Source organism: Spea bombifrons, chromosome 5, assembly GCF_027358695.1.
Source record: "Spea bombifrons isolate aSpeBom1 chromosome 5, aSpeBom1.2.pri, whole genome shotgun sequence".
NCBI lineage: Eukaryota > Metazoa > Chordata > Amphibia > Anura > Pelobatidae > Spea > Spea bombifrons.
Genome location: NC_071091.1, coordinates 89,306,565 through 89,450,743, shown reverse-complemented (window position 1 = coordinate 89,450,743; position 144,179 = coordinate 89,306,565). Strand labels below are relative to the sequence as shown.

The following is a 144,179-nucleotide window of genomic DNA, read 5'->3' as shown; positions in this document are numbered from 1 at the left end:
CTTAAGTCAAGGTAGCTAATGACCCATGTGCTGCCTAATCAAAGGATTCTGTCTTATATTATTCTTTTTTGATGAAGCCCATTGAGCAGCCGTGCAATGGTTTGCACCGGGGATTGATGCCCCCTGGGCCTACATTGCAGACGTCCATGTTTTATAAGTCAAATTTGTTATTTGAGCCACTACTTATGCCCAGTATACATATTGTCCAATGCTGTGGAATATGATGTGAAATAAATCATAATAATAATAAATGTCACATTTATTAGCATGGACATTCTAAATGATCATTGTACATTTCCCTAGAGCTACTGACAATCATCAGAACAGAAGTACTTAAATTCAAATAATTATAAATAATAAAAAATAGATATCCCCTCTAGTATCAGCCCAAATTAAATATAAGTAAATGGGGTGGTGTTTTATTTTTTATAGATTTCTTTTTTTTATTCCAGCCACCTTTTCGTTGTTATTCGGTGGCTCACTGTAATGGGTCTCTATAAATGTGATCCAATCAACTGTTTTATTTGCACCATTGCTGATTATGCATTTTACTTGAATGCTTAGATGTAATGAAGCCAAAAATCAAGGTCAAACATTACTAACAGTTGGCAGATATCCTTGGTAGGCTCTAACTGAATACTCTTGTTAATACCCATTGTCAGCCTCTACTGAATTCACTTTTCTCCCACAAATACACTAATGTCATATTCTGGTTTTTTTTTACTCTTTGTATAACTTGGTCAAAAGGTTCAAAAATTGGAATATCATGTGAACTTCATTATAAAGCCAAAAATTCCTGATTTTTCCATTTGGTCAAGTTTCATTGTGGATTACCGGATAAGATCCGACTCTAGATAATGGATTTTAGTGTCTTAACTGCTACTTGTTTTCTCTTTCATGCCTATAATTTCATTAAAAGTTTATTTACTCTTGTAGGAGTAGATGAATAAGTGTCGCCAACTTGATTTATTTTCTTCGCTTTAGCCAAGTCCAAGTTATTTCGCACATAAATAATCATACAGTTGACTCTCTTGGGGTTGGTGTTCTAACTGTGCTTACAATGCATGCATATCCACTTAATATTTTTTCATCCCACCTAAATAAATAAACATGTTATTTTATATGCACATATTTTAAGTTATTTCAGCTTCATTTTAGCAGATAAAAACTCAAGTGAGTTGCACCATCCTACATCATGGGAATCACTGTGTCTCTTGGGGATTAAGCTCTCTACCGACAAAAAAATTGTAAATGTAAATCCTGCCAAAATATATTATGAATAGCTTATGTTAAATAACTTATATCAGTAACAAAATACTTGTATTAAATGCTACATTTTTTATATCAGCAATTATCCATTCATTTTGTGAAAAAATGTTGATTAAGTACAGACACAGACTGGCCATCTGGCATATCGTCGATGGGCAGTTGGCCAATAGTGCTCCAAACTTAGTGGCCGATCAAGTCCTGCCTTGTGCAATTGCTGAATGGGTTTAACGCAGTCCCACACTGCATGAGTATCCAGCCAGCCGCCGCACTTACATTAAAATGCCACTAAGTCATCCCCAGTCCAGCCCAGTATCAGCCCAGTTCGGAATGTACAGTATTATAACTTGTAGTCCTGGATGATGCCGTGTAGCTCACTGCATTTTCAACACACATTTATGATTACATATATATTTTTCATTTTTTTTTCTTTCTTTTTGATAGAGTATATATATATATATATATATATATATATATATATATATATAATATAATATAATTAATTATTTTAGCATACAACAAGCCAATAGTGGAGCTCCTTCATTGATACCTTTGTGTATGTATGAACTATTGTGGCTGCCATTTTGTGTACACATAATTAATACTAATAACAGCTTTTAAAGGGCACCCATACAGAATAAAAATTTACAATAATATTAAAATAACTTAATGACTGTTTACTCAAGGGCATGTTTTCAGGTATAAAACCCTTAAATAATTCCAAGTGGTATACAATCGTGTGAAAAAGAAAGTACACCCTCTTTGGATCATATGGCTTTACATATCAGGGAATAAAAACAATTATCTGTTCTTTTGCAGCTCTAAAAATTAGTTAAATACAACCTCAGAACAACCACATACAACATATTACACCGTGTCATGATTTATTCTAAAAAAATAAAGCCAAAATGGAGAAGCCATGTGTGAAAAACTGAGTACACTCTGATTGCTTCCATTGGAAGTAAGATGCTTAGTAGCAGACAAGTTCTGCTAATTAAATACCATTGATTAATTGATCATCAGCAAGTGTGAGGACCACCATAAAAGCGGAAGTTTTAGCAATTTACTGGTCTGGAGCATTCAGGTGTGTGTTAACACAATGCCAAGGAGAAAAGACATCAACAATGATCTTAGAGAAGTTATTGTTGCTGCCCATCAATCTGGGAAGAGTTATAAGGCCATTTCCTAATATTTTAAAGTCCATCATTCTATGATGAGAAATATTATTCTTTTTCACATGACTGTACATCTATTTTGGAAAAATAAAATGCATCCAAAGGACTGGACTTTCTTTAGGAGACAGAATTCACAATTTCTTAAAACATTTACACTTTCTTACAGGTTAGTGTAAATGAGCGGTAGCTTTTCTTTGTGATAGGCCAACTCCTTGTGAATGAATGGTTAGTTTAAGTTAACACAGGGCTTGGTAAGTTCAGTAAACTGCTCATGAATGAAATTCTAAAATAGTAATTTATAACATGACCCGTTTGTTTGACATTCACAAGAAAAGGAGTGCTTAGCACAATCGGTTACAACCCTAAGCAATTAAAATAACACACGTGTTTGTGCACATAGGAAAGGACTAGGGGCTCCATGTGTGAAAAACGCACACACCTTTAGACAATGCTTGACGGCTACTCTAGGTGGGGAAACTGAAGATTGTTACTTATTGTAATCAAAGTGTACTCTTTTTGAAATGCAAATATTTTCTTTTATTAATGTATTTCAGTTTGCAGAATAATATACACAAAGTTTCCTCCTTTATTGCCGTTGACTAGACTGCTTTGATCTCAAGTGCTGCATGGGTATCACTCTACCCAATGACTAAGGTGGCTAGAATGGTGAAATGAACATAGATGATTGCAGTTTGAGAGATCTAGATACAAAGACTCTACCTGCTCATTGCGCTTACACAGTTAGACATACACAGCTCTAAGTGGGGTAGAAGGGAAATGTCAAGGAAAAGGGTACATGTGACAGGTTTGTATGTATGTATGAATATTCTCATTAAGAACTAACAGATGCACCTAGTTCTTTACTGTTTACAGTACAATACATGGAAGGTATGATAAGTGCAGTCATATAGTGAGTATAGTGATTTACAGACATCTTGTTTATGGTACAATATGTATAGATACATTAAGAAAAAGGTCCCTGTCCTGTAGTGAACTTACAGTTTAAATAGTAGTAGTGGGTGAGGTGTGGGTTTCCTAACAATTGTCCTATTGGATGAATGTATGGCCATGACAATGACTACCAACTGAGTTAGACTCAATGTATATGAAGACCATGTCATAAAGCTAGTAACTTAACAGCATAGGGTATCATATTTATTTATGTAAGTACAGGTAAAAGTGACCCTTTAAGATGCATTCACTGTTCACACATAATTAAATAAGGACATTTGTCAGGAATTGTCATATCCTTAGAGCAAGAGCAGATGAGTTGTTACTGGCTCATCCCCAAGAATCCAAACAACATATTTGGAAATCAATGTCATTGTCCCATTTTGGGACAACTTCCTGTTGACAGTGAACATTCTCTCTTGCCCCCTTATAATAAGTTTAATTGTAATAATACAAACACTGCTTCCACCAGAGTCATGGAAACTTAGGAGATTTATTATTTGTTTTCTTTTAATAAACTAATAAAAATTGTGTTTACTGCAATTCCACCCTCATATTTTTTTCTATAAATCTTCCTATCTCAGTGCATTAATTCTGCTTCTCCTGTTTTCCATCTCTCGTTCTCTTGCGCCCTTCCTGCTCCTCTCCTTGTTCCCTTAGAGCCCACACTCATCCCTTGTCCTTTATTCTCATTTTTATTTTCATTCCTCCACACTTTAACACATTATAGTCACAGCCAGCCATGGACCTCAGTTTGGAATAAATATAAACGTGTACTTGAACTCCTTTAAGAGGACCTTACAAAAAAGAAAGTGAGCTTTCAAACACAATAATAAAATCTGCAGAAATTTGCTTGAAAGAATGAAAAGACTCTGGCATATATTCCTGTGTTAATTATTTCTTATGGTATTTGTTATGTAACCATACAAATGATATGTAGCTTAAAATATTAAAATGGCCCAATTACAGGATTTCTATTCTTAAGTATTCTCTTGTTTGGTATGAAATTATGTCTGCTGTATGTTGGAAGTGTGCTTTACTCATTTTACTGCTTCTAGTGAACCAGAAATATTGTTTTTCATAACATAATTTCCAACCCTGACATTTATTAAAATGAATATTCTGACATTGTAAAATATGCACTTTTTGATGTTCAGTAGTTAAACTGAAACATTCTTCGCAGCTGGTCTTTTAGGCTCAAAATGTAACGTTTCTGCTTAATATTTAACTTACTGAATGGATGCAAAGTTTACTTTTCCTGGGAGTTCACAAACAAAAATAGAGACCTTTCTGGATAATGGCGATGAGATGTGAGCTTTGTGTTTGACGGCTCTATAAAAGTGATAGATGGAATGCACATAGATTTTCTGAAGTGCGGCTTGCATGTGAAACTTAAACAGGTTGATGTTTGAAATCAGTACTTGGCTTGGTTGCCGTGACATCCTAAGAACATACCTTTTAACTTGAATAATAGCAATGTATAACATTTATTTTGAGTCAAGACTCTAGTTAGCCCCAAAAAACATTATATTTGTTGTTAGTGCTTGGTGATGGCTCTGACATGATGTTTCCCGCGGTCCTTTATTTCACGGCCTCACATGCCATCATGTAATAAAGGGCCCCACTTTCTTATCAGTCAGTTTGATCAGGCCAAGGGCCAATCTCACAACTCTCATACTGTGATCAGCTTCTTTAACAATTCATGCGCCTCATGGCCTGTGTAAAGCCGGTTGAGAGTTATGGTATATGGTAAGTAATGTACATACGGCAGGAAAAATGACAGGTAAAGGGGAGGAGGTGGAAGTAAGGTTCATGTAACCCCGGGGGTTGTACACCTTTTTTCAAATAATGCCTGTAGAGTGAATATATATATAATATATAATTTTTATTCCATCAGAGGAGATCTATAATGTTAACAATATGTATGTAGGTTCCTCATGTGCTTCGTATGTGTGCGCTAGGCATAAGAGACAAAGATCGGTCTGTGCTGTGTACACATATCAGTAAGCAGGCCTGGACTGGTCATCTGGCACGCTGGACAAATTCCCAGTGGTCCACTGGTTGACAATGCCACACACTCACGCGATCTGCTGCACCAGAGGCAGAACGGCTGCTGCAACGTGTGTCCACTCGTGCCAACGGAGTGTGGGGCTACCATTGCATATTCAGCCATCGGCCGCACCTACGTCATCACCAGTCCGGCACTGTCAGTAAGACTCAGATGTAGGCAAGGGGGGCAATTGCCTCTTTGGCTTCTTTCATTTGAATTGTTGTGGCCACTGAAAAAAGCCTTTTTCTGTGTTCAACACAATAGTGCCTCTTCTAACAAGGATGTTATGCAATATGTACACAATATCTGGATCCTTTATTGGCTTTCTATTATGAGCCCTCTACTCTATGCAGTCCATTTTTGTTGACTATATGTTATATCCCAAAGATGTTGTGTTAATGGGCCACTTGACTGTGTCTCCCCCTAGGCTGGATGATATCAATCCTCCCATGAATATGAAATATTGAAAAAGGCAACAGAACATTTCCGCTCTGCGTATGTAAAATGGCGTACATTAGACATTGGTCTATGGAATAGTGGTTTATCAAACGTCACAAAAAGTTTATTGATGGCTATTAAAAGTAAGAACATTTTACTTTTTGTGTATGTTATTAGAGAATATTTCATTTTGGTCTAAACTGTAGAGTACTGTTCTCACCATTGTCAAGTTGCCCAGCGGCCAAAAGATGACCCCATACTGGGCATTAAAATGAAGAGTTTCCTTCCTCACATCAACACTTCCTAATATCACCTCTCCCAGTTATTGGCAACATGTTTTCTGCCACTGAAATTAACGATAGAACTGCCGGCTTGGCTTTAGTTTAGCATTTTAATTTGAATTTCACAAATACTTTAATTTGTGTTCAAAGCGAAGCGTGAAATGTTAATGAGGAAGTAGGTTGAAATTAAACAAACACAAGTCTGTAAAGCTCAACGTTCTTGCTTCATTTGAGGGTCTCAAACAAAGAAGGAAATCAGATTATCCCACTAAAGGCATTTGCTGGAAGGTTTAATTACTTATCCCACATTTGAAGAAGATCTTTAGTCTGTTCTGGTGTTAATAACGTATCAATCCAGGCGCTAATAATTAGCAATTTGGATAATCCAGTTTAGGAATCATGTTTCTTTTAACAACCCAACATAGTTACATAATTAATTAGCCTAAAGAATTCCACCAGACGACCACTTTAAGAAACGAAATCCCTCTAGTGCAGGGGTGTCCAAGTTTTTTCTGCAGTGGGCCACTTCATCAGAATTGTATACGTGCGCGGGCCGCACTCATTTTTCACTGTGACAAAAAATATGGCCTTTAATAAAATATGCAGATTAAAATAAAGTAAATAACACAAAACCTTTACTCTTCCTCTCACTGATTTCTGGGCCTAGAAAGTTTTGCGACTACAAATTCAGGATTCCCTAGATTTATTCTAGGGATGAACTAAAATGAAAATTCTGGACCAAAACATTCAGGGTTCACTTAGCCAAAACCGAAAACCGACCCCCACCTTTAAAAATAATAATAGAAACTCACATTTTTAATAAAAGTAGGTAACACACAATTGGACAAAATTAGCAATATGACTTGGCAACCAGTAAATGCTGGCAACCCAGGCAACCAGTAAATGCTGGTACCTAGGCATGATGGGACTGTGCTCGCTGTGATTGCTGTTAGCAATCACACTCCTATCATGCCAAGTCAGCCAGTACATGCTGGTACAGGGTGGCTGTAAGTGATGTGCAGACCCCATACTGCTGGCAGCATCACTACACAAGGGGGGCAGCTAGCTAGGTTTCAGCATGTACTGGCTGACTTGGCATGATAGGAGTGTGATTGCTAACAGTAATCACAGTCCCATCATGCCTAGGTTCCAGCACTTACACATCCATCCAGTAAATACTGGAACCTAGGCATTATGGGACTGTGATTGCTGTTAGCAATCACACTCCTATCATGCCAAGTCAGCCAGTACATGCTGGTACAGGGTGGCTGTAAGTGCAGACCCCATACTGCTGGCAGCATCAATACACAAGGGGGGCAGCTGGCCAGGTTTCAGCATGTACTGGCTGACTTGGCATGATAGGTGTGTGATTGCTAACAGCAATCACAGTCCCATCATGCCTAGGTTCCAGCACTTACACATCCATGCTATCACACACACACACACTCATTTATTCATATAATCATTCATTCACAGATTCATTCCCTCAATCACACACACACTCATTCAAACACCCTCCCCACCTCCTTACCTGCAAGCCAGCTCCTCGATGCCGCTTACAGACTTCAGCAGGGGGCGCGGCCTCCCTCTGCCTTCTCTGCTAAAGCACAGAGGAAGTAGGATGTCACGTGAACTCCGCTTCCTCTGTGTGCAGTCCAGAAGACCCTCCCACAAGTAAGTAGCAGGGCTTGAGGTGCGGCTCGCGTAAGATCGGTTGCCCTGGCTGCCGATCTTACGCGGGCCGCACCTCGAGGTCTCGCGGGCCGCATTTGGCCCGCGGGCCGCATGTTGGACGCCCCTGCTCTAGTGATTTGCACTACTGTGTATCAAGCAACTGCTTTCATGAGATGTTTAGGATTGTCTTGTTACACTACATTTATTATTACTTATTAACAACAGATGAGGGGGGTTCTGCTCAAGCGAGTTTACAATCTAACGGATTCTGTAGCACTATTACAATAGTAGGAGAGTAAAAATTATTAATAACATAAAAAATTAACAATATTCAAAATAGACAATTTAGTGTTGAATAACACTAAAAAAGACAAAGAGATAATAATACAGAAGAAGAAGAAGAAGACGTGGTTTTGCTGAAGGTTATCATTAATCATAGTTATAATGGAAAGGGCTGGTAAGAAACAGTCATGATTGTATGTCAATGTCTTCAGAAACCTGACCCTAACAATTCCTTTAAGTAGGTTGCGTTTATAGGGGTTGGAGCACCATAACTTTTTCCACACCTGAAGATTACATGTTTAAATACATAGAACATTAACTAAATGAACAGTATGAGCTTGCAAGCAGGAAACTCAATGTATTGGTTTATCTTAGTCTGTGAATTTTAGTTTTTTTTTCACTTTTTAGTGAATAAATCCTTATAACCTTGGGTCTGTATTTGGAAAAACTAGGCCCGTCCAGTCTGCCCAATGCTTATGGACGTGCTTAGCCTAGAAGTTACAGAAAGCCAAAGGAGTAGGGATTTGAGGGGTTTCAAGATGCCGGCCATTTGTTGCCACTTGTTCTATTCCACAATATAGCAACTGCCCCAGACATTCCATCACATGAACGGAAACTCAAACAAGGCAAAGTTTTATCTACTAAAACTGGTGTTCCCAATTCTACTACTACTTAAAAGCAAATGCCTTCTATTATTATTATTATTTTATTTATATAGCGCCAACAATTTACGCAGCGCTTAATACAATACATATATTCAAGGGGTATGACAAGACAAGAATTGACAGACTAAGACAAACCGATACATTAGGCGGAGAGAGCCCGGCTCGCAAGCTTACAATTCTACATACATAAGATCAGAATGCTGAGGCCTTTGACAGTAAAAAATGTTCCCGGATTAAAATGTATTTTTTTTGCTTATTATTGGCATGCTTTAGGCCCATCATGTGTTGCATAGAATCGTTTAAACCAGCATCCTATGTTTACTGATTGTCCGTGTAATTAATAATGTAATGTAACATAAGTGACAGAGATATGTGTGTGGGGTTCAAGCCTCCAGGGCTTCCTACTTAATTCACATGCAAACACAGCTGGCTACAATGAATGGCGCTGTATGTGTCTATTATTGCCTAAGTGCCAGGAGTCCCAATCCGTACAAAGTGCATTGTATTGAATTTTGCAACATTGACAATTTATTAAGTTCATAATTAAAAAACTGTTTCTGAAATAGTTTCTTTACACAAAAATACCTGAATGTTCTGACCATGTGTCTGTGTGTGGGATGCTATGTGAATGTGTGAGGTAAATTAAAAATGCATGGGATAGGCGTGCATGCACTCACAAAGTACGTTAATATGCATTCTTCAGTGGTGCAGCTGCCAGGGACACCATTTTATTTACTTTGTACCAAGTCGTACTAGAATAAATCCTATTAGAACATGCCCAGACCATCATTTTAAGACTTCAAAGGATGCTCAGGAAATGTTTACAGCTCACAAGAGATTTTCAAGGGTTAATTAATTTGCAAGTAGCTGTTAATTTTTTTTTTTTTACAATTTTTCAGTGTTTCTGTCATTTTATTTTCTAATTATTGCTGTATAATAAGTGCAAAAAGTAAGATGTGTGGGTATTGGCGTTTCTTTTTATGCAGCAATGACATTATCACTTGCATTGACAAGAAGAACCTTAGAGAACTATCTCCATTGATAGCACTCCGATGCTCAAATACTGCTGTAGCTAGGGTTATAAATCTATGTTTCCACCCACAACTTATCAGGTTATTAAAGACATGGGAAAAATGACATAACATAATTTATATACAGTATAGCACCCTCATATTCCGCAGCGCTGTAAAATGGGGGTACATTAACATAGTGTATACTGTCCCGCCAAAGTCATGTCTTGAGACCTATCCCAATTTTCTTGACATGCTAAATTCCGGCTCTCCTTATCATGGACAGTACAATTTTAATCCTATTTAAGGAGCTTTGATTACATCTCTGGATCTCTTAGATGTATGCGCATGCAAGAGAATTTCCCTGCTCTTTGAAGTCGCTCAAATTACCGTAACACATCAGCCTAACCTTTATTTTAAAAGTTATTCAAAGTCCAAGTTATCAGATCCCACACGAGAGATTTTTGTAGATTGCCCCACACATTCTTCACGATTACATATAGATGAGAGAAGATTTTTTTCTTCTGGATAGATAATCTGTTCTTGGTTTCCAAAACCAAAGTATATCAAAGGAAAGGCCAACTTCTAATTAATACACTGTAATACAAATTTGTCTATAGCGGATGCCACAGAATCGACGCACAGACCTTGCTGGATGCAAGTTAAAGATTCATCTGAAAACATGTCTACGCAGAGCAATTCCTCTCCGGGAGGGAATACAAGCAGTTCAAGTGGGTGGGATATAGGCGGAATGTGGGTGGGATATAGGTGGAATGTGGGTGGGATATAGGTGGAATGTGGGTGGGGAGTGGGCATGGCCACTTCACCTGTAGGACTGTAGAACACGAGGATATACTCATTCTCACCTAACATTCTAAATTCCTAAAAAGAGGAGCATTGTGAGGAGCAGAGTTTTGGGTCTCAAAAAGGCACTGTCCTTACTAAAGTGGGACACCTGGGAGGGATTTTGTAGTGGATGTATGTTGCATCGGCATAGGGAGACAGGAGCGTATCAGGGTCAGGTGTAATTGTGTATGTGTGTGTGAGCACAGATGTGTGATTTTGAAAGCGGAGTGAGATGGAGTGTGTGTTAGTGAGTATGACTAAGTGTGTAAGTGTGTTTACATATGTTAGAACTGGGGGGCAAGGGGCAAAAAAGGCACAGACCAGTTGTGTGAGGGGAATGCTGGCACAGACCAGAAGTTGGGGGCTGTTGAAGTTACACTAGATTCGATTGTAACCATTAAAATGACTCCCTCTGTTTTTAACGTTTTGTATGGTAAAAACTATTCAGAGCTTTCAAATAATGTGAATAGAGTTAAATGTCAAAAATGTTAATTGCTAGATTACCCGGTGGACTGGATATGAGTCCTATACAACCATGCAGCTTGTATTGAGTTTATACTCTTTAAAGGGCATTACATGCAGACATGACATTGTTTCTGAGGTTATGTAATGGAATGTTATAGTGAAGAGATTTGTTTAAGAAACCCTCCATTGTTCATGCCACGCGATGTCATGATGTCACTACATTTAGTGGTGAAAACATTTCCACTCATATTAAGTAAGCACATATTTGGTTAATGAATGATAAAAGTCCTAATTGTGAAAATTGTGTCCAATAAAATGCATAGTGTAAGTAGAAAGATCCCAAATAAAACCGTCAGCAATGAAATATTTCATATGGTTCTCTTTTAAAGATAATTTGAACATATCTGTAAAATGTGTTTTGGGCAGTTTTATAACTGGACCATTTGGCTGGAATGCCCAGGTTAAATGAGACTAGTCCTCTTTTGGTTATTATATGTCTGTAATATACTGCATAGATCAAGCTATAGCAAATATATAGATTATGTAGATGATTATGTATGGCCTAAATAAGCATACCGGGAAACACTCTGGGTCTCCAGGGGAAGTGCTGCATCCCTGGGTCTCCAGGTTACTTTTCTCTTTCTCTAGGTAGAGGGAGTGGTGTTTAGCCACGCCCACTCTCCACCCACTTCAAATGCTGTCTGAGGCTAGCCCTGCCCCAAGCCCAGCTAGCCCCACCTCCCACAGGGATAGCCCCACCTACCCAGCTAGATAGCCCTGTCTTGTCACAAAGTCACTCCCCTAAATAGAGGGAGAGTTCCTGGCCTGGAAAGTTCTTACTTAAGTACACAATATCGAAAGTTAAAAACCGACCATCTGAAATAAAATTGCAAGTTGAATATGTACTTTTTTAATGGCCTTCAAGATTATACCACTACGTCAGTTTTATGAAAATAAAAGGCTTATAAATAACAAAATATAACAAAATAAAATTCACTGAACATAAATGTATGTGACTCATACTATATTTATGTAAGCTATATTACTAACTTCAAATGACAAATTAATGTTTAATAATAACTACATTTTTGATCAGTTCTCATAACCATGTTGTATTATTTGTTTAATACCCTTTACACTAAGTGCCAAGAATGAAACAATGAGCACAATGTGAACTTACACTTATTTTGATAAAAACAAAAGCAACACACAACGTGAAATGTTTTTTTTAATAATACTTGGCAAGTTCATTTGTATCTGGTTCATTTTTTTGAAATTACAGGAGGAAATTCCCAGTGTAAGCATTTTACTGAGCAGAAGCCAAAAAGTTAATGGTTATGATGAGACCACCCTAGATGTTTAGAACAGGGAAAAACTTTCTTTTTGAATGAAAAATACCTCAAAAAGTAAAATTCTGGAACACATCTTTTGCTGGCGTGTTTCTATCATGACTGGTGAGGAGTCCATATATAAGTACATATGTAATATTAAACTAGGCAGTTTTTTAACTTGGCATCCACACATGCGACCATCCATTAAGGAATTTCTACAAACTAGAAGCCAGATACCTAGCATTTTCTTTTAGCCTATTTTTAGCCAATAATAGCCTGGACTGTGCAAGAAAAAATTGAAGCAAGGTATACTCAGTGGTGTAACAATCAGATTCGGGTGGTTTGCAACTGCGACCGGGCTCACCCCTCTAGGCAGCCTGGGTAACCCCTGTTACCACCTCTTTCAAAGCCAATAGCTGTGGGTAACCTTTGCAGTTAGCGGCAAGAAGAGTATAGAGATCATCCGATCAGATGATCTTTAGCACTCTTTCCCCGCACACTGTCTGCATCCAGCATGCAGGAAGTAACATTGCATCCAAGCTGGATCAGCATGCAGGGGAAGAGACACAGACAAGCTGTTTGGGGGCTAAGATGGCACAGGCAACCTGTTTGGGGACAAAGATGGCAAAGGCAATCTGGGGACAAAGATGGAACAGGCAAGCTGGAGACAAAGGTGGAACAGACAGGCTATTTGGGGACAAAGATGGCACAAACTGTTTGGGGACAAAGTTAGCACTGACAAACTGGGTACAAAGTTGACACTGACACGCTGGGGACAAGGTTGTCACTGGCAAACTGTTTGGGGATAAAGCTGGCACTGTGGGACATGCTGCTTGGTAACGTCAGAGGGGAACCCTGCAGGGCTTGTGGTTTATAGTTACGGCCCTGGGTACACTCTTGCATATAATAAACAAAGCTATTTAAAACTCTTTAAAGCTCTACCTTATAGTTTAAGAATGCTGGGTGGTGCCGCTGGGCCACTTAACAGACACACTAGACTTCTCTGACCTCAGATGATGGCTTAACATCTCAAAATAAAATCACTTGACTCCTTACAAGCGAAGATACTTCTGGCCAGATTACCATAGTTGGTTGGACCTTCTTTAAAAAACTCAAACGGCAAATTTCTTGCATTTTTTTCCATAAACAATAGATAAAAAATGATAACCAAACAGATTACTCTAATGTGGCCACTGAAATGGAAAGCATTGAGCAGCAGGCATGTTTTAGAGCTCCTGTCAGTTCTAGTTTAAATAATCCCGCTATTGCACTTACAACCCAATTAACTGTTTAAACACATTCCAGGAAAGCTATCACTTATTATTAATGAATTTAAAACACAATCATCTCCACCACATACAGATGGCAAATGTTTTAACTAAAACTCAAGTGTAGGAGTTGGAAATTCCACTATACTCCAAGGCATGTTGCCCAACAGTCTGGTGACAATTTTTTTTGTGATTTGTTATTTTTAATGCACTCTCTTTCTGCCTCACAAAGTACAGTAGCAATATCCTTTAAGGAACTGAATATTTATGTTGGTAAAATGCTGTTTTATTGATAACATTTTTTCCTTTTGCAGATTTTTATAAAAATGTCAGGGCCTGTAACCACATCAACAAGCACAAGAAAAAAATTAACATAATAAGCTAAAGACTTTCCCATACTTTTCTTACTTTAACCACAAAAAAACACTTATTAAAGGAGGCATACAATCCATCTTAATACCCACAACCTGCATCTATTCACCTTTGTGATGTCCATGCCACGGTCTTCATTAAATGACCTCCACTGCAATCAAATTATCCTTGTCCAAGGAGTCCCTCACCTTCTGTCTCATTCCCACACTTGGGAGATTGTGGACGGTCCCGCTGGGGTCGGGCGGCCCCGCTGATGTTTGGCGATGGTCCCGCTGGTGTCGGTGGGAGGTCCCACTGATGTTGAGGGTGTTCCTGCTTATGTCAGTGGGTGGTTCTGCAGACATCAGTGGGCGTTCCCATTGTCATTGCGGGAACACCCCCAGTTAAAGGATAAATGGGTGGGGAGTGAGGCTTGTCAGGACCCTGCTCCGGCGACCCAGAGGATTTGGGTGTTGATCCAGAGAAGCGGAACTTCTCCCGGCGTTCCCAGGTATGCTCATTCCCCCTCAACCTCCTAATAGATTGTATGCTTGCAAGAGTAGAGCGCTCTTCTCCTTTTGAAGATAATAATATATAATGTGTAATAGTTTGTAATGAGAAATAATATGTAATGAGAAAAGTCAATCTAGTGGTAATTGAGGCAGTACTTAGGGAACCAATACTTGCTGAATCACAGCAATCACAGTCTGCTTTTCTGTTTTTATCTTAGCATATTTTAAGAAAAAAACTTTTTTGCATCATGACAAAACAGTATGTTATTCAATGAGTTAAATTAATAATGAATGAATGATTATGAATTATATTATGAATTAATTGAGTATATTATCCTCTCCACCTAATGTATCAGTTTGTCCGAGTCTGTCAAATATTGCCTTGTCATACCCCTTGAATATATAAATAATATATAAATAAAAGATAATAATAATAATAATAATAATATAAAACATTATATTGTATTACATATCATTCTATAGCAAAGAAAACGTGTGCATTTAGGACCCTCAAGGAAACAAACAAAATGAAGTAGAGAGCTCAGAATTTTGTATTTTTGCTTTCCCACTTGCTTTAACGTGGTCTCCGAACGTCTCTCTCTGTTTTCTCCGCCAAAGGCTTCCGTGTCCCCTGTCTCACCTGTCTTGCCTCTTCTTGTTCTTCTGTCTTCTGCATTCTTTCTTGGTCCGGTTCTCCCTGCTATCTGCTCCGTTTCTGCACCTCTCTTTCTCCATCCATCTACATTATTCTGGCCTCTTGGAGCCACGGTGCGCACCATGGGGACAGCCCCTCCCCCATTCCTCTAATCGCGGGAGAGTGTGTGTGCGAAGGCTCCACCCTTTTACAGAAGCGCTCCAGGAGTACTGGATAAATGCAGCGGATAGTGGAAAGAAGGGGGCCAAGAAAGAATAAGGAATATAGAAGACGGAATACAGAAGGCAGAAGAAGCGAAGAACAAAAACAGGCAAAACAAGAAGCAGAGCTGTGAAAAAGGAGACAAGGACATGGAACTGATTGGTGGAGAAGGTAAGGAAAAAGTGTTTCTGTATGGAGAGTTTGGCTGGCCCTGTATACTGGCCCTGTATACTCTATAGTTCAATAAGTGAGATTCCTTCAAAGTCTTCTAACACAATGGGTTATGTATTACACAGGGCAAGCGCAGCCCTTCTTGCTGGAGAGACTGGCTTGTGTTGGACCCTCATAATGAATAGCGAAGTGAGAGAGTTAAAACCACAAGTTTCCGGGAATCTCTCCTGACAAATCCCTCTTTATGAAGTTACATCTACTGTGCATTTTCATATAAGAAATGAGCTTGCTATATCAGAGAAAGATTATGCTAAGAATTCAACACTTTCAGTTAAAGGCTACTTTTTGTTTACTTCTAAAATCAATAAAAAAAAGCTTTATTCCAAATTACAGATGTTGGCATTTTCTGTTATTATGAGGGCACAACATTTCTACAGATGTACTAGAAACCTAAGCAGACAACTTTTAAAAAGCCACCTGAAGATTTAATCCATCATTCCATGAACATTCCACATGTTAAAATAATTGTCAGATCCAACAAGCGATTGGATTTCTGATTTATTTCACAAAGAGCCAAATCTGCCCCGGCGCTTTCATTATTCTTTGTAAGAATGCAGCTTACTATAAAGGAAAGAAACTAAATTCCAAGAGTTCTGGCAATTACCATAAATAGAGCTCCACTTATACAGGAGATTGGCAAGTACCTACAGTCCTCGTTCTCAGTCATGTACAAGCTTTATTTCTCTAAGACCTTTTGTTTTATGGAACAATGGGGTACAAACCTGAAAAATACAACCAGACAAAACAGTAAATGCAGAACATGGTCTTCGGTTAAAAAGAAAGAAAAAAAAAACCCAACAAAATGTCCTTTTCAGGAACATGGCCAGTCTTTAATTAACTCCAACAGTCTGGTAACAGGCGGCCATTAAATGGACTTTTTTTTTGGAGAGCCATTAGAATAAAAGCAGGTGAAGTGCCTCTTTGGTTGAACTCTACTATTTAAAGAGCCAAAGTAGAACATAATGTATTACACAACTACATTTTGAAACCTAGCACAATGGACTGTTATTTTCTATTGAACGTATCTTTTCTAGATTGTAAGCTCATTGAGCAGGGCCCTCCTTATTTTTTGTTCCTATAAATCCAAGGTGATGCACGACTTGTTATATTATGTTTATCCATTATCCTGTGCAGGATGGCGCTATATAAAGCAATATATATATATAATATTTTGAAAAATATAGGAAATAGGAAATAAAAAATAATTTATTAGGCATTTAACTATTTCAGTTCTGAAAGAAGGATTCAGAAGAATGCCGGAAAGTATTTATTCAGCTAAATGTTATCCCTTAAAACATTGTTAAATAAATATACCTGATTAGAGATGGGTAACATGTTTATGTTATAGTGTTTTTGATTTGGACCAAACATTCCCTCTAGAATAGGGAACAGATTATTTGGAAATAAAGTTTTGGATTCAGTTTTTCATACTTTTTTTATGGGTTACATTTCTAGCCCATTGGAAAATAAGCTTTTATGTGAAAGCTTTGAAGGCTGTGCTTAACACAAATACGTGATTAGTAAAATCCAAATATTTAATCATTCTTTTCTAGATGAGGGAACTGAAATGGTGCCGGTGCATTCCATTTACCACTCATTATTACTCAGCCTGATTTATTTTGGAAAATAGGGTTATGTGGGTCTTCCATTATTTCTAGTTAAAATCACTGGTGTAACACAAACCTCAATGCTCTGTAGATGGCCAACCCTCCAGATGTGTCTCGGAAGATATCACTGTGCAGGTGTGAAATAGATCATGACAAGTGCAGTTATATCACGTCAGATCAAATAAACACAAGATGTTTGCACACAAATAATCCTGACTCGATAACATGTTTTGTGAATGCCTCTAGCACATAATAATTCAGTCCATTACCAGCAGATGCCATTAACATCTGCCTCTTCCAATGACCTGCATTGCAAGAGATGCTGGGTCTGCACTGTGGCCATTCACATAGACCTATCACGGTGAAGACCTTTTCTCACCGAAACGGATATGATTTTATCATAGTAAAGATTTTACATAACTTGTAGGGCAAATCCTGTATATTTATCAACATCACCTCCCTTCCTATTCCTCCCCTGAAGCGAAGCGGCATTCCAGCTGTTCCTTTAGTTTAAGGCTCCATCAACAGTTGCCAGATTTTAAGATCAATGCTGGATTATGACCCTGTGGGACCTATAGGACACCGACACACACACACACATATGTACACGCACATACATAAAAATCTCTTGCCCTGGCGCTCTTCTTCTGCTCCCACCAGGTGAGAGCCTCCACACCTGCCGAAGATATTTTTGTTCTAAACGTCCTTGGTGTTTTTTTATGTGTATGATGAATGCGCCATGGTTTTCTGAAATCAGAGCAGCCTAATAGGTCTACTCGCCACACATGTTGCCTCCCCATATACTGTTATACATAGCCTTTATATATAAAATCAAACACTGATTAAAAATGTTATTCATCTTTAATCCTTTAATAAATGTCAAGATGCATTGTACCACCATACCTCCCAAATGTTCCTCTTTAGGAGAGAAAGGCCTTTTGGATCCACGTGCCTCTGTCCCATGTTCTTCCACCGATGAGCTCAGAATGTTTACTTAATATAAGAGTATCACAGGGCTCAACATCCAAAAGCGTCATAATCATGTATCTCAAAATGTAGAAAATGTGTCTAAATTAAAAATACAAAAACGCTGACTAGTTAATGGTAATATGTATTATTATTATTATTATTTATGAAGTGCCAACAAATTACGTAGCACTGTACAATTTAAATGGTGGCATTATTATTTATCAACAAAAATATTCCCAATTTACAGATGTCGGTATGTTCTGTTAACACGACAGCATAATATTTCTATTACTGAATTAGACACCTAAGTGACAAGATTCAAAAAACCCACCTGAAGTCATTTAACCCATCATTCCACGCACATTCCAAATGTTAAAAATAATTGGCAGATCCAACAAGCATCCTGAGCATCGGCAGAAATCCTGGAGAAGGTTTGAAGTTGATACTTTTTGGGCCAAATGGATGGAACATAGATGAAATGTGAAGAGGAGACCCCTGAGGTCCCCAAAGTTCATGTAACTTCATCTTTTTCTATGTTGGCCCAATAAAAGATATCAGCTTCAACCAAAGACTCGTTTTTCTCTTGGGCAATTACAGCTACATCCATTTGCCTTACAAGTTTTGGGAATAGCAAAACTCACAAGTAAGTTCATTGCTAGAATAATATCCTCCTTCTGGTGTTTATATTATAGGAGATCCACCAGATCCAATCCTGGCATATGTATTATAGGACATCCGCTAGATCTATTTCTGGCATATATATTATAGGAGATCTGCCAGATCCATTCCTGGCATATATATTATAGGAGACACACTAGATCCATTCCTGGCACATGTATTATAGGAGATACACTAGATCTATTTCTGGCATATATATTATGGGAGATACACTAGATCCATTCCTGGCATATGTATTATAGGAGATACACTAGATCTATTTCTGGCATATATATTATGGGAGATCCGCTAGATCCATTTCCGACAAATTTATTATAGGAGATCCATTGATGTTAAAAGAAAGTATACGATGTGTGCGATATAGGCAATAATCAATATGCTGAAAAGTAACTAAACTTTGTATGCTGAGTCCGAGGGAAATTCTTAGAGGCGAAGCGTTCCCGTTGTGGAGGGAAATACACTTTTTCAGCCACATTTCATGAAAAATGTATCAACTAGGATAGCAGGAGGTTGTTACGTGACGAGTTAGATAAATGCAGACAAATTCTTAGTTAAAATAACACAGCTGGAATATTTTTATTGCCGCAGATTATTATAGGATATATAAATGCTGGTATTAGTTTTAAGAAAGCTAAATATTTAGAAATTTTTTAAACAAATAATATTATTCTGTATTTTTACCCAAACGAGCGTGAATTAAAAAGTGAATGTGGATGGGCGAACATGAACTAATATGTATTCTAAGTGTTTGCTTAGCACATCACTGAGCACGAGTGCTACATCATCCTGTGGCTGGGACGGGGAGGGAGCCAAACACACACATTCCACCGAGAGCAACGGCAAAGGGAGGGACGGCAGCAACTCCGGCTCATTCCCTGCTGTCTGCCTGCGGCGAGAGTGCATGCGCTCCTCCAGCTGCGCTTTAGAGTAAAGCGACGGTCATTCACTGCGCAGCCTCTGGGACACGCACCTCCACCTGCTCACGCTTCCACCTGCTTAATAATACATTTCATCTATACCTAACCTGGAGGATTTGTCGATATTCTGCCATATTATTGCATTGGAGTTTAATATCACGGTAATTATCAGATGATAGGTCATTTGTAGGACTTCTGGCACACCTGTTGTTGAGGACTACAACTCCCATCACTCTCATCGGTATTCGCATAGGTCATTTTTTTAATATTGACCCAAAAGGGAAAATAAATCAACAAAGAACGAAGAATCCCTGCTGATGAGAAGATACAAAGATCAGAGACTACAGCCATGGCACAAAAGTCTACTTTGTGAATCTTTGTCACGCTGATCTGTTTACTTGATTACGCTGTTCAGAGACATTCGGATTTTTTTTTTGTAGATATGGATATAATGAGGACCAACTGGGGTTACTGGGTTTGGATGTGTGTGATGGGACTAGCGGGACTCAGGGGCTTGGCAAAGGCTGGATGCTTGGAGGCTGGCAAGTGCTGTAAAGGTCGGGACCTAACATGTACCACCCAGGGCTGGAGGATGGATAGAGTGTATGGCACCTGTTTCTGCGATCAGACCTGCGCTCTCACCGGGGACTGCTGCTATGACTACTCCCAGGCTTGTCCAGGTAAAACTGATAGGAACAGTCTGATAGAACCTTGTCCGATATCAAATTACTCAACGGGCGTCAAAATATGACACACTATTTCATGCAGGTTGTGTGCGACTGTATTCTGAATGGGATCCAAATGAAATGATATTAAAGTAATGAAGGAAGAGTTGGAACAATTCATAAATTCCTTTTAATTTCCTAATCTGGGCGGTTCGTAATCACAATCAGTATACAAGGAAGTGACTCATTTTCATTGTCTGGTCTCTAGTTTATTGCCCTGTCCCCAATGATCCTTATTCCCTGGGACCAATTCTAATGTAAAAATGGAGAAAATGATGCTTTAAAAATGAGTAATTTTAATTTTTTTCAAGTCTTTGACAAAATGTACCGTGATTTTTGGTTCATCATCTCACTTCAAGGGTGATTTTAAAAATGGTACAGATGCAAATATGAGGGAAAATTGCAACTGTGTGTATTGTGAATTTGGGGAAAATGTTTTCATAATTCACACTAAAAAAGTATTTATGAAGAAAAGGTGCAAAATAGCACCAGAAATGTGAATCATCTCAGGTATTAAGAATTCTATGCCCAGGAAATCTGATTAAATGAATAACTAAAGTCAAAGGAATTCTTTAAAATAATGGTTTGTAGTGTAAATTATTATAAAAACATCATTTTATGTCCCTCTGATTTATGAAACTTGTATAAAGATGGCTATCCCCTTTATTAAAATGCAGTAGACAGTTAAATTACCTTCATTATGTAGTCACTATTATGTAATTACATCAGATGAGTATATCCTTAAGGGCTGCAAGATGGTAGATTTAAAATAAACACCCCATATAGCCTCAAAAAAGAGTAGTATATTAACATAAATAATATATTGTATATGTCAGGGGAAGGCTAGCAACTTTCAGTCCAGACGAGAAGCCAAATGGCCAATAATATAAGTAATAAGAAGCTCAAAGCACGTCAGGCAGACGTTACACTAGATAACTGTAAAGAAGCCATGGCCCAAAGTCCACTGGCCTTCACGCTCCTAATGTCCTAAATGTGCATTAATAACAGTGGCGCTGTATATACAGTTTTATGAAAAATAAATGACACATATAGCACCAGTCCATAAAATGCCACATATATGGAGACGGCAAGATATGGGTACCAATCTATCTATCTATCTATCTATCTATCTATCTATCTATCTATCTATCTATCTATCTATCTATCTATCTATCTATCTATCTATCTATCTATCTGTCTATCTATCTACCTACCTACCTATCTAGTTATCTATCTATTACGCAATCTTTTTCCGTGGAATTTGCCTATACCTCCCACATATGAAACGACGGCACAAGCTAACACAACTAGCTACTGTTTGGTTTTGACACTGCAAGAAAATGACAAACTGAAGAAACTTGGCAAAGGATTAGATGAAGTCTCTTTGGAAGCCGTTAGTGGAATTTCAGCCTGATGTGATGAGAACAATCTACTGTGTTCTAAATTTATAAAATGCAAACCAGACAAAAAAAAGGTGGATTAGAGAGAGACCAAACCGGGACTACTTGCCACACAAACCATAGCTAGGGAAGACATAGGCTTTTCTGCCGTTTACTTGGTATTGATCACTTCTATACAGTAACGTTACTGTCACCTGGACTAGGTTATTTGGCAAAAGGGTTAACTAGCCAAAAAAAGCAAAACTGATTCTGTATCAGAGGTAAATTCCCTTACATATTAACAGAAGTGGGCTGACACAGCCTATTTGGCTGTTTCCCTCAAACCCGGTGGCGTAATATAAATTCCTGGGACCCCCTGCAAGCTGTGTTGAGGGCCCCCTGCCTATGTATGCACCCTATTTTGGCTGAAAATAGATCTAAATATTATGAGGCAAAATATGAGCCAACGGCTTGTTGGACAGTTGGAGGTGTTCCGTAATTAGAAATAGGAAATGGGAGACCTACATCTATACCATGAGCCTCCTAGGGGCCCAGTGACTACAGGGGCCAGCCTTATGCCCCTGTCTAAAACACACTTGTCTCACCAGCAAATGGATGGCTCTGATTCACCCATAACCCTTATACATCTTTTTTTATGTACTTATCTAGCAGGCTAAAGTATAATTTTCAAACAAAATGAATAAACAAAATATATAGAAGTTTAAAAAAACCTGAAATATATGCACTGAGAGTAACCGCAATTTAGATGAAGTACTAATAAAGTGTATTATAAGATATTTACCTAAGTAATTATGAAACTTTTGTGTGTTTTGTTGTGTTAGCTCGTGACTGTGTTGTGGGTGAGTGGAGTCACTGGAGCGGCTGTGCAAACCAGTGCTCGCCGACAGTCCGGGTGCGCAGACGAGAAGTGGTACAGGAGCCCGAAAACGGAGGAGAGACCTGCCCACCACTGGAAGAAAAGGCTGGGTGTCTTGAGTACTACACGTCCCAGGGCAAGGACTGCGGACATTCATATGGTAAGTTGTTCATTGTTTTCATATCTGTATAGTTACGAAACTTATTTTAGGTTGTAAGATTTGGAGATGAACACTAGAAAGTAGAAGTGTATTCATTGAAAGCAGGGATTTATGCATGGGTAGAAACCCTACATTCTTGTAATGAAAATGTTAATATACATATACTTTTTTAGTTGAAGGGTGCAATTGCCCCTTGGGCTGGTAAGACTTCTCCAAACTTCGTCTGGGGCATCACAGTGTGTGGCAGCCTACAGCAGGTTGGTTGTGAGCAGAGGAGGCAGTTGGGCTCTTGCCCCTTCAACCCCTTGGGCTGAAAGATGCCAGCTGTCCCCTGCCTTAATAAAAAAATCTAAATAGTAGGATATACGGCCAGCATTATACACAAGGGGTATAACTATCCATTTTGGGATAAGAAAGGGGGACAGAGTGTACAGGAAGAGTGTGGAAGTGGTTGTAGAGAAAAGCCACCCCCAACCCAGACATCAAAAGCCTGGAGGCTGCGACTCCTAGAGACAAAGGACTAGCCAGGTTTGGGTATAGATATACTACTGAAGAATATTAGATTCCAGCTTTGGATAGCATGCTTACATTAGACATTCTTTTGTCATTATAGTGCCTGCTTTTATAACTACATCTGAGTACAACAAAGCAAGAAGAAAACGCACTTTGTCTCGTGACTGGTCATCTGTTACAGAGGATTCAGGGTAACAAACAAACACACACATACTGTATATACAGTATATATATATATAGTCTATTCATCTAACTGCTGGTGACAGGCTTCTTCCCCATAATTGGCAGGTACCATCAGGGCCACCCTTGGGCAGGGACAAGTGGACATCCTGCACATAGGAGAGCCCGGCACTGTCTGTACTTAAAGCTCTCCTTTATGTTTGTGGTCTCTCCAATTAAGCAGAGACCTGATATATAATGTCATATTTCAGGTCCTAGCTTCTCTCAAACTTGCATGAAATAGAGCGGGAGTCCTGGTTGCCCCGTTCTGAAGGCTCTGCAAATTCATTTTGTCCAGAAAGATGTCTTGCATATCATTCAATACAAAATGTTTTCTAAAGGTTTGCTCTGTCCATTTATCTAGATGTTTTTTCCCATCAGGTACTGTGTTGAGTTTCAGATACAATCCTTATCTCAAGCTTGCCTGTCAGAGAACCGGCCACATGCCCGTTGGATGCAGTATTTGCGTGAAGGATACACGGTCTGTGTAGCATGTCAGCATCCGGCAATGGACATCAGAAACCATCGTTGCTATGGAGATGGCAATGATACTGATGGGTTAGAAATTTTAATATTTCCTACCATCCCTTTCAAAGTAACAGGGTAGGCTGTTAGTTTTAGTAAATATAGACCATACCAATTCAACAAGAGGTGTTTTTTTTTGAAAAGTTCCTAGTTTCTTTGTTGTATCACAAATTATTAATTCAAGTGTTTTGCAACAAGGCTTAGCAGGTAAATGTAGTAAGCAGGCATGTGTCACCTTAAAGGGACTAAAACCAGACATATCTGAATACTGGATACCCCACTCCTCTTCCCGTGATGAATATGAGGCTTGGAATGAGGTAAAGCAACAAGGCGACCTGAAAAGAAACCCAAAGCCAAGCAGTTTCTGCGCTTCTGCAGATTACACCTGGGAATATTGTGCTATAGGGTGACAGCCTCCGGTTTTTACTCATCACTTGGTATTTGAAGCATGGGAGATTGTGTTCTGTAATATGTGAACGTCACCCGTTATTCGTAGCTAGTGTTTATTTCTGTGACATATATTTCTTCACATGTTAATTTGGCAATTGTTTAGATTTCATCATTTGCCTCATAAGCTATTCTTGGCTTTCCCAATTATTCATGCTCATCTGTTAACACTGGTTTAACATCTCCTTTCCCTCCGCTAGCAATATTGCATTAACACAGTGACCCCATCCATGCCATTGACACAGGCTAATGTACTCAACCCTGGATAATTTAATGGGGTTAGCATCCATACAGAAGGTTTCTCATTGAGGCTAGGGGGGTATATTTATGCCATAGGGTTCACTCGTATAGAATTGAAGAGGTCACAGGATGAGGATGCAGAATTCAGCAGGAAAGAATTTCTTGACCTTTTTTGTTGCTAAATAGGACAATATAGTAGTTCTGAAAAGGTAACAGCTACTTGTTAATTGGAGGAAAGTGACTCCCTGGTAGCAGGCGAGAAGTGCTTAGACATTTTAACTCATCAATACACTGTATTACTTTTGTATATTTGCAGAAGCAAGCTTCTACGATGGCAAGCTGTAGGAAACCCCCAATGTCAAGGATCCTGGAGAAAAGTGAAGCAAGTTGACAAGTGCTCCTGTCCAGAGGTCCACAGCTTTATATTTACATGATGTTATTAAGTATCAGCAGAAACCTTTATTTCAAAATAAATATAAAGTTTTAACTATCAAAAAATTCAAACAATGTATTTATGGTCAGCAAATACAATGTAAAAAATATCATAATAACCATAGGTTCCTGGTACAATACTGTTTTCTACTCTCTTTAACTAATGGTATAGACTGAGATGTAAATGATACCGGGAAACAACTACTTTATCAATGCTAAGCCCCCAACTGACCCTAGTAAAATCGTTCAGTTTCAAGTGAGACACAGAATGACAAACACAAGTCTTCATTATTTTATGTGTGATCTTAATGTCATGGAATTATATTAACTATATTATATAATAGTTATAATCCAGATGTATGCGAGGGACAGTGAATATACATTTGTGAGATACAGTGTGAAAGACGTAATTTTCTGGTGCCCCTGAAAATGTAGAGAGAGACCCCCCACCCTCTATATACCATGGACTAGATGGTTGGCTGGTGAACATGCACACAGCACAGTTCATTTAGCATTCATAATAAGCATCCCAATTGTGGTCACCCTAACCTAAATGCATAAGGCGGAAACATAGAATGCATTTAATGGAGAACTATATAAATGTTGGCTATATAAATATGTTGACTATATAAATATAATTTACTTTCACTCCCAATAATCACTTTCAGAAATATGATGTGCTGTTATGTAATATAGTATATTATTTAATAATATTGATTATGAATTGTATTAGTAAGAACAGCTGTATGCAAATAGCAATTACCATGCAGTATCATGCAATTTTAATAGTCTAAAGATATAATCGTATTGCAGAAGCACTGAAAGAAGAGAAAATGAAGCAAATTAATGTGTTTTGTTTATTCTGAACGGAAATATTAAAGCCTCTCTAACATTTTGTACAGGATCTTGTCTGTTGAAGATCTTCATTTCTATTGGGCGGTAACATAGTCAAGCATCTCAGTGTAAATCACTTACCTTTTAAACCACAAGCACTGGTAAAGATCTTTCAATTAGTAACGAGGATGAGCTGGGCAGCATACTGCACAAAAAGTTTCGTGATATTACGTAAAAAAAATGATGGCAAGCCTATTTTGATCTCTAATTCTGAATGCTAAATGAACTTGAATCAAATATTAAAACAGACTAGATATATAAGAGATCCTACGCTGTTAATAACAGTATACAAACAGGACACTTCACAAAATTTTAAGGAAATTTTCTTCTTTATTTACCACTTCTAGCACAGAGAATTTAAAGGAATGGGTCCTTAAAACAACAAAAAAAAGTAAAAAAGTGAAATAAAACACACAAAATAACTATACAATGCATAAGAGTTAGATGTGAATATTTACAGGAAAGAAAATTGGGTTTAAGTATACTGGTCTCTGCCTTTTTAAATAGACATCCAACCTAATCATTCTTGGAGCAGTTTGTTTGCACAGGAGGGGACGTTATATACTCTATATTCACAACATTTAGTGGACATGGTACTACAAGTTGCAAATCTTTAAACAAGTTCATTCTCACTCCCAACAATATTGAGTTTCTTCATTGTTCTCCATCGATCTTTCAACATGACACCTGTCCGGTTGTTAAATTCGAAATGGACAAGGATTTTTCTCCAGTTTCCAACACCGTATTTCTTTACACCTTTTTTCAGCAATTCGTCTTCTTCCCAGGTCCAGTGCTGTGACAACAAAAACAAGGCATGTTAATTAAGTGCTTTGAACACAAAATGTGTTACGGCGACTACATAATGCAACCTACCTTACTGGGAGTGTAGTAGATAAGTGGAACTACCTCCAATTCCCTTACGAAAAAATTACTGCAGTTTTTCTGAAGTAATACTGCAGTTTTTTGGACATGAAAAAACTGCAATACTGCACTTTTACTGCAGTTTTACTGCATTTGTACTTTGCTGTACTGCAGTTGTACTGCAGTTATTTTTGTACGGAAGTACAAATGCAATAAAGCTGTAGTAAATTGTAGTACAACTGTAGGTTTGCAATATAAAGAAAAAGTGCAGTAATACTGCAGTACAGTGAAGTACAAATGCAGTAAATGTGCAGTAATACTGCAGTAAAAGTGCAGTATTGCAGTTTTTTCATGTCCAAAAAACTGCAGTATTACTTCAGAAAAACTGCAGTAATTTTTTGTAAGGGTTAGAAGAGGTAGTGGCGAACACAGTGCGGAAATTTTAACATGAATGGGGTAGAAAGGAACAAGGACTAAATAAGGTTTGCGTCTTTACATCAAGAAAAATGTTTAGACTAGTTGGGCCGCATTGTTTTTTTTCTGCCTTCACCAATAGGTTTTGTGTTTTCTTTGAACCAAACAGTGACCTGTATAATCAAGTGGAGGAGCTAAGTAGGTTCCAGATGCAACTGGGCCATTAGTCCGACAGAGGCATGTCCGCTCAACACTTCATCATCTCCCTCTAGCAGGGAGAGTATGAGAAGCTCTGCCACGGTGGTGTCACTTTCCAGCTCCATCATTTACAGCGGCCTCTGAGGGAGCTGGAAACAAATAAAATGATTTTTGTTTTTTTCCTAGTCTATTGGTCTACTGCAGCATTAAAAAAAAAAAAAAAAAAAAAAAAAAAGAAAGAAAAGAAAACCAGACCGAGTTAACTAAAAGTAAAGTTACCTTTGCAATACAGAATACAAAATATTGAGTTCTGATATACCCTAAATTCCCACTTTGCAGTACAGCTTTACAGGGACAATCCAGCCGTGATACGCACGTTGTGTTCCCTTTAAATTGTCGTGATGTCACTTTTTTATATGCATTTGCCCCTTTCCCCTTCCAACTGTTTGGCATGCAGGAGACGTGTAAATTGTAAGTACTTTAATATTCATGAATTTTACACGAGGCCGAGGACACACGTGTGTCATGAAGCTTCACTATTCCTTTACGATCTCGATTCCAGAAATGCTAATCTTCATTATTTCTTAATAAGCAATTCAATTCAAATTTGTAATATTGAAATACATTTTTTTTATGCATCACTTAAATGCAGAGAGCAGTTATCTGCTAAAAGAAACTTAGAATTAACACCTGTTCCAAAACACACCTGTCTTTTCTTAGGAGCGGCCGAAACCGGTGACAATCCAGTTTTGACAGATTTCAAAGTTTCTTGGTTTTCCCGGTTTCTTTTTCCTAAGTGAATTTAAAGATATTAGTCATGTGTTAACAGACATCAACCTTCACTTGTTCAGGATCTCTATATGCCGGTTTCATGCATCTTTAACCCCTTAAGGACAATGGGCGGTCCCTAAACCCATTGAAAACAATGCATTTTGAGCCTGTACATGTACGGGCTTTGTCATTAAGGGGTTAAACTGCCTTGTAGCGACGCTTCTCATAATATTCCTGCCAGCATCTAACTTTTCTGCTGTATGGATCTCCATTCATACACCCCTTCCTGGTTCTTATAACACTCAGTGCCTCCTACAGACGTTGTAAATGTTATAACTGAGTATTGTAGCTGGAAATGGCTGATTTTTCATGGAATATCTTCATAGGCGTACAGAGGCCCTTTATCACTCCCATCACTCCTGTGTTGCAATGGTTAGAAACTATTCTACAATTATGTCACACCGCTAGAAATGTCCTAGTTTTCCATGAAAACAGCTACGTGACCCCAAACTTTTGAGTGGTAATGTACATTACGCTAATCAACTGGCTATGAAATGTAAAAAAGTTAAAATTTAAAATAAATTTCTCCGAACATTATGTCTATGCAGTATAGAAAGAAAAATTACAAACACAACTACTTGGTGGGCTGGGTGTGTGTCCACAATCCTCTCTCACAGAATGCTACGGGGGTCTATTCACTGAAGGAAAAGTTGGTAAGGGAGTTGATATTTCTTGACTTCACTTCTGCTGCAGAAAGAGTTTGGCTGGCCATGTATAGTCTCCTTGTGCATTGAACTATGCATTTTATAGGGCCCCAGTGTTGATGACCTTGCCATTGTTATCTAACGAATAGTGAAGCGATATAGATTTTAGATATATTTTTACACTGCCATCCAGTGGTGAATACGCACATTTGTCAATTGTTAATTAAAAGGGTGAGATGAAATGTTTAAGCCATTACATAAATTATTTTGTGATGCTTGCTTGTGTGGCAGTCCTCCTGTTTATTTCTTACCTAACTTCACGCGGCCTATTAACGTATTGCCTGTAGTTTGTTTATCTGGCTCCCACGGCGTTTGCAGCTCAAAAGAGAACAAACGTCTTTGACATCTGAAAATTAAAGGGGAAAAAAAAGCCAGCCTGTTATTTCTGCAGGTACACGTACTACAGGTAACAAAACACATTATTTTTACCTTTCGCTACATGCGTTTGCATCCACTTTTGCTTCTTCTGTATTGCCGTCTACTGCTATTTCGTTGCTTCACAAGGAAAAAAAAAATATAAAAAATATATTTAAGATACCTATATAAATAAATCAGTGGAGAACAAATATCCGATGCATCTGAACTTTGTCTGTAAAAGAATAGTTTCATGTATAAAGTCTCTTGATTGCCTTCATGCCTGGTGACAGAGGCAGGAATGAATGTTGTAGGAGTCACATATTTCACAACAGAGGAATGTGACATTTTGTTAGGACTTCAAGAAATTAGCACAAAGAGAAACGTATCCATCTATGGCCAATGCTCGCCTTCTTGATCTCTAACTCATCACAATGCTCTAAGGATCGGTAACGATTATGTCTAGCCAGCTATGGATTTGTGATCCTCCCTTGCCTTTAATACACAGAGAAGGCTTTGATTCCCTGTCAATAACTGATGAACAAGACATAATCCAACCAGCAAGGATTCTTAACACGTGGTGGAGGTTATGTATAAATAACAGAAAGCACAATATGGCAGAAGCCATGTTAGATTAGCGTATGGCATTTCTGTATGTGTGTAGTCATTTACATTTAGTCAGGAGTTTGCCATTTACATTCAAAAGTATGTATTTTTTTTTGCAATTGCTTCCAAGGAGGAGGAATGAGTGCCACCATGGATGGGTATGTGGTTGACGTTCTGAGCGAAGTTTGCCAACCAACTATTAATTTATACCTGGTTAAAACGCTAAGGATCTTCATGCACACCACAGCTGGAATGATTCGGTAGCGGTTTTTGTTTTCTGCTCACGTATCTATGCAAACAATTCTAGAAAAAACAGACTGCATGCTGCAAGGCTTACCAGTCAGCAGCTGGAAAAAGCCCTTGCACTGTATACAAAGCAGAGCGACATAAAACGTTCTAGTAAAGATATACACACACTTCTACAATTATGTATTGTTTCACAGTATAAATCATATGTAAACTTACTGATTGATGTCCGACATATGCTCCTGCACAGCTGAACGTGCATTTGTACTTGAAGGACTATCGTCTTCACTTTGTAAAAGATAAATGAACATGAAAAAAAATTAACCATCATCTTTATGACTGTATTCACTAAATATATTCTTTAATTCTCTCCAGGCTAGATGCATATAAGCCTACACAAGGATCAAGTGGGTTTCAGTTGCCCATGCTGACATTGAGGGGGATAAAAGCTCTTCCCCATTGATTCATGTATCACAGAGACAATTAAATAACAATAATAAAAGAATAAACACTAACACCATCAATATAAAGAAGAGAGCAAACCCACCAGGATTAAAGTAACAGCGGGGTCTGCATTAAACTTCCACAGCACTGTGACAAAAAACGTAAAGGAAAACCAACTCAGAATTAACAAGGGCAGCATATTTACAATTCTGGTGTAAAGTTGTAAAAGTAGAGATATCAATAGGTTGCTAAGGTTGCTGCATTTCCTCCTTGGCGTGTGTGTGTGTGTGCGTATTACACATTTCTAGATCCATTTTCCAAGCTACTCTTATTTGAACTGTAGAAAAATGCCGTATTTGCTCAATTATAAGACAACCCTGATTATAAGATGACCCCCCAAAATCTGAATATTAATTTAGGAAAAAAAAGAAAAAGCCTGAATATAAGATGACCCTATAGGAAAAAAGTTTTACCAGTAAATGTTAATTCATGTAAACTATTTTTTTTTTAAAAAAAAGCTATGATTGAGAAAAATATATATTTTTTGTTTTTATTTCCTTTTATTCTCCAACCTGCCCTCCAGTTATGCACATCTGCCCCCAGGCTTGCCACTCTGCCCCAGAAATACCTTATACCCCTCATATGCCACTGTACCCCATGATATGCCTTTTAACCCTCTAAATGCCACTGTGTCCCATGATATGCCTATGACCCCCTATGTGCCACTCTGCCTCCAGAAATGCCTTATACCCCTATATGCCCCTCTGGCATTTAGGGGGTTAAAAGGCATTTTATTTGGAAGAGTGGCATATAGGGAGGTATAAGGCATTTCAGGAGGCAGAGTGGTGTACAGAGGGTTAAAAGGCATTTCTGAAGGCAGAGTGGCATTAAGGGGGGTTAAAAGGCATTTCATAGAGCACTCTGCCTACAGAAATGCCTTATGCCCCCCATTTAACACCCCCCCTTCACTTACCGGTGCGTCGTCAGGGCAGTGTGTAAATGTCTACGGGATTCGCGTAGGCAACTTTCGCGCATACAGCCTCCGGCTGTCAGAGAGAATTCCCTGAGGAACTCTCCTCTCTGACAGCCGGAGAAGATCTGTGCGATTCCCCGGGGACTTCTCTCTGCGCGACGGACGCAGACAACCCCCGCTGCTAACGACACCTACTTCCAGCTGCAGCGGAAGTTGCCTACGCTACCCGCTGCGACATCTACCCGCTGCCCTGACTACACATCAGGGAGTCAGAAGCACCGGTAAGTTGGGGGGGCATAAGACAGGAGGATCCAGGTCCCCTGCAGCGCTGCGGGGATCTGGATCTTAGTCTCATAGTCAGACCTATTTGAGGTCTGATTATAAGACGACCCCGATTATAAGACAAGGGGTATTTTTCAGAGCATTTGCTTTGAAAAAAACCTTGTCTTATAATTGAGCAAATACGGTACAAAATTAAGATAAGTTGCAAATATGTTTTTGTCCATATGTATAAGACATCCATAAAGTCTTACTAAAAAGGATAGTTTGTCTTCCATTTTCAGGGACGCTTCTTTGCTCACTCCGGAGTAAAAAATACAGCAATGCATTTTCACTTGGCTTGTTTATTTATTAAAATAAATAGTATTTAAAACTAGCTGTACGCATACCGTGTACTTTCTGTAGTTTGTGTCATCTGGTGAAAGCCCACTGTGCTTTCTGATGAAAGTGAAACTGCATCACTTTTTAGTCTGGGGAGAAACACAACAAAGCATGCAATATTTTTACCTTTTCACTTCGACGATATTACGCTGGGTTTAATGTAAAAAAAGAAAAATAAGAAATTTTTACATTAAAATACAAAATTGCTGTACACTGTTTTTCTTAAAGTAGTTCCACATTTTTTCCCACCTGAGAGTATTTAACCAACCTTTCATTATTAAGCAAATTAGCATCTTTCTTTTCGGTCTGGTTTCCGACCATCTTTTCTGCTTTTGCTGCTACAACTTTTGTGGCCACCTGCAAAACAGCAAAATATGTTACTGGTTTTTACACCTCTGACTTGATCAGTAAACACTAATTTTCCCATATTGAAGCAATAAAAGTTTGTCTCGTTTAGGCACAATTCTGCATTTCAGTATACATAAAATGGACTGGAGATGCAAGGGACACAAGGGCAGGACGATAATGTACCGAATTAAGTAAAATATCCCTTAACCCCTTAAGGACAATGGGTTGTCCTTAAATCCATTAAAAACAATGTACAGGCTTTGTCATGAAGGGGTTAAACAAATCTCAATAAAAGTATACTAAGTGAAGTGTTTGGGGCAAACCCAGCAATATATTTCCCCCCCATGTATGTTTCAGTATGGTGAACCTTTAACAGAAAAGCTGGTGATCTTTCTTGCAGTATAAGCTCAATGTACACTTTGATCTTCGTCAACATTTTAGTATAACTGAAGTTCTCCAGAAACGCATGGTATGGATCCTTCTTGCCAACAATCATTGCCAACTTCATTTTCAAATACTAAAATATAAGACAAGAAAGTTAATTACAAGACACATGGTTAACTTACTATTCAGTTTCATTTCTGCATTGGAAGACACTATACATGTAAAATGTTTTAATACATAACTCAATGCACATAAGCACATATCAAGTTATGTTATGGATATTTACATCTACCAAAAAATAAATAAAAAATTTAAAGTCTTCTAATTAATAAATCTTTCTGTATAGTTTAACTATACTTTTCTCAACGGCTCACACGGTACAAAACCTTTTTATCATTTAAATCTTTCTGTAGAAGCCAATTTTGTTCAGGCTGCGCCACTAAGGGAGAAGAAAGGGCAATGACTTCAGGGCAAGCATTAATGGACATACTAGTTATGCCGTGTTTGCCACATATGGCCTCTTTCTTTGGGTAAAATAATCCCTTCGTTTACCCAAATGAAGTATAAAGAGATCTAAGCACAAGGGTTTTGTAATGGAAATTATATTTTTAGAAATCCTGAAAGTCAAATACATCAAAACAATTTACACTAATTGGAAAAATCTACAAGCTGTTTGTATATTTAATACATTTTATTTAAATAAATTAATTTTATGTAATACAAATTAAAGTTGGTAACTTTTTGTGTTTTTAGCGAACCAGTATCTCTGCTTAGTATATTAGTAACATTTTATATAGTCTTTCAACATTGGAAATATACAGTTTTTATTCCAGATTTGGCCTTATGCCTTCAAACAAAGACACATGGAACATTCAGATTTTTATTTTTTACTGACAAACAACCATTATATTTGCTTGAAAAGTATCAAGATTCTAGAAAATCACCTTGTTAGACTCTGATTCTGGAAATAACCGGTCAAGGACCTCAGATGACATCTTAAATCTTCCCTTTTCCATACAAATTGCTACTGCCTAAGGGAAAAAAATGACATTTTGTTCAAGTGACAATAAAAAGTAACATTATTATTTAGTTACCCAGAAAATATTTTTCTTTGATATTTTACGTAGAACTGTCACTGTTGGTCTATACGGCAGTTTTAAAGTTATTTGTCATAAAAATACCTACAGCCACAAAACAAACCGTTACTGGCACGACCGTGTCCACAGATAAAGTACATATAAGATACTGAACTAAGGTATTAAACAGTTATGGTAAAGCAGAAGTGTGAACATTACTAGACATTCTGAGATGGCAAAACGTTAACTCACCTGAACTTTCACAATGCATTTGATATCTTTGATCAGATTTTTTAAATTCTCTTTCTCCTCTTCAATTTCATCTAAGAACATTGCAGCTGATTCTAGAGGTGTGACTCTTTCATCCAATTCAAACTGGGTATCTATTCAAATAAGAGACTTTCATTACAAAACTCTTGTGCTTAGATCTCCTTGTACTTCATTTGGGTAAAAAAATTATCAGTGTATCTGTATATACATTGTCCCCTTCCATCAATTTCCCTGGGAATGCTCTGAAGAAGCAAATCCATAACATGAGATATTTCTGTAGTTTTTGTTGTATGTGAAAACAAAGCAGATAATACTTAAATTAGAAGCTGAACCAATGTATAGTTTATAGAACTGTATGAAAGACCAGTGAGGTCCAAGGTGTGGTCTCATTGGAACGCTGTGGACAGAAACCAGATTGTAGATGGTCATGCTGAGAGTTTGAAGGTGGCTTGTGGCGAGGAGGGAGGTAGGGGTACCACAGGGCTTGACAAATTTGTTGTGAATCTAGGCGCCAGTTAAAAAAGTTAGGAGCCAGGATTTTTTTTAAAACTAACAGTTGGTCAGGAGTGATCTGATCACCAGCCCACTTACTAAACTCACAGCATTTGACCTGGAAGCACCCTGGACTTTCAGGTCAGTGCTGTTTTTTTATTATTATTATTTTTTTGATTTTATTTATTTTTTTTTTAAACTCTTTCAATGCTGATGTTCCATTGGAGCACAGCATTGACTGATATTTAACAAAATAGGTATTGACAAATGTTAACCCCTGCAATGCCACGAATGTGTCATACACAATTGTGGCATTGAAGGGGTTAACGCTGCACTGTCGCTCTCATGGAGCGATCAGGCAGCAGGGGAGGGTTGGGGCTGGTCTCCACACTCATGTGGAGACCGAAGAACCCTCTCCCCTGTCCCTGAAGCTGCCTCTGGCTGCTGGGACGCAATTGCTGGTCTATAGACCAGCCATTACAGGGGGAGTCTCTTTGATGACTGCTGTAGACTTCCATGCCTACAGAAGTCATCAAAGGGCTTGTGGGGGCTCGTTTTTGCTGTTGCTGGTCTGCCTGGGCTTCCAGGCAGACCACCAGCAGCAGAGCCCCGTACAAAACGGGAATTAACCCCTAAAACTGCGGCATTGAAGGGGTTAACGCTGCACTGTCGCTCTCATGGAGCGATCAGGCAGCTCGGGGGTGTTGGGTCAACACAACCCCCTTCCCTGAAGCTGCCCGTGGCAGCTGAAAAGACGATTGCTGGTTTTCCTGCAACCGCGTTTTCAGCCTACAGGATCACTCCGTGGGAGTGATCGCAGGCTCGGGGGCAGGTTCGGAGTGGCTGTGCTGGTCTGCCCAGACTCCTGGGCAGACAGCAGCAACAGCGCCCCCGATGTAAGAGGCTGACAAACACCTTTGTCGAGCCCTGGGGTACCATACGACACCACGGGGGAGGATGTTATCCCTGGTGGCGTCAAATTCATGGCCAGTGTGCAAGGTGAGGAAGGTGCTGCGGGACTAAGGAGGATGTTGTAATGTGCAAAGTCTTCAGGCGAGCGAGACCTCGTCCATAGGTGCTCAGCAGTATCCGTATACCATTGGAGGAGACGGTCTGTGCAGAATGAGATTGCTGAGGGTGCACAATTACAGGCGAGACCATATCTTGGATTGAGCCTAGCATATGGTAATACTGAGCTGTGGTAACATCAGGAGAGGAGGAGGTAGAGATGCATTAGAGAAGTGGCTGAAGTGTGTTAGTGTCACGGAGGTTTCGGTAGGTTTTCAAGTTAACAGTAAATAAAATCTAAGTGTTTGTGGTTGGTAACATCCCATACAGTCCCATTAAAAAAAAAACATACGTGGGTCGTAGCAAACACGCTGTAATCACAGTGCATACATTTGCAGTGATGAAATAAAGAGCTTACCAAGACTTTTTCCTTCTGAAACACATGTAAGGAACTGTGCAATGTATACAGCCTTATTCCTATCTGGATCTAAAACAGGCATACCTTCAAGAATGACTGTAAATACAAAAAAAAGTAGTTATATAACGTGATCACAAGACAAGACAATTTTCACATGCAGATTTTGTAGAATATTTGGGTCTATTCTCACAAAATGAAACACTTCTGCTGTTATAAGACAAACTAACAAAGGGAGTTTTCACAACATACTAGCTTATTATAAACACGCACCTTCCACAAAGGAAAGAGATCAGGAACGAGCATTATTTTCCAGCAAGCTTGAGAGATATTACCCTTTCATAACCTGCCTCCACAATTAAGTTTTATTTTCGGTTATAAGAAACACTACAGCACAAAGCTTTTTTTTTAATCAAATCATAACTATGGTCCTTCAAAAAATAAAAACAAACTAGATACATTGTGACTGAGGTTACCTTTAAAGTTACAGTTATTTAGCCGATTTCACCTTGAACCATATAGAAAAGTATATTAAATGCCCACAGTTTAAGTTTAATGCCCACAGTTAAGGATGCTCTCAAATGGAACTTATGTGCTGATGCTGCCACTATCCCTCCCCATATTTCAAAAATACATGGTGTGATGGGGTAAACAGAATTAGCCGGCTTCAAAGATGGCCCACTTAGGACATGGGGCAGTAGGACCAGATGTCAAAGTTCCGAGTTAAAAAAAATGGGCACTTCCCAAACAACCTGACAAACCCACGCATGGGGGTATCACTGAACACATATTGGGGTGATGTTTGACAGTGACATATACCAGGAGCTGTACATCCATACCTGAAGTACAATTTATGTGATAACAAATGCAAAATTAATTACTTCCAAAACGTTTGACAAAGAATACCAGCATTTCAAATAACTTGGTGTGTATAGTCTTCAAAATTAAACGATTTGATGGGGTAAATTGCATTAGGACCTCAAAGATACCCAAAATAGCACATGGGGCAGAATGACCAGAATTGGAAAAAAATGGTTTTGAAATAGCAAACCGCTAATTGTACTTATTGCCCTATAACTTGCAGAAAAAAAAGCAAAAAACCCCAAAACATTGGGCATTTCTAAACTCAGGACAAAAATATTATAATCTATTCAGCAGCTTATTTTTTAATTAGACTTTTTAGATAAATAAAACATTTTTCAAATAAAAGTGAGAAAAGGGTTTTTTTTTCAACTTTTCATCATAATTTAATTTTTTATAGGAAATTAGATGATATGATCAAAAAAATATATCTGAAAAAAAGCTCTTCTTGTCACAATATATAAATTGTGTGGGTTCACTAAATGGTGGGGAGAATATTACAGCTGAACACAAGCACTGCAAAAGTGCTAAAACAGCCTAGGTCACAAAGTGTACAAAAAATAAAACACAGCCTGGTCCTTAAGGGGTTAAAGCTGGTTCACACATTAAAAGATCAGAATAGCTGTCTTGCAATTAGGGTAGCTAGATCTCACCTGTATTATTTATGATTACCACAGGACCATCACATTCTGCAGTGCTTAACAGGGGACACATGAGAAGTACAGGACACACATATACCCAACTGACATTTTATAGCTAAAGATACAATTTCATGAGAAGTTCAGTATTTGCTCAAAGAAATGAAATATGGACGGTTTTGGATTAAAACGGAATATTACACTGTCAAGTGACATCAAGTAAAATAATGACTGTTTTGCCAAAGCGCTGATGACGTAAGGCTTAAGTAGGCGTGGTGCTCTGAAAGCTACGCCTGACTTCACTATCCACGCCCACTAATCATATGGCAACGTATCCGCTGAATGCTTGGCGTAAGATGTTACTACGCGCCCTTTATCCGCAGGGTGCACCCTGAAAACGGAATGAACGGTCCCGAGAATTCCGCTTTATACTACCTTCTAACGCCTTCCCTGTCCTTTGGAAATCCTCCGTTCGATCCTCTTTAAAATAATAGCATAGGCCGGCGAACAAGAAATCAAACACCCACTCGGAGGCCACTTTCGCAACCTCGTCGAACGGAGCCCCCGTTGTTCCCTGTCCCTCCATGTCGTTGGTGCCAAGTAGTTTTAATTTACGTTCACCTCACCAACGCTCTATGAATAGAGGCGCATGCGCATACCCCTTGGGCTGTGTGAGGGTTTTCGCGCCGCTGCTATTCAAATACTGTCCGGTTGGAAGCAAGTTGTAACGCTCCCGATGATTGGCTGCCATGAAAACCCTTGTCACGCTTTACTACACACCTAGTTGGGGCGTTTATTCATTTACAGTGAGGTGAGGTGAAGTTTAGGGCGAAATGCGTAAAGGGTTTCAAATATCGGTGTTATTTATGCTTCAAAAGCAAGGTTTTTTTTTTGCCCAGGTACTAAGGGGTGCTGATTATAAAGTCCCAAAAATATGCTTGCAAATCTTTGTTAATTTTGTGTTTGGGAACTTGTCCTTTCTAAAGAAGAGACAAGACTGCTTCTTACTCGTAGTACACTTTGGGACAAAGACTCTTAACATTTTTCAGTGTTTCTGTTTATCTATAATTTTCTTCTTTCTCATTTTGTGCACCCGCACGTATTATATATTGTTTTTTTTTAAGGACAAGCAGGGCTTGCTCATTTTTATCATATCTTATATTATCATGTTCTGAGTTTAGAAATCCCAAATGTTTTTGTTTTTTTTGCAACTTATTGGGCAATAATTACAAGTAGCGTTTTGCTACTTCAAAACCGTTTTTCCAGAAATCTGGTCATTCTGCCTCATGTGGAAGCCGGCCAATGCAATTTATCCCATCAAACCATATTTTAAAAACAAGACACCCCAGGGTGTTTCAAATGCTGGTATTTTAACCCTTTACATGCACTAATTCTACCATCAGCCTTTGCCAGACTTTATGGTGCTAATTTTTATGTATTTTATTTCGCATGCATTGTGAATTTACCGCTCCTTGTATATGTCACTGTCAAATACCCCAATATGTGTTCAGCAACATCTCCTGAGTGTTACCCCATATGCATGGGTTTGTTGGGTGTGCGTTTTTCAAATTGGAATTTTGACATGTTAAAAAAACTTCTGCCCACATATCCTATTTGGGATATCTTTGAACCTGACCTATTCAGTTTACCCCATCAAACTATTTTTGAAAAATGTACACCCCTGGGAGTTTCAAATAATGGTATTTTAACTTTTTCCATTCACACATGTTACCATCAGCCTTTGTTACAGTTTGCTGTAGTGTTTTCTCATGTGTTTTTTTCCCCCCCCCCACACGCATTTTACTTCAGGTATGAATTTGCTGCTCCTGGTATATATCCCTGTCAGACAGCCCCTCATTATGTGTTCAGTAACATTTCCTGGTTACAGCAATACCCCTCATGCATGGGTTTGTTGGGTTATTTGGGAGGTAAAAGTCCACTTTCGTGAGGTATGCATTTTTTGGCACATGGACATCTGGTCGGTCTGTGCCAGTGTCCCATGTTTGTGACATCTTAGAAGCCGGCCAATTGGATTTACCCCATCAAATTATACACTTTTTAAAAACTATGCACCCCATAGGCATTGAAAATGCCAATATTTTAACTCTTTCCATGCAACAACTTTTGTGAACACATAGCGCTATTTGTAGGGCTTGCTCAAAAAAAACTTTTTTGTGTAAATATATATTTGGACCTTTTTGTGACAGTGGGGGATTATTTTTATATATTACCTATTTTTTTATTTTACTAATCACATTGTGATTAGTGAGCCGGGCTCCATTGACCTGCATGGTTGAATAGACCCTCTGTGGCGGCAATGCCATTCACTGATGCGCTTGCAAGGTGATTGGGGTAGGGAGTTACTGAGCAACACCGATTATGCTTAGGAAGCGATTGCTCATCGCTTCTTAAGCTCTGTTTTAGTTTTTTTTGGAGGAGGGCTTTCCTCCCATGATCCACAGAGGACGATCAATGCAGGTAAATAACGGTAGTCCGTATGTGTACGGGCTTTGTCACTAATGCGTTGCATTGTGACCCCCGAACATGTATGGGCTTTGTCGTGATGGGGTTAAGAATGTAATTACACAATAGCTGCAGTATGGTCAGAATGGGTAGATATTAGCAGGTATATCCATATACACTAGCACCTACACTCAGTATGGCACATTCACTCACACTAACACCTCCATCACACTAACTCCACTCTGTGGCGGGGAAGTCCCACTCCTACCACTCAATTTTCAATGTGCTCAAACATGCCATTTTCAAATGAAATGTTTTAAGGATACTTTAGGGTTTGCTATAAACTGTCTGATCCTGATTAGGGAACCAGTCAATGTCTGAGACTGTTGTATGCTGATTGCTTAACACAGTGGCAAGGGTTTTAGTACCCTAAATACTGTATTGTTTTGCCATTTTTACCATATGTTGGTTTAATCGAGATTTCATTTTCTGTGATGTACCGACACACTTTATATCTTTGGTAAGTAGTCTTTTGAAACCATAGAAAACAATTATGAGCGCTACACAGTAGGTGGCGCTGCTAAACAATGTTTGGCAAAGATCACCTGATTACATTAACACGTCACAAACATCATTTTTTTATGTTACCCTATAGTTTACAATTTTTTTTAATATTGGCTTAAGGTGTTTGGGGTAGTTAATCTTTACTTGTAGAGCTGGAGCAATAGGATGTCATTTTTAAAATAAACATAAAACAAACTTTTTTATATATTTGTACTGTTCTCAGTATGATATGGATAGACAGTCCTTTGATGATCTCTATAATATCTTATGGATGCCGGTGATGTCACACTGACATCATTGAGCTCACTATATAGTTTTTATATAGTTTTTTATTTTTCTACATTCCTTGGAAGACTTTGTTTCTCCTGCTCCTTCGTCTAATCTCCCCTGTGCTCCATAGGTCTGTTTGTGTGATAAGCCAGCAGAGGTAGCAATCTAGACAGACCCTGCTGAGTCTCTCCTTTCCTCCAAAGACCTTCCGGTGGGAGCTTTGACACCTTTCAGAATGGAACCCCTAATGTCCCATGCAGTGGCACTGTGATGTCCCTGCTGCTGTGAAAAAGGCTAGACTTGCCCATGCGTAGGGTAATGAAGAAGATACTCCATAAGTCTTGCAGAGGACTTATCACCAACCCCTACCCCCGGTGCCCTCAGACTTTTGTGATATCACATAAACGGCAAAACCTCCACAATTTCATGAAGTTTTATTAATTTGCTTGCCTGCTATGGTTGAGACATCTTGGAAGGTAGCCAGTTAATTACAAGATTGTTAACTTTTCTGGGACCAGGCAAGCTATGATTAGCATTTTTGGCAGTTTTTTCAGAAAATGTGGTTAAGATTCAAAGTGGGTACAGGAGGAGTCCAATAAATCTAACTGGTGCTGCTTATTAAGTATTAGCAAATGCAATCTTTCCAGACGTTCAAGGATAAAGTGCAAGAAGTTACATACAACAAAAGAAAAAAAAGGTCTATGGTTATCCATTGCAATGCCAGAGATTGCTATACTGAGAAAAATCCTACCCCAGATCGCTCTGAAAAGAGGTATCTATGCTGAAAAAAATCCCACCTCCGATCATTCTAAAACTATTAATATCTTTTAAAAATCTCAAACAAAACAAAATATTAAAGTCTGAGGGGTTCTGTGGACTGCAAGCAACCTCTGCTGGGATACTTTTCCACATCCACCACCCTCTCAGTAAAGTGAATATACCTTACATTAAGTAAAACTTTATTACAATAGAAATGAAAGGAAACATGGCAGGGGTTCTCTGGACATCATGCTACTTCTGATGGGAGGCTGTGCCACATATCCATTGCACTAAATTAAGTATTTCTTACATTAAGCAAAACATGACATTTAAAAAAGAAAAACCCCAGAGGGTGCGTAATTAACATGCAAATAACAATGAACCGTTTCAGTGCTTGTAAGGAAAGCTAATAAGACACAAACAATTATTTTGTCATGTCTTTATTAAACACATTCATTAAACATTGATATTGCTGGTGGCAAAAGTAAGTGAACCCTTGAACAATAACTGCAAACAAGTGCTTCTCCTAGCTGAGGATCAGACCTGCACAACAGTTGGGGTTAGAACCCTTCTTCCTCGCAGAACTGCTTAAACTCAGCCATATCCCTAGGCTGTCTGGTGTGAAGAGCTTCCTTGAGGTCATTTCACAGCATCTGTAATGGCTCTGACTGAAATACTCCAAAAGGTGTTTTCCTATAGGGATGTCTTATATTCAGACTTTTTCTTTTTTTCCTAAATTAATATTCAGATTTGAGTCGTCTTATAATCAGGGTCGTCTTCTAATCAAGCAAATACGGTAAATCTGCTATCCCCTCAAAATAACAACACACAGCCATTAACCCCTTCAATCCCCTATAGACGTACCGGGACGTCCAAAAAACGCCCACAAAGAAACCCCTATGGACGTCCCGGTACGTCCAGCCCTTCGTGCAGCGTCAGGGACACATCCCTGCCGCTGCACGGGAGACCAGGCTGTCGTTTGACAGCCTGGACTCCCCACTGACAGCAGAAGTCGGCTTTCTGCTGTCCGATCGCCCGTAACAGCTTCCGGCATGAAAGCCGGTAAGCTGTTACCGGTAAACTGCCCGATCGCGCCATCGTGCAGTTGCAAACGCGCGATCGGGCATTCCCGGAAGGTCCTGCGGGGATATCCTGCCCTCCGATGAGGCACAGAGACGCTACGATCTCTATGCACATCACTGTGACATCACTGGTATGTTCAGGAGGTCCCTAGGAGGACCTCTAACCATTAATGTGTAAAAAAAAAATGTAAAAAAAATTAAAATAAAAAAAATATTTAAAAAAAATATATAAAAAAAGATAATAAAAAAAATTCTTAAAAAACCTTACATCCCATTGCCCTAGCATAACATCTAGCCAGTATAACCCTCCTGCCCCCGTTCACAACCCCCAAACCCGTTAAGCCATAGGCATAAAAATTATACAAAATTGTACACCTTATAGTATGCTCCCTGGTGCTGGGAAAGTCTGGAAAATCTATATAAATCAGGTATTTCTGAAATCAGGACACCTGAATTGATAAACTTGGAGGGGATTTTCCATCACTTTACCTAATTTTGTGAGGATTCAGAGGGAAAATGTAAAAAAAAATTAGTTTATTTTTCTAATCTTCGCTAGTTTTTACTAAATTTCTCATTCTAAATTTTCAGCTAATCATCCAACTATGGTATCAAACGAAAGCTCTATCTCTCCTTGAAAAAACAATATATAGTTTACATGGGTACACTATTCACAGGAAAAGAGAATCATCGCTAAACCGACATACCCCAAAAATGGCAAAATTGCTCTGGGCTTTGAGGTACCAAAAACCCCTGGGATTGAAGGGGTTAATGTGTAAACCCTTTATTTATTTATTTTCCAGCACTGTGGCCCAGTTTTCGAAGGAAGGGGATCATGCTCTGCTTCAGTATGTCACAGTACATGTTGGCATTCATGGTTCCCTCAATGAACTGTAGCTCCCCAGTGCCGGCAGCACTCATGCAGACCATGACACTCACACCACCATGCTTGACTGTAGGCAAGACACACTTGTCTTTGTACTCCTCACCTGGTTGCCACCACACACGATTGACACCATCTGAACCAAATAAGTTTATCTTGGTCTCATCGGACCACAAGACATGGTTCCAGTCTGCTTGGCTTTCTTTTGCATCGTCTTTAGAAGGGGCTTCCTTCTGGAACGACAGCCATGCAGACCAATTTGATGCAGTGTGCGGTGTATGGTCTGAGCACTGACAGTATGACCCCCCCACCCCTTCAACCTCTGCAGCAATGCTGGCAGCACTCATACGTCTGTTTCCCAAAGACAACCTCTGGATATGAAGCTGAGCACGTGCAATTAACTTCTTTGGTCAGCTATTGCGAGGCCTGTGAAACCTGTCCTGTAAAACTGCTGTATGGTCTTGCTGCAGCTCAGTTTCAGGGTCTTGGCAATCTTCTTGTAGCCTAGGCCATCTTTATGTCGCGCACCAATTCTTTTTTTCAGATCCTCAGAGAGTTCTTTGCCATGAGGTGCAATGTTGAACTTCAAGTGACCAGTATGAGAGAGTGATAACACCAAATTTAACACACCTGCTCCCTGTTCACACCTGAGACCTTGTAAGACTAACGAGTCAAATGACACCAGGGAGGGAAATGGCTTATTGGGCCCAATTTGGACATTTCCACTTAGGGGTGTACTCACTTTTGTTGCCAAAGTTTAGACATTAACCCCTTAAGGACCGGGCTCATTTTTCGTTTTCTACCCTGTGGGACCGAGGCTGTTTTGACACTTTTGTGGTGCTTGTGTTCAGGTGTAATTTTCTCCTCACCCATTTAGTGTACCCACATAAGTTATATATTGTTTTTTTCAGGACAAGATGGGCTTTCTTCAGATACCATTATTTTGATCGTATCATCTTATTTACTATAAAAAAAATAAAAAAAACATGGTGAAAAATTGAAAAAAAAGACATTTTATGACTTTTATTTGAAAAATCTTTTACTCACCTAAAAAAGCAAGTAAAAAAACTAGCTAAATAGATTCTACTACTTGTCCTGAGTTTAGAGATACCCAATGTTTTTATGTTTTTTTGCTGTTTTTTGTACGTTATAGGGCAATAAGTACAAGCAGCGTTTTATGATTTCCAAATCTTTTTTAACAAATCTGGTCAGTCTGCCTCCATCTCCTCTTTGGAACATCTTTGAAGCCGGTTAACTCAATTTAACCCCCTCAAACCATATATTTTTGAAAACTAGACACCCCAGGGTATTCCAAATGCTGTTATTTTAACCCTTTCCATGCACCAATTATACAACTACACTTTGTCAAACTTTGTAATAGTAATTTTTTTTATTTTTTTTTCCACACAAATTGTACTTTAGTTATAGATATACAGGTTCTGGTATATGTCACTATCAAACAACACCCCAATGTGTGTTCAGCAACATCTCCTGAGTACAGCGATACCCCACATGCATGGGTTTGTCAGATTGTTTGGCTGGTAAAAGGCTACTTTTGGGGCATGCGTAATCCAGGTGGTCATTTGGTCATTCTGCCTCCATCTCTTCTTTGGAATATCTTTGAAGCCGGTTAACTCAATTTAACCCATTCAAACCATATATTTTGGAAAACTAGACACCCCAGGGTATTCCGAATGCTGTTATTTTAACCCTTTCCATGCACCAATTATAGAACTACACTTTGTCAAACTTTGTAATAGTAATTTTTTTTCACACAAATTGTACTTTAGTTATAGATATACAGGTTCTGGTATATGTCACTGTCAAACAACCCCCCAATATGTGTTCAGGAACATCTCCTGAGTGCAGTGATACCCGACATGCATGGGTTTGTCGGGTTGTTTCAGATTTAAAATGCCACATTTGGGAAGTGCGCTTTTTTTCTCCATTTTGGTCAGTCTGTACCTATGCCCTATCTGTGAGCTAGGCCACTCCAATTTACCCCATCAGCCATTTTTTTTATATATTAGACACCCCTTGGGTATTTGAAGTGCTTTTATTTTAACTCTGAGATTTTTGAGAAATTTTAGCACTTGCTCAAAATAATAAACTTTATTTTTTTATTTTTTTTATTTTTTTAATACTTTTTTTATATTTTTTTTACACATTGTGCTGGTACTGGATGGTTCATCTAGTGACATCACTGCATAATTATTTTTAAATGTTAGCACATTTTTTTTTTCCATATTTTTATTTTTTATTTTTTTTTTGAATATTTTACTAATCACATAGTGATTAGAAAGCTGGGCTCCATTGACTTGCATGGTTGAATGCAGTACCTGTTTTCAACCAGCAAGTGGAGCCAGTTCTCTAGAGGGTCTGGAGACCCTCTAGCGAACTTTTTCGTCTTTATTGTTGTAGTTCCCGGGCCGCCGCCATCTTACTGGATGGCGAAGATCACCGACAGCTGCGGCTGTGACTGCTCTCCGGAGCGGTCACAGCCCACCTAAAGGTAAGTGTTTGGTGTCGCTGGATGCCTCCTGATCGAGGCATTCCAGCGACACCATTTAAGTTTAGGAGGCGATCGTTGATCGCCTCCTAAACGCTTTTAAAAATACATTGTATGGCGGCTGTTGACGCCCCGGGGAGGGGCCAGACATGGCCCCCGATGCCGATCTCGGCCTTGCTGAATGCCTCGACATCGAGGCATTGCAGCAAGGCCGTTTAAGCGAAGAAAGTGATCCTTGATCACTTTCTAAGCTTATTTAACTTTTTGACGGTTCAGGACCGTCAAAGGTCATTTAGTGACCTTCTTGTCATGACGGTCCTGAACCGGCAATGGTCGCGAAGGGGTTAATGGCTGTGTGTTGAGTTATTTTGACGGGACAGCAAATTTACACCATTATACAGGCTGTACACTCACTACTTTACATTGTAACAGAGTGTCATTCCTTCAGTGTTGTCGCATGAAAAGATATAATAAAATATTTACAAAAATGTGAGGGGTGTACTCACTTTTGTGAAATAAGACTTTTATAAGAATGTGTGATTTAGCGCTACTCATGAAAAATGAGTACAGTAAAAAATAAACACACTAATAGGAAAATAAGTTTATACTAGTCCCAGTACTGGGAGTCACAAGTACTGCTAATACCTTTTAACTTTTAACCCCTATTTTAGTCAGCAATAGCTGTGACAAAACATCCACAGCTATCCAGTTCTGGGGAAAGTAATTCTAGAATATATGTAGTTTGCTGCGCAAAGAAACGTTTTCCTTGCTTATGTAGCCTAACCACATGATTGAACAGTGTTATTAAATCACATCATTTTCAAAGTTAATACATAATTTGTTATATATATCGGTTACAAGAGGGCATTTATCCAGTAGATGGTTTGACCATAGTATTTTAAAAGGGCAAGTGGCTTTTGTTTGACACAGATTTTTAAAGTTGTATGGTTAGTCGCACAGCAAAAGTCATTACTGCAACCAACCACACCTTTCATTCACAGTCTAAGAGGGAAAAAATGCGTATATTTGTTAATGTATAAAATGCTAGACATTGCTACCCCCTAATTTTAGTGGAATCCTTTGTTGCCTACATTTTGTATGCCTGCCTTATTTGCAGAATAGGCTGTATAGATAATGCTGTTTTATAAGATGTGAAAAAATCAAGTGGGAATTTCCTACATAGTACAGAGCCGCAACAAAGTAAAAGGAATAACTTGTTTACAGCATAGTATAATGTATGTAAGAACCTGAAAGTTACACATTAAAATGCTGGTGGACTTCTATGCCTAGTATCTAATTTACAATATCCCATTTGGTTTACTTCCCTTGGAGAATACAACTGCTATAAAATCCCTCTATGTTTTGATATTATCCTGTCTTGGTTTAGAAAGCCATGACTGGTAGTAAACTGCATAGCAAGACCACAGTAGTAAATAAGCTTTTTTTATTGTGTGTTTTTATGCTCTATACACAATAAGAAATGTCAGACCATACTGCTGCCTTTGAGAGCAATTGGCTTTAAATATAGAGCCCGGTTATGGGCCATAATAACCATGCTAGGTTGTCTGGAAATCCCAGTTTGCACACTGACGGCTCAATCAAAATGGTTGGAACAGATTCAATCACATGTTCAAAACAAGAATTTACATAAATCATCGTCTGTTTTCATCCTAATAGACTCAAAAATTGAGGTTAGTGGTTCTGCTGTGTTAGGTGTGTGTGATTTATGTCAATTTTATTTTCCTTATCCAGTGTTACAATAAGTGTAATGTGGTTTAGTAAACTATTTATTAAATGTATCACTAAGAACTAGCGTGTGAGCACCCATGACTGTTCATTCTTCTATAACGCATAGTAGATGCCTCAGGCAGCAGTAAGATTAATGTAATGCTAATGTAAATGACTGAACACTGAAATGAGACAGAATGATTCATTTAAACATTTATTTGCTATCCTGCATATGCATTCAGACTGAAATGAGGAAGGAAATGTCATTATACAGACATCTGACATAAATGTTCAACAATTATATGCATGCATACAGTATTAATAGGATGACTGTTACGGAGGTAATCATAGTAGTTATTACAGAGTCACATATCTTTTTTTTTTCTTTTTTTTCTGTAAACCATAGATAGCATGAATGGAAACACTGACAAAAGCGCCGTTAAATATGAAAAGACATTTTAGATGTAAATGAAAACTAGCAGAAGAAATGGACATTTTTTCCATTAGAAAGTTTGAAGAAAAAGAAAGATTGATTTATAATGGATCATGCTGGATACCAGTTATACGAGTTAAACATGGATGCAATCATTTATTCTCTGTTTCAAATGCTATCCTGAGTCTCTAAAGATGAAATGATGAATATTTAACTAAAAACATGATATGCTACTTAAGCTTCCCTTGTTATATGTAACATCGCCACCCAACCTACTTTAGGAAAAGGTTTCCTAAAGACTAACAATGCAGCACATCTCTTTTTTGCACGCCTCTGCGCTGCTGCAGCAGGTTCACGTAGCTTATATATTTGCTCAGTTGAACACATTTTCTAGTGACGTGTAACAAAAAATCCAAAATATAAGTATTCTTTGTAAGTGGGTCAACATCATTAAATGATATGAATAAAATAATATTTTTCAGCTTCTTAAACCCGTTTAGACAGCGATTCAGTGCCAAAATGATGCATCTTGTGCTTTTTTGTGTATTTTTCTTTCTTTGCAGCATTTAGGATAGAAACTCAGACAAATATAAATTTATATGTATTAATATATGTGCATATTTACAGAGGCAAAATATATAAACTTGCAGTATCTTACAACATAAACAATATACACGTATTTATTTTTTATGCATAAGAATTTATCATGAAACACATGCTGTGTTGCGGCTTTAGTGAGGTCTGCATTGTAAGTTTTCACCATAGAATGCACAGAGTTTAACATACAGCCTACATCATCCTACGTCTCAACTAAAATATAATTCACATCTTTAGATTGGTCCATCAAGTACAAACTACTTTTTCAGGCGGCATAATTATATACATGTAGTTCCCGACACTAATTACGATATTTTTAATATTAAAATATATAGAATTGTTCAGTCCTAACGACCGTGCTTATGGTAGTGCAAAGAACCGGAAAATGAACATACGTCTGATAAAATGATGGTCTTGTCAGTTACATTGCACATAGTTACATGCTTTTTTAAGCACTGTAAGCTAGGGTTCCCAAGCTTCAGGTTATATTTTGTATTCATATATGTTCCCATTATGCCTGTGAACTGTTTAAAAATCTTGTATAATTATGTGTAAAACTGACAAAACTATGACTTTAGGATTAGACACATTCCAAATTTTGTTACAGAATTCAGGTGCAATATTTCTTATCAATTTAGTTAACATTAAAATATTTGAAAGAAAAACCTCATATTAATTAGGTTCATCAGGAGTTCCAAATAAAGTGAAACCTCTCTATTTTAATATATATATATATATATATATATATATATATATATATATAATAAAAATAAATGTATTTATGTATATATATTTTCTTTATTACCAGTATTTTTCCCCATAAATTTTGCAACTCATTTTAAACCTTTTAAAGAGACAATATCTTCTACATTAGATGGTAGCCAAAGTATGATAATGACCCCTTGTCAGTTTCAATTATTTTCTTAATGGCTTTTAACCTCCCTAACATGGAAATTTTCTGCAGCAATGTTTAACTCTTTAGTGGTCTTCCAAGCTAGTAGCCATACATACATACATGCAATGTTTGAAAACTGTCTCCATGGCTTTGCGCGTTACATTCTGAAAATTACGGTGTTTTTGCTTTATTTTACTGCTGACACTGCCAGTTTTTCTCAATAGTTATGTCCATTATAACATGTATATGCACAGAAAATGTATTATTGTTATATTACTAGTAAGAAAAACACAATGTTATCATATGAATGTAAGGAGTAAGGCTATACTAGTAAGATAATTACTATAATTATTGTAACCTTTATTTATGGTAATCTTTTACATTTTGGCATGCATAAGCATAGACAGATTCATCAACATCCTCTCTATACATTTGCTCTGTTACCCCACACTAGCCATTTGCCTTACCGAACTTGCCACCAATCAAACACATCTCTTTGTAGTTTCCTACACCTTTGTATAAATGGAAACTATAGCCCCAAAATAACGTTGCCTAGGGCAGTGTACTTTTTTGCAGTACGGTGCAGTTAAAGTCAATTTTTGTAGTGTTATTTCATGCTACAAATAAAATACTGTACCTTTCTCCCCTGTTGGTGTTTATTGACTTTTCTCATAGTTGTTGGGCATAAACTTTATCTACTGTTTTACAACTTGTCAGTCTTTAACTATCTGTAGACCAGTAGAGTACATTATCTTGTAGAGCAAAGACGTATTTACAGTACATGTAATCAGAAATGGCTATATGTTTTTTCATAGGTGATTGTGTACATGAGACCGGATATCAGGGCATGAGGGAAGATACCTCTAGCATATACCATCTAGCAATGAATTTGATGGCTCTGTTGTAATTGACTAAGAGCTCTCTTCCTTTGCACAGAAATATAAAGTTTGATAGGAATTTGGCCTGCTCTAAAACTTGACAAAAGACTTGTTTTTTTGTTTTGTCTTATGTTCAGGATAGCCTTACACCTATCCTATAATTATCTCAATCTCCTCACTGTATTAACCGCCACCACTTCTGCTAGAAGGCTCTTATATTTATATATCACCCTTTTGTTAAGCGTCTTACCCGGTAGTTTTAGACTATGGCCTCTTGGCCTAACATTTCTACCACCTTGACTTGTATTTCCCTCTTGTACATTGTTGAATAACTTTGTGTATTTATTTCGTATCTTCTTTGTCTTGTATATCCTCTAAGAGAAAACTGTAACAGCCATACTTTGCACTCTTCTTAAATTTTATAATTGTAATCAAATTATCGAATGATAAAGTATAACTGCATTGCATTGTACTCATTTGTATTGTCAAATACCTCCTTAGTGTGCCGTCCTTATCATAATTTTTGGGGGGTTTATTCAGAGCCTGCCAGGGATTTTGAGGTTTTAATTATTTCTCACTTCACTATTCACTATGAAGTGCCAACATTGACAGATTTAACCAGTAAGGAGGCTGAGTAGCCCTGCATATTGTATAATTCAATGTGTAAGTAGATATCGAAGACATCTTACAGAATTACCTATAGTGAAGTTAAGGAGCTTTAAACACAACTCTCCTGCAAATTCACCCATTAGTGAATAAACCCATTTGGCTAACTTAACTTTTGTTTGGTGGGGTTAGCAGTGTAACTGCTCCAAGTTCAGTCTAAACTCTCTAGACAAATTAAATTGGTTAGAGCGGGACAAATCCCAGACGCCAGGTAGCTGTGGGTCCAAAAACTTCCACAAACTTTACCAGGATGTAATTAATGGCCAGTTTTATGTTCTCTCCTGTAGAATGGACGCACTACTCTTACTGATTTACCCTTTAGATGTCACGACTGAAAGCAGGGAACGTTTTGTTGGTACAACTCTTGCACATGCTCAGTCACACTCCAATTCTAATCAACAGGAGCCGAGTTACCATTAAAAGTAAATGGAGTAGCAGGAGACATTATCGTGTATGTTATTTGAACACTGGTGTTTAGTTCAACTACTTAGTTCTTGAGAAGGGTCTTCCTCACAATTTATTTCTGTAAGTCAAAATTGTAATTTGAGGCAGTATGTATGTCCTGTTTACCTATTGAATAGCTCCTCAGAATGGTGGTGCTATATAGGTCAGTACATAATTATGTCAAGGAAAAAAGGTCTCATTTTATAACTCTGATAATTAGACAATGCCTGCTTCGATTTGCATGCAGTAAAATGCACTGCAGTCCACGTAAAATGACCAATCTGCATTAAAGATAAAAAATACTTTTTAAGGAACAGACTGTACTTGTAAGGAGAACTGCATTGGACCTTTATAATGCATATTTAAGAAGTCAAACTCCATGAAATATTTTTCCAATTTAACTGTGCATTAGGCAGGGCCAAGTTGGTTCTTCTTTGATTAGCACCTAAATTGTTGTTACACTTCATAATGCAAAGTAAAGTTGTTGAGTTGAAATAACAGACAACTAACTTAATACATAAGGACCTCTCTGGATCTTGAGGAGGGGTTTCCAAGCTTACAATTTATATCTGGTCTTCAATACAATCTAGAAATTTAGAATGTGAAAGAAATGCCAGACTCTGTTTTGACAAATGTATTATCAGATGTTTAATAAGAAATATGTATTTTCTAAGTGACCTGTGCTACATTAGGCTTAGGTGACGTTCGTTCCCTCATTTACGTGAGCAATATCACATACCCGTATGTTGTATGGCATTGTATTATCTCACCAGAATGAAAATATGACATGGGTAGACAAATCCAATTCTCTTGTGATATTGTATTAAGAACAAGAATAATTAAGAAAAATCTATATAGCACCTATTGGTGTCGAGATCTAATGATGACAAATTTTAGACAATTGAAGACAATTTTTGCTGAATCATGTACACTAATTACCCAAAAAACTAAAATACAAGCGACTGGTAAAGAAAACGCAAAGCAACGCTCAACAAAGTGTGAAATTTCATGGCAATTGGCACTATTTACGTGGCGATCAATAATTGTACTTTGCATCTGACAGTGGGACAATGGTATTGATGAAGTTTTGGCAAGTTTACACATAACACATCAGTCTTCGCACTTCTTTTTCTGGTTGATAAATCTTACCTATTTTTTTTATTTTTTTTACCTTTTTATCTTTATTTTTTAAAATAAGAAATGAAAATAAACAACCAATCTTTTATGCACAGCAAAATATGCAGTGATTTTTATAGCACAAATAAATAAAAAATAGTATCTTCATTTTAATGAACAGTTGTTAGGATGTAACTCTCCAGCAATCGTACTTCCACTTCTGTCATTCTTTGCCAGCCCCAACAACAGCCGAAGGGCCACAGAGTTCCTCACTGCTTGTTTAGTCCAACAATGATTTCTGAACGCATTATATTTAAATGCACAAGCTTTCCAGTGCTGATGAGGCCTGCTGCACATTGACAATCAGGGAAATGAAACATATGCTTCTCCGCCAGTGGAAGGGTTCCAACCAACTGCATGGCCGCAACTTTTCAACATAATCTGTACAAATCCTCCAAGCAGGAAGTACCTTTGTCCTGATTAACTGCTTTTCACCATTAACATATTTATATATTTATACTTATATAACTAAACTCTTTCTTGTAGCTAACGTATGTACATATATAGGCTTTTTCTAAAGCTCACAGGACCCCATTTCCTCCCGCTCAATGCATGCATTGACATAGATATCCTTCCATGTGCAAACTCTACATTGCATTATAGCGTTCTGAAACATATCTACAATTGTTGATTAAGGGATGACAGAATGTCAGGTTTCGCAGTACACAGGCTCCCAATCGAGCATGTTTTTATTACACTCTGATGTTGAGTCATTTTGTTACAAAAAAAAAAATAGCTCCTCAACTATTTCAACTAAACAATCCTTCATGCCATGCAAAATGAATAGTGTACGGATGTCTTTGAGGCTTTTCCTTTTCTTAGTTCACAGGCAATACCAACCTATAGTGCTTTTAAGAAAAAAAAAATCTTTATTGCTTTTTCAGCTAGTCACATGCTGGTCTCACGTGTTTGACAATAACCTGATTCATCAGCATTTGAGTGGATTTCTGGGACAAATAGGTGATTTTCCATCTTACTTTCGTCTTGATTATTGTCCTGCTTAATATCCTCCCCTGACTGGTAAATGTCCTGAGTACAGTTTTGAGTTATGTTTTTTTGTGTAGACAAAGGTGTACTTTCTGACGCAATGTGATTTCCACCATTTTTTTCCTCTGTGCAGTTTGTTTTGACTTCCTCCTGAGCATTGTTTTTTGAACTACAAATCTGCATGAAATCTTCATCTTCTGTACCAATTTCGGTAAAACTGCTTGTCTTTTTTGAAGAGAGTGCATAAAGCTTTGGGTTCCGAGAAGGAGACTTCTGCGGAGACCTTGTTATGCCGCTTGAGTATTCTGCTTGTGGCTTTGGTTGTTCATGAGAAGAGAAATCTTGTAGAAAAACCGTACCTAGCTGCAGATGACTGTATAAGGGATGGTCTATTGGGTTTAGCGGCAATGAGCGTGTAATGCTTGCTTGAGTCTGTGCAGCCCTGCCTTTTATTTCTCTGAAGTTAACTTTAAGTGATCTAGATTTCAATGGGTTGTTGATTTTTAGAGAACTTTGGTTGTTTTCTAATTCACTATCAACTTGATTCTGAAGTAATATTTTAGGGTTTGTGTTATCATTTCTGGCAGGCGATTCAGATAACCTATACTCAAAAGTGACATCTTTGGGGGCAAAACCTGTGTATTTTGAACGTGGCTGGTAGTGTGAGACTTTAAGACTTCCTTCTTCAGGCACTGTATACGAAGGAAATCTAGCCTCTAGGTTACTACCAGGAAATGGTGTTAGGGGAGATCTCTCCGCTTCTGTAAAATCTGTTGCACAACTAGCAAAGCTGTCAATACTGGAAACACTTCTCATGTCAGTTATTATATCCCTATGTGCTACTAAGAGCTGATTTCTCTTTGCAGAAACATCCTCCATCTCAATTTCCTCCTCGTATGCTGGAGGAACAGCAGACTGTTCCTGATATGATGTATTAACAGTTGGATGGGATTGAGCTTTTGTTATTTCGTTATAAAGAGCCTCGAGTTTTTGCGCACTAAGGTGCTGTGGACTAGAAGATGTGTTGTTCAATTGTTCTTGAGAATCATGTTGACTAACTTCCTGATACTTATTGTCAAATGATTTGTTTGAACTTGTTTCTGATAACGTTCTTTTATTCCATTTCCATCGACTCGGGGACAAATGATTATCACTGGCCTTCTGTATTGTGTTTGATTCGTCTGCAGACTTATCCACGACAATATCGATCAGCTCCATGCTGCGTGCAAATGCGTCTTTCAGATTCATGGACACTATACTTCCATTTCTTTTAGCTCGTTCAAGTGCCTCTCTTCTCTTTATAGCCTTTTCCTGCCTCTTCTGTTCCTTGTAAAACTCCGAGAAATTATTTACTATGATCGGTATGGGTAACGCTATTACTAACACTCCAGCAATGCAACAAAGTCCTCCAACAATCTTACCCAATAAAGTCCTGGGATAAATGTCTCCATATCCTACTGTTGTCATGGTTATGGTTGCCCACCAAAAAGATGCCGGTATGCTGGTAAACTTTGTGGCATCTTCATCTTTCTCAGCAAAAAATACCAAACTGGAGAAAATCATGATCCCCATTGCCAAGAACAAAATAAGTAACCCCAATTCATTATAACTCCGTCTGAGTGTAAATCCTAATGACTGGAGCCCTGTCGAATGTCTGGCAAGTTTTAGTATACGCAGTATTCTCATAATTCTAAATATCTGAACCACACGTCTGACATTTTGGAACTGAAGCACACTCTTGTTTGACTCCGTGAGGAAAATAGTTACATAGTAAGGTAAAATAGCCAGTAAATCAATTATATTCAATGGCCCTTTGAAAAACTTCCATTTGTTTGGGGAAGAAAGGAAACGCAGAAGATACTCCATTGTAAACCAGGCAATGCACACAGCTTCGACGTGTGCCAGCTGTGGGTTGTCGTTCGGCTGTCCAAATTCATCAGGTTCTTGCAAATCAGGTAATGTGTTAAGTGATAACGCAATAGTAGACAGCACAATAAACAGGATCGATATAATTGCCAAAATCTGAAAGAAGAGACAGAAATACAAATCGTTAATCTGCTTGTCAATCTTAACATTCAAGTACATAAAAAGTGCAATTTTTTAACCCTTTGTATGTATTATATGAACATATCTGAATAGGATTTATACATGGGATCCATTCTTTCTTTCCCAATTAGACAGAATTTATGATGTCAAAGAACACCATATTGATTAAAGGTGCTTTCACTTTATATTAAGCTTTGTAATATATAAGACAACTAAATATTAGTTCATATGTCTTTTTACGCCTTCCTCGATGCCCCGAAATTTAAACCGTTATTGTAGTTTCTTTCGCTAAAACCTATAGGTTCCTGCTTTTGTGTCATGTTTATTAAGCATTCCGTGAAAAAAAAAGTATGAATGAACCAATATTTAACGCATTATAGAATTATCTTGTGAATGATTTGGGCTTTCAATTTTCTTTGTAAATGTGGTTTTTATTAGCAGAGTAAGTAGAATTCAATCTTTAAGCACACTTCATGACTTAATTTAAACTGACCCGCTTCACTATTCATTTGGCAACTGTGAACCCCTTTGAGTTTCTCGTTCAAGAATGTGTAAGGCTATGCATAATATACGTACTATATAGCTACACCTAAATATTCATTAAAGTTCACAACTCTATATTTTTTGTTTAATTTTGAAGTAGCCACCATACTGTTAATCAGAATGTTTGTTATTTAATATACAGAATACATTTTTGTTTTACTTTAGAAAATATTTTTCATATTTTTTTTTTTATTTTTTTTAAAGAATAGTTTTTCTACATGGATAGTCAGATTATAAATAAGGTAGCAACATTTGTTTAAGACAAGCTGCTATGCATCCTGCCTGTTAAGATGCCCAAATCATATTCCACATTAGCGATTGGTCTGAAAGGTTGAACTTGATGGATGTGTGTCTTTTCCTGAGACTTGGTGTATATAGACATGTGACATGCTTCCCAACAGTGAACAGAGATATATAGTGCATTACCATCTCCCATGCAAACACTAAGGATGCTGAGTGCCGGGGAGCTACTATAAACTTCACAGCGAGAGTCTCCGCTATTACAGTAATCTTACATTTTATGCAAAAAAATCCACAAGGGAATTCATTCCAAGTATTGCTTTGCATAAAACAATAGTAATCAAGCTTAAGTGCCAAGTGTGTGGGAACATAGCTCGTATGCACAGAGAGTAATTATATTATATATGTGTATTATTGCAGTCTCACGCCTGCTGGGAAAAGTTACAACTCAGTGGTAGTAAAATATACTAATATATAAATGGCAGATCAATAAAATCAGCGGGATTTGTAACATTGCACAATAGAAGCACACACTAAATTGTGTCTATGTTCACTAATAATATAAATTTCTTCCAGTAAATCAGTTAAATTACATTAGGAAGTGAAACAAAAGTATGCAGCTGTGAGCCTCAAAGTAAACCTAAACTATGGGAATGAAGTAATGAAACATGTCTCCAAGTGTATTTACTTCTTGAACAATGAATTATATCTAAGGGAGGATATAGAAACATGGAATTTGATGGCATATACAAAGCATTCTTATCACCATAGGAACCAAAGTCCATTAAGCAGTACTATTCCATTGGTGGGCTGATACAGCTATATCCATTTTCCTTATCAACATGTTTTGTGGCTGTAATGGAATTCCCAGGGCAAGAGATGTTTTCGTTCCTTCCGCATAGGAATATAAGAGTGGAAGGAAGGATTCGCAATGCATCATATGATGAGAAAAACAAGCTTTAGCGGGGAAAATGAATGAAAAATAGACCAGAAACCATTTAAATCTGCAACAGTGTTAGACATATCATACCAGACCATATTACAAAATTCTCTTACATCCATAAAGATTAACGTTTTCGACACTGCCCTCAGAGATGATAATTTTGTGTTCTAGTAACCTAACATTCCTATACTTTATATAAAGTCCTAACACGAATGGTGAGGTTTCCACTCAAAAGCCTACATTCTAATAATACTAATTTTCATTTACTATGATGTAAATTCTGGCGCTGTCAGGATAGTATGCATAGTGTATAGTTTAACAGAGATGACCAGAGCATATGGGTTAACGCATAATGACATTTTTTAAATAAAAAATGTATACTCTTGTAGAAGGAAATAAGACAGAAACAAATGCTTGATCTGTGTGGAAATAATTTCTGTTCCACCAGCAGATGTCTCTGTCACACTTTGTTAGCCACGCCGCATATAGCATCCTTTATAAAGCCATATAGAGCAAACATAAACCCTGGCCAGTTCAAGCCTGTCGGTATACATTGCCCTCTTTTTTTTTTTTAAAGTATTGTTCACAAAAAAGAAACATTTGCTTAATAAAACATTAAGTGATGAATGAATGTACTATAATCAACAGGCTGTAAGCAACCATTCGGGATTCTATTAAACATCCCACTACAGGCTTGACAATGACTGTCTGGTGCCTATTGAAATCAAATCCCCAGGGTATTTTGCTTCATCCTGTAAATGTGGTTGATGAATCCCCTTGTGCTATAAACGCAAATAAACAACCTCACCTGGATGATGAGCATATGTTTTTCTGTGCTATGTTTTATACAAACTGCTTTCACATCTCTATTCTATGTGATTGGAGATGCGGCAATGCCCCTGTGAAATCACACATTTACATACTACTTGAATACTATCAATATTATTGGTTTTTCTTCCATAGCCAAATATCTCCAATATTATTATTGTTTTCCAACTGAGGGCTCCATAAGCTACTAGAGGTAGTCAAATGTTTTTGTATAACTTATAACCTGCCCAGAAAAAACGTGGTTCCTATTGCTTTAAATATGTCTCTCAATGGGGATAATGTACTGTGTAATGCCTATAAGAAGAGTTTTTTTTTTTTTATTGGATGCATAAATTATTTACAAATCTGTTTTAAAACATCTCGCAGCCATTCAAAAGGTAAAGTAGGTTAAGCAGCACAAAAAAACATTACAGGGTCTGGGCTAAGGGGCCTTTTTGGCTTTGTTTGCCCCCTCTGGAGCTCCCTGGGAGAAGAGCTCCATCCAGAGACTTGGTTTAAACCTGAAAAGTTCACCTGAGCAAGGCTGAATTTGGCCTCTATTGCCAGTTAAAGAAACAGAACTCTAGTTAAGTGCCTGGAGAAATGAGTCTCTTTTTGGCTTGGGTTTAAAAGGTAAATGGTTGTAGGACATAGTTGAGCCTTTTGGTATTCATTTCTTTCCTTTATGGAGGCACATGAATATATTTTGGGCCATGTTGGAGATAACTGTTGTGTAGCTAAAATACAATTTAAGTTTTAAATTTACAGTCTGGAAGAAATCACATAAGGTTTTCCAAATTTAGCACATTCATCCTGAGAATCAAGTCTATTCCACACTTAAATGTTCCATAAAATGCAGAGAGTGGCATAAGGGAAAAGCCTACATAGCACTTAATAAATAAACACTGCATAACTGAAACACTAATTTCACAAATGTACTAGAAATCAGTTTTGTAAAAAATATAGTTGTCTAAAAGCTTCTGCACAAACCAATTGTTTATTTTGTATGGATACACATAAAATATCTGTTGTTAACATTCATTGGGTGTGTTATTTTCATGCCGACAATTGGATCTGTTTTATATAAGTTGCACGTTTTATGTATAAATATTTATCAGTTTTTTGCACAAAGAACAGATGTACTTAACCAGCGCATGTTATACGGCTGTATCGCGTCCATGTCAGAAGTACTGTATCTATAAAGGCTACTAATTCTGTATGTCATCACCATGCAAAAGCAATATTCACAATTACCGTATTGGCTCGAATATAGGCCGCACTTTTTTTCCCCCACTTTAAGTTTTTAAAGTGGGGGTGCGGCCTATATTCGGGGTCTAGCGCCCGACGCCCGGGACATGCAGTCCCGGGCGCCGGGCAGGCAGCGGGGTTAAGATACAGATCCCCCGCAGCGGTGCAGGGGACCTGCATCCTTCTCCCCGATACGCTCAGACAGCCTCCCCTGCCAGCACTTCCCACGGGGGGGGGGGTGCCGGCATGGGAGGTTATCTAAGCGTTTTACCTCTGCCCACCCCCGACTTACCGGAGCAGACTCCCGGGTGTCTTGCGGGGCCGGCGGGAGACATTTACGCAATACGCGCATGCAACTTCCGGTACCGGAAGTTGCATACGCGTATTGCGTAGATGTCCCTCGCCGGCCCCGCAAGACACCCGGGAGTCTGCTCCGGTAAGTCGAGGAGGGGGGGCAGAGGAGGACAGCGGCAGCGTATCGCGGGGAGGGAGGACAGCGGCAGCGGATCTCGGGGAGGGAGGGCAGCGGATCTCGGGGAGGGAGGGCAGCGGATCTCGGGGAGGGAGGGCAGCGGATCGCAGGGAGGGCAGCGGCAGCGGATCGCGGGGAGGGAGGGCAGCGTATCGCGGGGAGGGAGGACAGCGGCAGCGTATCGCGGGGAGGGAGGACAGCGGCAGCATATCTCGGGGGGGGGGAACGGAGTGGCAGCATGTTTTTTTTGGTGCTTTTTTCAAGAAAAAAAACTTTTTCTTTAAAAAAGCACCAAACTTTTAGGGTGCGGCCTATATACGGGGGCGGCCTATATCCGAGCCAATACGGTACTCCTACGATGCCTCACAGTGCCCAGTTCTGTGACTGTATCTCCATACTAATGATCTTCCATTGACATACATGAAACCTAAGCATTCAACTTTAAGAAAGTTAGTCTTTGTACTGTTTGGGGCACCGTAATGCTGTCCTGCAGGCCCACTTTTGCAAGCAGTGGTGATGATGAGCTGTTGGGGTGATCAGATCTTCCCTATTGATCTGTACTTTTAGGTCTAGCACAGCCCTCAATCACTGCTCTCACATGGCTGCCCCACAACCTGTTGAAGCAGAGTGTGGGAATACAATATCAATAATAATGGCCACATATTTTATTAATATATGATCAATATTGTCTGCAGATGTTCAGTGCACAGCCACCCCCTCTATGGCTCACAGTAGATAGTTTTAGAGCTTTATTTTAAAGTTATGTTTTATTGTTTTGATCGATTTCAATTACTCAGCAATCTGCATCAGTTTATTAGTTACATATGATACTATTTTTACATATCCTAAAGTTATGTTTCCATAAGGGGGAATTCCAAGTAAAAAAAACTAACATAATTTAACTTAATTACAAATGGGAGTATTCCATTTGCAAAAGAAAGGTAAACTAGTTTATACATATTGTGCACCTTCAGGAACAATGTGCTGAATCAGCAGAATTATTATGTTGGTTTGTGTGGTAATTGCTCCATATTTAGATGTTTTAACCAAGACTCGTACACCTAGCTTTGCACATGTTTATGTTTGCATCATCATAAATATCTATTTAGTAAGACCTAGTCGTAAAGTAGGTGGCCATGTTACTGTACATACAGAGTCATAATCATGGTGTTATATAGATATGGGAAAGAATTATTCTAATGCACATATCCCTGAGGTACAGTATCATTTTCAATTAGACCTATGATACTATGCACTTTCCATTAAACAGAGCGTAGTCCGACTGGATCTAGTGTAAAGACTGCAAAATATGAACATACCCGGGAGCGCTCTCTATTCTGAGAGAGTGGCTTCATGTAGAGGTGGGACTAGACCTTGGCAGCCTTTAGTGGGGGGAATTGGGTGGAGAAATTTGGCAAGGACTAAGGAGAAATGTGGGCAGTGAGTGGGCATGATCACACACTGCTCTCCTGCCTGGAGAACGAAGGAACTGACCATGAAACAGGGAAGGGGATGTTCTACTTATACTATGGGCTGGTTGGGGAAACCACTTGTCGCCGGACCAATTATACTATGGAGGTCTGTACAGCACGCTACATCCTCTCTGTCCATCCGTAAATGCCAGCATATGACATTATATACGAATCTCAGCTTTACAGCCTTTTATTACAATTACAACTGTGTAATGTCACATTTTAACCTTTTTAAATTCCTGTTATGAAAGTGTATAAGCACTTAACATCCTCTACCTTTACTTCATTATAAAGAGTTATAGGTCTTGCTGACATTATCAGAAAATACCATAGACAAATGGCCGAGATGCCATGAAAAGATTAAAACTCTGCAACTCCTGTGATTGTTTGCTCAGCCCACCAGGGGCATCCAGCTCTCCGTGATGCAGGAAGTACAGCAACAGAAACTAGTATGTTTGCTAAACGGAAGCAGTATCAATATTTAGTAAAATGAACTACACACAAAACAGCATGCCCATTCATATAAGTGATAATAGGCACCTCTCAAAGGTTAAACAAACCTATAATACAAGTCCCATATTAAAAATCGGAACGGCGATATTTAATATAACAGCTGGGCCAAATGAATCTTGATTCCATATACGTATTTCTTAGTGTACGTATATATAGGAACCTGCAGATATGAGAGACTCGCAGATAAGTGTGAAGTTTACCCATTTGTGAATTACTCACGGTCTGGGTTTCCTATATACAATTAACACTGGTAAAATATGTCGTGAAAATGGAGGAGACTCTTTTGGATTATTTGTTTTGGTAATTTATCCATTCAACCTTAAACTCGAATAAAAACTCTGATACTCTGGGCCAAACTTTATCCACAAGCATTATTACACCTTTCATATACATGTGGGTCTAGCACTAATAATAAGGTTGTTTTAATCCTATAGCATTTTTGTCATTTTACACATATTTATGTTCAATATAGTTTAAAACTGGTTTATTGAGCATTTTTTTCCCAGGCTCCTTACAGCTCAAATTTCTTGCTTGTAAACATGAATAATAAGATGCCCAAAACTCCTCTGAGAATAGCTTTATTAACTACACAGCAAACATCCACTGACTAACTGCATTTCTATAAATAGATATGCGCTGATGGCAAACCTGTATTTAGACTTTGAGTTATACATAATTTAATACTCAAATGTGAAGTAATAACAATTTCATATTCCAAAATAAAGAGACCGATAGGGTTGTTAAGACAAGTGCTTTCGGAAAGATACCTGAACTTCAAAAAGGTTTTCTACAAAATATTAAGGGTTTGAGATTTTTTTCAGGACCTGGAGGATCGATTCTTTGGTAATAATAAATAGTAACATTGGGCCAGTTACAAGATAGATATCTCATCTCCTCAAGCAGCCTATAGAGTAAGTGCAGCACCAAGAAGACTCAGTGTTACACGTTGCCACCGTCCTTATGGCCTCTGGGGTAAAACCATTAACCTATACCAGGGGTAGGCAATCTTCGGCTCTCCAGATGTTGTGAACTACATTCCCCTTGATGCTTTGCCAGCATTAAGACTGTAAGAGCATTATGGGACATGTAGTCCACAACACCAGGAGAGCCGAAGATTGCCTACCCCTGACCTATACCATATCAAGTGAGCACTGTAGACAGTATTGCGACCTGGGAACTCTCAAGGTTTGAGCCTGAGTCTCAGGATTTCTACTTTGTACAGGCACCATAAATACCATGCACACTCAAAATGAAATATAAAAAATCAAGTATTTATTTTGTTTATATTTAAGCTTGAGTGTGCATGGTATTTTTGTTGCCTATACTTATATGACCCTTTAGGAACCTTGGGAGGTCTCCAATATCTTTTTTTCCTTTTGCGTTTTATTGATGTCCACCGCCTGTTAATCATACTCAACTTTGAACATTTTTTGCAACAAATATGTCATGGTAGATATACATGTTTGAGTACATGTCAATCTTAAAGTATCTTTAAATAATTACTAGTCAAGGTTTCCATCATGATGAGTAGTAGAATCAGTTTAAGTAACACCTTTGTGCATGTAGGGTATTAAATATTAAAGGGTTAATATTTTAAGACTGTCAGGGTTAGCCCATTTAGAAAGTTCCTAGGTAATCCTTACCAATAAGCAACACTCTTTACCTCATTAATCTCATTTCTTCAAACATAACATGAGATCTCAATCATACTCGATGCATGCGACCCCTGTATGATACTACACTGGAGGAATGGTTCTGCAAATTGAGCACCTCGTGTGCTGACACATACCGGAAATATTCTTACATTTCTATATTGTTTTGTTCCTCATTTGTTTTCATCCAAGGTTATTCTCAAAAGATACCTGGGTTACATGCCAGTGTGACTCTTTGTGCATGATACCACCAGCTTATAATATTCACAGTGGGCTAAATTGGACACGGTAAAAAATAATGCCCAAACTTTAGCACCTGTTTTGCTATTCTTTGCAACAAACTGTCATTGTTTACCTCAAATGCATATAAATACACAAACATATAGCATCCACAGTGCTAGTACTGTGCACAGTATATTATCCTAAGACCCTATAGGCAGATATTTTACCTGGAGAAAAGGTAGGTACAGTACGTGTTCTCTATATTGGACCCTTTGTCATTGTTTGTTTTTTGTACATTGTGCATGACGCATTTATGAAAACAAATTCTATTAAATTTTTTATTACATCAGTAGGGCAGAACCGCCCATGCCGTCTGTTCCTGCACCGAAAACGGGACTGATCACAACTCTGTTTATGCCCCGCAAATAAGGCTTGTATGCCAGATCACAGATCAAGCGGCCCAGCAGCAATCCACACTACAGGGCTCAAGAAGCCTGGGACACTTACATTTCTGGAATCAAGAAGCCTGGAATCTTGCTGGAAAGAGGAACAATTGTGAAGAACTTGGTGCACAGAGCCATTAATAAATCAACACCTTGGGCTCTGTCATATTTACTTTTTGACTAGCATATGCCCTAAGCATAACTCCCCAAGAAATACATTCCATTAACTCCAAACACCGTCTCTAGTGTGCAGAAGTCAGTGTGTCTGCGCTCAGGTGGGGTGAAAATCATGGTTCGTATAATTTTAAGCACCCACAGGGTTAATATTAAATCTAACAGAGCCACAGAACTTTTACACTTCTGGTAGACAACAGAATATGTATGTGTCATGTACTTTCCCATTTCCTTATTAATTACACTTCACAGAGGAAACTGGTTTCCATAGCAACTATTCTACTTTTAGAAAATTATGAAACAGGGCATCCACATTTTGCACCAATAAATTCAATGATTTGTCTGCAACGATTTGGTTTGGGTTGATAGTTCTAACCATATGTTTGGATGAAGAACACAATAAAAGTGATCCTTTTTTTATTTAAAAAAATATTTTACTTTACCCGAGGGTGGTGGGGCATTTGTAAGAAGACGTGTGTGTATATGTCTACCTGCCTGCCTGCCTGCCTGCCTGCCTGTCTATAAAATACAAATACTCTTTTATAGAATTACTCCTATACATCTTTTGGGGAAGCAGTCTATTCATGAAACAGAGAGTTGACAGGAGAGCTGTGGTTTCAGCACCTTGACTTCACTATACGTTATGAAGCACAAACACTATACGGATCTCCAGCCAAATAGGGCAGATATGGCCATGTAATATGTATAATTTAGTGTGTGAGGAGACTTTAGAGAACCCTAACCAATGTAACTACATTATACGGGGCCTGTTAAGCAGTCAGTTCTTGCAGCAGAAGCTCACTGGTGTTGGGACCTTCATGATGTAGAGAAGCGAGGAAGTTTAAATCACAAATTAGTATGAAATCAGAAGGCAACCCTAGAAGAGGGTAATGGTTGTTCTGCAGTGTCCCATGAACCGTAGAAACAAATCGGTACAGATAGAGGGCCTACCGTTAAGAAAGTCAAAAGGAGGGGGAAAGAAAATGGAAAAAGAGAAAGGAAGCCACAGGAAAAAGGCCACTGTCACTGAAGGCACCACAAACATTCCTACACATACAGACTTAATTGATTTACATACAAAGAAATGTGGCTATTTTACCCGCAGGAAATGCACATAGGTTTAATTCTTTTCCCCATAAGATTTCTGCACAAAAAACTAGAAACTTGTGAGAAGCTTTCTTTGTTTCTATGGAAACACACCTTTCAACCTGAATATGCCCTTTTCTTTTCAAATCAAGGAGGCATTGCTTAAGAAAACATGAATGCAGCATTAAGTTATAACAGAAATGATGACATTATGTATGAAAAAGGGATTCTGGTACAACATTTGACAACAAACCAATGAAAGACTCCTGCTGATTGGACGAGTCAGTTGGTTGCTATGGTGACACTGCCACTTTAAAAACGTATTGCGATACATTTTATACACCTGAAGATTCTAAGGTGGTGTTATTCTTTAACTATATTTTTTCAGCAGGATAGATGTGACACCATAGAATTGTGTATATTCTTCAACGGTTGGTGCTACTGATTATAAGAAAACAAATCCCAGGGTTGGTGGGTTTGTAAGAATAAGAGTACAACTAAGCTTTACAATAATATGATGTATGTACATACCATACCGACAGCTATCGGCTTCATTTTTGTCTATACAAAATAACCGCCTCCTTCTACATTATCATGTAAACATTTACTTTTTGTGCCAAAGTTTTTTATATAACAGATTCCATTTACATTAACATAACTACCATAGAGTCATTGATCGCCGACAGCTACGTGCAACTGGACAATACTGATTCTGCTGTATTGTAATGTACATTAAGTAAGGGCGAGCGCAAACGAGTCTCATCTATCTGCTCAGGTCGGCCTGTCACTAGAAATAGTTTCATAAAATATTAATGGCTATCGGAGGGATTTCCTGTGCCGTGCATAAATCTCAAGGGAATTTAATCATTTTACAACTAGCTTTGTTGCACGGTAGTAATGGATGACAAGCCCGTCGGAAATGTGGAGCAGGTTATAGAGTATTTTTAGTAACAAATTTTCTGAATAGTTACTGGGCAGTAAAAAAAAATAAAAATTTTGTAGACTCAACATTAAATGATTCCATGAAAAACATATTTAGTGCTGTGTAAATATAACTAGGATTTTCTACATGTCTCTGGTGGTTTCATAATTAACTGTGATTAAAATATCACAGGAAAGAAAGTACATATTGAATAAAATTAACTGAATTTGCATGTATACAACACCAAAACATCAATATCAGTAATAATCTCATATTAAAATCTGGCACCCGTGACCAGTGGAGTATTTGCCTTAGGCACTGCCCTATGCCTAACCCAGGGCATCACCACCAGCTGCACCCTCCGCCTGGGGTGGAAATGAATATCAAGGCTGCCCGATCAGGCTCCCTGTTATGCGGTAGGGGGGCTGCCGTCCCCTGGTCCTGCCACGCTAGGCCTAGTCAGCCTACGGCAGAATACGCCACTGCCCATGACTTTGAATAAAATAATAATAATTCCAATAGAATAATGAAAAATGAAGTTTTTTTTTGAAATGCAGAAAACCAGGAATAAATAATCACATGTCCCAAAAATTCAAATGGCCAGACAGGAATGATTTTGTCTTAGGGGGTATGGTTAGGGGTTTGGCTCGTGAGCAGCGCTTTACTAAGCATCATATACAACTAGACAAAAAATACATATTGTTTTCAACCCAGGAATTTTTTTTTCCTGTTAATTTTATTTTTGCCTTCTTTTGGATCAACAGCAACAAATTAACAGATATAGGAAAGGCTGAACTTGATGGACGCATGTCTTTTTTCAGCCTATATAACTATGTAACTATGTAACTAAGACAAACAAGGAAACCCCATTCTGAAATGTACATCTTAATTGTCAAACAATCAAATTTATCAAATAAATATATTATTACTATATTACAATAGTTATAATAAAACACTTTGGTTTGAGTTTGATACTTCCTTCTAAGTTATCTCGATATATTTAAAGCTGATATTGGACACATGACAGAAATGTCATTAGTAGGATTACCACCTTAGTACATACTCCACAATAGAAATTGTGCACATAAGTGAGAACCTGTGTGCCAAAAAAAATAAAACACTTCCTGTTATTTTCTGTTATAGGCCAAAAGAAGTTATAAATATAAAAACAAAAACAAAAAACATTTCCTTCCCACTAGTTAAAGAGGACACTCAACTATCATATGCATTAAAGTGCATATGATGACTGGAATATAATTTTAAGTTGAGGACTAAACTGTTCCTTTAATATATGTGTGGTTATATACAGTATGTTTATATATATATATATATATATATATATATATATTCTCAATATAATGATTGTGTGATATTAGTGTTAGAAACAGGCATTACTAAATTATGAGGAAAGATAACATGTAAAACATAAGTAATGTCAGCTCTTTGCTCTTGTGACAGAATGTAATTCCTTCTGTAAGAATGACATTAGTACAGCTTTGTGCAGAACTTCTTTTAGTTATGTGCCTAATTATAGCTCTCTCAAGACATTTCTACTCCAACTGGCACGATATTTGTTCTTAAAACAGAGACGGCTCTAGTCTATAATAGCTCCACTGTGGTACTTAAAGCAAACTTTACTTTCATAAGTTGTCCTACTTCATCAGAAAGCGCACTAATGAGCCACTGTCACAGAGATGTCAGCAGATGAGCTAAAAGAACCAGAATATCAGCAAAATATTCTTGACAGGTTTAGTATTCTACACTAAGAAATATCTTGCTTTTTTCCATTATTACATTTTCACAAGGATTGAAAACTTGAATAGCTGGACCCCCTGGAACCCTTACCGTGCCACCATGGGAGCTGACTGGCAGTAAGTGTACCACTTGGGCACCGGGGCTAGAACACATCCCCAGCAAGCCAAGGAGCTGGAGGGCTGACAAAGAGGCTAATGGATAAGGAGGGTTCTTCAGGACCCCTCAATGCATTTGCAAGGGGGACAACATGAAAATTTTAGGTTCCAGTCAGCATATCTGAGAAGTTCATCTTCTCTCTTCTGAGGGAATGTCAGTATAAAGAGCACAACTAGCCGTGACAAAGCCAGGGCTAGCCCAGAGAGTGTTTCATGGGTTGGGAATGGGAGGGGTATTGGGCAAGGAGGGTTTGTGGCTAAACATCAATCCCCTGCCCAGGAGAAAGAGCCAAAGTGGCGATTCACCCAGAAACGAGGAGAGTTTCCAGGTACGCCAATAAGCTATCATATGAATTATGACTGGTGTCCCTTTAAGTCAGGGGTTCTCAAACTGCGGCCCTCCAGCTGCTGCAGGACTACATCTCCCATAATGCTCCTTCAGCTAAGGGGCTGGCTGAGGAGAACCCCTGCTTTAAGTGATGCGATTTACATCAGTGCTGCAAAAAAAGAACTCATTTTAAAATAAAGTCAATAAAACTATATTTAAAAATATTTCATCAAAGAAATTCCTATCCTTCCATATGCAGTATAAGGTTACACAATTGTTTACAACATAACCTATTATAGTTGTTTTTGATTGATTATACATTTTTTCCCGGTGGTAGTACTTTCCTCTACTTGCAGATGTCAATAAGGTCAATAACATTTAATCTAGCATGACTAAAAGGGTCAAAATCGCTCCGGAACCATTTTAATTAATGAAAGTCTTTTAGGGGAGTTTTTGTGAAACAAGGACACTGGATGTGTGAGTGCTCTTTCTTGTATATCTGGGAATGGAAATCCAAGTTGTCATTGAGATACATTGGATTTCTATGCCATAATTGAGAATTTGGCTGAAAACACGCTTTTTTGAATTATTAAATTGAGAGCCTCTAATATTTAACATTAGATCCTCTGATATGTCTGCCTGCTAGAACATTTCACATGTAATGCAATCTGAATAGTTTCTGTAAGTAAATCCACTGTCTGTTAGCATGCATTTATTCTACCACTTGAAAAGCTATAAATAGCTATGTATAAATCAATTTTATTAGGCTGCTATCTAACCAGTGCAAGAATGATTATGCTGAAATGCTATGGATGGTTTATTTCCATGCATAAAGAATGAGCAAGTGACGCTTCACATCTTAGCTATATATAGAAATCTTATTGAAATTACCCTTAACTGCCATCTGCCTTTCTACAAGTCAGTAATGTTCACATATTTGGCCATTGAATTTAAGCAACACCTTTACACTTTAAATACCCTTTAACATTTCAAGGTCACTGATTAGGTAACTATAGGAAAATGAGTGTGTTTTCAATGTTAAAGAGCAGTTTTTACCTTTTGTTAATGTATATGTAAAGCTTTCAAAGTGACATAAGATTTTTTGTATATTTGTGTTACTTTGCCGTCTTTAAGCAACAAAGAGAAGGCAGTTTTTCTTTGCGTGAACTGGAGAGACTCCTTTATGAACACCTTGTTCTTCCTTTGATATATTGTACTTTATTTTCTATAGGACATCCAGGTACGGGATCTACATAATTATTCCTGTATTTGTAATGGAGCACTCTTGATACGCTAAATATGAGCCCTATTTTTATGTACTCACAAGATGGGGCTTATATACTCTAATTCAAATCAAACTAAACACAATTTATTCATAAGATACACTTTAACAAAAAAAAGCCACACTGTTTGTACCTTGGTAGACCCAGTTTTGTGGCTTACCGCTCTGATGACCCACCTCAACATTCTCGCTGAAGGCTACAGAAGCTGTAGGCCACATGAGCATAAGTGCTTTTTATCGAGAAAAAAGTATATATATATATATATATATATATATATATATATATATATATATATATATATATATGTCTTGTATTAGTATATTTTTTTTATTTACTTATGGGTGGGTGTTTTGACAAGTAGGTGAGGGTACTTGTGATGACACAACTGCTCCTGCATACTCCAAAGGTTATTTAACAATAGATATGCTGATGGCATGCATGAACTTTTATGTTTTGTTTAGTTTTTTTGTTAACATAGAAAGCACCAAGAAGTGATAGAATTGTTTTTCTTTGTTAAAATTACAGAGAAGCTGCTGATCGGTCACTGTCCGATCTGCAGCATTCTTCTCTTATTCCTTTTTTTGTAAATGGCATGGTTATTCTGACAAAGGTGCGATAAATGGCAGGGGTAAGGAGACGTGCTGTCAATCAGCTCAGCAGGTGATGGGAATCCTCATTATAGAAAAAAATAAATGATTGATCACTGTGTGGTCTCGTGTGCCACCATGTATTGCGTATGTGGTTGGCACTCTATGAGAAAAGCTAAATATCACCAAAACATGAAACGCGTTTTAAATCTTATTATTAGTTTTGCTAAAAGCTGTGCCAACAAAAAGTTTACCTTTAAAAAAATCAGTGTGTTAGCTTCTATAAGCCAAGTTGAATACTTTATAGTATAATTTAGGTAACTAATAGAAATGAATTTCAGAAAATATGCGTAAGTGCTTTATGTCAAATATGAAAGAAGAAAAAAAATGAAACCAGAAAAAAAAGAATCCAAGCCATAGGAGGAATCACGTATGTTGACAGGGCAATTACACGCTGTGTGGTCAGGTGATGATTACTTCATAACACTCAGCATTAATCACACTTTTGCCTGTCAATAGAGAGCTGTTGATTTTTAATTTACAGCTGAGACCTGAACACATATGACTTAAGGAGCTATTCTGGGAGATGAATGAACTTTCTGTGTTGAGGCGCCAGATGCACGTCATCTCAAAGACGTTCCCTAATCACCTACAATATCGTCTGCTTGCAACCTTAAGAACATTTGCAGAACTAATTGTGCAACTGTGGAGACACAAACTACTTTGAACTGAACGAAAAGCATAATACAGAGAAAGATTTGTAGGAAAGAAAATATTATCAGGCGGTTTTAGCATTACATTTCCAGTACATTTCCCTGGTGTTTCAAGTTAATTCCATGATCTTCTTACAGAATAAGCTCTCCTGAGCAGGAATATCCTTGCTAAGAGTATCTGTGCTAAGATACGTTTTAAGAATGTGTTTGTGTCAATTGTATATTTAACAATTTAGGACACAATTATTTGCGCAGCCTGTTTTGTCACACTGTATCTTGTGAGCCATTTAGAAAGTAATAGGATATATCTCGTAGCCCATGGCAATGAGCAGCGGGACAGAAGGTGGACACAAGGTTGACAAACTATGATGTTCCTAATCATTGGGTGTTAATGGAATATCCTCATCACTGCCCTGGCCACTACATTCTATTCCATAACTCCCATCATACTAAGCCAGTGGCCTCCTGATTCAGGTTGGATGTTATAATTCATCTACAGGGCAACCTAAAAAAGAAACACGATTGTTTTTTTTATTTTTGTTGTCATTTTGGGTACAAAGAGAAAGGGAAACTACAGTTGGAGAACAACGTGGCAAAAAAACGAAAAATTATTTTGCTCCGGAGTGTAAAATAGCCCTGGTCCTGAAGGGGTTAAATAATGTACAGAAAAGGCTGCCTCCAGAAAAGGCTCTAATTTCTTCTTTATGGGGATAATAAAAAGCATACTAAATGTTTTAACCCCCTCAGTACCAAGCAGCATTTAAAGACTTTTTTTGCATGCACATGCAATCTAACATGCATATCCTAGTACAAAAAGTTATCAAGTTATAGGTTCTCTAAGAACAGCAAACCGATTCGTCTCTATAGTGGATATAAATAAAAATTCCAATAATACAAAGCATTTAAAAATAAAAATGGATGTAAATGAGTAAAAAAAAAAAACTATGTTTTCAGTTACTATAGTTGGAAGTTGTGTTTTAATTCTTAATTAATGATATATAATCTCCTCTTACAATTAGAATATGTAGAGAAAACATTTTCTGCTTTAAAATGTTTTCCATGTACTATACAATTAATACTAATCAAATACCAACACATTTATTCACTGATGGAATCAGTAAAAAGGTAGTATAAAGTTAATCCCATATAATGTGACCCTTACACCTCCATTATCTACTGACCAAATTGGAAGTTTCTCCACACTGAGAATTTAATTGAAACTACTTTCCCTTGTAATTATGTTTGCAGAATCGCTTGGGCGTCTTATGAAATGTGACATTAAATATCAGTGCGGCTGTGCGAAGGGCATTATGCCAGATAATACACACACAAAAGAAAATCGCTGCTAAATTGGGTTAGCACTTTGCACCCTATATTATAGACTGGAAACCGTTACAAGAGAAAAACAATTCAAAGTATTAAAAGCAGAACCACTGCTTTCCTTGCTCATCAAACACCATCTCTCACAGCTTGTTCTCACACTGCTTACTTAAATAGTACAAGTTGAAATCATGGTTATATGATAGAATGCCCTCTGTAATGCTGTGCAAAGCTTCACAAATATTTGTCGCCTCATGACTTTCAGTGCCATAAAATTTAGTGTCTGATAACTAACTTTCATGATGCCTACCAAACTATGGATGTTTACTTTGTTTAACAATGACGTGTGTTGCAAGGTGAAATCTGGAAGAAGCTTCTTTGGAACTTTAACAACCATACACACATGCTTATCACAGTCATCACCTACGTATGGCATACACACTAAACATCACACACACACTGCATACTTTATTACCTCGGGCCACTGCAACATCCTATGGCAGATCCTGGACAACACCCCCCTTTGCCCACTCTTGGTCATGGCTCTTTCATCTTTCTGCCTTTGCAATTGATTTATTTGATAAACAGTTTAGATCGCCCAAGAGACAAATATCATTGAACATTGCAGTCCATTTAAAAGGAACACAATTTATTTAAATGTATTATAGCATGTAATACAACTGTTCAATTTTAATCACACCATTATTCTGTGCTAATTAGCTTCTATTCAACTAAAATTATAGCTATCTCATAGTGATGAGATACTGTACATCCGATTCTGTAAATGATTAACATATAGAAAAGGTGGCAATATTGGTGAGCAGACGATGCTAGAACTTGTTTGAAGCATAGTCACACAAGAGTCATTTCCTGAGTGGTTTGGAACTCTTTTTTTAGCCTCCTCAGATTAAACATAAGTAATTTGTAAGTAATTTGTAAGGAAAGCAGCATTAAAACCACATTTTCTTTTCAATCATAGCAATCGCAAAAGTTCACATTTTCCCTAGGAGACAAATGATTTTCTACCACAAGGATTAGGGCATTTGAATTGTTTGGTCTCCTGTGTTTAGGCATACAGTATTTGTCTATGACTAACATACTTTTAGAAGACAACAGATCAAGATCAGGGTTAAATGTTTTGGTTAAACATATGGGCAACGTGTAACCCAAAAATGTGGCACCAAAAGTAAACCAGTTATTGTACATTAGGATCTACTGCCACTCTCCAGTAGAACCTGCCTAGTTGACATTACGTAGACCTCCATTACAAAGGATAGAACCATGTGAAAGACAAGCTGAAGGCTCCATATGTATTGTAAGACGTATAATGGTAGACACCAACCGTAATAAGATGCAAAGAGCAATGTAAGGGGTAAATAGGTCTGGTAGGAGCCCAGGTGCAGGAGATGCAAGGGGTTCAGGCTGTAGCCCACAATGCATAATGACTAGTGGGATGTTACAGACAGGCGCAAAGAAACAAACTACAGGCAGAATGCGTTGATATGATCTCTTGGCAGGAAGCCCTCTGGATGTGGCACACGACAGGTAGCCCATTGGAAGGGGCACTCAGCCTGGGGAGCCCACTGGATTGGGGCGCTCAGCTGGGGAGCCCACTGGATTGGGGCGCTCGGCTGGGGAGCCCGCTGGATTGGGGCGCTCGGCTGGGGAGCCCGTCTGATGGGGTGCTTGGCTTGGGAGCCCGCTGGATGGGGTGCTTGGCTTGGGAGCCCGCTGGATGGGGCGCTCGGCTTGGGAGCCCGCTGGATGGGGCGCTCGGCTTGGGAGCCCGCTGGATGGGGTGCTGGGCTTGGGAGCCCGCTGGATGGGGCGCTCGGCTTGGGAGCTAGGAACAATTCAGGATCAGGTACGAAGGAAGCCAGGAACAAGTCAGGATCAGGTACACAGGAAGCCAATAGCAAGTCAGGATCAGGTACAGGACCAGAGCAAAACGGTCCACTAACTTCAATGTGAAGGCCCTGACTGAAGGGCTGGGCAGGTTTATATAGGCAGGCTTGAATAGATAACAAGGTGCAGCTGAACATGATGATTAGGTCTGAGTGCTCCAGAGTGACAAGGGTGGCCACTAGTGGTTGAGAAACAACATGAGCGTGGATGAACAGTGAACACTCCAGGCTGAGTAGGTTGAAACGTGACAATAACGATGCTGGGACACTGTTGCTGCTCTCTGACCCTCTCCCCAGCACCTTTTAATAGCTCCTGTCCTTCTCTGCCCCATTCCTACCATTGGCAACCGTGACCGTCTCGCTATTTCCCTCAGCTTTTTTTACTTACGATCTACCAGGTGCATCACTGGTCCTATAAAGACACTTTCTCATGATGTATCTGGTACCTCACGGGTCGTGAAGGGGTTCAACCTAGAAAATACTGCTTTGGAAATTACTTGCAGGTTTTTATTTGATTACACTTTAGGAAATAATAAAATGATAGATCTGCCCTGGTTTATTTGTTTAACATACCTAAGTGCACAATCAATATTCTGTCTAAGTGAAACAGCACCTATAAGTAAGATTGTTGTTTGTTACCAAAACAACAAAGAATATTTAAAAGCAGAAAATGAAAAATAAAAAACACAGGGTACAAACTTACCGTCGGTATGCAGCAGAGACATTATGTAGCAATGGTTACTGAGCAGACACTGAATAACTGCTCAGTAAAAATGTACTCATGCATTATTATCTTTAAAGAACTTTGGAGGTTAATGCAGAACATTGCCCACAGCATAATAGGGAGCTGCAGTAAAGAACATAGGCAGCTCTCAGCCTTGGCTCTGCAAAGTCATTATGCACTTACACATCATAAGAGGCCTGGTATTAAATATAAATCACTTACAATGTAGGAGTATGTGGCAAGAGGCTTGTCATTACTCTGGGAATAACTTATGTTCTCTTCAACGCTTTAAAAAGGTTCTCAGTACCATGTTGTAAGCATGGTAAAGCCTTTTGAGCCGTGGCAAAAAAATGGAGTACTTACCAAGTCATGTCTTCCATAATACAAAGTGGAAGCCCATCTCTTTGGAACACCACCGAAATACGTTAAGCCTCCTAACATGGAACATCTTTCAACCGTCATCAAGCCCCCTCCTGGCTCAACTTCCCTTCTGATAATCATTCCCCTAGCTACAGGCACACTCCTCTCTCTCAGCATGCCTTCTAGTCCTGCTGCCTTACTAGCATCTTGGCATGCACTACAACCAAGACAAGGCATTGGATAAAATAATTAAGACAGAAAGCTGCAGAAAGAGCCCCAGAATCAGGGCTTTGGGTATAGTTTTTAAAAGAATGGCCTACTTGTTCTTAAACACTTTATGACCATACCTAGGAAGTCTCTGGGTTTTGAACCCAGAAGACTAAGAGGTAGGTGCACTGCAGCCTTTCAGCTGTAGCTTTTATTTTTACAGCTTAAAAATGTATGTTGTAATGTATATTGTACAAAGTAATTTAATATGCATTCTTCATTGTGAGGCTGCATAGCAGTGCACTCCAATACACATTGTATGTGCAGTTTAGTGCAATATGAGGTATGTGTCAATTGACCAATTATATAGACATAAGACCAACTGGTCTGACAGCAAGACTATGGACTATGCAGAGTTGCGTATGACATCACTGTCACCTAAAGACACATTGTTGCTAGCTTTATAGCTATTGAGCACCTTGATTAAGTCACAAACAGTAAACATTACTAAAGAGAGATACATTACATTGGAACACTAAGGGGTGTGTAGTCTGCCTTATAGGAAAGTGCCTACTCGGGAGGGGTATTACCATTTTTTGCTTATTTGCACCATTACAGAGGAGACCTCTATGCAATTCCTTGAAAGGTAATCGCCTGGGTGTCGGAATATGTTGAGCACCTTTCAGAGCTACTCCATGTCAATTAGACACTATGACAATGCTAAACTTTCTAGCTGTCTTTCACAGTCATATGACATCTGACACTTTTATATAAACAATACACATCATAAAAGAGAAAACTGCTGGATATATCTCTTATGGAGGCTAAGCAACAAAGGAGTTGACATTTGCTGAAGTCCTTGATGATAAAGTTCACATGTTTCCTTGTTTGTCCATTTTATTTCTAACTCAGATCTAAAGGTCTTTTCAACAATGTCTTCACTCTATTATAGTTTGGCTTTGCCTTCAACTACTCCTTTATTTCTGAGTCTAGCATGAGGTTTATTGCACATATTCTCTTTTGTGAAACATTAGTCAGAGTTGACAGATGCTCTGAACTTTACAGTCCCTAACAAAACCATTTCCCTTTACCATGTGGAACCATTAACTGATTACATACTAGACACACAGATAACATAATGTCCCACCATAAATCTTCATGTGCTATAGGGTCTAGAACTATATCACGCTCTTTTAAAATTTAGCTTAAAATCTTCAATTCTCAACCCAGTTTTCAATGTTGGACACAAATTAGTCAAGTTCTTACAGTATATACCTTTGTTCATCATTTCATCCCTTGATGTTCCTCTTTTCTAGGATGTCACAAACCCTGTAGCACAAGGGTAATAAATGCCACAGTTAGGGGTCTTAAGCACAGTCCTCTACGGCAGTCAGGAACACCAGCTTGTAGCAAAAACAGTGCTTTATTTTAACTGTTCAAACGCAAGACCCCAAAACCAAATCGTAAAAAGAAAATCCTAGCTCACAATTGGAGCCCTCTCTAACTAAACTATGCTGGCCCAGACTAACCAGCCTAATCACCCACTAACTTGACCTCCCAGCCAGACCCAGCTAAGCCAGGCTCTGGAAAACCTCCCCGAGACAGCACACCGGTCCAGGCAGGTATTGCCTCACTTGGCTCAGGGATTGTCTTCTTCAGGGCCTCTCCTTGCCCTGGGAGCTCAGGGAAACTTCCTCTTCCCCCAACAGTCTCCCTGAGTATCAGGCTCCAGGGGTTTTTAATGCCCAGCACCTGTGCCTGATGCCGGCCCCATAGGAATACCAGATCGGATGCTGCAGACTTCTAGCCTCCTAGAAAAGCAGGCATGGATTTTCCACAGAATGGACCCTGCTCTCCAATTGCTCCACCCCAGGGACCCATATTAACATTCTGGATAGCACCTGTACCCAAATGCCAAACTAAGCATCTCCCTGGGGTTTACAGCATCACAAGGAGTTCAGAATGTGAGCCGTGTATGAGTGTATTGCATTGTTCTGCTGTCCTAAACAGCACAATAATATGTACAGATCCATTAGGGAATGTATTTATAAATTAAGTGGTGTAACTAACATACATTATTATACTAAATGCCATATCCAGTTCCCATGTATGTCTATGATATATACTTGCATAGACAATTAATATATCAACAGCAGGACAACAGAACTTTTCAATAGAGGCATTTCTAACATACCGCAATAAACTTTAGTTAGAACTTAATATATTTGAAAAAAAAGTAGAAATTACTATTCCTTTAAATAATAACCTGGAAAATACTGAAATTGTGTCATTTTAGTGTTTTGTCACAATAACTGGCGTTGTATCCAATGTGATGACCAAATTCCTTACCAAGCAACTCTCACAGACTGAGGCACAGAGTTTGCCCTAACCCTGCAACATCCTTGAAACATGTTGCAGGGCTTTATACTTTTGGCTTTATAAATCCATAGTTTAAAAGTTTAGGGGCACTTGGGCTAAATGGGGCTAAAAGGGTGCGGATATACTGTATACCTGGTACAGCTTGCTGGCAGATGTCCCAGGCAGCAACCAGGTAAGTGAATAAATTGTTTTTTCAACACATTGTGATATTCTTGTTTGGATTAGTGTTACATGACATGTAGAAAGCTTTCCCCTGATATGTTAACAAATATCTGTTTAATTGTCTACAGTGGGCCTAACACAGACAAAACAAAATGGTAGGAGGCCAGAGTGTTGTGGACTCTCGTCTGGATTCCTTTAGTTAAAACCGTCCCTTTAGTTAAAACTGTACTGACAAACCGAATTTTTTGGCCTAATGCTCAAGCACAAACCCCTGAATCAAAAAGTTAAACTACTGAAGCAGAAAGCAAAAAAAAATGTAATATTCTATATACAACATATCTCGTGTCTCATCTTGCACACTCCAACATCTAGATTCCTGATAAATATTCATTCTAGGGAGTACTTTCTACTTCCCCCTATGTGAACAGAATAAGGTTGTTGAGAGTGGATCTAAAGTAATGTTTGTGATTGAGAGCCGAGATGTAAGGATGGCAGCATCACTGAAGGCTTTGAAGATCAAAGGTACTGGAAATATTTTATCGTTAAGGTATGGCAAGCCACCACAGAGACTCGCTAACTAAAGCAAGAACAGCATAGAAGTTCTAGTAAAATATGTAGGTGGCAGAATAAACTAACACAAGGTATCCGCAGCCCTCAATATAAGAGGTGATTGATGAATAAATCACATTTGTAATTATTAGTTGGATTAAAAATTGTATAAAAGAGAGTCCTTCAGCTCAAGAGTTTATGTTATGACCTCACTGGTTCCCAGAATCTCCTTCAATTATCACAAGATGATGTTAAATTGAAATTTGACATTCTTCCATTTTTCTTCCAATAAAAAAATACAGATTTATAAGACATGTTCCGAAACCTTTATTATTTTCATGGAGAAAAGTGTGGGGTGTAGGCGGGCTGCTTAACAATAATTAATGTATATGTTCCAGTCTGTGACTCCTTAGCAGTGGGTGATTCCTGATGCTGAAACATTAATATGTTAAATAATAGAAGACACAGAAGACTCGATGAAAAGTACGAGATGTGCTGCAGAGTGCATTGAAGATGTCGCACTTCTTTCAAATCTTTGCATCTTTTTGAATTCAAAGCGGGAATATTTTTACACGTACCCATATTGATGCAAGTGTAATTTATTTTGCTTGCTGTGATCTGTACGGAGATGGCCTTTTTTTGATCACCATAAGCATGCCGGATCCAAGCCTTTCTGCTGTTCTCAGATTAACATGTATGGGAAGAAGCTGTTCCTACCCAGCACCGGCAAGACCGAACACGATGGAAACAGCTATATGTCGGTGGAACTCTTGCAAAGGGACACATGCCCTGTGTCCTTATCTAAACATCTCCATGTCAGAATTCTGACATGTACTCTTGACATATGGAAGAAACATACTGAACCCCAAACATGTGTCCAATATAAAAGATAACAAATAATTGATAATTCTCAATGTTTGCAGAAACCCAAATAACTCTCTTCCTCGGAGTGTAACGATATAGATATGCAAGCAGTTGGGGCGCAAAGAACATAAAAAGAAGAAAAAAATAATGATAGTGTGATATTGTTACAATATCTTCTTTTTATGTTCTTTGCGCCCCAACTGCTTGCATATCTATATACTCTGACATATAAATATTTTTTATAGTTATTCTGATAGAACCCCCCCAGCCCCATGAGTCCCTTAGTTTCACTCATATCAACACGCAACATATCAAAACGCTAGTTTGACATGAAGTGAACTGCATATAGGAATTGTATTGATTACATATGTATGCATATGCTGACGGTCCAGTCCCAGTGAGTTTATGCTGCAGGCTAAGCTTGGCTGCCCCTGTATAATGTGTAGTTAAATCATTGACGTCAAAACTACTCAGTTACTGAGAAGCTTCTTTGCTATCAGATTCTTTGGATGATGGCAACCTCAGTCATCTGAAGTTCATGCGATATTGTTATTGTTGAGAAGACGCAACATTCAAATCAGAAGACCATTTCAGAATACATTTTTAAATAAATTATACATTTGGGTCTATACCTGTTGGGGATTTTAGGGTTTATTTACTTACTGGAGACTTGTCAGGAAGGATTGCAGGGAGTTGTAGTTTGAACAATGAAGAGCCAACACTGGAAGACTTCCACAGCAAGAAAGGCTGATATTACCTATATAATCATAATTTAATGGGTGAAGAGACTTTGGAGAAATATTGATTAAACAAAGTATTATATAGGACCAGCCGATATATATGGCTCCTTCTGTAGCAGAAGCTCCTAGTGGTTGGACCTTCATAATGTATAGTGAAGTCAAGGAGCTGAGACAACTCTCCCTTTAGTGAACATATTCCAATGTATCTATGGATTAAGTGGACTAAAGACATGTAGGCAATAAAAGTAGCCAGTGAAAGATTGGCTGTGGTTATGCAGCTGTCGTTTAACAAATAATTACTATTATCTATGCCCATCCACTGACTGGATGAGAATAATGTAATCTAGAAATAATAGCTGGGAATCTGTCAATGGCAAAATCACTGGCTCTATAAAAAAGAAATACAATTTAAAACATCACTATTTTGGTTTTCCCCTCATTAATATACAGACATTTTGTTTACTGCGCCGATTCTGCCTACAGCAAGCATTCTGCAAAAACGCGTTAAGGATTGTATTTTTATGTAGATTGCTTTTATGATAGATCTCGCTGTTGAGTACAATTCCTTTTAGGGCTTATATGCTTTTATTTTCCGTTACGAGTATAAAAATGATTTCTAACATGAACAGAATTTTACAATAAATTTCTATGCTTTTCCAACACAATTCTGCTTTTTTTGGCTTAATGCAAAATGAATCGTAAATTTTATTTTATGAAGAAAGACTTCATTTGTTTAACACTGCTTAGAGTCAACAGGGCTCTAGTAAAGGTGTTCCTCTGAGAAAAATGGGTCTTCCAAAGAACCGTAGCGCCAGTCACAGCACGACAAACCAGTTAGGATGCAAGAGAACACCACTTTATTGGGACTGGGCATAGTTTACATATCCACATATATACACAATGGCATGGAATTACGCACACAACATCGGCGCCCGACTAGTCTCCTCGCACGTTCAAAAAGGCATTAGGGAAGTGATACTTAAATGTAGACAGGACGGTGAATCATTCTTAATACACAAATGAAAACAAGAGGGTGAATGTACAAATTATTACAATTTAACTCCTCTAAATCAATGTAAAATTGCAGTCCCAAAAATTGCAGCATATGATACAATTTCTATATATTAAAATATACTTGACATCATACAGATGACAAGTTCAGGGTATAATTTCATCTAGAGAATGGATATTTTGCTAGAAAATGTATTGTTACCTTAAAGCTCCCAGTATTAAAGAAATGATACGGACAGCACACATATAAAATATAGCGACTGGGCAGTGAGCACATATGCCTGCGCCCACAATCATGCACATACGCCATCCTTCCAAGTATTTTTTGAACACTGCCCAACCTCAATGCCCCACTTTTGTAGGCAGTGGGGATCATGGGATTACCCCCTAAAATCAATCGACATGCTTTTAAAGGAACAGACCTCAATCATAGCTACTACATAGCCATTTTGTGATGTAATAAAGCAGAGTGACACAATATGGCGGCATCTTCCTTCAATACACCGCAAGGTGGCTGGACATGAAAAGGCATGTTTTATGGTTGTGCCACAAGCCCCTCCTCTAACCATACCCCACCCTATCCCAAGCCACGCCCCCAACAACGGTGTCCCACTTCATTAGGGGTTCTGCACAGGTGTGTCGCCCACAGCCCAACAGGCACAGCTAAACACAACATTTTATACACATACTTTCAGTCTGCATTTAGACGTTTCATATTATGTTTTTTTTCCCAAAGACCACATGATGTTCTTTAATGGTTAATGTTATTATAATGCTATTTAGGACACTTTGTATAACTGAAAAATGTTGGGTCTGGACTTCAGGAAAGTGAACTTCAGGAGAATGAGGCTAACAATGTTTTTGTGTCTAAATGGAGCCTCATAATATGTAAACTCCTGCTGTATATGGCAGTGATTTATTTGAGAAGTGATTAGGTAATATTGAGGCAAGAATAACTTGGCACTGTGTTATCATGCAGTGCAGCTACAATGTAATGCCAAGAAATGAAAAAGAAAAAAAAAAGCCATGTACTTCGGCTACAGAACCCAAAGGCACGTTGTAATATTAATAACTTAACGATGTCATCCATTACAAATGAAGTGGACCTGGCATTCATAATTACAGATGTCTTAAAGTATATGTGAAGGCTGTCGGACGGAAGGGGTATATACAGGAGTAAACTGTCAGCTCACAGAGACTTTGACATTTGAAAGACTATTAGTGGACGAACTAGGTTAGCATATGCAAATAAAATAGCACTTTTTAATTACTTTGTGTTTTTTCATCTCACAAATAATTGTAGATAGAGAAAGTTGAATGCGCCAGAATTCTACGTAGCAGTTTTCTTAGATCAGTTTAAAAATCATATACCAAAAAGGTTAAGTTTAGTAGTACCTTTTCTTTAAGGTACACAGTGCTGCGTTCACAGTGGTAAATAAACAAAACAAAAACAAATCCTACTCAATCTTGGAGACTATATAAACAAAATATTCCCTAACTAACCAACTGGCCAGCTAATCCAGTTCCCAGTTATAAACCAAGTAGTCACAGCAAGTTAAACAGACAAGCTTTTCAAACCGTACCTTTTCCTTAGAATCTTAAGGCCTCAGGCTTAACTCTCTCTAACTTTGCCACATTACTGATTCCTTTGTATGACATTTCTGGTGTTCCTGATCATTGCCTGTTTCAGAATTCGAGTCCCCTCTGTTCCTCACCTTGGTGTGGGCGACTACCTGTTCTGGCTCCTGACTATGGCTAGTTCCACGGTTATCTTTTAGAATCATGGGTTGACTTATATGTTGTCTGTATTTATTATAATTAAGGTGTGTTAACTAGTATTTCTGCTTCCATCCCGATTCTCGTTATCTTGACAGGTTCAAAACATGGTATAACACAGAGAGAGGGAGGGAAGCCTCATCTACAGAACTTTAAGAATAGGTGCTGTGTTCCTCTTTGTGTTATTTCTTTTAGTTGTGGCACATGATTGAAAAGCATTACTAGTCCTTTTGCATGTTTTTCATGTTGCATTGGCTGCCATAGCAACAGGTTTGCCATAGTCAGATAACATTTGTTGAAAATTACATACCTTATCATAAAGCAATTTAGAATACACAAGGGATTTTCTCATCAACCAGATGTGCAATCACAAATCTATGGGCAACATAATCCCAGCGTGTAACCATAAAATATTTTTTTTTATATATAAAGCTGGATAATTTCCATGGGTTTTGGCATTAAAGACAAATTTATCTAAGCTCAGGAATAAAAAGGCAAAGCCTTTTCTTTAAGTTGCAATTGTTTCAAGTGAAAGTCCCAATGGAAAAAATATTTTTCTCCGTGAGCATAAGATACAGTGCTCTATACAGTAATGCAGGTTAACACATAAATAAACATCCTTTATCTGAACACCTTAATGCTACCATCATTGTCAATCATGACATTGTGTGTGACTTTTCCTGCTGAAACACTACATTCAGCTGATTCTTTATGGTAATGCTAATGAAGTCCTTCCTAGACTTTGATTAGTCAGGGTATCCAGTTGTGTGATTAAGATTGAGTCATTCTACTTTTTATCACCAGCAGTATGACAAGATTACATAGAATTGCCTAAAAACAGCAAAAACTAGAACTTGTTATGCAAAAACTAGAATTACGAAAGTGTGTAAATTGGCATTCTGGAAACAATCACATCATGCCTTGTGTATATACACAAACATTATGCTCATCATTGGTCAAAATTTGTCTCAAGCACTTTGTTATACAATCAAGGTTAACTGATTGCCGTACAGGCCTCTCTAATGTGCCCTAGCTGTCAATGAGCCAACTGGGGAGATCTGACTACAAAAGTCTGTGAAGACAACTGTAGTATTGCTTTCATGGGAAGTAATGCAGGATGCCAGCATATGACATAATTTCCCAGCACTCTAGAAGAAAAACATCCGGTGGTGGTCGAGTTCATCTGTGGCTTAGTAGGTCCGAGGAGCCAGTTCATGAGACTTTTATGTGACTTGCACCAGTTTGCAGGTGGCACGTGGTAGAGGGTACTGTCCTAGGGCAGATTCTCCTTGCCAACAAACCCATGCCACATACCTTGCAACTGTAATTTCCATTTTTTCTCAATGGAGATTGTGCCATTTGTTCACCCCAACAGCTGCTAGAAGAGACACAGATATCCTAACACTTATCTGAATGCTGCACTAGGCCTTAAATGTACTTTCTGAGGTCCTTGACCTGCTGTGGTCCAGCTTGAACTACCACACTTTGGTTTTGTTTTTGCAGATAATAATGCTTATTCATTTAGGGTCGAAGGTATTTCAAAACTGGAAAACTTAATGTCCACCAATGGAAGCAACCATAGGCTTAGAATGGACTGGCGTATTCTGTAAATCAGAGATCATTACTTGCGTTTGAACTTTTTGTTATGTCTGAGGGAGATGTAAAACATTATCTTGACCTAGTTTTCAAAATGCTTTAACACACTAATATCTTCAGTCATGATTCACTACACCGAACACGAATGCCATCTGTTCTAAAAGCCATTTCTGTTTAACTTTGTCAGTATTTAGCATTGCTGCTGGAGGGGTTGCCTGCCTAATGGGGCTCTAACTGCTTTATGAATTATTAATACAGTTTTAATTGTGTATTGCCTGATGCTTTAGGAAGATGCTTTTATATCTATGTTAAAGCTGATTTTGAAAAGCAAATGACTGTGGTAATGCATTTTGTCACCGGCATATTAATCAAACTCTGAAAACACTGCCGAACGTCTCATGGATATAACTGCAAATTCTGATTTGTCATCTCCACCTTTACATCTGCCGGTAGAAATCTGACATTTCAACCTAGAGGTCATCGACAGCTGGTGGGTTTCCCCCCCAACATTTGCTTCTACATATTGATAATATTTACTTTCCTACATAGAACAATAGGGGAAATGTACGTTCGCACTTCACAGTATGTTCATTAGCAGCTCTCATTTGTTCTCGTGTTAACACCTTTATGCTATATTCATTAAAAATTATCACATATTAACTGAACCCACAGAATAACTATGGTAAAATACAATTTTCTTACATATAATTCAGCTGGAGCTTTTTTTTAATAAGCAATTGAGCCTTGAAATTTCTCAATTTTACACATTTTTACAAACTTAAGGGCATGGCATAATTAATAGCTATTCTCATTCTTGTCATAAAAAACGAATCCAAACATTTTTGCGGCTAAAATAGTGGTCAGATATATATAGACCTTTAAGCCTTGCTATTTGTTGAATTGCATATTAAATTAGTACAAGCTAACACAGAATACATCTGCAATATTGTTAACACTGTACATCCGTGTACGCCATATTAGATTGCGATGGCTGCAGCATGATGCGTTGAACCCAGCGGTTACTTTTTTTGTAAACTCAATCATAAATTCCCCGCTTGCATTACCGCAAAGACAGTGAATATTGCCAGAGCGAAGCTATAATCTCCCATCAAGTTTGATTCATCACAAGGAATAAAGCATCCTTGCTGAGAAGGCCTTCAGGATTCATGTTAACCGTGACCTCTGGTCTGCCACAGTCCTTGGAACATCTGGCCATGTGAGCCGTAAGAAGATTAAGCCAGTGCTTTGCATACTTCCTTTTAAACAGCTTAAGAATTCCACTTTAAACATCACTACACACAATGTTAACACACAGTTTTTGAATTAGTATTTTTGTTGTATACGTCATAGAATATTCAAACAACATTAATATTCTCTATTTTTAACTCATTATGCTATGGATCGAATGTATTTATTTCCACTGTGCCCCAACGCTAAATCAAGAATCTGCAAGAGTGATAGCAATACAGATTACATGACGTTAAGTGTGTGAGATTCATGGTGTTTGATTTATGCAGGGTATGCCGTATAGCGTGTAATGATGTTCGAACGACTAATTGAAGCAATATCATTGAGCAGTTTACCAGAGTTGGTAAGGAATCTGTACATTTGCTTTCTGCAGATTTTAATTTATGCATTTACACAAAACAGTATTCATTATTTTATAATATGTGTGCAGCTGACTGTGATGTGAGACACATTGTTTCAGAAAACTGATATTAAAAGCAACCACATGCCAATTAAACATTTGTGTTTAATTGTTTTATAATACATCTTTTTATTAATCATTAACCTTCCCCAAATCTCTGGTCACATCATGTTTAGTGGACCTTGTGAAGTTCTGGAGGTCAGAACTGTAGTTGAATGTGATATAGCATGCATATTAAGGGATAACATGGAACCATTGTATACATTTTCTGTGCTGCTAGTGGCAGAGAAAGGTTCATTATTTTCTGGCATTGACTAACTTTAGTAGTTAAAACAGTGTCAATTATAAAAAAGTCAACTATTAAATCTTAAGTTTAGCCAATGCAAAAAGTCATCTTTAGCAAATCCACCGTTTGCTTCCCCGATAAAACTGTATTAGAATATTCACTAGTTATCCCCAATAATTAAAAAGTTAAGATTGCTAGGAGAATCTGGTTTAAGGGTTTCCTGGTGACTCCACTAATCACTCTGTGCCAGGCTAAAACATATTTATAAAGCTCTAGGGTTAATTTCCTTGACATAAGGTTGAAAAAAGACCTAAGTCCATCAAGGTCAACCCTTCTACCTAACCTTCCTACTCTTGATCCAAAAGAAGGCAAAAAAAACCCTAATTAAACTACTTTGAATTCTGCCATCAGGGGGAAATCAGATTTCTACTTGGATCAAGAAGCTCTAAAATATTAATTCTATTTATAGCCCCGTATGTCATATCTTTCTAAAAAAAATATCCAGACTCCTTTTGAAGGTATCTGGTGTATTGGATAACACCACCCCTCTTGGCAGTGAATTCCATACCTTTATTGTCCTTACTGTAAAGAATCCCTTCCTTTGTCGGCTATGAAATCTCCGCTCTTCCAGTCTCAGAGGGTGACCTCTTGTTCTTTGTACATTTCTGTTAATGAACAGGTCACTGAAGAACTCATTATATTGGCCCTGCATATATTTAAATAATGTTATCATATCCCCTCTAAGATGTTGTTTTTCCAGTGTATATAATTTTAACTTTTTTAGTCTCTCTTCATAACTAGTATCTTCCACTCACCTTATTAATTTTGTAGCCCTCCTTTGCCAAGAATTGTACCGCGTATTCAAGGTGAGGTCTTACCATTGACCTGTAAAGAGGCAAGATAATATCCTCCTCCCGTGAATCAATACCGCGTTTTATGCATGCCAAGACCTTATTGGCCCTAGCGGGTGCTTGCTGACATTGCACACAGTTGTCAAGTCTGTTGTCTACTATTATTCATAAGTCCTTCTCATTGGTAGTTTTCCCCAAGGATATTTCATTCATAGTATAGGTTGCATTTTTATTATTTTTACCATAATGCATAACTTTTCATTTATCTATGTTGAACCTCATCTGCCACTTGCACGCCCAGTCCCCAACTCAAGATAGTCTAAATTACCCTGCCTAATATTGTGTCATCAGCAAAAACTGTGACATGGCTCCGAGTGCAGCTTGGAAAATCATTTATAAATAAATTAAAAAGAAGAGGACCGAGGACAGACCCCTGAGGCACTCTACTTAATACCTGCGTACAGGCTGAGAAACATCCATTCACAACAACCCTCAGCATTCTATCTTTTTGGCAGTTTCCGATCCAAATACAGACATTTGCCCCTAAGCCTATTTCTGTTAATTTGTAGAATAACCTTTTATGTGGAACCGTATCATGTGTACTTGTATTATCCCCCTGGAATCTGAGCAATATCCCAACAGTGTAAACATTTTTGTTAAGCACACATAAATCATTGCTTGCTCTTTAAACCAGGACAAGAAAAAGGGTATCGAGAGATTTTTCAAGACTTTACTAATAAATATTATACTTTATTGTAATCCTAAGCAATCATTCATGCCTCATTGAGCCTAACAAAATGATATTTGAGTTTAATAAATGGAGCATTGTAGCTAAACTTCATCTTGCATAATGAGAGCTATACAAAAATGCTAATAAAGTAATAAGGTTTTGTGCATAACTTCCCTGTACTCAAACACGGTACTGCGGAGAAAACCAATAAAGCACAATCAATGCTAAGCACATATGCTGTATGCAGATAGGGACATGCATTGTTTTGTTATCAGAGTTAGAAAATTTGATTTCTGTCTATTTTTCCCCCTTCCTGGCTCCCTCTATTGCACATGCTCGGTAACCTTCACCGAGGCAGCAGCCAATCACATGTGTGCTAGCAAAACAGTGTTCATACAGCATAGATGTGAATTCTGAGCATGCTCAAGAATCATATTTTGGTATGCTCTGTGCCTTCAGTATAGCAGCCGAGGGTGGAGTTAAATGAGACAGAAGACAAGAATGCCTGCGCCGGTCTGCGTGAAATAAAACGCACTGAAGCCGATATAAGAGTTAGTACAGCTTGTTAACAACATAAGAAAATTGACAGTGATAACCTGAGGAAGCTCAGATGTGGTGAAACGCCTTGAGGACTTTATTCTGCTTTGTACACTGTCTTTTATTTATTTCTATTTATTTATTCATATTGCCCATTGCACGTTGTGGAAGTATGCTGCACTGTACAGTATCAGGACTGGACTGAAGCACTTTAAAGGGGATTATCTCCACAGAGCTTTTTGCGCATACAATCTATGTGCGATTATTTCTGTAAGTGTTCTGGACTTTTTGTTATACTGACATTGTAAAGATAATGTGCCATTGGTGTACATTCCTATTTTTTAGACACCATGTAATTAAAGGTACGAGCTTGTGTACCACAGTCTGTTTGTGCACTATTATACACACACAACACATATTCCATTGTGCTTGGCATCCTACACTATTGTTTTTTCTTTTCTTTTTTTCCTATTTGCATAAGTGCCCTCGTTTGTTTGCTTAACATAAGAAGTTTTATAAGGAAATGTCTGGTTTCAACGTATAAATTCAGAGAGTAGGTTAATAATCCCTTGCTCATCTGCATAGCAGCATTACTTGTGGCGTAGCTCACATCATTAAGATCAAAGAAGCCCTGCAGGAATCATGTTATTCAGAGAATACTCAGGTCTAAAATTCTGTTCAGTTATTAACATTAACATTAAGCAGCGTAGACATTTAGTACTAATAAGATGCACGCTTAATGGTAAAATAGCATCCTTTGTTTACATGAAAATATAATTGATATTGATGATAAAAACATTATAGGCTATCCTCCCACTCATGTAGATACCAACTGGTAAACAGCTCATAATCTTTGTATATCAGGATAGATTGTGATATTAGGCGGTTAATTACCCCTCTGAGATTTAAAGTTCCATTTGGGGAGATCAGTCATGTCCAAACCCGGGAACACTCAGGGTTTGACCCCGAGTCTTAGGGCTTTTGCTCCAAATGTAGACTTATTCATACTCTACATAGATCTCATGATCATAAGTGCTTTTGCTGCTGGTATGACATTGTTGATATCCCTGTTTGAAAGAATGTTACTCATTTAAGTGTCTCTTTAAATATTGACATTTGGTTTACACATTTGATGAGTTGCTCCATAGAATCTTCATGATAAGCCATTAAAGGGTTAATATCGAAGGAGTCTTAGGGTCAGCTCATTTAGAAGGTTTCCAGTTCCCCCCCAAGTAAAATGAATGTATCTTAATACCGGTGCTATCATGGAACTCAAATGGTCTAATATGACCTAGAAAAGTAGACTCATCCTAAGTTAGAACACCATGATTCTGCGAATAAAGATAAAAAAATACTAAAATCAGTGTAATGCCTGAAAATTCTGGTCTAAATGCCTGGCCCTTTATCTAGTGCAATAATAAATACGACACTGTAATGACAAATCGTAAGAAAGAAAACCCAGTGTCCTTTTTATTACATTTTATTGGTGTTCTATCTGAACATCTGCTCGGAATGTTTTGAGAAAGGTAATTCCCCTAAGAGGTATGAATATCAAAAATGTGGTCAATAACCGGATGTTTTTTTAAAATTTTATTTCTAAGCACGTAAAAGCTCCAATTCTTTTTATCTATTTTAGCAAACATCACAACCCATTTAACTGTTTACCCTGACTTTGTATTCTCTTTGCTAATTGCTAGCTAAGATATGAGCCAACCCAGTCAGAGGGTATAGGGTGGATCGTATTGTATCTATGGATACCAGCATAGCAACCATATCTCCGTGATTCTAAAAATACTGCATTCGGTTTTGCAACACTAGCCGGCCAGAGACACACACTGGGCTGTGTACAGAAACACACAAGAATGTTTTAAAGGTGCAGTTCACATCACACTATATGATATACCGGTACTTTGTACATTGCCTGCTTTTGCAGCTGTTCTTCCAAATCATTGTCCAATGACTAATCCCTTTGTTGGACCCATTAAAAGATCAGTGGTGCCGGAATCATTTTTCCAGGCAACAACTTCACAGATGTCTCTTATTCCCTTAAGCCATTGTTGCTTCCGACATAACACTAATTTACTTATCAGCCTATCTTATGGTAATATGGTTGCTGAGGAACTTTACCAATGTCGTATTTTCAATACATTTTCTTTCAGCTTTTTGTAATAAAACTACTTAAAGGGAGACAGCTATAAGAGAAATACATTATCCATGTTTTTGTAAATCAGAAAAATCAACATCACAATAGCTTCGGAATAAGTGGTCAAACTGTCCTCCAGAAAATTGTGAGAAGCTGCCAGTCAGTAGACAACACGGTTAGGAGAACTTTGGCCAAAGCCATATATTGAATCCAGTTTCAGCTAAAGTACTAGATCATTACATACTAAAAGGATTCCATTAAGTAACAGAATTGGTTCCTTTTTGTAAATAATGGTCAATCTTATCTCTGTTTTTTTAACTTGTGTACATCAAAAGTGTGAGGTAGCTCTACAGATAAGTGTGGTTAAGCAATGAGTTTTAAAATGCTCAATGTGTTGCCAAAATTAGGCATGGCTTTGACTGTGCAATTTAAAAGGAAAATGTCATGATACTCACAAACTGTCTACTAAATATAACACAGAATACAGGGTATTCCATCTGTTGGTGAGGCTTTATACAATAAACCACGGGTTTTGAGTTAACTGAAACCCATTCAAATTAGGCCTTGAATAACAAGCTCTCCAAGTCTACTATTAACTGAGAATTTTTTTTTCCCTTACGTGATTCTCGCAAGCCGGACTCCTTGATTTCAGATAGCCCATGACCTCTGAGCCCAAGATGGGGGAATGCTGTTTTTTTAAATGTAGTTACCCTGGGATCAGGCACTAACCTTGAAAGGTTGATCATTTTGGAATGTTCATCCAAATTTGCCATGCTACTAAATGTCACACTCGTTTGTGAAAGGTAATACTCTCTGAAGCCGAAACTTAGCATGTGACCTTTTTAACCCTTATCAGACCTGTGTGTCTATGCGGAACATGACCTGCGTTAAAATAAATACAAGCCTCCTATGTCTTCACCTTGGCTTGAACTTGAGTATGTTATCCTCTCTCAGGATTTCTGCTTTTACGTTGCGGTCAGGCTGTATAACTATTGCATGAGAAGTGAACGGCATTCCATTACCCGGCCTAGCAGGTATGACGATTTCTACAATTAGACTTTGATTAAAGAATAAAACACAGGCTCATTATATCTCCAAAATATTCCTTGTAGAGGGCATCTTATTATGCAGCATCATGTTTCTCGGTCCTTGAAACGTAAAACAAAAATGTATAATAAGGAGATTAACCAAGCGATGACAGCAATTTCATGCTGTGATGTTTACAACTAGCCCTTATTATTTTTCAGTGTTAAAGAAAACAAATAATGTTTACTTTGTTAGATCTACACTTTGCTGCTGTAACAAAAGGCAACAATATATATATATAATTTTTGTCATATATTGTGTTTCAGTATCGCTCCATACTGTAGAAGGAACAATGGCTACAGCCATAGCCTATAGGGACGGACCTCAGAGGTCCAGTCTTCATATAGAATTAATATGGCAACGCTCTCCTCCGTTTAACACATGAATCTAACACATCAGTAAAGACCTGATATAATTCAATGCAGTTTACGGCCCTCTTCCAAGAGAACTGAAAAAACAAACAAACATATTTTTTGTTTTTCTGGCATATGCACATAAAATTATAGAAACAATAAAATCATATTAAATATATTTAATATTAATATTTAATATATTAAATATTACATAAATTAAATGCAAACACAAAGAAAGGGATACATACCTACATACATATGCAAACCCAAAAATGACAAGTGGCAAAGGAGCAGAAACGGTGAGATCACATGGTATAATACATAGTATAATGCAAACAAGCCATATACCATTACATTCTATATTGGTAATGATTACATGCTACTGAAGGCAACACAAACACTTCCGTCAGTTACCGGTGATCAGATGTATCCAGTGATACACAAACACTGACAGGCAGGTCTCATTAGTTAGGCACAATGTGCAAACAGCTACAAATACAGTGACTGATAACCACAATAAATCAACGCGTTTGTATTACACGATCACACACATGAAGACAGTTATTAGTTGTGAAATGTCAAATTCACGCACTCACTTGACTGATTGTCTAATCCCCATGCAGGCATTCACTAGTAGCCGTACCCACTCATGTAGAAATATAGAATGTACCATAGATAAGATTAGTTTTATCCATCTAGTCACCCATTTTGCTAAGGCCAAAGCCTTATTTGGTTCTTGGCCTGGTCAGGATAGTCATATGTCTATTCCATTAAATGTTTAATTTCCTTGTTTTAACCTTTATCATTTATTTTGACAGTTTATTACACTTACTCGTCACCATCTCAGGGAATAAGTACCTTTTAGCATCATGTCTATGTTCCCATCCTCTAGTTTTAAGCAATGGCTTCCAGTCCCAGTCTTCTGTTTTTGGCTCTGTATGCCACCACAATGGATTTGAAATAAAGCAATCACGGTGTGATTGAAGTGCAGACGCTCAGCTTGTATTTGAGGATATCACCACCAAAATTGGGTTAGTGGTTTATGAATTAAAGCACTAAAGCCCTGCCTCTTTATAAAACCAGTCCCCCAAAAGAGGGAGAGCTTGAGGAAACCTACCTTTGGGTATGCAGATTAGCATCACAGTTATCTCCTACAGATGTTTAATATTAAAGCATTGGCTTGAGACTGTACATTTATAATGAAATAAGGAAACCTTACTAGTACTCAAATCCAAACCTACTAATACTAGGAGGCTTTAGTGAGGTATTTTGGCCAAAGCACATGAGCCCACCTGCCATGTCAAGGCATCACATGACACCGCATGTATTTGTAGGTTTGGATTTGAGTGCTGGTAGTTTGTCCTTCCTCGTTCTTCAATATGGAATGGTGTCATGTCACTGCTGCCACCCAGTAAATTGGAAGTGGGCACAGACATAATCTGCCGTTCCAATTAAAGAGCTATGGGGTTTCATACAGGATGTGAGTTGTACAAAGCCTACGGGCCAACGGGTGATTCAATAACAGATCCTTAGCAATTATTAGCAATAATTAGCAACTTAAGCTAAGATTCTATTTTTATGTACATTTAGAAGAACCACTGAAATGTTGTGTCACTTTTCACAAATATAATCAGTGGTGGATGAGAAATTAACTGAGATGACACCACTTTAAAATGAAAAATGTAGTTTGAAAAGAACATGAAATAGCTATTTAGCATTTTTGTAAAGTACTTCTTGTAAATATAAAAACGAAGGCTTCCTTAATATCCCAAAGACTATACGGTTGTGCCATAAATTACTGAAGAAATAAAATATGTATACTTATTTATATCATTATTCAGATTTCAAATGTGAAGGTCATAGTCTCTCTAACTCATATGCTAAAAACTGGACGGTTTGTCCTTGGGATCTAATGTATTGATGTGTGATAGGCTTGCACTTATTAAACAGAATCTGTAAATCAAGCTGGGAAATAAAAAAGGCAATTAAATAAAAGGGAGAGCTGGCACATCCAACTTCTCCAAACAACCAATAAATTCAGTTTCACTGCCTATTTTTTTTACATGTAACCACTAAACAAATTACTGTTATGGTACTGTAGTTAAATCAATTAAGAAGTAAGACATTGTGATATTCCTTTTCAATGTCAGGCCCGATTATTTGTATTTGAAACATTCCTAAGTAAAAACAGAAACATGATATCCACATTGAAATGTACCATAGTCAGCATCATAATAAGCCAAGGTAAGCCAGGAGGACGGTGGCCAATGGCCAGAACCATGATTCAAGCCAATGTCAAGGGTCTTGTCCAGGGTCAAGCCACAAATAAGTTAAAATCCAAAATGTCAAGTCTAAGGAGTGTCCCAAAGAATAATCATGAGCCGAGGGCAATCCGGCCGTCAAAGGCCAAACCAGGAAGTTCTAGGAATTGAATAGATAGTCTAAAAATAACAGGGCACTTGAGCACCTGCAGAAGCCGACAGGAGGAGTTTTATCATACCCTAAACAGGTATGTCGTGCACAAAAGGTGCATCCTCTGTCTCCCTATTAAAATGGGTGAAATCAGTGGTGGCGTTCCCCCAACATAGTGGCCATGCATGGCTCTGCAGCTTCCCTTATGTGTTTCGGGCATACTGAGTAACAACAAACAGCTCTAAAAACAAATAAACAAAAAAACTTAAATACAAACAAAGGCACAAAGAAATAAAAAGCAATATATAAATACATCCTTAAACATTTTGCAGTCCTCTCAATAGAGATATTTTTTAAAAGAATATTTGCTGCCCACTAACACATGAAAACATGTTTAAACATTGCAAAAACACTGATTAAGGGCTGTTTTTGTCCTTTATTCACTTTCAAAACATTGAAAATACCATTCAAGTGAGTTATTACTGTTGTTAAAGGAAATAGTGGAAATGCAGAAAACACTCTCTTTGTCATCATGGGCATCTGCAGAATTTTTTCAAGGGGGGCACCTTTCCCATCTCGCACCCCAATATCTCCTTACTTCATCCCCATTGTCTACCTTTGTTGGCTCAGGAGGGAGGCAAATGTTAGTTACCCATTAATAGGAAAAATGATATGACCAAGGTAGTAGTAGCTAACAGACCAGTATGTACCTGAACAACATAAGAACTTTGTTTTACAATAGCGGGGGAGGTAAAGATTAGCCTCCACTAACCAGTCTAGATTGTAAGATCATCTGTAAGATGCTATTGTGTGTGATTTGAAATGATTTTACTGGCTGTTGTAACAGTGATATGGAATCTGCTGGTGCTATATAAATAAATGTAATGTAATGGTGTTCAGACACTAAAGTATGACTGTATATTATGGGAGCTGCATACTAGTGCATACTATGGGCCATGACAACCCCAGTCTGTAACCACAATTCCCATGATGTTTGGCCAATAAAATGGCTGCTGGATGTTATTGGAGATGCAGTAACCAGTTAGAGTTTGTACTGGAGATTTATTGTAGTGTCGTTTTCTGCGGTATTACAAAAAGAGATGAGTAAAAAAGGGACACAAAGGCGTTGAACCAAATTGGAAGAATTGCTAGTTTTCCATCAGTTGTGGTAACATTTGGTGCTCTAAGTCCTGTTATTACATTTGTCGTGCTGTTCAGCCAACTAAATGGATGGCTGAGAATAATGAGATGTGCATTCCACAGCAGCTGCAGTACCAATCCACATTTATATATGGTTGTACTCACTTTTCCATGATGCTTTTTCATGGGTGCTGGAGTATTAACTAACCTTAGCTGCAATACATATTTGAGCTAAAACTACCTTGTGTCTACAGCATGCAAACTGTGTCTCTGCCCAAGTGGGGATTCTATGAAGAAACAGCTCCCAGAGTTAAGGGAGGACACCAGCTAGAGGGAGAAAAACAGTCAGGAACACACGAACATTCGTTCATCATATCTCCTACAAATCCTCTTGGTATTCTCCACCAAATCAAACCCTCAATATGAATGCTGGGTACTAGGTTTTTGATTTTAGCAATTGCGCAGGCATTTGGAGAACAGGGACACTTGGTCTCATTAGTATTATGTAATATATTCCCCTTTTAATTTTCTAGCACTAAAATTGACATAACACTGACGTACAAATGAACTGATTAAAAAGTAACTTTAATGACTTTTGTGACTACATTTACTCAGATAAAACCCGAAGTAATTAAGGAAGTTGTATGAAACAAAGCAATTAGCAGATTGACAAATTACTTAAAAGTTCCAGAAAACAAAAGTTTTTACGATCAGAAAAATTCCACGTAATGGAAGGCATAACTGTCTACAACATACTATAGCATAGTACATTATACTAAAAGGGGAACTGATTTGAGATCAACAATAACCAATTTGATTTAAAATAAACATGTATCATAAATAAAGAGAACAAACATTACATTACATTTATTTTTATAGCGCCAGCAGAATCCGTAGCGCTGTAATGACAGAGTCAGCAAAAAAAAATTAAATCACAAACCATAACAAACTGGTACAAAAGGAGAAGAAGGCCCTGATCTTGCGAACTTAATTTAGTTAGTGTTTTAGGAGAGGTGAAACAGCAGGAGAGGACTGCTTAGATGAGTTGGCCGAGTCAGGATGATCTGTAGGGGTTGTTGGTTGTTCAGATGGCTTGATTAGGATGTGGGCTGAGAGTGTTTTTATACTTCTTGAAAAAAGTGGGTTTTCAGGGAGCCTTGGAAAGACACGTACATGAGGGAAAGTGTGATAGAACAAGGAAAGGAATTCCAGAGAAGAGTTATGGCACGTGAGAAGAGCTAATGACGTTAGAAGAGAGACACAGATCATAAGAAGAGGGTGGATAAGGGTGTATTTTGCTAAGAGGGTAGAAATATAAGGGGGTTAGCAGTTGTTAAGGGCTCTGTACGCGAGTGTTAGGAGTGATTTAGGAGTCAATGGAGTGATTGGCACAGTGAAGCAGAACAATGGTGACAGAGAAAGATTAATCTAGCTGCAGTGTTGAGGATGGATTGAAGTGGTGAAAGGCATGAGAAGGGGAGACCATTTAGTAGGGAGCTGCAATAATCCAGACATGATATCACAAGGGAGTGGATTCATATTTTGGTAGTTTCTTATGTGAAGAATGGGCACATTTAAGAGATATTTTTCACCAGAAGGAGGCAGGATTTGGTGAAGGACTGGATGTGAGGGATGAAGGAGAAGGCAATTAACTTGGTCAGTGTGTTGGATGATGGCCTTGTCAACAGTCATAGAGATGTAAGGAGTTATGGACGGAGGGGATGGGAGGATAACCATAAGCTCAGTCTTTGAGATGTTGAGCTTCAGGTAATGCAACACCATGCATGATGCAATTCGAGAAACACAGTCAGTGAGGCGGGTTAGAAGAGTTGGTTAAAGGTCGGGAGAGGAGATATAGATTAGGGTGTCATCTGTGTATAGGTTGTATTGGAAGCCAGCGGATATGATAGATGGAGCATAGAAGATGCCCAAGAAGTGAGCCCTTAGGACAAACACGTTTCAGTGAAGGAGACACTAAATGTGCGGCCAGGAAGGTAGGATTTGAACCAGGAACAAGCTCTGTCATGGATGCCATGGGCATGAAAGGTTTGAAAAGGAGGGTGGTCAACTGTGTCATGCTGCTGCTGAGAGGTCCCAGATTATAAATAGTGAAAAGTGAATAACAACACTACGTCCCTGTCTGTCTCCAGGTCTAGGTGTGTGGCTGAAGTCCGGCCACCATAATAGAGAGCAGCGGGAGAGGTAGAGTCGACGGATGCCAACCACGTTTCAGTGAGTCCAAGGAGACTGAGGTGGTTAGAGATGAAAAGGTCGTGGACAGCAGTGAGTTTGTTGCACACAGAGCGTGCATTCCATAGGGCACAGGAGAAAAGGATGCTGGGTTTCCAGTAGACTGATTTGTTTAGTTTTATAATCTATATTAAATAATACCATGTTTGTATTTATTTCTTACATATTTGACTTATTTTTACAATATAAACACATGAAAAGTGAGGTAGTAACATCTTCTTTAGGTCTATCACAATATGTCTTAGATATTGTTCTTATATTTATATAAACAATATGTGTAAACTGTCCAGCCATCCGTCCAAGGGCAAGCAAATGCCTGCATTATTGTGTGACCAGCAATTGTTCACTATGATATATTATGGCTAAAAATAGCAAAAGATGACATTTCCAAAAGGCTTTCTTTCTATAGTGAATTGTGCTAAATGTCATCCTCCCTATAACCCGCTAAATAGAATAGACTATTGAAGCAGGGAGTACAATTGGTGGGGGTTTCGGGAGAAAGAACAAAGCAAAATCCATGACAAACTCTCATAATGACTGGTATAAGTCTAACTAGGTAGGCTTTCCTTTGTGAGCTTGCACAGTTTAAAGCAGAAAATAAAGCAGTCCATTATCAGTGGTGCCAGGCGAGGTGTTGAATGGAACTTCAGATATGAGTCATTGTGTTTGTGAACCTCTTGGCATGAATGCTTGCAATTTGTTTTTCAAGATAAAGTACTAAAAACCCTTTCAGCCTCTTAGCCCTATAATTTGTGTAGTCTTACGCTCCTAATACGCACATACAAACACATATACATGCATGTTTTTGGTGGATTACTTTGTGTGACTGAAAGCACCTTGGGATTATGTACCTATTTACTATGATTGCAAGACATATGTATACTTCTATATGAAATACTAAAAAGTATAATACATTTTATATATATATATATATATATAGTACATTTTTATACTCACTAATATTTTATCTTGGTACATCAATATCATAATAATTGTATGTCTATTCACTAAAGCAATGGAAGGTTATGGTTTAATCTCGAATTGTGTATTTAATTATGAAGGGCCAACCCCAGGCAGCTTCTTGCGTATGAAGGGCATGTCTGGCCTTGTACAGTGTATCGTTAAATCAAAGATATTTTGTCAAAGTCTTTTTACCCATTGAATATTATATTATGCAAAGCCAGTTCACCCCCTTCTTGCTGATGACTTCTAACAAGGTTGATACCTTGAATTAAAGGGTTGACTGAAATAAAAAAATGAAGTAAGAAAGTTGATGGTTGGTGGACCTTGGGTAGGTCTAAAATCCAAAAGAAGGCAAGCTACACCTTCAATGTTCTCAAATGATAAAGTATTTAACTCAGGCTTGGCTTCTATTATGGGTGCATTGGCATAACGTGCAGGTCAAGGAATGAAGGACATGCTGAGTGAGAGGGAATTAAATGTACACATATTAACAATGAAACATAAAAGTGTATCAGTTGAACTATAGTGATAGTCTGAAGTAGAGTGAAACCCAGTAATAATGTGAGAATTAATATAAATTTGGCAAAGACAATGTATTAGTTAATATGCATAACTAAATCCAAAAGGAAATGTAAAGGCTCCCTGTAACTTAGCTTGAACTTCCCTACAACCTCCCACCTTGTCTCCTTGCAAGAAAAACATGGTACTCCACCTCATTTGATCTACTTTATCAGACCTGCAAGCAAGTTTATTAATTCATGTTCTGTTTTATTATGCGTTTTTTCTGTATATATACCAAATATGTGTTTCTTTTTCATCTAATGTCTAAATATACACTCCTGATCTCCTCTGATCTCCTCCCCTTGACTTGTTGTTATCAAAACTCCAACTGCTTTTACTTAGTAAATGCCTACAACTCCAATTAATCTTTCTCTTTCCAGTCTCTCTGTAACTCACGTCAGGCTTCCCTGCAACCCGTCATCTTGCCACAAGCTGTAATGTTAGGCTAGTGAAGTACCAAGACTTGAGTGTGTTATAAGAACTAAACTGCTCCTTCTTTATTCACTTGTGTGACTATATAGGAAGCACAATGCATCTCACTGGCACTTTGACGAATCATATACAGCAGGATAACCAGGGTTTAAGAATTAGAAGTACTTACATTTCTTACATTCTTAATATGCATGCATTGTTTCTTCATTTAATTAAAGCACGAGGGATCCACTGCGCACCAATGGAGTATACACATTAACTTATTCTCATAGCTGTTCCAAAGAATAAACAGGACTAAGTTTGCTTCAGCCTCCTGTGGGGCTCGTAAAATAATAAAATGACCAATGAAAAAACACAATAAAGACAAGACACCGTGTTTTCTAGTGAGATGTATAATCTATAACTCTTATATATGGGATGACACCAGCTCATCATACTTCTGGAATGGTGTATCCATTAGGAGTAACACAATTTTGAAAGGTTACACATTGCAGTAATATAAATCTGGAAGACATTGTGTTATTTGACTGACCCTTCAACTGAGTCTTTTAGAAATAGCTTGTACAATTGTGTGAGTAATGTACATTATAAATAATTCTTTTTTTCTTGCATTTACAAAATAATTAATAGGAATGCAAGTATACAAACTCAGCCGTGGCTGAGAAAAAGATGCTTACCTTGTCTTTTTATTTGCTTATAAGATGTTAGGTCTACATGCAAGGGTTTGGTAGCATTCTCTAAAATATTATACATCTCTCATACTGCAAAATAGACAAATGTAAGTATCAGCTGCTTTATGGTAAACAATTGGATGCCTAGTCCATTTGTAAAAATGCCGTTTTAGGCTCTAGAGAGTCTATATAAATTAGAGATATCTTGGTGGCTTGACAGTTACATAAAGACGCCATTAACTTGCTTAATAAAGGGGGTTCATGTATAAATGGGTCAGTGTCATAAAAGTAATCCAGTACATAAAATGGTGCCTGATAAAAACACCAGAAATCTAGACTTTTGCAGAAAATCAAGATTGCACTTTAAGTTCATACCCATAGGAGTATGCAGGAAAGTTAAGAGGGGCCGGGAGGTGGGATATATGTGTATATGTTTGCATATATGTACTGTGTATATATAGATGTGTACTTGTGTGTGTATGAGCATGTGTGTGTGTATGAGCATGGATGTGTAATTGTGTAAGTGGGGATAGATGGAGTGTGGGTTGGTGAGTATGAGTAAGTGTATGTAATTTGTGTGTGTTTGAATATGTTGTATGTTGGAAGGGGGGCAATGGGCACAGACCAGCTGTGTGGGGGCAATGATGGCACAGTCCAGCTGTTGAAGTTGGGGGGCCCCAGGCAATTCTTCCTGTTTCTGGTTTCTAGTTACACCCCTGATTATAGTTATGTTTTGTTGAAAATTAATGTAGGGAAGTGGGTGTGTAGAATGTGTCCTGTCCAATGTCATGGTTCCAATGTAAGCAATGCAATTTGTGGAAGACGATAGTACTGGATACTAAGAAATACCACTTAAAGGTTATTAAACTGTATTCAAATAAAAAATCAGTCCCTTTGACGTGTTACTTTTAGTTATTAAATATTTCCATGAAATATGCATTCTTTCTGGGATATAAAAAAGTGTAATTGGAATCAATTTTTTGGTGAGCAATCTGATATATCATGATTTTATTGTTCCCTGGATTTCCCATTCTCCTGGCAGCTTTACTGCATGCTGCATATAAGTGCTTGCCCTTGGAAATGTGATAATGATAAAAGGCTTATAGCAGTGCAACACAACTCCACGTCTCGGGGGCCAAAAACTAGCCGCATATTGTTGATATTCCAGACCGAGCACAGGTATCTCAATTAAAAAATATCAGACTTCTTGTTTATAGGCAGGGATACCCAGAATTCCTGGCCTGTCTGCGAGCCCCGAGGCACGGGGGACGTAAACCAATGGCATATATGACTGACATTTAAAAGATTGAATTGAATTCCTTATAACCAACAGATGCTCAGCACCTGGAGAATAAACATATTGTCTAAAACATGTTTTGTTTCATATTATTTTCTTTATCAGTAGCAGTGGATCTTAAAGATGTAAGACTGCTCTTACAACAAAATTTGCTTACCATTTTAAACGGTTGTAGAATTGTTTAGGATTTGAATCTTTGTTGTGTAGGTCCTTTGTGGTCTCATCAAGCTATGGCGCACGTTTTCCTGTCATGCAATGACCCGGTGATGGGTTGAAGTCTTCTAAACTTTCATGCTCTCAATATTCAACATTTATGGGACTGCTAAGAACAGCCTTACAGTAGAGCCCTGCGCGGGACTACTTTTTTAATCCCGCTCCCGCCCGCTCCCGCGGTTTTTAATCCCGCTCCCGCAATGTGGGTGTTCCGCTCCCGCCCGCTCCCGCCACATTTGTGGCCAATCCCGCCCGCTCCCGTCACATTTGTGGCCAATCATGCCCACCTCCTTACCTGATTTCCCGCGCAGTCCCGCGCGACTGCCCTCGAGTTGTTCCCTTACGGCGTCTCTTCTCTTGCTCCGCCCAGGAACAAGGTGGAGTCACAGGAAGTGCAGCACATCACGTGACTCCGTTTTGTTCCTGGGCGGAGCAAGCTAGGAGACGCTGTAAGGGAGCGGCAAGAAGGCCGCCTTGCGGGACTGCGCGGGATTACCGGGACCCGCAGGTACAGTGCCTGACCGCCCGCTCCCGCCCGCAACCCCAGCAAGACCGCCCGCAAGTTTTTTTGTGGACCCGCCTCCCAGTGCAGTCCTCTACCTTACAGTATTAATTTTGTATCTGGGCCAACAAGACCCTTATTTATGTTTTGAAGAATTAAAGGCTTACTAATGCACTAAGATTAATATGTACACACGTACAAAAACACATCGGGTAGTGAACAGAGCCTGCATCTTGTACTTTATCTTTCAGATTTCTTTCTGCTTATAGAAAGATCTGTGTGAACGCTGTCTATTTTTGGACAGAGATAATACGGATTTCTTGTTCATGAATTTATCTTCAAAGATAGCAGTTCAAACAGCAGTTAAGAAAATGTTAGGAACATCCACTGAACTGTCTTTGCTATTTTGTTATTCTGCTAAAAAACAAAATCAGAAACAGAGTAATCAATTTGTAAGCCTTTTGATAAAATATGGCAGTTATTAAATGTTTATTCATGAGCCATCAAGCTATCACGATAATAATTGCGGAATGTTAACTTGTAATATTTTTTTTAAATTTATTTTCTTCGTTTTTTCTATAGATTTAGGATTGCTCATAGGAACCATCCAACCTATAGTATATTTGATTTTCAGTATGTACTAAAATTAACATATTTGTTTATTTTATTAGTGAAAAGAAATACTAATAGTGGCTTAAGCTATTGTATATTGTGTTGTAACAGAAATAAATAACCAACTGACATAGTTGTGGTAAGTCCCTGAAGTCACTAAATTGGGATTTGGGTTTTGGTTTTTGTCTTAATAAATGAAAAGGGAGAATACTTTCATGTGGTCTGGTACATTCTTCATATTTTCAATTTAATTGTCTACGCCATTCACAATCTAATGGTTGTCATATTTCAAATTCCCCATCACATAAAATGTAATTATAGGTTACATAAAATCTTCTAGAATATTCATTTTTTCCTTTTATTTCAGTTGACAAGGGGGAGAAGTCTCTCTGAGATGCTTGTTAACAAATACGAGGCACAGATGTCCTGTCAAAAAAATTATTAGTTGTGTGTCTGCAAAATATTACTCAAGACTCATCTGTGCATGGGGCGAACAAAAGCTAACATTGTATTGAAAGTGACAGTACAACAGTGACTGAGGTGGAAAAGATATCTTTAGAGCGTGAAGTTTTTCAAGAAATCATTATTAATCAATATTAATAATCATCAATATTAATACATTGACTTTGGCAATGAGCCAACCAGGGAAGCCTGGTGTTTTATTTTATTTTGTATTCCCCTAGCAAGAGAGGACTGTCTACTAGGCTCAGTAGGTTTATCACAAGGCTGTCGGAAAATTTGGGGTATCTTGAAAGAAGGGTCTGAAAAACTCAGTGTGCACCAGGATGCACTATAGGAAAAAAACAAGCCAGTGGAGGCAGTGTGATGCTTTGGGGAAACCTTTCGTCCTGCCATTCTTGTGGATGTTACTCTGACATGTACCATGTACCTAAGCATTGTTGCAGACCATGTACACCCTTTCATGGACAAGGTATTTCCTTATGGTATTAGCCTCTTTCAGCAGCATAATGCGCCCTGCCACAATGAAAAATGGTTCAGGAATGGTTAGAGGAACACAACAACAAGTTCAAGGTGTTGACCTGCCCTCCAAATTCCCCAGATCTCAATCAAGCATATGTGGGATGTGCTGGACAAACAAGTACGATCCATGGAGGTCCCAATTTACAACTTACAGGACTTAAAGGATCTGCTGCTAATGTCTTGGTGCCAGATACCGCAGCACACCTTCAGAGGTATAGTGGAGTCCATGCCTTGATGGGTCAGGGCTGTTTTGGCGGCAAAAGGGAGACCTACACAATATTAGGCAAGTGGCCATAATGTTATGGCTGATCTGTGTATGCATTTGCCTCTCACCCCAGCTAAGCATGTAGGAGATGTATTTGGCCCAACAATCCATCCGTAAGAGGTAATCTGATAGGTAGGACACATGAACGAATGTTGGAAGGACTACGTTACATTTATTGATACCACCTGAGCCAACATACATAAATCAATTTGTGTGCACATTGATTTGCTGCAGTGCGCAAACACACAGTGGTTGTCAGCTAGTATTTAGATGGAGGTGTAATCTATTTTTATAAACTGAAAATCATTTATTCCTACAGTATGTTTGGATGCTCTCTGTTTCCTATTTTCAAAAACAACAACAGAACTGTGTATTCATCTAAGAATAAACCATATTCCATTTTGCATTTTTCTAATAGTAGTTAGCAGTGATTGCCAAAGCCTTTATCTATTGAGAAATTTAATTCAGCTTACAATCACGGAAAGAATGGTCTTTCTGATGGGAAATATGGACAACTTTACTCATTATAAAAAGAACTGTAGATGCGTGCATTTGAAATTGTCTTTTTTTTAATTCATACGAATGTCCAAAAACGAGGAGTGACCCCCCACAAAAGAGAGCTCTGAATTTTTGTGGAAGTACTCGAAAGAGACATTTCTGCACCTCTCTTCGCAAATCCATCTGTATTATTCTAGCTTCTTGGAGTACTTCTGCAAAAGAGCGGAGCCATGGAGTGCACCACAGGGACTGCCTCTCCTCGTCCCTCCAGGGAAGACGGCGTCACAGAGTTTCCGATCTTTTTGAAAAAATGCTCCGGGAGGCCTGGTCAACGGAAAGCAGGGAGAAGCAGGCAAGCCCTGGTTTCCTGTATTAGGGCTTAACCCTTTGGTAGGTTATTCAGGATGAATAACTCCTGTAGAGTATTATCCTGGTGCTCCTGGACCCTCAGTGATCCGATGTTTCATGCTCAAACTCGTTAGTCCCCCTGTAACTCGTTAGAGCCAGTAATGGAGCATACTGTAAGTATACCAGGTGTCAGAAGAAAACATTGCCTGCATGGGAATAGCTGGGGGATAGGGAAAGGGACACATGCAAATGGGGGAATTATGTAGAATCCATGCATTAACAAGGAGGACACCACAAAAATGTAAAGAGACCACTTATGCTGTCATATGCATTAAAGTGCATAGATGGCTGGGAAGTCCCTTTAAATCACCTACAGTATATAAGGTTTGAATATGCTGTACAGTGTTGAAGCTTGTGTAAAAGAAAAATGCATCCCAGGACCTATCTGAACATCTTTGGATCTAGGTGACAATACTGTAGCCTGGAGGCAATCTTTTGTCGTACCGCTTTCATTTTTTGTTTTTACATTTCAATGAGAATTTTAATAAATTATTCGACGATTACCTCAGGCTCATTTTAAAAGTCTATTAATTTACTTCCTTAGAACGGAAAGAGTTCCATGAATCCGGGATTAAGCATTACTTATTCTGAAACTTAACTATCCATACAATCTATTCATAGATTCTATGTCATAATTGATCCAATATTGATGCATATGAAGCAAAATTAGCACGTAGAACAAGACATACTTTTTGTATTTATTAATAAATGATTATTAATTAATTTAAAATAATATTATTTATTGTATTTCCCTAAGAAAGAAGATTTTGTATCATGGCACAGAGGGTTAGAGTTCACCATAGAGTCCGTTAATAGGGGTGTCAGGGACATTAGATTGTCCCTTTAGATAACCCACACAGAAATTGGCATTTTGTTTTGAGGAAACATATAGCAGAAAACTTTCCCAAATTAACAGATATTTTAGAGCATGATATAAAACTATAGTGCTGATAATCTTCTGTATACTGCACCGTATACCCAGGGGAGGGTATGTGCTAGATGTGGGTGGTATTTTCCCCACCAAAAAAATGGCTTTTTCAAAGTGACACTTCGAAAAAATTTTGGGCAAAACGCGTTGTGTTTTATCCATTTTTGCTTTTATTATTTAATAAATAATAAAGCTTTGGATTATTCTTATTTTTGGACCTCCATTTTCATCCTGACTTTTATGCTGTTTTTTATTCTTTTTTTTTTTTTTTCTCACTGGAGCTATTTCCTTGGTGGGGAAAATTCCACCCATGCTGATGAGGATTGAGCTAGTCCCAGCGCTGAACCTTTTTTGTATTTACATCGCTACTTATAATGTTTAGTCACCAGAATGAGGAATCTGCACACACACCAAAGGAACTCAGGTGCTTAACTGTGCCAGGAAGGGCCAGCTCCCCAGTAGATCAAAATAAATAAAGGCTCCAGGCACTCAAGGGTTCCAGCTCAGGCAGATTTATTGAAGGACAACACCAACAACGTTTCGATCTCACAATGAGGTCTTTATCAAGTTGAGAACAAAGTGCATAGTGGTCCCCCAGATTTTCCACTGTCATATATAATTTTTTGGGCCCTATCTGATCATGATCATGCCCCTGTTTACAGGGCTGGCTGTAATGGCTACAAGGAAAATGTTGTTTTCCGATGTAAACATGGTGCTAATTGTGTAAATATACAGAAATGTATGATTTGAAGAAACAGCTGAATGTAATACTGTTTGAAAATTGCCATAAGCAAATGTTTTGTATTTAAATTTTACTCCTGGTAGAAAAAAATGATTTCCCTGAGTAAATGAATGTTCGTCGCAGAGTTTGTTCACCTGTTCACCAGCTGCAAGGGACTTAAAGAAAATAATAACACTCGTGTAAACACAAGGCTTGCGGCTTATAGTTGGACCAAGAGGCATATAATATAATTATATAATATATATTTATATATCTGGTAGAGCTGGGGCATACACATGGCAAATTTGGGACTGTTGGTAGCTATTCCGTTGGTAATGGTAAAAAACAAAGCTCAGTTAAGAGAATCCACTCAGGATCCCTATGAGTAGAACATGGTCCCTTGCACTAAAACATTGTTTAGTTATGTAGCAATCTTTACTCTCTGTTTTGGGGGGGGGATACAGAGTACAGGGACGGTTTGATCTTTAACCCGTTTCCAGGGTAGCTGTGCACGGCAGAATGCTCTTTAGATATTCCACATGGCTGGCTGTAGCATCATCTGTAGCGAATTACTTGGGACTTCTAAAAACAGTCTAGGTTTTCCTGGAAGAGTCCTGATTTTCGACCACTGTCCAGGATAACTGCCCCACAGTGCTGCTTTTGCAGCCATTGGAGCCTTTGGGTCGAATTGGGAGATCGTTTAATCTCGCCCGACCAGTCATGAAAGCTTTAGAGTCAATCAATGCAGCTCCCATGCGGCCTCCTTGCGAAGCTCTGAAGCCAAGCACCACAAGATGGCTCCTCAGGTACAGAGAGTGTGTACGCCTCCGGTCGACTTCCAACGCAGGCCCTGGCCCTCTCCGCCTCTTGCCAAGTCCCCAAAACAGATGTCTTGATTTAACCATCTGAAATGTTGGGGGGAGGTATAGTGTTTTAGGAGCATAGTAATGTTCAACCATTAGCCTTCACCCCCAGCAGAACCAAAGCATGCCAACATGACTGAGTGTCAGCAGCAGAGAAATGTTGTTACTCTTCATGTATAACAACATTCTCTTATGTTTCAAATGTAACAGTTAAACTACAATCTATTCACAGGTAGAGAATGTTAATGCTTCCTACCTTTCTTCTTTCATTGTTGTGCTTTAACGTTTATGGAGCAGTCACCCTTCAGAGTGACAGATTCATTTAGCAAACCATCTGTCTATACAGACGTACACTATATATAACATTTCATATGCTGTGACAACTTTATTTATGTATATTCTTTTTCTTGAAACTAGGTGCTGTAGGTATAATGAATGTGAATTAAAGGGACCGTTTAATGTCTCTGACGCCTCTACCATAGAATAATGCATATTAAAGTACTCTGAGTAACCCAGACCCGCTGTGAGTACTTTCACATGTATTCTTCCAAAACAAAAAAAATAACAAAATATAAAACACTTACCTTAAATTTATTATCCCTCCCCATTAATTATCTTTCGCTTACCATTAGTTTGTGGAATGCTTTTTGAAAGAGGATGGGGGATAACTTTAACGGAGGAAATTGATCTGATTGGGGATTGTGTGCCCTGAGATTGCTAATCTGTATGCCGAGTGCGTAATGGGCTAATAATAAATGTAGAATATAAGTGGCATACTTGTACATGAATTATAACGTACCAGCCAAAATGTCATTTAAAATTGTTTAAAATAATATTTTATGAGTTGTTCTACTACAGTAACCAGGCAGAACAAAGCTTATCCCGGATTTTTAATATTTTGACTATTTTTAATACTGGCATTTATTAATATTAATTAACTATTTTTTTAGTACAATGATGTGTTTATTGCTTTATTTTACCAAATGGTACCAAGTAGCCTTAGACCTGAAATGCAATATAGCTAATTATATAAAAATAGCCGATCCATGTTTTCTTAATGGCCTGTCATTAATGTTATTCTTTAAAGTGCTCTAGTTACAGGAATCACCTCGGCTGGGTTTCTAGCTGTATATCAAGATGTTTCCTACTTAAAGGGACAGTTTACTGTCTCCGACACACATTAAAGAGACATATTAATGTATTCTCATATGTGTTCATTCTTTGAGGCACCAGAGTATCCATTTAAGGGGTTTAAATAAAGTGTACTACAAATTAATGGCCTTAATGGCAGCTTCTGGATTTTTAGCGCTCCCATGTGAAAAGATTTTTTTTTGGCCCTCTTCAAATACAGTGAATTGCACTGGAATGCTAAAAATATGCCCAGAAGTTAAAAATAAAGTGACATTTACGAGAAATCTGTTTCATGCTGGTATATTCCTCTCCCATCGTTCTCTGTCTGGAGATCCCACAGATCAAACAAGTCCTAAGCAACTGCTGAAATGGAAATGCCAACAGCAGTGTATACAAATGAATGTCCTTATACGGTATTTGCTCGAATATAAGACAAGGTTTTTTTCAGAACAAATAGAGGCCTGACTATAAGACTAAGATTCAAATCCCCCGCAGCGCTGCAGGGAACCTGGATCCTCCTCTCTGCCAGCCGGTGGACTTCTATGGCGGAACGCCAATGTGACATGTCTACACGCATCCCTCATATGTCCCGCTGGGGATGCATTGGTAAGTCTGGGGGGGCAGAGTGGCATATAGGGGGTATAAGGCATATCAGGGGGGAAGAGTGGCATATAGGGGGTATAAGGCATATCAGGGGCAGAGTGGCAAATAGGGGGTATAAGACATATCAGGGAGGCAGAGTGGCATAAAGGGGGTAGAAGGCATATCTGGGGGTCAGAGTGGCATATAGGGGGGCAGATGTGCATAACTGGGGGGCAGGTTGGCAAATAAAAGGAAATCAAAACAAGAAATGCATTTTTCTAAATCATAGTTTTTATTAAATCTGAAAAACTAGTTTACATGTGAATTAATATTTACTAGTAAAACTTTTTTCCTATAGGGTCGTCTTTTTTCCCCCCTAAATTAATATTGAACTTTTTTTGGGGGGTCGTCTTATAATCAGGGTTGTCTTCTTATAATCGGCAAATACGGTATATAAAATGATAAGTGTTTGCAGTGATCCTAATTGATTGATCTATAAAATACAACATGCATATGAATACATATAAATGATGCCGGATACTGTGGATTTTAATCTTGTACTCCATAACTAATCAAGACGTACTTTAGCCTTAATCAAACATATAGATCATTAAATAGGAAACCCTATTGCTCTGTATTGATTTTCTGTTTTCATTTATTATTGATATCCTTTATTATGTGAATATATAAGATTAATTGTTGAGTTTTCTTTTTAGTTACATAATATGAATCTTTTAAACTCCATTGACAGGCAATAAAATTTGGTTTAATGAAAAAGCAATTTAATTTAGTGCTCTAAATACCAAGTTGACAACCTGTTAGTGGAAGCGCTGACATTGTTTTGTAACTAAGGTTGAACAGACAATTACAAAGTAAATATCATATCAACCCCTTGACTAATGATTAGGTGCAAGCACGATGGGCTGATACACATTTTGGAGTCCCTCATTTTGTCGGTTGTAACACAACGCAGGTGTGGTACACGTTATAGTAGCAGGACACCTTGGGGCTCCTATATGTGCTTCTCTTTTACTGTATGCATGGGCCAATGATCTCTGTAGTCTAAATTGAGACAGCATATCCTACTGGGACTGACCATGACAGCCCCGCTACACAGTACTGATGTAGTGTTATATCCCAAGGATTTGTGATTAAGCCTATGCTGAGCCCACGGGAGAACTGGTATAACCCAGACCTATTCCAGACCCTCCATCGGAAGGCAGCAGCATTATGTGGCTGCCCCCTGAAAAGGGGACAAACGGAGGGGCTAGGCAATATGTTGAGGTCATCATGGCCTCCCTCCCAAGTTCTCATGTTATTGCCGGCTATTCTCACTTATACATTGCACAGAAGATATAAACATGTTGAAAATATGCACTATAATGGTTAATTTAAAATCATTAGGCAATGCAACTCTAAAGACTCAAGGGTTTAAGAAGTGTAAATAAGATTTAGCACTCTGCCGAAACCTGCGATAAAAAGCCTGCTGATAAATCTATTGCATTATGTCATATTACTGAGAAGTCAGCTATAACAAAGCTTTGATTTTGGATTTAATCATACATTGCAAAATGGACTATACTTCGTTTAAAATAAGAAGCTTGAAAGAGGAAGAAGTTTAACTTACAGACAAAAGGACCCATAGGCTTTTGTGTGCCAATACTATTGCTTGCCTGTTTGGCACTGAGAAGTTTGAAAATACGGTTTCCAGAAAAGTTAAATATATTCAAAATATAGATGTCAGCCTTGTAATACTGGCTGAACGATCTATTAATATAATATCCACAAAAGTCTACAAATGTTTAGTATTATCCTACTTACACTTAAACAGAATCTTTCATGATATGACATCTACTTTTCCATAATATGCGCATTAAATCTGATATTTCTCATTACTAAATTCATGTTATCAATGAAATAGCATGCAGTATTATTCATTCTCCTGTCTCCTTCTGTCTTTCTCAATACATCATTTAATAATCTTAGGTTACTTAGTGTCAGAAATCAACAAATGGCTGTGTTATATCAATAATGACCATTACAACTAAATGGCTATAAAAGCCCTATGCCAATCTCTTGGTAGCCCACTCTAGAAGGGTATGCCAAAGCTACTAGTATATACCATATCAATTAGTATATTCATTCTGGAAAGATGTAAGGAAATCTTACTTCACTCAGAGAACGGTAGATAAGTTGAACAGCAGAAGTAGTAGAGGGTAATAAGATGAGTGGATTTTAACCTGTTTGGGATACGCAGAAAACTATCCTGAACATAACACAAGAACAAGAATGAAATAATGATTCGGTATTTACAACAGGACCAAAATGGGCAGATAAGTCACAGATAAAAGTATGTCTTGTGGACATACCTGGGCACTCTCAAGGTTTGACCCTAAGTCTCAGGGTTTTTATCCCAATCTCAGGGTGAAAGGGCAGATTCTCAGGGTCACACAGTTTAGAACTGACTCCTTCCTATTCTACACTGCTGTGATCATATATGAGACCTCCAATTGATGCATTTGCTACCTGCATGTTATGGTTAATATCCCTACTTGGATGCAGGTGACTTCTGGTACCTAGAGGGAAACCAACCGTACCCTGCCAATGAGGCTTTGTTGGTTCCCTCATGCAGAGGTTTCCTCTGCAATGGCACAAGAGAACAAAAACTTGAGAAGCTCCCAAGCGGGGACACATCGTAGCACAGACTATAAAGCGTCTCATTTTTTGTGTGTGACTTAATTAAGTGTACTTAAATAATACTGACAAGTCAAGGTTTCCATAATTAGAGCCATTTTGTTTAACACATTTGGGGAGTCACTATATAGGATATTCACAATGGGCAATTAAAGGGTTAATATTTCAAGATTCTCTGGGTTAGTTTGCTTAAGAAAATTCCCAGATAGGATTGTGGGAGTCACAAAACTTTGTAGTATCTGTTGTGATAACAGCTGTAAGATTATTTGGATGGGATGCTACAGAGCAAGCATCTGTCCTGTGTGTTGTCATTAAGTAGATTGGCAACATAAGGTACCTAACACTTTGTGAGAAGCTGATTTGTGTTATCATTAATTATCATTAATTATGATTGAATTAACAATGCCTCTGCTATGCAATCCAGTAATTTGTACAAATTCCTATAAGAAGAGAAGATGTATTGCGGACTGTGGCCTTTACCACTGATGCTTGGGACCGCTGTTTGATTAAGAATATACCGTAATCTTAGTTCTTACTGTCGGTGTAAGCAGTTCATAATAATAATAAAAGATAGTGCTATATTATTCCAAGATAAAATTGAGTCTTTAGTTGAAGTTGATACCTTTCATTGGACAAACATGTCTTCCTCAGGGGGAAAAAAAACAATTAGGAAGACTTTAGCAAACTACTTACAAAAAGTAAGCGCTCCTAAAATATCTACAGAAAAAACTGTAATAAAATGTAAGACGTGAATATTTTCAAGGCGTTTGGTTTACTCACATTTAGATGCTAAACCCTCAGATAAATACATGAGATTCCCTTTCAGTAATGTACCCCTTAAGCCTATGTAATTATCTCCACAATTTCCATACTGCAGAATAAAAGTTTGTAATCACATCCTATTAAAAGAAAGGAACACAGTGAAGAAGAAAGCAACTATATACATTCATCTATTCTCGTAAATTTTTAAAGCCATCTGTTCATCCTTGATTTCTATTCTTGGCACATTGTTACTTTATGCGCTAATTTGCTATAACATAAATCAGATGGCGGAGAATACATTTGCTCAGTAGATTTGATGATCATACACAATCATTTTATTGTTAAATGTTGCAGTAATGGACATTGTGGGTGCTCTTGATTTAGTCCTGTGGTTTCGTTAACAGGAACATACTGCAAAAGCTTTTCCAAGAAAAGACAGAGCTTTGCACAAGGACACTGGACCGGGGGGTTTATTAGGCATGTATGTGTGGGTCTGCCTGTGGTTTAGTAAGAACCAGTGGTCACCTTCTTACTTGCCGACACGTTTAATTCTACAGCACAGCTGTCTGTATAGTGGTGTGGTTCCCAGTACTCCCCACTGGAGGTAGGGTCACAGATGGGGCCTGAACTGTCCACCTACCTTACCCATAGAACCACCTGCAGTGCTCATATTCATCACTGGCCCACGATCCCCAATGCCTGCAAACGGGAAACAGGCTCCTATAAAACAGGCTCCTATAAAACAGGACAGTTGGGCGGTATAGTATTAGATGTGTCACACAGCGTGGTGGCCACTTGGGTATTCAGCTTTGGTGGTGGACATCCTGATAATGATACACTAATTGTTCATTAGAAAAGGCTGTATATGGTTTGAACACCCAACCTAAGACATTTCAGAAAACACAAGAGGTTCAGCTAGCAATCAAGTGATTAGGTTCACCAGGGAATTTCTCGGATCCGCCTATAACAGAGACTTGGCAAGCCTAAAAGTCACCAATCACTTCCAGAATGCCGTATAGACCATATGCTGTATCGCCCCGGAAAATCTGTGCGCATAGACTTTAGCAGTACCTGGCAGCCTCCAGAAACATGTTCAAAATCAACACTATTTCAGAGAACTACTTCCACGCAGAGGATTTGCATAGATACGCAGAACTGACTGCTCTACGTCCATGCAACATGAGGCCCTGAGACTTTTGGGAAACCCGTTAGAGTTGACAGGTACGCTTACAAGTTATACGACAACAAGACAGAATGCTAATTACCTATTACGTATGCATGTGCAACTAAACCAGAGACATCTCTTTACGAGCGTTTAAAGACCTTCATTGTATTATGTGTAACAAGTCTGGCAGATTCCTTTTCTCTTAGGAACAGTAAATGCAGACAGATAAATTCTGAATATTCAGAATGACAAAATCAATGAAATGTTGGTTTTTTTGCCTGTCTGTACTAAACACTATACAATTACCATATATTTATTGTTATTTCCTAGATATTAGCCCCTTGAGTGATTTTTAGTCATGGCAGTTGGGCCAATTTTTTTGCAGTCTTGTATCAGTTTACACATTACCTAGGGATATATATATATTAGACTTTGCATTCGTATTCAGGAGGACATGAAAATGAAAAAAGTGCGTTTTTGTTGTTCAACCCGAATACCAAATGAACTAATATGGCGGCGGGTAAACGTACACGAAGACGAAGAAGCACAACATGAAGAATCTTCACTTTCGTCTTCGTTAATATCTCCTAGCTAATCTCCCTGGTCATTTTCCCCCCATACAAGTTACTGCAGCTTCCCTTTATTGGTTGATGCCAGATGATGCCCTTGCCAGCAACCAATAGAGTCACTTGTACGGACAACAAAAAGTGTGGGTTTGGTGGGCGCTATGGTTTGTTTCCGCTCATTAGAGTCTCAAATTGTAGCTGACTTTGGGCCATTAGAGGAAAAATCTCCATCAACATATCATTATACAGCACTATAATATTTTTTCAGCTCTGTACAATGGACATCAGACTAATATGAAACTAAACCCATCTGCGAGTACAGTCCAGAACCAAATTGTGACCCAGCACCAACAATCAAGCATACATTGAGGCAAGACAATACAGAGAAGCAGTTCGTTTTGACCTCTCTTGTGCCTCAGTGATGTGTGGATGGCCCTCTCAGCACAGAAGGTCCCCATCTACATTCACTCCTTTTTTTCTCCAGGAGAGGCTCTTGATATTCCCTAAGGGAGAGACTGTGTACAATTCTTAAATGGCTTACCCTACCATTATGTTTGCTATAAAACTTTTCCGTATCTATCCAATATTGTCATACCGTTTGAACTTTGGAGGGGAGGAAACACCATTTCACTATATTCACTATATTGTAAAATGTCCTAGGACGTCCTATTGATTTGTGAGTTTTTTTCTTATTAAAACATTAGCTGGCTCTGCAGCAAATTTTAAATACATTTTGTTGGACAAGAACAAAGTTCCGGAAAAACAACGTCTACAGACCTAGAACACTAATCATTCTATTTATGTTGTTTTTTTAATGCTGGTATCCAAGGACTATTCTAATACAACATAAAAAATACTCCAGAGGTCTTTACCAAAGGTCATATTGATCTATCATAAGATCCTTATTTTAATTAGACATTGCAGTATTGGCTAGGCAAATGAAGGTCTCTGACCTGTTAATAAACTAAAAGTATCACTTAGAATATTACAATTAAAAGGAAATATTACACAAGAAAGTGGATCAAGCACGAATGGGCTATGCTGGCGCTCATTTGGTATTTTTGTCTCATGTTGTGCAAGGATTGATTTTGTTATTTCAGGGATTTACTAAAGTCATATCTGATTTAATGTTTCAGGGAAGAAAGTTTTCATGCAGAATTTTTCCTTACGTTTGCTAGAATGGTCTTTCATTTAGAACACTGCAGATCCATGATATCCAGGGCATTTACTTTTTTTTTGTGTGTGGGGTGTCTCCATTTGGCAAACCAAATTATAAGGTCTGGTGTCACTTTTGGCCCTAGTAGTAAGATCATCCCTGAAAAGCTGGCTTTTAAGGCTGAGGACGTAATTTGTTTCAAATACTTTGGGTAGGGGGTCTAGAGGGACGTATCTTACATGTAAAAAGAAAATGCCTTTAGACTTTAAGGGGTTAAAGTCGTGTAATAACCATTTTCAAATTAAAACCAATAAGCTGTAGTATGAAGTCTGTAATGTTATTTACCTGTTGGGGACAAAACCCTAGGTCCAGTTGAAGAGCACAATTGATACTTTACCAGATCTTCTCAGTTACATTAAAGGTGCTGTGACATCTATTCTGATAAATGTAACACTGTTATAACAAAGTGCAATATTTGGGACATCATTCCTAATACTGTTGAACATCCAACCCCTTCTCAAAAATAGTTCTTCATTCATATAAAAGTTTGCCTGTTCCATAATTTTACATGCTTGCAATTTGTCACAAAAGCAGGCACTGATATGTTGCCACCATGAAAAAGTCTATTTACCTCCTTTGGTTATATTGTTACTTAGTAAAGTTGAAAAACACATATTTGTAGTGAGATCAAATAATCTGTGTTTAAATTAAGCAAAGGCTCTACCACCCCAGATGGGTTTAAGGCTGATGGATGAGAGGCTAGTCAAGAGTCAGAGAGAAGTGGTAGAAGTGGGCAGCACTGGCCATGAAATATGCAGAATGAATCTATCCAGACATCAAAAGGGTACACTGAGGCTAAAAATCAGGAGCCATACCTTGGGCTTCCAGGACAAAATACAAGTATCCCTTGTAACATAATAACACACTTCCCAAGCGTCCATTTTTAGTATTGACAGTTATTCTTTTGAAATGAAATCCGTCCCTCTCACTTTTCTAGGAGCTCAGAATGTGTCATGGGTTCAAGAGTATCTCAGTGTTCTGCATCCCTAAATATCATATGTGTAGAAACAGCAGAAATGTATTTAGAAATCAAATTGTGTAAATACCTTAATTACCCCATCAACTATTATAAAAGTCTTGTTGAAGCCCCTTGGTCAAATCTCTTACCATCTCTCCTTTCTATTTGGGATATACTGTATGTAATAGTTTACTTTCTCTTTTGTATTGTGCTGTCACATCATCTAAGGTCATCTAAGAGGAGTATAAACAGCAAAATGCTCCTACAAACCTGTCAAAATGTACTTTTCAATATTAGTTTGTGAAAATGACATCCTTGTTATTTTAATGAAGCAGGGACAGTCTGTGGTTTATTCGTAACTTCTGCTAAATGACCAATTCAGCTTTTTCTTTACACAGACTTGCTTTTATAATAATGAGAGCTATTTGCACTGCGGTATACACCTTAGCCTTTGAAGGCCACTATATTCTAGCTAATGATAGCAAAAGGCCTCATCATTCTGTATCCACAAAACCACACTCTGCTGAGTCATCTAAAACGTGCAATGTTTCTCAAAAGTGTTCTACTGTCTTTACTGAGCACTTAGTCTGTCTTACTCTAATTACATTGTTTTTTCCCCTTCGACGCTGACAGTCTTTTGTACAAACTTATCCAGATAAGAGAAAAAGCTCACTAGTCAATTTTAGCTCCCTTCCTTTAAAGAAGATGATGAAGGGGTGGGAGCCATCGGGTACCAAAGTATCTACATTAGGAGAGTCCTACATTGCCATGGCCTGAAAGGCTGTCACGCCAGGAAGAAGCCCCTACTCCAAGAGCGGCATACACAAGCCAGAGTGAAGTTTGTGGTGATAACTGGGATGAAAACCTAGCCTTCTGGAGGAGTTTTCCCTGGTCAGATGATCACCACTATGAATGGAGGAAAAAGGGTAAGGCTTTTAATCTGAAGAACACCATCCCAGCTGTGAAGCATGGAGGTGGCAGCATAATGATGTGGGGTGTTTTGCTTGACAGTTGCACTTCAGAAAACAGATGGCATCATGAGGAAAGAGGATTGTCTAGAAATACTGAAGCAACGCCTTAAAACATCAGCTAGAAAGTTCAAACTTGGTCGCAACTTGCCAATGTATGTAATGTATGTAGGTGTATGTAAACCTTCGGCCTCAGTTACATACTAAGGATCCAAAAATCAAAAAGCTATCAAGTCAAACACAATTCACACGGGTAACAGACAGCACAGTATTTACTGACTCTAGTGGTTTTTGCCACAATCTCAGGATAAAGGAGCAGATTCTCAGGGTGACACAGTCTGATATAACTGCTTTAATGCAGGTGATTCAATTAACTATATCTTTAAAAAGTCAAGGTTTCCATGAGGACCGGTGAGCCATTTGGCGAGTCACTACATAGAATGTTCATGATGGGCTATGAAAGGGTTAATATTTCAAGAGGCTCAGGGCTAGATTATTTATAAATACCCAGGTATGATCATTAGGTATATCCCTACTTATTCAATTGTTTAATGAATGTTTCTGTTACTTCAATGCCATGTTCTGCTTTTAGAGATATGTTCATGAGATGACAAACTTTCCTGACATTTTTTTTTTATAATTTCCATTGGAGAGTCTTTGGAATATAATGTTTTACTTTGTGCATGGTCTGTGTAGTTTCTATGCCAATGTCTATTTTTTTACATTGCAACTAGAAAAGTAAACTGATATGAACAGACTGCATTTATTTTCTAAAAATACTAAATATTCAGAAGTACGGGGACAAGAGCAATAAAAGGTCTTTTCTATATTACTCCGTCCCTGACTATGGGCAAGCCAATATCGTCCCTGAGGCTATTGCTATATTAGTAGCTTTTTACCCAAGTGCATATGAAATAAAATAGGCAGCCTTGCTTCATTGGATGTCCCAACAGTTATCTATTCTCTCTGCGTCTCACTTCGCTAATGGTCTTGCACATTATAGGATTGGCCTCAGCATTCTTACTCTTTATATTATTGTTGACTGTTGAAGTGTTGGGCTCTTCCTGGACTGAGGTCCAAGATCGAGGGGAAAAAATCCTATTTAAGTTGTCTGTAGTTCATAATTTGAGCTTATTGATGAGATATCACGAGATGTAGAAACACTTGCAAACCATGGTATATAGTTGAACTTGTAGGCAGTTTAAGTTCCTGGTACATTTACTTCAAATTTTCCAAGATCTAAGGAGCTGATGGATCCTCCTTAATGTTTAATTGTCATCCACCATCACTTGCAATATGTATATATTATTTGTGAGAAGGGTTTGGAACATCAGTGGTTATAATAATATTGTTTCTTATGCTCTTTTTAATAAGAAAGGTGTTAAATCCAGCATCTTTAACACTCATTTCATCTCACTGATTTAACACCCTAATAAAAAGAAACCTTCATTTTTTCCTTCAATTGACTACCTTGCATACCTAATGATTGTAACACTGCTTTTAAACGCAGTAAAACTGAAGGTCAGCAAGCAGCGTATACCAATAACATTTAGCACACGCTAACATAATAAGATTACTTTTACCTGATATACAAAAGCCCAAAGTACCTACTGTCACATAAAAGGCTAGGCCTATTGTATATCTGTATGAAAGAACATTTTAATACAATTTTTACTTTCAATTTCATAGTCCATAAAGCAGACTGCTAGTGTGAAATGAAACGGAGTGATGGAAATAGAATGGATCTTTAGAGTACAGTAATTAAGTAGCTGACCCTTCACAAAATGTTAACTCATGAGGTGCTCCATACCCCTAGGATCTTGTGTTATGACGTGACCAAGAATTAATTTCCTTTGAGATAAGCTCCCTAAGGCGTCCGTGGGGCAGTGGACCTCAAAATATCTGTGTCCCTCAGAGAGAGCTGGACCACCACCCATGATTTCCTGCGAGAAAACCTCTTAATATAAGATTGATTTGTAATGGGAATTTACTAACCATTTGTCTACAATGCTCTAAGGTCATTAACACATCTCTCAAAGTGTGCGAGGGAGGGGGGGTTGTCTTCCAACATCTTGCTACTGCTAGTTTTAGAGAATAAAGAATTATTCGTTTTCCATTGTGATTTCTATTTGACCAATCCCAATGTAAAGCATCATGCCGGGATTCCGGGTGCGAACCAGTATGGACTAGTTTGAGTCAGGGATCGTCTCATCTCCGTACCATCCTAGTCTATTGCGTGTGTTGGGGTATATTGTGTTACCATTGCCTTTGACCAGCAATGAAGTCAAAATGAGACACCTGACCGGTAGGGATGCATAGTCATTAGACCTACCTCTGCAAATGCTACACAGTTTCATTTTATATAACATTTACTCAGATTCGCCAAATAAAAAAAGGGGTCGATAAACTTTATTTATGGGGTCTTGTGCCAGCATTGGAAGGCTGACAAGATGTGAAAAATCTAGGTCTACATTGAGCAGAGCTGTTTAAACATGAATATGATCAAAAATGTCTGCTTAGAGAATAGTGTTTTACTGAATGTGAGATCCTACATTCTGATGTTGTCTACATTGTCCTTGCCAATATTTTTGCGAAGCAAGAAAAAAAGAAATCCCCTGTAGCGTCTAGTTATTTTAACATAAATTTTACTGAAAGAAGAAAGCAGATTTTTAAACGATAAACGTGCGCTCAACTGCCAAGTCCAGCGGCCAAAATATTTCTCTCCTGACAAAATAATGGCATTGTAATGAACATAGTCTAAGGTCAATGAGTGACAACTTCTACGGAGTCCATCCAGTCAGATTAATGAGGACGCAGCAAATTCAAAACCTCTTTCACTAAATTGAAAAGTAAATTTTAAGAAAGGTCAATACATTTTACAGTTAATGTTCCTTTAAATCAAGTCAGAATATCAAAACTCGAGATTATGTCAGGATATATATTACACAATTATCTCATGATATGCCAGAGAATAGGGGGTGGTGGGAAAGTTGAATATCTCACATACATACCCCACAACATTTTAGGTGTACAAATTGGGATGTATGTGGGGTGTGACAGGAGGTGGGCATGGGCCAGTACCAGAAGTGGACAGGGCTAGAGGCATGGACATTTTCCCATATCCAAATAGGCACCTCTTGGAGTGGCCATTACAGCTTAAAGAGACTTTCCAACCGTTGTACGCACTTTAATGCATTTGACAGCTTTGTGGTAACTTCAGATTTTCATGTTGTCCCCCTTACATATGCATTTGCCAGTTTGTCCACTCCTCAGCTCTTTTCTGTGCACAGCTGAACGCATAACCTTGCACATAATATACTCACCTCCAGCCAGCTCCAGCACCGACACTGCAACTTTCAGACCCCTGTAGGCATTGCTATTTAATAGGGCTATTAGGGACACTAAGGAGTGGGTTGTGGAGCCTTAAGTTATTTTTGGAGCCTCAAGTTTGGTCCACTGGAGTGCTTGGCACATAATAGTGTTGTGTGTGGAGGCATTTTCCACTTCACCGCTGGGCTGCTAAGAGCACTAAGAAACACTTTGACACCTTTAACACACACTTTTGTTTTATTGTCACTTAAAAATGCCCTAGCCTATGGCTGGTGGGTGGAGAAAGACATTTTTTAACATCAGCCATGGGCTGGGGCCTTTTTGGCACAATCTATTCACATATACAGCTTTTAGTTATTTTTGTGCACGTATGTTTATTTGTATATGGTATAGCACTGAAAACACCACCCCTCCTTGAAGACTTCAGTAAGTCCCTTCTTTGATGGAGATCCTAGAAAATACAGCCCTCACTAGGCTTCGGCCGAGGAGGGAAGGAAGAGGCTGCATATTCTCAGGTATGGAGTGCAGCCCCAGAAGAAGAAGATTGAGATCTGCTCTCCACTGTGGTCCTGCTGATATTGGACAACTTTTTTAAAGAAAAAAATTGCACGAGGCGTAGAACAAGGTACCTTGGGTTTCTAGGGAAAAAATCCTATAAGCAATGTTTAGTGCAGCGTAGGGTCCTTTTATGTGCTGGATAATATGCTCAACTATACTATTACTACTACTACGTTAATGAAGTGTATTATAACAGAGCTATTTTTATCATGGTGACTTAGGATTTCATAAGAACTCAATAAGAGCAGAGTAATCAATATGTATGGGGAGGACGAGGAAGAATACATAATGTTCTGCAGAGAAATCTACTGTTAAAAAGGTGCAGATTAGTAACACGTGAATTCTAATCCTAGACTTTTGAAGCAAAAACAATATATTTAAAGTATGGATTTTCTCATCAAATCCACTAAATCGCTAACAATAAGCACATGTCTTTGTGTAGCAGTTAAATGTCAGATTGTGTTAGTACAGAAGGGTGTTTGACAATGTATTTTTCTGTGCAAGGTTTCTTATGACCTTACGGTAAAGTAATTTTACCAGTAGTGCTTCTATAGATTTACTTCTCTGTGCCATATCCCCGAGGGCTGTGTGTATCGCTAGCAGAAAGTAGTTAAATCTTTTGATGCCTCCGGGGTACAATACACAGAGGTTAATACTCTTGTTTTACTTGGTTTGAAACAGTCTCCCTGCAGCTCTTTTTTTTTCTTCTTTTTTTTTTACGAAAATTTAATCCACGATTAGTGTTTAGAACAGTTTCATTGTACCGTTTTATTAGGTTGCCAAGGCTCATTTCATTTAACAGGCCACCCCAGTTGTGGTTTTTACAGATACCATGCCTTTTAATGCTTTACATATTTAACAAGCTATTATATAGATTTGGGGTACACTACAGGTCTAGTTTGCTTTAGAAACATTTTTTTTTAAATGTTTAAAAAAATAATTTTATTGGTGTTTATAATCTATGGAGAATTACTGAATTTACACAATGATGTCTGCTGATGAATCAATATACCAAAAAAAGTTTATAAGAAGAATAAAGAATAAAAGTGTGTTACTCATTTATTCAAAATATATTTTATTTTATGTATTTTTTATTTTTTTTTGACTGCTCGCTTGATCTTATATCTAAGGGAAGAGGACTTTCTGTGTTTAAGTGTGCACAGCCATGCGGGCCATCTATATGACTAGTGTCATGTAGACAGGATCAGACGATGCCACTCTGGCACGTTTCCAAAGGCATGAAAGATCAACGATCGTTGGAGGATAGTGTGTCAGGATATTTCAAGATCTTTAAAATAACTAAATCAATAGCTACATGATACTTGGGGTTCGTGTAAACCATCTTTTTAAAAAAACAGCCCAGTTGTTATTGTCAACATGATTTTAACCTATTATGTAGCATGAAAATAAAAAAAACACGGTGCATATATAAAGTTCCATTTAAAAAGGAAAAGAAAAAACAATTAATGTGACACAAGATTTGTTTCTTGGAAATTAACAGCAATACAGTGAAACATTTTTTTTTCCATTATATGCCCATTTTTTTTTTTAAAATTCCATACTAAATTTCACTGTATATAAGTAAAATAAATATAATATAAATAAAATAAAATAAGTAAAATACAAGTCCTTAAGGGGTTAATGTATGATGAGCATTTACATTTTACATGCAGGGTCAGTCCTGGTCCCGAGCGAGAATAATCACACCCAAGTGGTGTCAAGCACTATAAATTTGCATGATACCTTCTGATCATACCTGGAACTCTCAGTGTTAGACAAGGAGTCTCAGCGTTTTAGCCCTAATCTCAGGGTCTCAGGGTAAAGATTAGAGCCATTTGGTTGATCATTGGCTATTGAAGGGTTAATATTTCAAAAGTCTCAGGAAATCCCTAGGTATTGCCCTTGCCCATGCTTGATATTTACTTGATAAATTAGGCATACCCTTTTCACCATTAATTTTCCAGAGGTAGGACAGACTGTATTGTTCAAGAAAATATATAAGTAAAAATGATCCATATATCTCTTTTAAGTAAATAAATCATCTTTTAGAATGCATTACATTGTATCTGCTATTAAACTAAAGCAGGTGGGTTTTTTTTACATTCACTGAAAAATTTAGTTCTATTTTAACAATGCTTCATAAAAAGCCACGCGATGCAGACGTTATTAGGCAGGTCTTTTTGAAAGAGCTTTAATTATGACTACAACCTATTCCACCTTCTGTTACTGGGTGGGCTATCGCTAAGCCCTATGCACACGCTTATAATATCATAAGTAGACCTATTTGTTTTAGCAAACGTATCATAACATATGAAACTTCTGCCTCCTTCAGAGACTCAAAATGATAATATTGTAATAGGCCTAATTATTTATATAGTTTTTTTTTTCAAATGTAGCTCATTTATTGCATTGCGATCCTTTACATAAAATATTGAACATCATCTGATTCATTTGTAGGCCATCTGTTCAATCTATGGCCAGTTTGGCCACACTTTTATTATTATTTTTATTTCTTCTGTGATTCCTCTGTTTATTTTATCTTTCATTACCACTGAGAAAAAATAGCCTACTGGTAATCAGACCTTTTTCTAATTGGTATTCACTTCCAATCAGCACAACACTATGCTTGTTCTGTAGTCACTTTACAATCCAAATATATGCAAAGCGTTGCTTCTGCTTGTTTAAAAAAAACAAAAAAACAAAAAAAAAAACCCCTGAGGATGCCATATCATATGTCCTGGAATATGAGCAGGGACCAGATAACTGGGAGATCCAAATTTCCATTGGCTTAAATTAAGGGTCAACTCTCATGCTTCCAAGTTAGGATAATATGTTAAAGGGACAGTTTTTCTGTCCCTGACAACCCCGCTAAACCAGAACATAATGTGCATATTGGGGTACTTGTGGCGGACTAAGCAATATTTGGCCATATAGTGTGAAGGAATCCCCAACATTTATGCCTCAGGTGTTTTTTGAATGGTATTCACTGGGGTTGTGCTAAATTCTTGCTTTTGTGCATTTATTGGTTTATTGCATTATTATTTTATGGTCTTTTATGTTTTTTAAGTTGCGCGCTCCCCTTTCTGTATATTATTTTGTGCTGTGTATATTTGCAGGTTCTGACCAAACCTTAGGGTTAAGCACCCCACCTGCCACAGAAGGGGCCTCATTAATGGTGTCCAGAGAAGGCTTTAGATTGCTCTCAATGGGTTAAAATGCAATACATTTTTTGAATGGTATTCACTGGGTATGCGCTGAATTCTTGCTTCTTTTTTTAACATATATTCTGCACAGAAAATAGCCGGAGATGGCAAAGGGGCAAATACATATGGGGAGGAGGTAGGGGTTCTTCAGACGCAAGGAAGACACCATGAAAATCGGACTATCATATCCAGTAGAACTAGCAGAACTGGTATAATATTGCTGTGAAATGTGTTTCAATCCATGCAAAAGTGATGTAAATTTAGATTGTACATCATAGCCTGGGGTGTCCTTTTAAAATAGCAGCGGTCTAAAATAAAAATGAATACCCGTTCTCATTTAGGGCACATTTCTGTGGAGAAGATCTTCTGTGGCAGTGAACTAGGAGGCATCTGCAAGTGGAGACATCTGGCGACCCTGATCTTGGCTCATGTGTTCACTTGACATTAACGTACGAACCAAGAAAAAAGTCAGGAGGCCTGTGGCTGCTCTGTCATGATTTCGACAGCCTTAGCATTCCCTTGTGTAAATACAAGTTTAGTACTTGAAGAAGTCAGCAGCCACTTAGCAGTACTGATAAAACTTTCCATTCATCTGCTTTATGGTGTTATGTTGCATGCCGCTGTTTGACAAAAAGGCAATGACCTAACATCCCGGAGGATATTTATTCTTAGCAGGTCTATTGTCAGATGGGTTGAAGTTCAGGATTATGTAATTATTTTCTCGGTAATAAAAAACACAATTTTAGAACTTGGATGGTTTTGTGATCATTGCTTTTTCCTCCTCTGTATATCTCTGAAACTGCCTGTGACCCTCAGAGCGGCTCATTACACAGATCTTGATGAATCAGTGTTTGTCAAACATTAACACAATGAGCAACCTTATAACTGAGTAAATTCTGGCAAAATCCACAAGGTCCACCTATGGATGGCCCACGTTTAACCCCTTCAGGTAAAAAAAAATTAAAAAATAAATTAGCTCAACCAGATGTCATTTCATACATGTAAGTGTCACATCTATCTAAAAGCATCTTGATTATGAATGTTAGTCTTTACTAGTACCACCATTAGAAGTGGGAACGTGGTGCCTTACCGTTAATTGACTAAGGGGGGCACGTTTACCGGGCACCTTCATTCAGGGACAATGTAATGTCCCGGAATAAGCTCTGTCAGTGTGCCGATCTGCAGACTACAATGTATGCATGCAGGGCCGGCCTTAGGGGTGTGCGACCTGTGCGACCGCACAGGGCGCCATGGTTGCAGGGGCGCCTGACCGGGACTTAGATTAAAGCATCGTTTTTTTTTTTGTTTTTTTTTAAACTTTATTTAACATCATTGATGTTAAATAAAGTTAAAAAAAATAAAACGATGCTTTAATCTAAGTCCCGGTCAGGGGCGCCGAGCGGTTGCTCGTGAAGTTCTCGGCAACCGCTCGGCGCCCCTTACTCTCCGTGACTCCGTCGCGGTGCCAGCACCTCATGTTGAGCGCCGGACTATACCGGCGCTCAACATGAAATGCCGGCAGAGCGAGAAGACGGATGCCTCCCGCTCTTACCGCAGGACTCCGGCAACAAGGTAAGTGGGGGGGGGTAGTTTGAAGGGGCAGAGGGGGGGGGGTAGTTTGAAGGGGCAGAGGGGGGGTAGTTTGAAGGGGCAGGGGGGGGTAGTTTGAAGGGGCAGGGGGGGGTAGTTTGAAGGGGCAGAGGGGGGGGTAGTTTGAAGGGGCAGAGGGGGGGTAGTTTGAAGGGGCAGAGGGGGGGTAGTTTGAAGGGGCAGAGGGGGGGTAGTTTGAAGGGGCAGAGGGGGGAGTAGTTTGAAGGGGCAGAGGGGGGGTAGTTTGAAGGGGCAGAGGGGAGGGGTAGTTTGAGGGGGGGTAGTTTAAAGGGGCAGAGAGGGCGGGTAGTTTGAAGGGGCAGAGAGGGGGGGTAGTGAGGGGGGGCGCCAGAGGAGTAGTCCGCACAGGGCGCCACAACGCCTAAGGCCGGCTCTGTATGCATGCACAGCAGTCTACAGATCGGCACACTGACAGAGCTCGCTGAAGCTCCATAAGGTCCCACGCAGCTGAAATCACATCACATCTGGCACTTCTGGTATAGTGACGCGGGACCTGCTGCAGCTTCTACAGCAGACCACCATGGAATACTGTAGCTACAGGGCTTGGGGGGAGGGGCATGGCAGGGGCTGGCGGGGACATGGCAGGGGCTGGTGGGGACAATACATGGGCCTAGGGGGGGCACAGCGGAGGTGTCCCAGCATAAGACTAAACTTTTAACAATACACAAATATCGAAGAGCCCATCTTTCAAATTACATTTTACTTTTAGTGTACCTGTCAAATAACCTTTTTTGTGGGATAGTCCCACTTTTGTGCAATTATAAGCCACCAGCTCCCATGCTACATTAAACTGTTCATCACACATGCATTAACACAGTTGTTATTGCAATCATAGTTGGCATTGTTGTCTAACACGTATAGAAGTATGACATTTTTAAGTAGCCAGTGGTTGGTTGTACAAATACCGAAAAATGCACTGGCAGATGAGAACTAATGAATAATGTTTACAGATATTATACTAACACCTAGTTCCATTTGTGAAAGCAGTGTGGAATGCCTTACAAGCTTGTCATCGCTAATGCAGAAACAACACTTTAGTTATTGGTGCCAGATATTTTACATTACCTTACATTTTATTTACAGATTTGCATCTTATTCTAAAGTTATTTATTCATTTAATTTTACCATTTTCAAGAGTGCATATTAAAGTACTAGCTTAATAGGTATTTCTCCTTACTGCTTAAGTCGCTTACATGGTAGCATTTCCTATGCTGGAAAAGCTGCAGCTTCATACCTCCCTCAGAGGTCCAAGGATTCTTGAGACTGATTGGATGCTTGAAGCAACCAATTAGTGGTCAGAAAGTGCTCTGACTAAAAGCATAAGGAGCACTTTCTGTGCATGGTCACAGGAATCTCAATAGACCCCCATCTGCAACATTCACCAACCCGGTTCTGGAGGTGACTGGTGGTAAGTATATTGTGCAGGGAAGTGTGTTTAGCCAAACACCCCTCCTGCACCAAAAATATCTGGGGATAGGCAAATGAAAAGAATCCCCCTATGCATTAGCAGGTAGGACACCATGTAAATTTAAAAGGACCTGCTATCGTATTCATTCAAAAAATGCACATGATGGATGTAATGTCCACTTAAATGTCTAGACAGCAATTGAACATTTATATTTTGATTTTTGTAATAAAACATTTTGCCCTTTTTCCACCCGTCCTCTACATTGACTGAGCGTTTTGTTAGGACAAACACTGCAGGGTCACACTTTCAAGATGTCGATGTGATCCTGTCTGTCTCTTGTTACTATGAATTCTATTGGAGGCACCCTTCCTGCAGGTGACATCATGTGATCCCAGCTAATATGTTTGCCTCATTTTGACATTTGTGAATTGTTCCTTTTTGTTGATAGAGGATAGTTCCTCCACACTGAATCTGTCATCAGATACACAGTACACTGCTGATTTGAAATGGGTGAATTATTACAATTTGCCCAAACAGACAGAAGTAGCTATAAATGGATAGCTATTCTAAATTATTAGTGTGGCTATAGAAAGTTAGGAATGGTTCTTTTTAAACAACTCCTCCATAACTAGTCCTTTTAATATGCACCCCTTCTTTTGTGCCACAAGATTATATTTCTTGTTCTATTAGTGTTAAATCACAAGGGGACCAACTTTTCACTTGACTGAGACTGCTGTCTAAAGATGTCAAATCCCCTCTTGGCCAGCAGTATTATATCTACTTGGTCAATGGAAGTGCCCATGGCTTATCACCTATATGCCAGAGGATTATGTAAATAGAAAGAAACTTCAACAGCCAAATCTTTCTACGTTTTAGAGGTAAATGGCGGCCCCACAATTTAGCTTTCTGTATCAGATGATGGTGCTACCGTTGGCTTAAAGGACAGAAGGCTGGCATTTTCAGCCTGGGACAGAAACTGAGCCAAATGGCCCAGTAATATAGTGAAAACATACTGAATGGATTATGGAGTCTTGTCCAACACATATTCGTTAAAATGGATTGAATAGAAGGTCCAAAAAAAGGAGCACCGAGAGGTACAGGAATGGCACTGCATGCTGCCTAAAGCTCTTCTCATGAAGAAGGGAAGCAAAGGGCAATAGCCTCCTGCCATTAAATGAGAAACACATTTTTCAAAGTTGACAATAACAATGCTGTATACCAAGTGAAACCTGTCTGTGAAATATCCAGAAAGAGAGTGACATACTGAGTGTGACCCCACAGGGAAACCTAAACACGCGTTCATACTTACTTTGAGCCCATCTGCCCCGCTCAGGTATGAAGGCCTTCTGTTTATTCTATAGAATTTACCGGAGTGCAGCATTGCACATCATGCCCTCTACACTGGCACTTGAAGAAAGGCGTAGCTGACACCATACATAAAACTAAGTTATTCTAAAGAGTTCTATTTTAATATACATTGTGAATAAATAATGCAGAGCCTTTAATGACTTAATGGTGCAGGGTAAAAGCTATTTACCACCAAACAATTTTAACAAAGTATCACGGAAATAATCTTTAACCACAAAATAAGGCTTTAGAGCATGGTCTAAGAACTGGCATTTCTCCAGGTTTCAACTCTATTTACCCTCTGTCAAACTCAGGGTGATGGGAGTTAGAGTGTAACAGATGGACTAAACATGGTGAGCAAACTGTTCTTAATTTTGGATACACATGGCCCAGCATTGTATTCTGTCGGTGTTGATTTTTGCTACGCTGCCATGAACCAGCCACAATAAACACACTATAAGCATTACAGCGAATATGGCAAACGGATTGTGACTGCAAAAAACAGAACTGTTACTAACATGCTAGCTTACTAAGCATTTCTGTCTGGCATGTTCCTGTCCCATCAGTTTAACATTGACATTCCCGATACATGCTTTCGAATTCTGAATACGTTGCGGGATATTTACCATAAATAAGGTTATTCATTTATTTCTACATTACTATAAGTCATAACTTGACCCAAAAGCTTAAAAAAAGATTACATTCAAAGTAACTACACAAGCACACACGTATACACACGCACACTGTGTATATATAATGCGTGAACAGCAACGACTACGTGTTACAGTTAGAAATTAACACTATAAAGTACGTTTTTATCAAGTGTGCAAATGAGCTTGAACAATGCTGTAGTGAGCTTTATAGGCAACTGCACTTTAATTTCCTAGAGGTTTTATATATCGTTCATTTAAACCTTTGCATTAAAAAGGGCCATTAGAGCTCCTGGGTTAAGTTACTGCACATAGAGTGCAGACCTGTCAGGGTGCCAAACCCTCTAATAGAGGGGAGATCTAAAGGCAAATAATTGCAACTGCAAAGAGGATGAGCTTTAAACGGATACAGAGAAGCATCAAAAGGCCTATTTTTATTTTTATAAAAGGGAACATCTCATACAGGCTCTCAAAGGGGTGGGTTAATAGCACATGAAGGGTACATCCTCTTTAAAGGATATTCATGTAAATATGAACATCGAATTAACAAGATATGATGTACACACCATTTGTCTATGCATTTGCTAACATTTTTACATTATAAAGTGCTGTAGAATATGATGGCGCTATATAAAACAACAAATAATAATAGGTGCATGTTAATACATTTTCAGCCTTTTGCCGTTGGCGTAGTAGTGCACCTCGTGAAAGTCTCTCTGCCGCAAAGGAAATAAAGTCAAAAGTCACAGGAACTTGATTTTGGAAACACAAACCATAGTATTTAACAATCAAGGATTGCATGGTACTCCATTATTAGTTACCGCTTTACAGCAAATCACACTGCTCGCTTGGCTAGAGTATCATGTCTCCTAAATTATTAAATTCAAATTACAAGAGCAAAATGAAACAGCTTAATAGTATATCATCTAATAGTGATTACCTTCGCAGCCACTGATGAGTTTGGTTTTTCCAGTAAGTCCCAAAGCTTTTTCCTTTTCTCTGGACAGCACGTGTTGTCAAATTCTTCTCCTTCCCTCTCTCTTAAAGTCTCAGCTTCTCTCCTCAGTTCCTCGTTCATTTGTTCTTTCTTCTGATGATATCTAGCTTGACAGCATGATTCCAAGTATATCTCATCAATTCCCCAGTAATCAAGCTCCTGACCAAATGACAGAGCACACATCTCCTCCATCATGTGTAGCTTCCCTGTCCTATAGAAATTTAAAATTGAAGTGAAAGCTCCTGGATGTCGATCAAAAAAATATTCATTCTCGTTCAGATTATAGTCATCACACACTTCCAGGAGAGTTTCATGTGTATTGCAGTCTCGGAGTTTTCCTAACCTCGTCCTTGGTAGCCGGTCTAAAGTTCTCCATAAAACCTCATGGTTTAAACCTCCAACATTTATTTTCACTCTCCGCGAACACGCTTTGCTTCTAATGATTTCTACCGGCTCTGGTGGAAGGGAGAGTGTAGACCTGGAAGCCTTCCTGTTGAGCCCAGGTGCAACCTTTTCTGCCATGTTGAACAACACACTGTTGCTTAAATCAGTTCTTTCGAATATTGTGTCATGGGAAACAAAGTCATGCGGTCACGTTAGATTCCGTAGTTGGTATGGTCCACTCTGCAAGAGAGATGATGCCATCTTAATTTGACAAAATAATATTTAATCATTAAATATTTAATCCTTAATTACAGAGAAAAGAAACATGCAAGTCATATATAATTTTATTTTTACATCATAACATAACAAGTTCAATAATATTGGTGTAGATCTACTTGATAGGTTTGGTGCTTACCCAAGAGAAGGAACAAGTGATGATGTTTGTATCACGATATTAACATCACTGTTGGTTTACAATTTTGATAAAACAATGATAAGCTGATTATCTTTGCTGATCTCTTAACTAGTATAGCCACCGTATCCAAATGGAACCAAAATGGCACACTACTCAGGAGTCATCTCATTAAAATATTTGTACTAGACGTATACTTTATGTTGGATTGGGTGGATTTCGGCTCTTGTCACAACTACACATGCTAGACTACAGAAGGGATGAAGAAATAATAGTGACTATTTCTTTACGCAAAGTCTATTTCTTTTAGTCTCCTTAAACTTTTCTCTGTGTGACTGTACGCGTTGTATAAAAATATCTTAATGTGTTTTATCACTTAGGAAAAAGATGTTTGCCTCAGTCTCTCTCTGATTGCAGTCTGGCTGTGTGTTCTTGCTTGTGTTTGGCATTGGGAGTCTGTATTCAATTAATCTGTTTTGAGCTGGTGCACAAGGAAAGGCAAAAGCCTTCAATATTGTCTAAGAAGATATGAAACAAATGTAGGCATGACTGTTCCATATATATATATCAGGCCCGGACTGGGACAAAAAAAAAGGTCCAGGAATTTAAGCCTGAGCAGCCCATTTTTATTTATTTATTTATTTATTTATTGTTAAAGCCCACCCTTCATGTACCATCTTTGCATTTACTCACTCATTCACACAAATCATTAACATATTCATTAATGCAGTCTCACAAATCATTCAAGCAATTCATCCACACATGAATTCATTAATTGTCATACGCATTCACACAATTCATCCACACATTTATTCATTCATTCTCATACGCATTCACACTACCCCCTCTCCCCATCTTATCTGCCTCTTCTCACTATGTTCCGCCTTTTTACTATGTACCCCCTTTCACTATCTAACCCCCCTCTCCCCCTTCTCACTGCACCCCACCTCCCTCACCCTACTTACCTTTTTGCCGGAGCAAGCACCAACTGCGACCGGGCCCGCGGCAGGGCCGGATTGACTTAGGGGCTGATGGAGCTGCAGCTCCAGGCCCCTACCTTAAAATAGGCCCAGTCAGGACCGGACTGACTGGGCCTATGCGGCCTCTACGCAGGGCCCCTTAAGCCTGCCGCAACTGCAACCAGGTCCGCCACTCTAAGGGGCCGGGAAGCCCCCACCAGGGCCGGCCTTAGGGGTCTGCGGCCGCACAGGGCTTAAAACATCGGGGGTTTTTTTTTTTACTTTATTTAACATCCTCCATGTTAAATAAAGTTTTTTTTAACATGGAGGATGTTAAAAAAAAAGTTAAAAAAAAACTCCCGATGTTTTAATTTAAACCCTGTGTGGCCGCACACCCGTAAGACCGGCCCTGGCGGGGGCTTCCCGGTCCCTTAGAGTGGCGGACCCGGTAGCAGTTGCGGCGGGTTTAAGGGGCAGGTGCCCCTTATGCCCTGCGTTAATGCGGCCGTAGAGGCCGCATAGGCGCATTCAGTCCGGTTCTGACTGGGCCTATTTTAAGGTAGGGGCCTGGAGCTGCAGCTCCATCAGCCCCTAAGTCAATCTGGCCCTGCCCACCGGGCAAATGCCCGGTGTGCCCGATGGCCAGTTCGGGCCTGATATATATATATATATATATATATATACTATATGGACAAAAATATTGGGAAACCTGACCATTACACCAACAGGGACTTTTATGATATTGCCAAAATATATAGGCATAAATATGTAGTCTTAACAGCTTCCACTCTTCTGGAAAGGCTTTTGGAGTGTTTTTGTGGGAATTTTCGCCCATTGGAAACATATCATAGTCCAAAATGTCTATTGCCTTCAGCAAGGTAATGCTATGCTTCCAACTTTGTGAGAACAGTTTGAGGAAGGCCCTTTTCGGTTTCATCATCGCTGTGGCCCAGTGCACAAAGCAAGATCCATAAAGACATGGTTGGATGAGTTTGGTGTGGAAGAACTTGACCGACACGCACAGAGCCCTGACCTCAACACCATCGAATACCTTTGGGATGAAATGGAAAGGAGATTATGAGACAGGCCTTCTCATGCAACATCAGTGCCTGACCTCACACATTTTCAATGGGCCAAAATACTAACAGAAACGCTCCAAAATCTTGTGGAAAAGCTTCCCAGAACAGTGGAAGCTGTTATAGCTGGGGGGGGGGGGACTACATATTAATGTCTATGTATTGTCTGTATTCTCACTGTGTCCCCTTTATCCTGTATAGTTCTCTTCCTGTCTAGGGCAGGATAAAATGTATGCATTTCACATGGAGTGCCCATAAAACACATATGCATATACGCATGTAGATATAATTATGGAGAGAGTAAAATCTGTCACCACCATATAAATAAAAAAATAATAAAATACAAAGAGGTTAGGAAGTAGTATTTATATATATGACGTATTTGTGCGTCAGTAATGTGTGTATTAACCATGCACAATTATTAAGTAGAATGCTGTAAAATAATTATACCGTTATTTTCAGTTCTGTATCATTTGCTCTTCTGACAGCTTTTAGAACATGCAGCCACAGAACTGTGACCCACAGAAAAACACTAAAGCACTTCCGCTGACAGGAATATATTGTGCCTTTTTCATGGGGTACATTAGTTGACCATGGTCATTTCTAATATATGTCAAACACCCACATCTGACATTTCAGCAAATTTCCACTTTGCCTTCAGCATCGGGCAATGTACAAAAGCTCAAAAGCAAATGGCCTGCTCTTAGCAGAGTGGCACATAAATCATCAGGGGACTACCGTGTGCATTAATTCTCCTTCCACGTAAATCTATATGTTTACTGCGCGTCTAGGTCAGCAGAGCACGGGTCAGTAACAGGTATATTGATGGATGAAAATAAATGAATTGACAGGTATTTCACATGCATACGTCGTAAATAAAATGGGCAAATACCTTTAATATTTATTAAAAGTGTTACCTGTGTGGATTACAGGTAACAGCAAATCAGTGCAGAATGTTAGATGTCCGGTATGGTTCTTTTGCCTGAAACCTTCTGCATTACTGCTTAGCTAAAGCTTTCTGCGCATACACAGAGAAGAATACTATTGTAACCTCACTTACGCTACTGTTACTTGTCAGGGAGATCATGTTACCAGAAAAACATGAAAAATTAACAGAATGTTATCAGGAAATGTTATGGATTATCTACATACAATAGCATAGCTACAAATAGTAACAAAAAACAGGAAAAATGAGGGGTAGTGAAAAACTAATAACGTAGGCGTATGGAACGGCATTCTAGAGGAGTGGTAGGGATAAATAACATTAGCTGCTTTTTTAGGAAGTATAGTGATTCTTAAAAAAAAATGTTTGTTAAACCATAATTACATTTTTACATATAAATTGTGCACCCCGACTATTTAAATGTTTTTATCAAGGAGAGATAGGACTTACGTTTTATAGGTATAGTCCAACAAACTGAGCATCGCATCACATGATATAATGGTACAAATGTTACAAAAAGTGGAAAAAATCCTAATTATTTACCCATACATGACAAATAATAAAATAAAAGAAAATATTTTTATGAAAAGCCCCAGCCCCCACATTATATATATATATATGTGTGTGTGTATTGTCTGTATGTAGTTGCATACATACTTAGATTGCAATGCAGCACATTTGGTGACAGTACATAACATAGAACCAGCCACATATTCTGGCCTAGGCCGACACTTCGGTGATCAGGCTCCCCAGTATCCCGCTGCTCAATGAGCCGGTTACAGGAGAGATCTTTTATCTCCTCAACCGGCTAATTTACACTATGGAGGCTGTGCCGACTCAACACGGCCCCCATAGTCTGCATATCCAGGTGTGCAGACTTCAACAGGAGATGGTTCAACGTCATTTGGCGGCCACTGGCCTTAAAGTACCATGGCGGCCTAGCCATCATCAGTCCGGCCCGTCTAACCGTAGTTTAATTTAATGAAGAGATCCTAGTCCTAAAATGCCAAAGTAGCCTACTCAGACAAAGGTGGATGACTACCCTGCCTAAGTTATTGCAACTGCCTACTTACCAGCCTCCCCCCATCCATCATTTACAACCCAGAGCCCTACACAGAGGCTGCAGGAACAGCAGAGGCCTGTGTTATTGTCTTATGTGTTATGGAATTGTGAATACCTTTAAACAAGCCATAACTACGTTTAAATAAATACGTTTATATACATATTACCAGAGAGGAATTTGGTTTGCTGTTTGAAGTACACTTCTAATCTCGGTGAAAAATCCTCCAAAAATGTGCAATATTTAGTTAGTGTATTAAATTATAATTATTTTAAGATTCATATTCTGTGTTTGGATGTCTGAGCCTTTGGAAACAGTTTTTTTAGCTTTGCTAAGAACAACATTATTACAATTACAAAGAGAAGGAAATTAATCCACAATTCACTGGTGCCAGAAGTCTGCACACGGTGCCCAAAATTAAATAAATGGCACTTATTCTTTGTTTAAAAATATACCACACATACTGCAAAGCAGAAGCAAAAGGCACATCAGTAAAGTTGACAGTTTTCCATTGTCTCGAATAGGCAGGGAAATAAGGCTGAACATTATTTATCTTATTTGCGGTAGTAGAGGTCGTTTCATTACTCTTTTTTGGAGCTATCGTGCCCAATTTTATAAAGTATTTGGATCGCAGACTAATACACAATCTTGTTCACCAGTTAAATCAATTTTCATAACCTGTAACCAGAATTCTGACCTACTGGAGATCATTGTTTATTGATTACTTTCTGGGTTTCATCTGCTATGATATTTCTAACAAATGTCCTAAAATGGCTTTTTAAAAATAAATTCTATAAATCCTTGATTCGGGTTCCTTATACAGCTGTACATGTATGCAGTTTTATACTGGATGCTTTGTATGTGACATCATGGACTTTTTATTTATGTTCTTGAAATAAGTAGAATTGTTTCCTTTATTTCCTTAACAGATAGCGTATTCAGAGGGTACAAAATGTTGCATTTTAAATTTGGAAACACTAAAACCAAATGTATCTAAAAATGAAAATAGAAACAGAACTTGACAGCAGATAAGAACCATTCAGCCCATCTAGTGTGCCTCTTTCTCCTGATGGAGAGACTCAGACCTTAATCAGCCCATGATCTTGTCTCAGATTCAGGATAGTTTTATGCCTACCCCATGCATGTTTAAATTACCTCATTATATGAGCCCTTACCACTTCTGCTGGGCGGCTATTCCAGTTTTTTACCACCCTCTCGGTAAAGTAGAACTTACTTACATTACATCTAAACCTCTGACCCTCCAGTTTTAGACAATGGCATTTGCTCTCACATTTCTCCTCTGAAATATTCTTCTGTACTTTGTTAACACAGAACAACATGAAATAACATTGAAATGACTTGGATATAAACAGATATGGGTGCTGCTGCCATTTATGTTGGCAATTGCACACATCTAACATCTGTGACATCCCTGTGCCGTATACACGCTGGGTCGCCATGATCCTTGTAAACCTTATCCATCATGCAAACGAGAGAAAGGATGATATGGAGAATGACATTACATGGAGGTGTTTGGTGCTTTCAAATATCAAAACAAGGTAAATGTGTAATGTTCTATCTTTGCTGGGTTGCGCAAGCATCTCTACACTGGTCAGTGAATCGAAAGTCTAATTCTTTTTCCCTTTCCATTCATAATAATAAGTTTGGCACTAGCATCCAACTCTTTGATTTCTGAGACATTTCCAGCTTCTGTATGTTGTCCCAAACTTGGTCACCAATGATTCAATGAGAGGAGCATAACTCGGATAGTCCTAATGGTTTGAGTAAATGTACTCCCAGTCACACTGGTGCACAGGAGGTTACCCTAAAGTAGGATACATTTTACGATTTATTCTTCTAATGGGTTTACGTTGAACCCTTTGAGTACCAAGGGTGAGAAATGTATTACCCAACCCTCAGCTTGGCAAACTCTATGCTTTACAACAGAGATGTCAGTAGAAAGAATAATAGCAAGAAAAATAGCACTTAGACACATTATTACATCCTTGATATATTTATCCTGCAGATTTCGAACAGTAGATCAATTTTTGGCAAGCTTTTAATCCTTACAGCCTTATACAAGAAACAGTACTGACATTTGTCACCTTCAGGATAATCTGTCAACAAACTTTTTCTAATTACAATTATATTTAAAACAAGTTTAGGAAGCCTGGGGACAAATCTTTCTCAATCATTGTCAGACCAAATCCGACTACTACTTTTCACCTAATTAAGTACTGCAAATATCAAGAATTTCCCAACCCAGAAGAATGAAAATGTACATGTATATACACGTAGTTCCACATGCATTCACATATGCCATGCTATTACTGTTTGTGATTCTTATATGTCTTGTATCTATAAAGAAACACTTTTGATCCAATGTCTAATGCCCCTGTACAAGTGACAATTATGGAAGGTATTTGTGATGTCCAATCTTTCTGTGTCGATGGTACTCTTCTCATTGGTGAGATGACTGCCCAGTGCCAAATGGACTTGGGGAGTGCTTATATTTAATTATCCTCCAGTGTTATAATCGAATGTTCTGTAAGCAGGGGAGAACTGGCAAGCGAGTAGGGCCAATTGCCTCCTTGACTGCTCTGATATGTATATATATATATATATATATATATATATATATATATATATGTTTTATATAGCCACCAGGCACCAGAATAACCTTAGGCATTTACCCCCAGACTGCATCATTGCCATACCCCTTTTACACAGCTTATTTTGGCTAATATGCATTAACCATTACCTGGACTGTGCATATTGAGAGCTGTTGCCCTTACCACCATTGGCCAAACATCTAGGGATACTATTTTTGGGCTCCTAGCTTTGGATGCTTAATGGTGCCAGCATGAGTGTAGCTTAATGGTGCCAGCATGAGTGTGGCATTGCCATTGGGCAACTGACTCCGCTTCCCCACAATTTATGTTTGCTAAAAAATCAAATACATAGATTCCATAACAGTCTAATAGAAGGTCTACCGTTCTAGATAGAAAATTGTACCCTTTTAACCACATTCTATTTTATGAAGAATCATGGGAACCACTGGTGGTCTACATACAACAGTACACAGACCACCAGCAATGGCAAACTCTGTATTTCTAAACTACATTATATAGTAGGGGAAATACGCAAGCAACATTTTTGTTTCTGTACAGATCAGAAGCTGCAGACACGTACAATGCTGGATTTACCGTACATTTCCTGCATTCATAGCTTAGCAGTGTTTCCTGACCCCAACATCTTCTTTATAAATATAGTCTCAAAACAGAAGATTTGGTTTATAAGAGGAAAAAAATGAACGTTATATAATGTAATTGTCTTCTACAAGAAGTATCTCAGCAAACATGTTCCATCTTGCCTACTTCTGGCTTCCAAGTTTGCATATAAATCCACCATCAGCAATGCTATGGGTTACTGCAGCTACCCATACATCATAGAAAGTTAAAATCCTCCATGTTTGGCAACTATATTTATATATATATAGATAGGTGGAAATATTTAACCACTTTACCTATGCACTATGGAGGGGCAGCCCCTGCATCATTCTTGTGCAATAATGAACAGGTGAGATGGTAAGGTGTAAAAAGTTCTTTATCTTTCGACAGCTTATTAAGTAAACTTTAAATGTAATATAACGACCTTTAAACTAGGTTTCACAGCTTTAGCTGGGTCTTATAGCTTTGCTATCAGAAAGAAATTCTTTATCTACATTTACATTAAGTTTTCTATATTCTGTCTAGGTGCAAAGAAGGATTTCAGAATAAGGATAGACCCTTGCTATCTGGCAAATAGACTCATGATAAAAAATAAGTCATGATATCACAACATCATCAATTTATACACAATAATACGGAAACGTATTACATTACATCAAACTCAACATGGCGTTGTAAACAAATTAACCGGATTAGAGAATATGCAGTGAAGAGGATTTTTTAGTGGCTGCACTATCTTTATATTTAACTCTATGTATATATACTGTATATATATACACATATATATATATATATATAGGGATGGAATAAATATAATACATGATGTTAGTACCATTTTAGTACTTTGGAGCGATCCATTTTTTTTTATACAGTATGCTTTTTTTCATGTTGTGCTAAAATAGTGGAGGTAAAAGGTGATTCTTTTATGCAATGTTTGAAATGTGATCTTATCGCCATAGCAACCAATGGAATGATGCAACCTGCAAGAACATTCAATAGTAAGACCCTTTTTACAGAATTTGAACCAGAAACCAGAATTTTGATAAATAATAACGTCAAGCAGTTTGTAGATGATTTCTGGTGAAAAATGGTGAACATCGTTTTGATGATGCCCCTGTTGGTCACTAACTGCAGATTTCTGAATCTATTTTTAACTGAATAATACAGTGAAAAAGTAAAGCATAAAATGCTACTTTTTTACATTTCCATGTAAAAAGTGTTTCTGTATTATGTCATTCGTACCATAAAAACTTTTTTTTTTTCTGATCTTATGATGAACACCATGATAGGCAGTTGATGTATCAGACACTTTATATTGGAAAGCAGCGAGCAATGAAAAGAAGGATCTCTCTCTTTATATATATATATATCAAATTAGTAAAAGTATATATATATATATATATATATATATATATATATATATATATACTTTTACTAATTTGATGTATATATTTGTGTATATGATGAATGTGTGCATCATAATACATGACACTAGGTTGCACCATTCAGTAGATATAATATATCTACATAATAACATAATACGTGAACAATCGGTGCACCATTCAGTAGATATATGCCATTCTGTGTAAGCAAACCTTTGGAAACACTTTGTCAGTGACTCAGTACCATAACCACCTTGGGATGAAGGTCACAACCTGCACATGGCCACAACACCATGAGTACTGTCTTTCAACCATCTATTCCATTGGCAAATGCCTGATGGGCCTTCAATATGTTGCTAAGCAATGAAGGCCTATTGTCCACCAGAGAGATGAGAGATCACACCAGTAACTTGTATAAAGACATACGATTATCAAACTTTTTATAGACGAGTACATTTTGTGCTGGCTTCTGCCTTCGCCCTCAGCTCTGCCAGCTCCTTAGCAGTATCAGATAAGATTATTATTGATTTTAAATGATTTGCCTCTGGTCTTCTTTTTTTTTTCTTGCTGTTTACCATGGAATCTTCATTACTGATTATTTGTAGAAGATCCACCATTCCACTCAAAAAGCGACCAACATTTCTATTGTTATTCACTTCTAAAAGCACGAATAAAGTAAGGCAATCTTATATTGGAACTACAGATATACATGCCGGAACAGATTTCAAGCTTAAACGTTATATAACTCGATTTGCTTGGATTACAACGGCAAGTGGAACATACACCCATGTGTGCATTTAGTCATCCATAAATGTACACATCAATCATTAAAATATTACACTGCAATAGCTTTTTACTTTTTATGTTATCTATTTTTCACTTATGTTGGTACCCTAATGAGAGGTGTGGAATCTTAAACCCATCCGGTTCCTTTTAAACTTTTGGTGATCAATGTTTACAAACTGGGCACATCCCAGTAGTGATATTACTATTAAGAATAGGTCAAAGTTTAGTGTTGGTGAATCAGTGTTTACTGCATAGTGTGTATATATAAATATATATATATATATATATATATATATATATATATATATATATATATATATAAAAGGCTATTTGATTACACTGGAATATAAATACATTGTGTCACTGAAAGGTCTTCTGCATACTTTTTATATCATTTTGTTGCTCCTAAGTCCCTCCAACAAAAGACATGATGACTCCACTGAGTTAAGATTTGGATACCCTTTAAGTCCTTCCACTTTAAGCCATATGGTCCTTATGATCAACCTCATTTGGAATTAATACCAGGGTAAGCAGTGATGATTCATCTCTCAGCAGAGGCTCAGGAGCACAACAGAAATGCCCCATCTACTTACCTTATTTGAAGTGATCTCCAGTTGGATTAATGAGAAGCTGGGCAACCAGAAGAGAGGGACAGGTTCATCCCTGTTCCAGATGTTGCCTTCTAGATGTTCACTAGACGAATGCACTTGGCACGGGGGGCTCGGTTTTGTTTTGTCCCATGCCTGGTTTGTTGGACAGATCCAGGAATCCACAAGTCTACAGAACGTTAACCGGTGCTAAAATAAGAAAGTGTCAGAGAAGCCATGAAGCCATGAAAGCCCAGACCCTGCTGCTTGCTGTCGGCACACAGGGAAGATGTCTGTTCGGTTGTGTGTACACGCGATGGGTCTGCTGCGGATGAGCGGCGGAGCGGAGACAGCGAGCTGCGGATACACAGTCACACATTCACACTCACACACACACTCACCCACACACACACGCGTCCCGAGCACAGGGCAGACCGGGCTGGATCTCCCGGCAAGCTGGCTCAGAGGCTCTAGAGGTGAAAGCTAATTGGATTGAGCTCTGCATCACCAAGGACAGCAGCAACAGATCGGCAAGTGCTCTTCAACCAAAGCCAAGAAATCCCGAGGAGAACAGGCAGAGGGGAGGGGAGCCAGGGGAATCCTATTCTGAGAACAGCCTTAACCCCTTCAGCCTTTAACACTTCCAACTCTCCAGCTGTCTATTTTGAGTACTGCTTTCTGCCACCCCCCCCCCGCCCCAATGCCGTCAGCCAGCTCTTCTTGGAGTGATCACAACGGCTTTTAACACATCGTGTACCGGGTAACACAGTAGCATCTCCAAGTCCAGTCATTTAAATACGGTCCTGGTTTTAAAAAAACTACGTTTGATGTCATCCCGCTGGATAACCTTTGAATTGTCTGGAACACAAAGAAAACTCCGGCTGCTGAACGGGTTAAACCCCAAAAAGGTGCTCCAAAATAAAAGGCCAAATCAGTTTCTTAATTAAGGAGAATTTATTAACCCTACCAGCCCAGAAAACTCAGAATGTAAGCAGTGTGTTGAGCTCCCTTTGGATAAATTAACCCTTTTGAGTGTCAGAGTGTTGCACAAAGATTATTACCGAGATGGTCTTCCAGGCGTTAATTCCACGTTGGTAGTCCTTCCAACCTGGGTGCATTATAGAGGTCACTATCCTAAGGGACTCCAGTGGCTAGAGGCATTTAACCCTGTGAATGCCACCCGCCTTGCCCATCACCCTTTTCTTTTTACATGGAACAGAGCAAGTGACATCAGGCACTGTATGAAAGCAGCATCTTGCCCCGAAAGGGTTAAGCAATATTTGCCTTTTTATAGCTTCCTGCTCTGCCTCGGTTGTTAT

At 38.4% G+C, this 144,179-nt stretch overlaps 3 protein-coding genes across 3 annotated transcripts; 1 reads left to right on the top strand and 2 right to left on the bottom strand.

Moving 5' to 3' along the window:
• The first annotated feature begins 20,256 nt into the window (after positions 1-20,256).
• SBSPON (somatomedin B and thrombospondin type 1 domain containing) lies at positions 20,257-25,400 on the top strand. Its single transcript, XM_053467265.1, has 5 exons — positions 20,257-20,503; positions 22,770-22,964; positions 23,578-23,668; positions 24,078-24,254; positions 25,225-25,400. The coding sequence occupies exons 1-5, from the start codon at positions 20,266-20,268 to the stop codon at positions 25,340-25,342; spliced, it is 819 nt and encodes a 272-aa protein (XP_053323240.1). The 5' UTR covers positions 20,257-20,265; the 3' UTR covers positions 25,343-25,400.
• Positions 25,401-26,550: 1,150 nt separating this feature from the next.
• Positions 26,551-38,684, bottom strand: TERF1 (telomeric repeat binding factor 1). Its single transcript, XM_053467468.1, has 12 exons — positions 38,453-38,684; positions 36,522-36,617; positions 34,586-34,716; positions 34,202-34,288; positions 33,241-33,390; positions 32,794-32,882; positions 32,534-32,614; positions 30,668-30,736; positions 29,672-29,737; positions 29,494-29,588; positions 28,414-28,499; positions 26,551-27,027 (listed from the first exon to the last, which is right to left on the bottom strand). The coding sequence occupies exons 1-12, from the start codon at positions 38,601-38,603 to the stop codon at positions 26,848-26,850; spliced, it is 1,281 nt and encodes a 426-aa protein (XP_053323443.1). The 5' UTR covers positions 38,604-38,684; the 3' UTR covers positions 26,551-26,847.
• Positions 38,685-53,766: 15,082 nt separating this feature from the next.
• KCNB2 (potassium voltage-gated channel subfamily B member 2) lies at positions 53,767-143,146 on the bottom strand. Its single transcript, XM_053466347.1, has 3 exons — positions 142,867-143,146; positions 131,985-132,665; positions 53,767-56,370 (listed from the first exon to the last, which is right to left on the bottom strand). The coding sequence occupies exons 2-3, from the start codon at positions 132,561-132,563 to the stop codon at positions 54,250-54,252; spliced, it is 2,700 nt and encodes an 899-aa protein (XP_053322322.1). The 5' UTR covers positions 132,564-132,665; positions 142,867-143,146; the 3' UTR covers positions 53,767-54,249.
• Positions 143,147-144,179: the final 1,033 nt, after the last annotated feature.

Excerpts from the sequence above, each read along its gene's own strand:
- SBSPON (XM_053467265.1), top strand. The coding sequence starts at position 20,266 with ATGGATATAATGAGGACCAACTGGGGTTACTGGGTTTGGATGTGTGTG. Across the intron at positions 22,965-23,577 it reads GGACTGCGGACATTCATATG|TGCCTGCTTTTATAACTACA; the intron begins GTAAGTTGTTCA and ends TTGTCATTATAG. Across the intron at positions 24,255-25,224 it reads GATGGCAATGATACTGATGG|AAGCAAGCTTCTACGATGGC; the intron begins GTTAGAAATTTT and ends GTATATTTGCAG.
- TERF1 (XM_053467468.1), bottom strand. The coding sequence starts at position 38,603 with ATGGAGGGACAGGGAACAACGGGGGCTCCGTTCGACGAGGTTGCGAAA. Across the intron at positions 36,618-38,452 it reads GACAGGGAAGGCGTTAGAAG|TCATTCTTGAAGGTATGCCT; the intron begins GTAGTATAAAGC and ends TTGTATTTACAG. Across the intron at positions 29,738-30,667 it reads CATATGTCGGACATCAATCA|CAACGAAATAGCAGTAGACG; the intron begins GTAAGTTTACAT and ends TTCCTTGTGAAG.
- KCNB2 (XM_053466347.1), bottom strand. The coding sequence starts at position 132,563 with ATGGCAGAAAAGGTTGCACCTGGGCTCAACAGGAAGGCTTCCAGGTCT. Across the intron at positions 56,371-131,984 it reads ACTCATCAGTGGCTGCGAAG|ATTTTGGCAATTATATCGAT; the intron begins GTAATCACTATT and ends CTCTTCTTTCAG.